This window comes from Marmota flaviventris, chromosome 11 (assembly GCF_047511675.1).
Source record: "Marmota flaviventris isolate mMarFla1 chromosome 11, mMarFla1.hap1, whole genome shotgun sequence".
NCBI lineage: Eukaryota > Metazoa > Chordata > Mammalia > Rodentia > Sciuridae > Marmota > Marmota flaviventris.
This window is the reverse complement of record NC_092508.1, coordinates 65288798-65432976: the sequence shown is the minus strand read 5'-3', so window position 1 is coordinate 65432976 and position 144179 is coordinate 65288798. Positions and strand designations below refer to the sequence as shown.

The 144179-nt window shown below is 34.2% G+C and overlaps 1 protein-coding gene across 3 annotated transcripts; it reads right to left on the bottom strand.

Moving 5' to 3' along the window:
- Positions 1-33872: 33872 nt before the first annotated feature.
- Scn9a (sodium voltage-gated channel alpha subunit 9) lies at positions 33873-116565 on the bottom strand. Of its 3 annotated transcripts, none has more exons than XM_027946025.2 (26): positions 116308-116565; positions 114218-114336; positions 113777-113866; positions 113110-113238; positions 111292-111383; positions 110085-110297; positions 99220-99283; positions 97915-98056; positions 95885-96091; positions 93891-94178; positions 91336-91707; positions 88504-88633; positions 87429-87667; positions 85785-85958; positions 84630-84986; positions 79756-80232; positions 63681-63801; positions 58058-58212; positions 54535-54708; positions 50263-50385; positions 46482-46763; positions 45798-45851; positions 44521-44658; positions 39284-39388; positions 38877-39147; positions 33873-35065 (listed from the first exon to the last, which is right to left on the bottom strand). In XM_027946025.2, the coding sequence occupies exons 1-26, from the start codon at positions 116563-116565 to the stop codon at positions 33873-33875; spliced, it is 5967 nt and encodes a 1988-aa protein (XP_027801826.2). The 3 variants fall into 3 exon arrangements, with proteins under 3 accessions (XP_027801826.2, XP_027801828.2, XP_027801827.2); XM_027946027.2 differs by having other exon boundaries at positions 91369-91707; XM_027946026.2 differs by lacking the exon at positions 111292-111383 and adding an exon at positions 111081-111172 and having other exon boundaries at positions 91369-91707.
- Positions 116566-144179: the final 27614 nt, after the last annotated feature.

Below are 144179 nucleotides of genomic sequence, written 5' to 3'. Positions count from 1 at the left end.
AATCTTAGAAGTGATTAGTCAATGAGCTAAACAGCTGCAAATATCTTCAGATTTAAGAGCATTGCCCTCTTTGCAGAGTATAGGCAATAGAGCATCAAAGGCAAGTACATTTTGCACATACAAGGAATAACTCTGACAGCAGACTTAATTAGGTAGAAAAAAAATGCCTTTAATTTCAGTAGTGAGGCACATTATAAATCAACCATTCATAGGATTCAGAGGCTGGATGGAAGTTCAATTTTGCTATTGTCCCACATAGCTAACTTGGTCAACAAAGAAGATGAAATTTGACTTTCATTGATGGTATTTTAAAAAGAAGAGTATTTCTGGAACACATTCAGAACACATTATTTCTTTAGTAATGTAAGAATTTTAAAGGTTAATATATTAGTGGTTTTCTACTTTTTGAACCCTAATAAATTTTTGGCTTTCTTTAATGAACAATAACATTTGATATATTTCCAAGTTTGAAAACATAAACTGTATCATTTCTTTTTTTCTTTTTTTTTTTTTGGGGGGGGGTACCAGGGATTGAATCCAGGGGCGTTTAACCACAGAGTCACATCTCCAGCCCTTTTTTAAATACTTTATTTAGAGATAGGGTCTCACTAAGTTGCTGAGACTCCCCAGCTGCTTGGATTATAGGCATGCACCACCATACCTGGATGCTATTTTATTTCTTAACATAAACTTATGTTAGAGAACAAAACATTGAAAATATACAAAAAAACCCACAAACATCTTACCAATATTCTATAAGTCATCCTGTTTTTTTTTTTTTTTTTTTTTAACATCCAAGGGGAAAAATTGGGAGGATAAGGAGATAATAAGACATTTCTAGTAGAATTGCTGTAAAATTTAGTGGGGTTATGTATCTGAAAATGTGAAGGACTTCCAATAGTGTTCACTTCTATTACTCTTGCTGACCTTACACAAAGACAGGAATTTTGATGTCTAGCAAGCCAGAGGAAGAGTATGTTTAGCTAGGGAAATCTTCAGATTCAATTAAGTTATAAATATTTTCTTTGATTTTTAAAAATTTCTTTCTATCCTGAAAATGTGGGAGGGATGGGTGAATTTCTTATTTATACAGGAAGTCAACTTTCAGCATATGTACTGACCAATAATCAAATAAATGACAAGATTTTCAAACTGTTCATACTTCTAATTCACTTTGCCATCTGCTGTTCAAATTACCTTTCCTAAGAGCAAGGAGCATTTGTTGACTACCCTCCCAGTTCCCCTGACTTCTCAACATTTTAATCTTTTTGCAATGTTTAAGGTCTGGTAAATACATAGCATGGACAATATTATACTGTGTGATCAGTGTTGGGTGCTGGAAATACGATACAATGAAGTTTCAAGGATAACAAGACTGCTTCCTCCTTGGTGGTCTGAGAGATCTTGAGTAAAATGGGATTTGGGTAAGGAAGTAGAGGTGGGGACATCACAGGAGAAGGCAGAATATTTAGCCTTCCTTGAAGGAAAAGAGGAAAGAAAAGAATATTCCAGAAAGAAAAAATAGGTCAGTTTATCCAGAGCTAAGAGTTTGTGCATTATTATGATTAATCACAGTAGCAGTTGCCAAGCTTTCATCATAAAAATATTCTCCAGGAGAATTCATCAAGTTCTATTGCCTATTAATTTCTGTTGATGCATTTATTTGGCATCTTCAATGACAGAGGACACTTGTTTTGCTTTTTAATGAAGGTTAAAAGATAAAGTTCATTAAAGAAATGATTTATGTATGATATTTTAAAACAATGTTATTGCCCCAAGCAAATTATAAATATTTGGTTTTAGTAGGAGTTTGCAGTGTGCCCTTGAAATTTCCAAATATATGGCTTGACATTTTTACTTGGTACATATTGATTGATAGTGTTTTGAATTCTTATATCTATTATTTATCAAGAAGTTATGAAACAAAACAATGCGTTGTTGTAGCACATATTCTGAATTTGAAATTAAAATAACTTGGTTTATAATCCTATTTTTTTGATTAAATACTTTTTTTGTATAACCTTGAATATATTTCTCATCTGTGAATGCATAATTATGAACAAAGTAAGTGAGTTTGAACATAAATACATTTTAATCCCTTCAAGGCCAGAAAAGTATATAGTATAGTTTTAAAAGAAAGCACAATCCTGTATTAATTTTATCCTTAAAAAACACATTTGTGATGAATGGGATTTGCTCTGTACAAATCATTTTTCCCCCTTTGATAGCTAGAGAATTTTTCTAGGGCTGCAAACCAGCTTTTGGCCTAGTTAAATCTTAATGTCAAAACCAACTTCCTCAAGAAACTTAATGAGATAAAGGAAGATTTTAAAAGGATGACCTCTTTGCTCCTGGTACAGATTTGCAAGGAATCCTGAAACATATATAATTTAACATTGATCACAGCTCAAGATTCTTAGTTCAAAAGTATGTCACAGAACCACACTTGACCTAAATGACCTTTTGTAAAAGATAATAATGTATTCAAGCCTAACTCCTGGAACTGGCTAAGGGACACCACCCTTGAGAAGAGTGTGCACCATCTTTCACAGGAGGATTACTGCTGATGCATGTTTGCCTACTTAGGAACACAACTGGAAAATCCCTCTGGCAACATTACCATCTCTTCTTAATTTCTCATCAGGAAGACTGAACCCCAACTTTGGGCCCAAATGTGTGAAAGAAGGCTTTTGCAGATATGCGCTAGCAGAGACTACTGATTAAGCATTTCTGATACATCTCTAGCAACAGAATACAGGGGGATTATCTCACAACTCCCGCAGGTTTCTGCATATTCATGGTTTCGTATAGCTGAGAAACTATTTTAGACATTTTTTCATAAGCCTGTGTCCTATATGGGCTTGTAATTCTAGCTACACATAAATAAATAACGTCAGGGCTAATAGTACATACACTTTTTGTTGTGAGGTAATTTTCCCCAAATGCCTATTCCTATACATTTTTAATTCCCTCAGAATAAATCGAAGCTTTCTTTTACAAAGTGGTTAATGAAAGAGTAAGTCTTTTTATTCTGTTTTTACAGTTGACAAGAGTAAAAGTATATGCTATATTTTTAAGGTTTGGGCATATAGAGACCCTAGCTTTATTCCCCAAAGCAGATTTGAGCTTCTCCTTTTTTAATATCACTTTTTAATATTTAAATATTTGAATATTATATAAAGCAAAATAAGACTTAGATTACAAAAAACTATAATTCAAAATAAACTTGAATTACATAATCATTTGTAGTTAGCCAATTTGTCATATCAAAATCACAATAAAACACAAGCTGATTTAAATCAAAATTCCTGCTTTGCCAATGAATAATGTTGTGGCTTCTGTGATTCCTTTAGATTTTCTGTCTTTTTTCTCATCTGTTAAATGGGGATGATAATCTGAATAAAATAAATAAAATGATGAGATAATATTCTTGGTATATCAAACGCATTAAATAACTACTATTCTCCCACTGCCTGCTTAATCATGTTGAAAGCACAGGGTGAGAATATGTAAATGCTTCATTAACAAAAGAAAGACAAACTCATGGTTTTATTCTAGAACTTCTTTTTTTCCACACATGATAAACCTTTCTATCTTGATCTCTTTGTTTGCTACAAATATCACCCAAATTATGATAGCTCAGTAGATTTTATTTCTGGTCCAAATCATTTTCCTGAGCTCCAGACAAGGATATCTGCATGCTCTTTAGTAATCTCCATAAATATGTCTCTGTTCAATTCACTTCCAATTTGAGGTTTCCAAATCTGAGTTTAGCATCTACACCAAAGTACATACTGTTCTCTTTAAAATATATATATATATATATATATATATATATATATATATATATATATATATATATATATAACAAATAATTGGTTTATGACATATCATCTTTCATACATTTGATTCAAGTGGGTTATGAACTCCCATTTTTACCCCAAATACAAGTTGCAGAATCACATCGGTTACACATCCACATTTTTACATAATGCCATATTAGTGACTGTTGTATTCTGCTACCTTTCCTATCCCCTACTATCCCCCCTCCCCTTCCCTCCCATCTTCCCTCTCTACCCCATCTGCTGTTATAAATGTGAGTTTTTAAAAGCCAATCACTAAGTCCTACTCCTAGTACTTCTTTCAAATTCACCTGCAACTCTCCATTGTTACTGCTACTGCCCTGCTTTGCAATGTTATCATCTCTTGCCAGAGATTTTGCAACCAACGTTTAACTGATCTCTCTAACCATAGTCACACTTCTCTCCAGTTTGTTGCTTTTGTTCCAACCAGAAAAAAAAATTTCTAACTATATAACAAATAGTGTCTTTTCCATGCCTTAAGTCCAAGCTTACCATTGTCCTGTCTCTGGGACTTTCTCTAAAGAGAACCTACTAGCCCTACATACTTCTGGAGGGTGGCCTATATCTATCTAATGCTTATTTTGTTTGGGCTTGTAAAATCTCAGCCCCCTCTCCTAGTCTGAAACAACTCTGCAGGCCCATCTCAATTTCACAACTCCCTAAGAAACTGGCTGAAGTCTTTGTTGTGACCACATTACAGGCAAATTTCTCCCTATACACATAAAGAGAAGTTGGACATTTTTCTTCCTTGCTGCCCCACACGTATTGGTTTTGAGAGTTCTTCCCAATATACTTTCTGCATGAAAACTTCAACTCCTGAGTCTGTTTCCAGGGAACCCCTGTCACACAAAAAAGTCATGAGCTGTTTAGCATTCCCATGATATATTGTATACTTGCCAGCTTTTTTGCCACTGTGACTAAAACACAGGATAAAACAATTTAGAGGGAGAAAGACTGAGTTTGGACTCATGGTCTCAGTCTGTGATTGGCCAATTTCATTGCTCTGGGCCTGCAGTGAGGCAGCATATCAATGCACAAACTAGTAACCGAGGAAACTGCTCAGCTCATGGTGGCTGGGAAGCACAGACAGAGCAAGGAGTCAGACACCAAATATAATTCCCAAGGGCACTCTGCCTCCCATGACCTACTTCCTTCAACCATGCCCACCTGCGTGCAGTTACCGCTCAGTAATCCACTCAAACTATTAATCCATCAAATGGTTTAATCTACTGATTAGTTTACAGCTCTCATCATCTAATCATTTCAGCTCTGAATGTTCCTGCATTGCCAAATGAGCATCACATATTTAATCACTTCTTTCCTTTTCGCTCTGTCCTTCCTCCAGTCTGACCTAATGTCAGTTCTTCAAATACATGGTGCTCTGGGTTTGAACCTTGGCACTTGATGTTTTCTCTGACCAAGCTCTCGTGTCCCTCAATCTTTTGGTTTCTGCTAAGTATTACTTCTTTTAGGAAGTAAAAGTTTCTGGTTACGAACCTGTCCCTTGTGCCTTCTGGTGTTTCCTTTCTTATAGCAGTCACTAATTCCACATCTTACTAGCCCTGTCTGGTCCATGTTATTGCCTGGCTGTGGGCTCTATGAGGAAAGGGAATTGTTCCCTACCAAGGCACAACATTGCTACATTTTGTTAATTTGTCTCTTCCCAGGTTCACCATGAAACACTACCTTCCCCATACAAAATTCCTATCCACTTTGAACCAATTAGCATTAATAACTATGTGACTTCAAAAAAAGTATTCAAATGAGAGCAAGGACCAGATCCTAAAGGCATCCTTACCTGGCAACCTGCCACTCTCTGCGTTCACAATTGACCCAATTGTGCTTCCAGCCTCAAAGCCCATAATGTGTTATGGGGCCAGTTCTGCCTCAGGGTTAAAGCCTAAGTATAAAATTCCAGTTTTAAATAAATCCTTTGCACAATGCTCATTTCATCTGCTTTATTTCTAAACTGATTATAGAATTTGCTCACCAGAATGAGCCTTGATCTATAAAACCTCACAGCTGTATGCATTGGACTAACACGCATGCCTCTTGTTCCATTTGTTCTTTACTAGGAAGCCTAATTTTCATTATTCTTTTCGCAATAATAGTGACAAAATTCACTTTGGGCAAATTACCTCTCCCCATTTTTGTATATAGCAAGGTGTCTTACTTCTGTTGGTCAAAGAGGAGAGTAAAAACTCAAATTAGACCAGTTCTCTCCCAAAACTGAGAACTTGAGCAGACTGAGCATGGGTGAGAAAAAGTGGCCATTCAATCTCCAGTCCCTCAAAAAAAGAAAAATTGGCCAGAGTCTATTCACTTTGTTGGTAACACCCTGGCTCTGGTGGCCAGCTGCTCCAACCAATAGTCTCATTTTTATCTTTTTCCTGAGTCTTCTTGAGCTTTATTATGAATTTTGAATGATAAAATATCCGTAGGATACATTACTTTCTGCTTAAGTTAGCCAGAGTTGATGTCTGTTGTAACTGAAGAATTGTGATATTCATTTCTTTTCTAAGTGTAATTGTACATTCATTATGGAACTTAACCAACATATTTACTTCTGAATGTGTCTTTTTGGGTAAATTTTGAGATAGTTTCAAAGAGGAACCTGTCTACCAGTGTAGATTACAGGCCTAGTTAAAGAGAGAAGTGAATTAGCAAATGGTATTTCTGGTTTATGCAATAAACGTTGTTTGGATATCTCCATATTGAAAGATATTTTCACCATCTAATAAAGTCTTATTAGACATAACTACAGAAACTTAAAAGTCAAGTAAAAATAAAACTTCATGATAAATGTCATTCGGCAATAGTGTGATTCATTGCCAAATGGGAAATAGAGTGGAGATAAGAGTGCTGGGATGTCAGAGGCAGGTGCAAGACCTATGTGCAGAAGCAAGCTGAGAAAATTTCAAAAAGACCTGGAAGAGGTAAGATTGGACTGATTCAAGAAGAATGGGGTATCCAGTGAGCATCCCTCAACCCTATAAAGCATGCCATACCATAAGAAGAGGACAAATGGAGAGGACACGTGATCACCATACTCCCAAACCAGCCTCCAACATATTTGTACTTCTACATTCTCCAATACATCACTCAAGTTAGCTTTTGAATTTCTGTTTGTTCAGCTCATCTGATCTGGTAAGTCATTTGATCAAATCTCAGAGCTTTTGATCCTCCTACTTTATTTCCAAGTTGAGAATTGCCTCTTTTTTCCATATTGATTTTGGAGTGTCCCCTCGGTAATGCCCTTCTTCCAATTGGCTCCTCTCCTGACACAAAGCTGTCTTTTTTGAGCAGCACATTCTGGCTACAAACCAAGATTTTCTCCTCTACAAACCCCCAAGGATGTACTCAAATAACTGGGAGAACTTGGATAAACACAGGGAAAGATATTCAAGAGTGTAAAGCACATGCAAAATAGTAGGAACCAGGAATAGATGCAGAGATGCATATGCCATGTTCTGTGGGGCAGCACCAACTGGCTGGGATTATAGGAACAAATGGTAGAATTGTGGTGGAGTAAATAAAGCTTATAGAAGTCAACTTATAAAAGCATAGCACAAGAATAATCAGTCTAGATTTTATTGTTTGTAGTAGGGGCACACCAAATGTCCTCAATCAGCTATATAACCATCTATATATATGTTGGGCTTTTTTGTTGTTGTTAGAGAGAGAGAGAGAGAGAGAGAGAGAGAGAATTTTAATATTTATTTTTTAGTTTTCGGCAGGCACAACATCTTTGTTTGTATGTGGTGCTGAAGATCAAACCCAGGCCGCACGCATGCCAGGCGAGCGTGCTACCGCTTGAGCCACATCCCCAGCCCTATGTTGGGCTTTAGAAAGATTAATTTGGGAACATTATGCCCAATAGGTTGAAAAAAGAAAGGTCTTGCAATCATGTAAATATGAGGAGACGAGCACCTTAGCTAAGACAGTGAAAGTAGGTATAGAACTAAGTGACTGAGATCAAGAGGTATGGCGATGTCACTGAGATCCTCAAATGGATTATTGTTCTGTGTTTACATGGAGTAAATGATCAATGACTGTTCTGTAGATTTCAGATGGAGCCATGACAATAATAAAAAAAAATTGTTCTTATTATTTTATTCAGAAAGTTTTCAAAATTGTCTCATTCTTCAAAATTCTTTTTCTTGGTCCTTACCAATTTGAACATCTTTTCCTTCTCTTGCCTGATTGCTTTGTTTTGGACTATGAGTATTATGTTGAAAAGAAATAGTAAAAGTGGGTATCCTTGTCTACTTCTGAATTTTGACACATGATTGCTATATAATACTTAGAGGAGCAGCTTTCAAACTTTTCCTTTTCAGTGTGATGTTAGCTGTGGAATTGTTGTAGATTGGCTTTATTGTGTCAGGGGTTTTTCTTTCTATTCCTGAATCATTGAGTTTTATCATAAAGGGGTGTTGAGTTTTGTCTAAGGTATTTTCTGTATCTGTTGAAGTGTCTTTTTTCTTTCATTATATTCATGGGATGTCATGTTCATTGACCTGTGTATGTGCAACCATCTTTGCATCCCTAGGAACCCACTTTATCATAGCAAAAAATATTTTTGATGTGCTATGGTAGTTAAATTAACTCTGTTTGCAGTTTATATGATCATACAAATATAAAATGTTAAAGACTCCACTAAAAACTGTTAGAACTAGTACATGAATTCAGTAAAGTTGCAGAATACAAAATCAACATACAAAAATAAGTAATATTTCTAGAATACACTCACAGCAAACTATCTGAAAAAGAAATCAAGAAAACAATTCCATTACAGTAATTATCAAAAAATAGGAATAACATCTACAAAGGAGGTGAGATGTTTCTACAAAAATTATAAAACATTGATGAAAAAAATTGAAGACATATTTGAAAAGACATATATGAAAAGACATATTTTCAAATACATAGACACACTCAATCTAAGTGTATATAAGACTAGTACATGAATATATATGTGAGGCTACTTAAGGTAGAACTTTGAATCTCATGGGGACCTGCCCTCAGGACCACTGGGTTACTTTACTAAATGTTTGTCATTGAGGTCTCTGTACATATTTTATTTTGGAATATCTCTCCTGGCTGGGTTGATATTTGGAAGCAGGAATACCTGATGGTTTTGTTTTTGTCTTTGCTAAGAAGCAGCACACAAAATTGAGCTTCACTCTCTTCTTTGTGCTAAAAAAGAAAGAAAGAAAGAAAGAAAGAAAATAATACAGTCTGTATATGTAGAACTCTGGAGTAAAACGTTTTGTTGTTGTTCAGGATCAATGCTTTCATTAGAGAAAGAAAGAAGACAGATGATGATAGGTAGCTAAGTAGGTAGGTAGATAGATAGACAGAGACACTGAGACAATAGAGTGTTCTCTAAGATGAACCAAATATAATACTGAGTTGACAGCTGGCAATTATAAGAAATAAAATCTCTTAAATTACTGTTTAACACCATGACCCTTACCAGATCACATGAAAACACAAATATCAAATTTATTTATCTACAGAGAAAAAATGGGAAGAAGTGCATCAGATTTTAAAATTTTATCTTAGGGGACAGAGTAGGGACGAAGAGCAGGAGAAGAAGATTAACATTAAACAGGGATGAGAGGTGGGAGGGGAAGGGAGAGAGAAGGGAAATTGCATGGAAATGGAAGGAGACCCTCAGGGTTATACAAAAGTACATACAAGAGGAAGTGAGGGGAAAGGGAAAAATAATACAAGGGGGAGAAATGAATGACAGTAGAGGGGGTAGAGAGAGAAGAGGGGAGGGAGGGGAGGGGAGGGGAGGGGTGATAGTAGAGGATAGGAAAGGCAGCAGAACACAACAGACACTAGTATGGCAATATGTGAATCAATTGATGTGTAACTGATGTAATTCTGCAATCTGTATATGGGGTAAAAATGGGAGTTCATAACCCACTTGAATCAAAGTGTGAAATATGATATATCAAGAAATTTGTAATGTTTTGAACAACCAACAATAAAAAATTAAAAAAAAAATTATCTTAGGGAATATGACTTTGTCTTTTGCTCCCTTCCTCATGGATTTCTCTGCTTTTCAAATTTTTACAGAGGACACATTGTTACCTTAGCTATAATACAATTACTACCAGATATTAAGGAGATAATAATTTCATGTTTTTGTCGTGCTATGTGTTCCCAAAATATGTCAGGGAATGCAAACCCCTTTTAAATACTGATGCGATTTGTCTGGTGTAGTGAAATATGTTTAAGAAGTCTCCCTGAGCTAGCAGAAATTATAGGCATCCGATCTGTGATTTGGTTCATGATGGCTCTTACTTTTCCTTTATGCCACGTCAATATCAAAGCACACAGGATAAAAACCAGATATGGATACAAATAAACAAGAGGACGCAGGCTCCCCTCACCTGCTGCGGGTCCCAGCCCTCTTCCTTGGTAAGGCAAATCCAAAAAGCCACCTATGAACAGTTGCTTAAGGGTAATATAACAGAACTCCAGAGCTGCAGACTGGCTTTCTTTGTTTTTAGGGGCCAAGTAACAATTTAAGACATACCTTATCATATAGGATGCTTTTTGCTATGTACAATTATATACGTGTTGGGTTCATTTCTTTCTTTTTAAATTTGTTCTTTTTAGATATACATGACAGTAGAGTGTATTTTGGCATATTATACATACATGGAATATAACTTATTCTAATCAGGATCTTATTCTTGTGGTTATACATGACATGGAGTTACCCTGGTCATGTTTTCACATGTAAGGAGAGGACAATTATGTCTGATTCATTCTACTTTCTTTCCTATTCCCACCCCTCTTTCCTTCGCTTCATTCCCCTTTAACTAATTCAGTGGACTTCTATTCTTCCCTCCCCATCGTCCCTTCTTTTCAACCCCATTGATAGCCCTTTACAGTGAAATCTATGGAACTTATAATACTTGGTGCTAAGGTGTTGCTGACCTTGTCTCCCTCACTGTTTTGCCCTCCTTGGTCCTCCCTTACTTCAGTGGACTTTTGGGGCCGTTTTAGAGGGACAAAAATAATGGGCCTCTTTTAAGTATGGATCTTAGTACTCTAAGTACTGTAAAAACAAAAAGTAGATTCCCAGAAAACAGTAATGCTCAGGTACGTCATAACAATTCAGAGTGAGGAGGAGGATTCAGGAACATGAAATTTACAGCAGAAGATGATTGATGATCCGGCTCTCTCTCCTTCCACCTACAAACCTCCTCCTGCTATGGGAATGAGAAGAAACTTGGATTGTTGTAAACAATTTAGTACAAATTAAAGATATGCAGGATACCGAAGAAGGAAAGGGACCAAGAAGAAATTTGTTATAAATATTGAATAATGAATAAATTAGACGAGATCACTTAGGAGCTGACATATACATGTCCAACTACTATATACTGTTATTATTATTAAAGGCTGAAACTATTATCTGTTTTATTCACTGCTGTTCAGTGCCTACAACAGTACCTAACACATAGTAGAGAATAATAAATATGTATTGAGTATCAGTTGAATTACTTACCTTATAAAAATAAAAAAAATTATGCTATAAAAATCATACTGCTCAAAATGGCCCATTTTAATGTATTGATTGAACCAAAGAACATGGAGAAATTATGTTATGTTGGCCAAAGGAGCATCAAACAGACTGGGTACAGGGAGAATAAGGTTTATGAATGATTTATTCATATTTATTAAATTCATAAGGTTTATGCCCAAACAGTATATTATTTTTTTTCATTTAGATACAAATATTTTATATTCATTTAAAATTAACTTGGTTTGGGAGGCTGAGGCAGGAGGATTGTGAGTTCAAAGCCAGCCTTAGCAACTTAGTAAGGCCCTAAGCAACTTAGTGAGATTCTGTTTCAGAAAAAAAAAAAAAAAAAATTAACAATTTTTTGTCACTAAGTTTTATTCCTACTAAGTTAAGCCCAGATGCCTCAAAAGATTTCATGCTGACTGGATCTAGATGTATGGACAGCTTCTTTCTGATAGACATGACACATCTCTAAGAACCAAACTTTGTTGATGGGTTCTTGGGGCGATCCATAATTTCTGATGGCTATTTTAGGATAAATTTCTTTCAAATTACACAAAGGAAGGAAGAAATCACGACACAGCATATCTGTTTAAAGTCGCAGGGGCAGCAGCAGGACTCTCCAGGGCCAAGGGAAGAAGTAACAAAAAGTAAGAACAGGAACCTACAAGGGAAAATTAGGAGGCACGAAGAGGTGACAGCACCATCCGCCCAGAGAGGGCAGCATTAAAAAGATGGGAGGCTGGAGCTATTACTCTATTGGTACTCTGTTGGTAGAGTGCTTGCCTCTAATGCAGAAGGCCCTGGGTTCAATTCCCAGCACCCCCCCACACACACACACACACAATAGAGAAATAGATTTAAACAATCAACAAAGTAGAATTCTGAGACCAAAAAAAAAGTCAAATTTTTCTAATTAAAATGTTTCCTTATTCTTTCACAAACTTATGCTACACTATTTTGTGGAATATGAAACTGAACTTCATTTTGGATCCTGAAAAGTCTTTGTTTCTTTGGCCAGAAGATGGAGCCATTTCATAAAGAATTTTTAAAACTTGCAGAACAAAACCAAATCACAATTTGACTCGTATTCTTGTAAAACATTTTATGAAAAATGATTCCTCTGTCTTTTTGATTTAACCTCATAGACACAGAGAAATAATACATCACTAGGCAACCGGCAAAAACATAGCGAGTGTTTGCACAGAGGGTTCACTGCTTCTGTCTGCAGTGAGTGAATTCCATGAGGCACCTGGACTGTAAAGCAAGCTGTTACATGTCTACACCTCAAAATTATCATCACATTGGTTACCCTGGACCAAAGGAAAAAGTACCAATCAAGCAGCATTTGAGATGCTACTGTCTCACATTCTTATTTTGGGGTTTTCAATAAAGCAGATAATCTTGGACTATATTTTGAAAATGGGAGGTGCTCCAATTTATTTTATCCCTAGTATACCATATATAAGCATCACTGTAATTATATCATGAAAACTAACTTTCTGTACAACTTAAAATTTTTCTAAGCATTTTCCAACTTTCTTTATACAATGCATGTGATAATCTATACTTTACAGAACAGGAAAAAAATATAGGAGCTTCCTTACTCATTGCAGAGGCACAGTCTACTGAGTGTCTTAGCTGACACTCCAACTTCCCCCACCCAATTATGCTTGAAACAAACTAGAAAAACAAAACAAAACAAAACAAAAACGACCGAGTGACTGTTTTCAGGAAGGAACACTGGGAGTTGTGCAAAGAATCTAGCACCTTTAAATGAAAATCCAGAGCAGTTTCAATTGGTTATCAAACTTAGGTGCAAATTAGAATCACCTTTAGTTATTTCTTGTTTCAGGTGTCTGCTCTTCTTTGTGTTCAGTATGTTAATGGTGTAAGGAGATATATAATTAAATAAAATAAAGGAACCAGAAAGAGAAAAAAAAGAAAAAAGAAGTAGAAAGAGGGTCTCCACGATTTTTTGCTGAACTCTGATTAACTTTCTACTTTTAGGAATCTCAATCAAGTAATTATATACTCCATGGACAGCTGATGCTAGAAATAAAATTTGCATCATCTGTGAGACATCCAGGATGTTCAGAAAATAGCCATGATCTTAAGAAGCAGCTCAATGCTTAACAAAATTCTTATTTTGTTTGTTGCTTTTCATTGTTGTAGACTTTGTTGATTACCATTCCTGGATAGATATGAAAGGTTTGGTCCCTGGAGTCAGAGTCATCTGGATTTGAACTCTGATTTCACTCTTCATGATGTATATTCTTGGCAAGTAACCCAAAGTTTTTTCCTTTTCTGACATGTGATTAGCCAGCCAATTTTGCAAGGTGTGCTAAAGTAGGAGAGATCGAATATGAAAGGCTTCATCCTATTTTTGACATATGGAATACATCAGCAGTGTGCTGGAGCCAGCCTGGGCCAGCTGGAGAGGGCAAAAGAACACAGTTTCTCCCGACTTCACATTCAGTGACTTTAGGTTGATTGCTTGGAATAGGTCATGGTGTGGGTATTTCCATCATAGTAACTGACAAAAGACACATGCCTTTTCCTCCAGGAGAGCTGGTTACTAGTACTTACCAGCACACCATTGGAAGGCATTCCTCTTCTGTCTCCTGATGGGCTGATTTTAGAAGGCAGTTTGCTTTTGTCTTCCAGAGCAAACAAAATTAGCAGACCCTAGCACAAACAGGTGATATGAATAGAAGGCTCCAGTAAAGCCCTTCTTTAGATACTTTTCCCTTACTATATTCATCATGTATTCCAAGGACTTCTCTTTTGAATTCACAGACTTATTGAAAAGCAATCACTAAACTGTGATCAGATATTGACATTTTCATGAGATTAGTCCATCAGAGGTTTTTCCTTTTAGATAAGGTGAATCTGAAGACTCCATTTAACTATTTGTTGAGCATCTAGGGGTGGAGATAACTAAAACAAACAAGAGCAGTAACTTATGGGGCTACATTTATCAACAGAGATGAGATAAATAAGCATGTAGATTAAATAAAAAATATTTTAGATACTGGTAAATGGTGAGATGGAAATAAAGCAGCCCAATGTAGAAGAGTGACCAGGGCAGTGGGTTACTTTAAGTAGGCTGACCTGTGAAAGTCTCTCAGGGAGGAAGTATTTGAATTGAAATCTAAAAAGATGTAGCTGTGTTTAGAATCAGAGTAGCATTCCAGGTGAAGAACAACAAAAAGCCCCTGAGGCAAGAATGAACTTGTTGGTCCAAGAACAGAGAGAAGGTCAGTGGAGCTAAAGCTCTGTGAGTTTAAGAAGGTGGTGTGGACATGGGGCAGCACAGTAAGCAAAGGCCAGGGTGGGTAAAGTCCTTTCAGTGCTAAGAAGTCTGCCTTTCATGACAAGAGCAATAGGGAGTTCCGAAGAACCTTGAGAAAAATTGAGATAATGAGGTAGATACTTGATCTAAATTGGAGTTTAAAAGGATTTTTTTTTTTTTTTTTTTTTTTTTTGGTGGAGAACAGATTACAGGGAATCAAAGTGGAGTCAAAAGACCAGTGAAGTGACTACTCCAGCAGATAATAGTGGTTTGAACTAGAGCAAAGGCGGGAGAGATGAAGGGAAATAGAATAGGTAGTTGGTATCTATTTGATAGGTGGAAGCAACAGAACTTGAGATGAAGTAAATGTTTATGTAAGAAAGAGAAGAAGAATGTACTGAAGTTCTTTTTCAAATGTCAGGAACATTTTAGATATTATGTACATCAATTTATTTCTAGTCTGAGGTAGATCATAAAGAAGGTTTTCTATGTAAACAAGAAAAGAAAAATCTTTATACTTATTGCAAGGTGAAAGAAAGACAACGGTTCATATTGCATTCTTTATTTCAACACGTTCCTCCAGTGATAAATGACTAATGCTGTTATATTAAGTTCTCAAAATGCTTTGTATTATTAATAAAATGCAATTTCAGTGCAGGAGGAAAATAATCTTTCAATTAAATCACCAAATAATTACTCTCATATAAAAATACTAAAATATTATCTAAATTTACAAACTTACTTTTGTAAATTTAGATAATAAATTTAGATAAATAAACTCATAAGTTTCAGGTTTATGAGTTTTTTGTCTTTAGTTTTTTGTTTCCCTTCTAATTTTTAATCCATTTCTCTTTTTCTCTGGGTATCTTTAGAAAAAAATTTAAAAAATATATCTTGGAATATATTAGAAGACCAAGTTTCACTAAGGTTTTTGTTTTTACCACTCTCAGGCAAAGTGATAGGAGATTCCTAGACAGGAAATCATTTAGTGTCCATTTAGTGCCCAGAAATTAGAAGATTGAATATCCTGAAAAATAAAATCCAATAAAAATGTCTGTAGGTAAAGTTAAATAAATATTCTATTGAGTCCAAACTGAGCTTTCAAGAAATTAAAGAAAATCTCCAGGAAGCAAATGCAAAGGAGAAGCAAGCAAGAGAGTGGTGAGGTGACACTGCATTTGCAGCTGCCTGAGGTTGTGGCCAACCTTAGCAGCCAGAGGCTTGTTGTTGCTATTGGTTTTCATTACTTTATTAAGGTATAATAAATATATACTATAGGGGGAAACTGTAAATGTCCAATACACATATTTATATTTCCTGGTAAACACCACACAGAATAAGATATAAGAAATTTCCAATACCATTCTTTTGACTTTTATTAGCTTAAAAAGGTTTTATGTGTTCTTAAGCTTTATACATTATGTAATCATCAGTTTAGCATCTTTGTATGTTTCATGCATCAGTAAGCTGTCTTTTCTTAATGTATGCCAGTTTTATGTCACTGTGACCAAAATATCTGACAAGACCAACTTAGAGGAAGAAAATTTCATTGTGGCTCAGGGTTTCTGAGATTTTAGTCCATGGTTGGCTGGTTCCATTGCTTTGGGCCTGAGATAAGGGAGAGCACAATGGTGGAAGGGCTGGGGTAGAAGAACTTGCTCAGCTAGGAAGCAGAGAGAGGGAGGAGCAGGGTGGGTGGGTGTGACAAGATATAGTCCCCAAGGACAAGTCTCCAGTGACCCACCTCCTCCCCACTTCCTTACAGTTACTATCTAGTACAGTAGTCCTTAAAAATTACTAATCCATCATATGGGTTAATCTGATGATGTTACAACTCTCAACATCTAATCATTTCACCTCCTGCCACTAATATAGGAGCTTTGGGGGGGGGGACACCTTGTATCTGAACCATAACATTATGTCTTAAACCTACACCACAATATTTATTTTTTTCTAAATTTCATGAAGATTTGGGCTGTTTCCTTTTAGAGGCTACTATGAATAAAGCATTTATGAGCGTTCACAAATGGATTTTCTGATGGTTATCAATATTCTTTCCCATGTATATATGCCCAAGAATAAAATTGTAAGTCACAGACTGTGTGTGTTTAGCATTAATAGATACTGACAAGTATTATGAAAGTATTGGCATAAATTTATGTTTCATTTGCAATATATGAGAATTCCTTTTGCTGCATGTCCTTGAAATCATTGATTATTGTCAGTCTTCTGATGGTTGTATACTGATATTCATTGCTATTTTAATTTGAGTTTCTCTGATGAATAACCAAAAAAATAACTGGCATCTCAAGGCATTGATAAGATAAATATTCTCATTTGCCATCCTATTATTGTCTTAGGTCTTTTTAATTCCTCTATTCCTGCCATACAGCTTACTTTTGTGTTAAATAATTTCTAGTGTTCTATTTTAATCACTTGTCATTTCTTCTACTATATTTTAAATTTCTTTTCTTTTTTTTAGAGAGAGAGAGAGAGAATTTTAATATTTATTTATTTTTTTAGTTTTCGGCGGACACAACATCTTTGTTTGTATGTAGTGCTGAGGATAGAACCTGGGCCGCACACATGCCAGGCAAGCGCGCTACTGCTTGAGCCACATCCCCAGCCCTAAATTTAATTTTCTTAGTGGTTGCCCTGGGAATTGCAATGAACTTTTTTTAAAAAAATAATTTTTTAGGTGTAGATGGACACAACACAATGCCCTTACTTTTATGTGATGCTGAGGATCCAACCCGGGTCCCGCCTGTGTTAGGTGAGCGCTCTACCACTGAGCCACAGTCCCAGCCCTTAACTTTTTAATTTATTACAATCTTTGGATTAATTCCAATTCAATTTTAATAGTATGAAAACTTTGTATATATTTCCTTTCTCTGCCCAGACCTTTTTGTTTTTATACAAATTACATATTTAAACATTATATACTCACTTATACAGATTTTAAATTGTCTCATGCAGTTATCTTTTAAATCATATAGAAAAAAAGAGAAGTAACAAACAGAAAACATATTTATACTCTCTTCAATATTTACCTATTTGGTTATTTTTATCTATGATCCTATTTCCTCATATGGTTTTAAGTTACTTTCTTTATTCTCATTGCTTTGTGGGTCTCCTAATTTTGTGTTGATAACTGGATACTTAAAAATCGTGTAATCCAGCAGCCTTGGAAATCAGATTCCCAGTGGATTTGTCATTGCTGCCCTTTGTTCTTGTATTTGTTTCTGTCATTTGTTTAGTGACTTTCCTGGATTTAATCAGTATAACTTCTGTTCTAGCCATGTGTGGACACTGAACATCTCTGATCATTTAACATGGTGGTCAGCAAATGATTGGACAGAGAAGTCTTTAGATGACTTGGACCCAAAGATCTCCCAGTTGTGGCTAAGGGGTTCTATTTATTTATTGGGGCATGGCTTTAAGACTGAGACAGGCACTTTACAACACTTCACTTCTTTCTTAGGCAAAGCTTCAAGGTCAAGCAGAGATAAAAGCTCAGAGCATGTGCATGGTTTGGGTTGCTCAGAGCCCTGGGCATGCATGTTGCCTTATAGATTCTCAGAAATGTATGGGAGCTTCATAAAATCTACTATGGTCATCTCATACCTCAACTTCTTTTTTTAAACCTTTTTTAAAATTTTTAATCATTTTTTTTTCTCCAAATCTAATTACTTCCTCATATACTTGAAATGACAAAACTATTGCAAACCAACCCAGGGAAAGGTCTGTTTGCTCTGGGTAAGGTATGAGTTAGGCTAAATGAAAACAGCCTTGCACATGTGTTTTCCAGGAAATGACTGGACAGATCAACTAGTGACACTCTTGGAAGCTCCAAACTTGTTTTGTCCTTCTAGTGTCTTCTACCTTCAGGTTTTCTCTGTATCGTAGGTAGGTGAGTTTTTGGAGTTGTTTAGATCTGGAATGTCCCTGATAGGCTCATTCGTTCAGGACTTGGTCCTTAATATAGCAATGTTCAGAGATGGATTTCTGGAGATGATTGATATGAGAGCAATTGCATCAATGGATTGATGGATTCAGCTATGAATTCAATGGTTTGATATAATATAATGCTATCGGGAGGTGATGGAAACTGTAGAAAATTGGACCTCGTTGAAGAGAGTGGGTCCTTTGCAGCATGCCCTTGCAGAGAATAATTGTCCCTAGGCCCTTCCTCTCTTTGTCTCCACCTGTATTTCTGCCCCCCAATCCACTTCCTGGCTGTCATGAGATAAAGAACTTTCTTTCACCACACCCTTCCACCATGATGCTCTGCTTCACCTCAGGTCAAAGCAACTGTTGACTGAAAATTTTGAAACAATGAGTCAAAATAAAATTTTTCTCCTTTAAATTGTTTCCTCAGGTATTTTATCACAAATGAGAAAAAGGTGACTAACAGTTTTCAAGGCCACTGTGGAGCTTGCTATTCTTACTAAGATTCAGTCATTTCCTTGTTTAAAAAAATTCTCCTTTGGTGAATTCTCATAGTTCTAAAAAAGTTGGTTTAAATCATTTTTGCCAGAGTTTCCATTCTTTTATAGAGAAGTGAATTTTCAGAAGTCCTTAATCTGATATTTCCACTGATGTCTTTTTGTGTGTGTATGTGGTATTGAGGATTGAACTACACAAGTGCTCTCCTGCTGAGTTACATCCCAAGTCCTCCACAGACATCTTGCAGGTCCACATTCATTAAGTCTTTGGCCAGAAATGACAAAATGAAATAAGTATTTTTATCTTATTTTAAGTCATTCACTTAGAAGACTGAGAAGTAACATAATTAATCATTGCAAATTTTATGGTAAAATTTTATTGATGCATTATAGCTGAACATAATGATGGGATTTGTTAGATATTTGTACATGCACACAATATAGCAATATAATTTGGTCAATATCACTCCACAGCACTTCCCCCTTCCTCCTTTCCTCTCACTTGCTGGTTTCCTGCCTTTACTGATATCCCTTTGATCTTCATGATCACCCCTGCCTCCCACAACTTTCTTTTCCTTTTGTTCTCTGGCTTCCACATATGAGAGTAAATGGATGACTCTTGAAGCTTTGAGTTTGACTTATTTTGCTTAACACAATGATCTCTAGCTCCACCTATTTTTATTCAAATAGCATAATTTCATTTTTCTTTATGGCTGCATAAAACTCTATTTTGTATGTATACCATATTTTCCTTACATATTCATCCCTTGATGGACACTTAGGCTGGGTCTATAGTGTGGCTATTGTGAATTGTGCTGCTATAAATATGAGTATACATGTATCACTATAGTATGATGACCTTAATTTTTGAGTATAAATATCAAAGAGTGGTATAGCTGGGTCATTCTTCATGACTGCTATTTGACTGGTGTGAGATGAAATCTCAGTGTAGTTTTGATTTGAACTTCCCTAATCATTAATGATGAACATTTTTTTTCATGTATTTTATGGCCAGTTGTATTTCTTCTCTTAAGAAGTGTCTGTATAATTTATTTGCCTGTTTATTATTTGGGTTATTTTATTTTTGGTTTAAAGTTATTTGGGGGTTCTTTATATATTCTAGACATTAATCCTCTGTCAAAAGACTAGCTAGCAATAATTTTCTTTCATTCTGTATGTTCTCTCTTCACATTCCTATTTTTTTTTTGCCATGAAAAAGCTTTTTAATTTTATACCATACAATTTATTAACTCTTGGTATTATTTTTTGAACTTTATGGGTTCTATTGAGAAAGCTGTTGCCTATGCCTATATGCTCGAGTGTTGACTCTACCCTTTCTTTTAGGAGTTGCATAGTTTCTGTTCTAATCCCTGGGTCTTTGATCCATTTTGAGTTGATTTTTTGATTAGGGCAAAAGATAATGGTCTAGTTTCATTCTTATACATATGGATAATCAGTTTTGCCAGCATCATTTTTAAAAAGGCTGTCTTTTCTTCAATTTGTGTTTTTGCCACCTTTGTCAAGGATCATATGACTATATTTGTATGCATTGTCTCTGTGCCTTCTGTTCTTTGCCATTGGTCTACATGTGTGTTTTTATGCCAGTACCATGCAGTTTTTGTTACTATAGCTATTATAATGTAGTATAATTTGAAGTCAGGTATTGTGATACCTCCAGCATTACTTTTTTCTTTAAGGGGGTGGGGGGTCGTTATAATTGCTTTAGGCTCTTCTGAGTCTCTAGTTTTTCAAGTGAATTTGAGGAATATTTTTTTCAGTTCTGTGAAGAATGTCTTTAGTATTTTGATGAGGATTGCTTTGAATCTCTAAATTGATTTTGGTAGTATGGCCATTTTAACAATATTAATTCTGCCTATCCATGAACATGGGCAGACTTTCTGTCTTCTTAAGTCTTCTTTCAATTTCTATCTTCGGTGTACTATAGTTTTCACTGTAGAGCTCTCTCACCTCTTTGGGAAGATGTGTCAGATTTATTCCTAGGGATTTTTTTGAGGCTATTGTGAATAAAATTGTTTTCCTGATTTCTTTCTCAGAAGATTCATTGTTGATATACACGAAAGAGGCTGATTTTTGTATGTTGATTTTGTAACCTGCTACTTTACTTAAATTTTTTCATTAGCATTAGCAGTCTTTTGGCAGAGCTTTTGGATCTTTTAAGTATAAGATTATATCATCTGCAAACAGTGATAATTTGACTTCTTATTTTTAAATATTTTATTTTCTTCTCTTACTTAATCGCTCAGGCTAGAATTTCTTTTACCATGAAAGAATGTTGAATGTAGTCAAAGACCTTCTCTGCATCTATGGAGATAACTAAATGACTTTTATTCTTAATTATATTTATGTGATGAATACATTTATTGACTTGTGTGTTAAACCATCCTTATTTAGAATAAAATCAACTTAGGACGTACAATCTTCTTAATATTTTGTTGAACATGATTTGCTAACATTTTATTAAGTATTTTGGCATCTTATTTCATCAGAGATATTGGTCTGTAGCTTTCTTTTCTTGATGTGTCCTTATGTGATTTTGGTTTACACTGGCTTCATGAAATGAATTTGGAAGTATTCTGTCCCTTTATATTTCATGAGATAATTTGAGGAATATTGGTATTAGTTCTTCTTTAAAAGACTGGTAGAAGAATTCAGCTGAGAATCCATCTGGCCCTGGGTTTTTCTTCATTAGAAGATTTTTTCTTTTTTGTTTCTGCTTCTATCATTACATGTTATTGGTTGAAAGTTTTGCACGGAGGATGCTGATGGTTCCGCTTGGGCACCTGGTAGTCCTGCATGAGTGAGTTGTTGGGAGACCTACGCTGACGCTGAGGCCTGGAGCCCTGCCCAGGCACAGTGGCCATGATTCCTGTGTGGAAGCAGGAATATCACTCATAGAGAAAAAGTATTCTCACTTCTTAAGTCCCAGGTCACGGAGTGACACATAATGCTGCCTCCGTCTGGCCCACCATTTTGGATCCTTGACTCTGATCTTAATTATTTCTTTCTTTCTACTGACTGTGGAATTGTTCTTTTTACCAATATGAAGTGACTGTCTTTGTCTTTTCTGATTAATTTTGGTGTGAAATTTGCTTTGTCAGTTATTAGAGTAGCTACTCTTGCTTATTCTCAGGCTCCATTAACATGGTATATAAATTTCCATTCCTTCTTTTTCAAGGGCGTTGTGATGCGTCCTTGAATTGTTTATTTGGGATATTTCCGATTTTCTTATGTGGGCATTGATAGCTATAAATTGTCCTCTTAGAACTGCCTTTATAATTTCTCAGAGCTTCTGGTATATTGCGTGACTATTGTCATTTGATTCTAAGAATTTTAAAATTTCTCTTCAGATTTCTTCTATTATATATTAATCATTCAAAAATGTACTATTTAGTTTTTCTGTGTTTATATAGTTTTTGTAGGGCTTTGTTGTATCTATTTCTAATTTAATTTTATTTCAGTCTGATAAGATGCAAGAAATTAATTTTTTTTTAAATTTGCTGAAGAGTTGTTTGTGGCTAAATTATGGTCTAATTTGAAGAAGCTTCCATGATCCACTGAGAAGAAAGTGTAGTCAACTATTGTTGAATAAAATATTCTGTAGTTGTCTGTTAAGTCCATCTGTTTTATAACATTTTTCAGGTCCATAGAGTGTCTACTGAGTTTATGTCTGGATGACCTATATAATGGTGAGAGAGGTAAGTTGAAATCACCCCGTATTATTCTACTATGGATTTATCAGAGGCTTCAATTTGAGTAGTGTCTCTTCTGTGTAATCAGATACAACCACATTTGGGACATAAATATTTATTATTGTTTTATCTTCTTCTGGGATTGTTCTCTTTACCAATATGAAGTGACTGTCTTTGTCTTTTCTGATTAATTTTGGTGTGAAATTTGCTTTGTCAGTTATTAGAGTAGCTACTCTTGCTTATTCTCAGGCTCCATTAACATGGTATATAAATTTCCATTCTTTGTCTTTCACTCCATGTTTGTCTTTGCCTGTAAGGTGTGTTTCTTGAGAATAACTTGTAGTTTGGTCTTTTTAAAGAATTCATTCAAGCAGCCTGTGTCTTTTAATTGGACAGTTGAAACAACTTTATTTTAATGTTACTATCAAAAGAGAATTCATTAGTTCCTGCAATTTTGATTTATTTATAATACTAAATTTGGTCCTATTTCTCCTTTTCTTAGCTACTTTTCAAATGAGATTTGTTTATTTGTGAGCGCTGGAGTTTGTTTTTAATTTTTTCTGTGTGGAGTATTTCTTTAAGTAAGTTCTGTAGTGCTAATTTAGTAATCATGAATTCTTTTAGTTTCTGCTTGTTTTGGAAGCCTTTTATTTCTCCTTCCTTTTCAATCTTCAAGGATAGCAATATATTTCAATATAGCAGTCTTCATTAACAATTATTTTCTTTCAGGACTTTAAACACATCATTCCATCTTTCCAAGGCCTCCTGGCTTTTAGTTTATGCTGAGAAATCATAAGTGACTCTGATTGGCTTGCCTTTAAATGTGACCTGACATTTTCTCCTGAGTTTTTAAAAATCCTGTTCTTGTATGTTAGGCATTTTAATTATAGTATTGTGGAGAGGTTCTTTTTTGATTTTGTCTTATTTGAGGATATGGATGTATTATGTATATGGATATTAATCACATTCTAAATGTTGGGAAATTTTTCTGTTATCCTTCCCTGAAGAGGTTATCCATTCCATTAGCCTGCATTTCACAGTCCTCTTAAATTCCAGGGCTTTTGAATTTGGTCTATTAATATTATCCCAGAGTTTTTATATATTCTGATCATGGTTATTTTATTTTCTTTAATGCTGAATGAATGTTCAAGGCTGGCCACTTTGTCTTCTAGCTTGAAAATCTTGTCTTCAGCATGGTCAACTCTATTAGAGAGACTTTCAAATGAACATGCTTTGTTGTGTCTTTCATTTCTAAGATATTTGTTTTGTTCTTTTCAATATCTCTATCTCCTTATTGAATGCATCATTCATATCCTGTACGGACTTCCTTAATTTATTCAGTTACTTTTCTATGTCCTATTGGAATTTATTCATCATTTTTATAAAATTCTTTTGGATTCTTTATCTGATTTTTCATCCACTGCAATATCTTTGGAGTCAGTTGGTGAATTATGGATTTTAGAAGGCATTATATTACCTTGTTTTTTTTCATCTTTCTTGTATTTCTCCATTGGGTACTATGTATCTGTTAGAGGAGGGATTTCTCTTCCACTCTTTTTTGGGGGCCTATTTAGGGTACAGTCTTCCTTTGCCAAAATATACTAGCATAATCTAGATTGAGACCTTCATAGTTGTAATATCTACAGTCTTTGTGTTAATTCTCTGTTTTTACTATAGGAGTAGACATCCATGAGTGTGACCTAAAGACTACAACTAGCTATTTCTACCTGGGGCCTGGTTATTAGTTTGGGTTTTTGTCTCTTCTATTCTTTCTATAAAGTATTGCTGAAAATTGAGTGGCATTAATTTGTTTGTAGAGCAACATCTGCTCTCTTTTGGTTGAGTTTAGTTTGGCAGCAGAGTCTCTACTCTGTGAACTTATACAACTTATAGTATCCCTGTAGGCTACCAGTCCCTCACAGAATAGTGGGAAACAAACAATAGCAACAACCAATGCAAATTATATACAGCATTAAAATAAATATCTGGTTCCTACTGTGATATGTTTCATATTAATTACCAACACACACACAAAATAGAAATGGTGGGGCCAGCAATGCCCAACAACAAAAACAAAAAGTGACAATGAACTAGATCTGGCATTAAAATGAACAACAGGTGTCAAGTGAGTCATCAACAGCAGTAATAATATTGCAACAGCATGAATGTGGGGGCAGGAGTTATAAAAACAAACTAGCTGTAAAAGATGGCAAAAATACAGTTAATTAAGAGAAAATAAAATGTGATAGGAAGGTAAAAGAGATTTTTCAATTTCACAAAGTGAACAAAGAATGCTGAAGATATGTAGCTAGTAATGTTATAGGGAAGGGGAGGAAAAAATAGGAGAAACAAAGTAAAGGAAAAAAGAAAGAGCAACAGAATTTGGCTGTTAGCAGCAAAAGAAAAGCAAGAAAGAGGAACAAGAGAAACAAACAAAAATAAAACAAAATTATACGAAACAAAAACCATAACCAAGAGACAAGGTAAGGAAGAGTAAATTCATTAAAAAATAATACAAATGAGAAAAAGGAAGCAACTGTTTATGTATATGTCTATGAACCAATCAGCATAGCAATAACTCTCTTTCTCTCTCTTACACACAACAACAACAACAACAAAGGAAAAGACCCTAACCCACCCATCACGCAGTGGCCGGCACTGCTGCTGTGTGCCTATTTTGAGGCTCCATCCTCAGGTTTTCTGCTTCAAAAATCTTGCTGGGGTCTTAGTCTCTTTTAAGAAAATAGTAAAGATGACAGAGGACTTTCATAAGTTAGGCCTGGATAGAAAACGTCAAGAGCACTTGTTCTCTTAGCTGGGGAAGATTTTTGTCTCCGAGGGAAAACTTGGTGATGTCTGGAGACAGTTTGGTTGTCATAATATTTTTATATATTTTATTTATAAACACAACTCTTTGAGTTGCTTAGGGCCTCACTAAATTGTTGAAACTGTACAAGATATCTTCCAACAACAAAGACTTAACCAACCCAAGAGTCAAGAATGCATGAATGCCAACGTTACCTCATATTAGTGGAAGAGATGTTTGGCTTTAATGTAGAATATATACTACAGTTTTTAATTTTTAGAAATATTATTTCTTACTTGTTGTTATCTGAATTTTCTGTTCTTACTGCTAAAACTGTTGAGGAAAAGTAGTCGTTAACTTTGTCCCAATTTTCTTTACTCATTTTATAAGGAGTGGAATCAATTCCATATAAATACACCAACTATCAAGAGAAGGATATGTACATAGCTTCTTTCAGGCTGGAGTGTACTACCCTAAGTATGGACTATAAGTGTGAAAGTGTGGAAATGTTCAGAATAAAAATGGAATCACTTCTGTCAACTCTAACAAAAAAATAAATGGAAAATACAGGAGATTATGAAGGAAGGTTTCTTGATGATAATTATTACAAAAGACTCTGCCAGACCCCATTAGACGAAGGCCACCAAAGCTTTACACCAAAAATACTTCCTCAAGAACTTCTGCCCAATAACTGTCTATTCAATCTTGGCCTGGCACCACTCTTATTATTAATTCTTACAGTCAATATTATTATTTTTAAATATTTTTGCACTAATTAGGGCACGATTGTACATGTCTATAATCTCAGCTACTTGAGAGGCTAAGGTAGGAAGATACAAGTTAGAGACCAGTCTCAGCAATGTAGTTAGACCCCATCTCAAAATAAAAATTACAAAGGACTGGATGTAGCTCAGTAGTAAAGCACCCTTGGGTTCAAACCCAGTACCCAAAATAAAACAAAAAGCCAAATAAACAAAAAACACCTTATTTATTCTTCCTCACTTCATCTGTGAAAACCTCGCTTTGCCTCAACTTAAAATTCATTCATAGTATACTATGATATATCTATTTTCATTGTAATTCTCTCATATTTCCAAATAAATTTCATTATTATTTTTTAATATTTATTTTTTAATTGTAGGTGGACACAATATCTTTTTTAAAATTTTTTGTTGTTGTTGATAGAGCTTTATTTTATTTATTTATATGCAGTGCTGAGAATTGAACCCAGTGCCTCACATATGCCAGGCAAGTGCGCTACCGCTGAGTCACAGCCCCAGCAGGACATAATATCTTTATTTCATTTTATGTGGTGCTGAGGATTGAGGCAAGCCCTCTACCACTGAGTCACAACCCCAGCCCAAATTTCATTATTCTTTGTAAAATCTTTCTCTGATTGTTATTTAGGTTGACATAATCATAGACTCTTTTTTTTTTATGTATTGGGGATTGAACCCAGAGGCATTGGGCCAACATCCCCACCCCTTTTTTATATTTTATTTAGAAACACAGTCTCTTTGAGTTGCTTAGTGCCTCACTAAATTGCTGAAGCTGGCTGTGTCTCCAGATCCTTCGGCCTCAGCCTCCCAAGCCTCTGAGATTACAGGCTTTCGCCACCTTGCCCAGCACTGTATTTTTGTTTTGCAAGCTGAAGGAAAGTTACTGAGGCCGAAACACACAAAATAGGATAGGGACAAAGATAAGATAAAAGGCAGGTGAGCCAGTCATGCTGAAGAGATTATAGGCCTAATAGAGCTTATAGGCAAAATAGTGTAGACTGGCAAAATCCTTTGATGGGTTTTAAATTTTATCATAACAGCAATGAAGAAATCTTACTGAATTTCCATTATGGAAATGACACAAAATTTCAAGCAAGGAAATAACAATCTTAAAAAATTTATTCTGACTACTGTACTGACAATAGATGCAGAAGTGAGGGAAAAATAAATTTAGGGTGATGAAATTAAAAAAAAAATATTGTATTGTAGTATGAAGAGGTTCAAAGTAATGATAGATTGGATTAGGGGTTGGCAGTGAAAATTAGAGGGAGTGCATGGGTTTGCATTGTAATTAGGAGGTAGGACCAAGGTCTGAGTGAATGAATGTGGAGGGATGAGGAGAGAGGTTACTAGTTTGGACAACTGGGTAGATGGTGATTCCAGTCACTGAGAAGGAAGACATAAGTATACAAATAGCTAATCATGGCATTAGAGCCCTTATAAAAAGAGAAAGGAAGACCCAAACTAGCTTTTTCCTTCTGTGAGAGTCAGAGATTGTAGCCTTTTACAGGCCTGAGAAGGAACCCTATCTGTGAATCAAATTGACAGGCACCTTGATCTTGGACATTGTGTTTTATTTTTATTTTTGTACTGGAGATTGAACCCAGGTGCTTTACCACTGAGCCAAAGTCACAGTCCTTTTTAAAAATTATATTTTATTTTAAAATAGGGTGTCACTAAGTTGTTGTGGCTGGCTTTGAATTTGTGATCCTCCTGCCTCAGCCTCCCAAGTCATTGATATTATAGGCATATGCCACCACACCCAGAAATCTTGGACTTCTTAGCCTTCACAAGTGGCAAAAATAAATTCCTATTATATAAGCCACCCTATTTTATTATATCAATCTGATCTCAGCTAGGATTTAACACAAAAATGATAATACCTTGGCTATTACTGTAAGTAATAATTTATCCTTTCTCTCTGACTCAAAGGTTCATATTTTGCCAGTCTAATATGCTAAAGTGAGTTACTCTAAAGGTTGATTATAGCATGTAGTATTAGGTCCCTAGACATTAGTAACTTCATTTTGGTTCTGGAACTCAGAACCAAATCTTATAAGTTGCCAAGAAAAAGAAACTTAAGATTCTCCGTTCCCATAACCACCCCCCCACTACAAGGTCCCTACATGCAAAGATCTGTTGTTACTCAACTACCTGTATCCAAGGTCAATTCTAGCCTATTGCACTCAAGGTCATTTCCTACTTGCTCCTGTTCCTTGTTATAAAAAATATAAAACCTCTATTCAAATTACTCTGCTTGCTGCACCTGGCAGAAGGGCAGCATGGCAGACACTCCCTGTCAATAAACATTTGCTTGAACTCAGAGATGTGTTTCTTGTGCATATTTGTACCAACTACCCTAACATTTACCTCTTCTTAAATGTCTTTGGCATGGAAATATTTTCATGTTTCACATAAAACATTTTAGAATACACTTGCTATAGATAGATTCCTTTGGCCTTCATTTTAGAGACATAAGTGGATCAAGTATTCTCATCAACCTGAAGAGAATATCACTTCAATGTACCCCTTTTCTTCGATTTCCGATTGATTATAAATTGATAGATGAGGTGCCAAGAATAAGTTGCACTGAATGGTAGATATGAATAGTAGAGTAACGAGGGAGAAAAAAAAATTCCTCTGTAAATTTCTAATAAGGAAAAGATTGGCCTTTCCTTTACATTTGTGTCTTTTGTAAGTGAGAATAATATGCCAACCTCTCCCTCTGGTCTCCCTTTTCTTTTACCATCAACATAGTATATTAGATAACAGGAAATGTATTGTTTTCTCATTCTTCACAGAAAATTATCACAAATTGAATAGCTTAAATAATACAGATTTATTTTCTCAATTTCATGAGGTTATCTTTTGTGAGGTAGGAGTGTGGGTGTAGGTATGTGGGTTTTCTGTCTGGAGACACACATCCCTTTTCACATTCCCTAAGGCTTCACTTTTTTCACTTTAGATGAAATTAGTATATCACAGTTGGTTTATAGCCTTTTCTTACATGAGCAAAATGTAGCTCTCTCTCACAATAAGATGTCTCAGCATATGCTAAATCTTTGTAAATGTGTATATTTCCTGATTTCATCATATTGTTTGGATTCAGAAATCTCAAAAAATAGCTAAATATTGAAATATTTTGTGTATACTTTACATCCCTAAGTGTTAACTACCCACTAACAGGATGAATGACACTCTTCTAGATATTATATTTTGCCATATGAAAGAGAGAAAATATTCTTATCATTTGACATTTGTGCAGATTGCATTGTCTTCCTGTATAATACAAATGTATCCTGGACTCTTACATTATTAACAGTAAATTGGCTGCCACAGTATTATCACTACTATTGTTAATTCTTGATTCTGTGGTGTTGGGCCTTATTCTAATTGCTATATATGGATTGTCTTATTAAGACATACAACAATGATGTTATAACCATATTGTGAAGAAGTACTCTTTTCCACATTTTATAGATGAGAAAGCTGAGACTTATATATGTTAAATAATGTATTTAGATAATGTAATAACATATATATGTTAAATAATGGCAAATTTGTGATCCAAATACAATTCTAGTTGTAAGAAGCTCTTATCCATTATATATCCTACAAAATCTCACAATACTATTACAACAATAATAACAAAATAATTGTACATTCACTGTATGGATAAATGTTCATGTATTTTCATTTCCAGTACCAATTTTCTCCTCCTGTATAAATACTGCTTTGCATTTGGATGAATTGCTTTGGAAATCTATATTCTTTATCTTTAACTTTTGTATCTAGGAATATATCTTATGAAGGATATTTAAAGTTGTACAGACTTTCAAACATAAAATAAAGAAAGAAGAAATAAAAAAGGCTGTTAGTTACTATTAGAGATGCACTGAATTTGTCTTTATAGAGGCCATGCTCACTGAGAAAGAAATACATACCAATATGATTTTATTTTTATAACCTTTATTTTTAGATTCTATTACAATGTGTAAATCTCAAGTATCACTACAATGTAATTTATGACAAACTTATTCATTTTGAGCATTCACAGATCTATGAAATTTGTGAAGAACTATGTAAACAGCATTATTATATTCATGGCTATTCACTTATTTTCATGAAGCAATCCTTGATTGTTTTCCTCAAGAATACAATAACATAACAAACCATACATATTTAAAAAAATTGGTGGCCTCTATTCATAGGTCCTAAACCCAGTTCAATTACATGGCCATCCTACTTTAGCTGACCCTCTTTTTATTATTTCTATTAACATTTCTCTGAAATTGCCATTAAAGAGTGTTTTATTTACATATACATTTTATTTTTAGTCTTTTTAATAAAGCTATGAAAATTCTATAAAATAGAGCTAAACATCTTAGGTTGAGATTTTCAACAATTAAGTATTTAGAAACAGCTCACATGTCACTTATATCTTTGCAAATTAGGTAACAGACAAAAAGGTAAAATGAGATTCTTCTATTTACACCAAAATTCTATGTATGGATTTGTGTTCAAATCTGTTTGCTTCTATTTTGTATAATTTTAAATTTTCATTGTAATTGCCATTATACATCATTAAGTTCAATGAATATACAATTTATGTAGTAATATGACAATGCCTTCAGAAGGGTAGTATTTTATAATTAGTACAAATAATAATCTACATAAAAGAGAAGTCTATTTTTACTTAAAGCTTTACTTAATGAGCTCTTGGTGCCAAATATTTATTTTAATTGATAAAATGTCACAAGTAGTCACTTCTGGGACAAGAATATCTGTATAAAATCTAACCATGTTATATTTTTAAAAAAATTATAGCTCATAATGAAATAGAAAAAAGAACAATTTTATAATTATTTTTTGAAATGCTAAGAAAAAATTGTGGTGAAGATCTAGTAGCCAATATTTTTTATTTTACATAAAAATCAGGCAATGTAAAAATGTTTAATGATAAGTCACAGGTAAACCTGCCCACCAAACATCTTTTTATACTGAATCATATAAAAATTCAAAATACTATAATATTGATATGGGTGTAAAATAATGATGAACCGAATCCATGTTCAAGGTGATATTAATTTTTTAATTGAATGCATTTAAAAATATTATAAATGTCATATTTTTTATTCCCTAATTAAATTGTCAAGACATATTTTCAATGGGCTTAGCAGGTATGTAATGCAATGCTTTATATAGTCTAGTGAAACACTGCATGGCACCTTTCATACTAAATTAGAAGTGATTCAAATAACCTAAGATGAATGAATAAACATAGTGTAGAATCTTTGGGCCCTAGATTTAGTTTCATAGGTACCTTGGGACAAATGTCTCAAAGTGATAATCTCTTGTATTGAGTATGGGTATTATAAAATACATCACAATTTAAAAACATTCTAGACATAAAGTTCCATGGAAATGTCAGTTTTTAATTTGATTCTCTTGTGGCTGTCTTTCTTAATCTCTCCTCTCCGTCTCTCAATCTCTATCCATGTCTCTTCATCACTATAGGTATGATTAAATATTCCTTTATTTTAAAAAAAACTGGATGGAACAACAAAAATGTGTTTTAATGACTTACATAAATATAATTTGTTATTTTTAAAATTTTAAAAGTATATTTATGAAGTATGTTTGATATACGTGCTTCAAAGTCTTCCGGAAAAAGTTCTTTAAATAAAACTACTTTTTATGTACCTCAATCTTTGCCTAATCATGGATAACTTGATACAAGAAAGATTTCATATTTCTGGAATAAAAATCTTGAGAAAATGCATCATGGCCATTCATTGTTTTTTTTTATTATTATTATTTAACAAGGGCATTTTTCTAAAAAACTAGATTTCTCATTGTTGGTAGGATGAACACAGCTAGAGTGAGCAAAATAAACATATCATAAGCCCAGATTACTTTATTGTTTAATGCAAAATATACTTCATATCAAAGAATATTGAGGAGAAAGTGACATCCTCGTGATATTTTGTAGATGAAAATAAAGAGATCCAAACTGATTACTTCTCAAATGTAAGAAAGCAAGTTAGAGGCAAGAAAGCAAGTTGACAAGAATCACTATTTGAATGTAACTTCATTCAAAGTAAACACCTGGCAAGCAGGTGTTAAAAGCCTGCCCTATATTATAACTTGAAAACTTGCCAAACACATTTTGGATAGTGTATAAGTGATGTAGGAAATACTGTGCCCAAGTCATTATCTGCTCAGACCCATACTCTGAGATCAAATAGATAATTGCATATTGGGAATCATTTTATTAAAATGAAACATCAAGTTTGCCTACAGTTAAATGATGATTAAACAAAAATGCATAAGAGAGGATCAATGTGACAAAAGAGATTGAGTTGGGCCATTATTTGTATTGTTGAACAGCACAGACCAGTGCTAGATTGTATAAATAATAGTAAATAGATATTTGTCAATTACATTTCCTCTTAATTACCTTCATTTTTTTTTTTTTTTGGAGAAATGTGATACATAGAATAAATTTTCAAGTTCTGTTGTTACTGTATGAACAAAGTGGGAGATAAAAAAAAAAAAAAAAAAAAAAAGACAGGCTGACCATGTGTGGTGGTGTGCTATTACTACAGTCCTAGCTACTCTAGGAACTGAGGGGGTCACTTGGTCCCAGGAATTCAAGGGCAGCCTGGGCAACATAGTGAGATCCCATCCACAACACAACAAAAGACAAGCTATGAAACTCAATACTAAGTCTCCGAGTCAATACCAAGTCTCTGAGTCAAGATAAATGTAACTTCAGGTAAATACAAAATATTTGTAGAAATGAAGAGCCTATGTTTGTATTCAATCCCAAGGCATTTTATAGGCACATATAAATTGGTTCTGAAGCAATGCAGAATGAACTCAAGCACCTCAAAATGTAGAATGATCTCTGTACATGGAAAAATAATTTTCTAGCTCTCTAGTAAGAAGATGTTTTAACTAAACATTCAATCCAGATGTCCATTACTTCTATTAGGAACTTCATTCTAAAACCAAGGCAAAATACTTTTATTGATTTCTAAGTGATAGATATTTTCCTATTTGTGTTTGTATTTGTGTGCATGTGTTTGAGGGGAGGTTGTAAGTACGAGCTAGTGAGAAGTAGGCAGATATGAAAATTTTCTACACGGTCTTCTGATTTGTTAAAAATATCAAATCACCTTTGTTTGCTGTAATGATGAATCCCTCCAGAGTTACTCATACAATTCTTGCAGAATCATTTATCAATGCAAAAATAGCCATCTGCTAAGGCTGCCCACCTGTCTTAGAGAATCAGAGCTTGTTACTGGACTGTCTTCTAGAATGTTTCAATAAAAAGAGTTTGGCATACACCTCCTTAAAAGAGTCTTATTGACACAAATAAATCACCTTTGCAGGCTGTAAACAATACGTCAAAATGAAGCTCTATTTTTTACTTTCTTTGCCATCTTTTCCTTTGTCTTCCTTTTCTGTGTTGTCTGTTTCATATTTCTCTTTATCCGGCTTTGTTACACTATCATATGAAGGTGGGGAGACAGTGGATGGGGTTGCATCTGTTTTTTCTGGAGTGGAGTTCTCATTAACATTATCAAAAACTATATCTTCTTTATTGGGCAAATCATCATCTTTGTCTCCATCTTTTATATATATGCTTGATATATTTTTGACATTTTGCCGCAAGCGGTAACGTCTGTAAGCGCGCTGAATGATAGTAGCAGATACATCCTCTTGTTTTCGTTTTAGTGTAGTTGTGATGGGTTCATAGGATACTTTAGAAGGATTTGCAGACATGAACCTTTCTTCCATCTGTGAACGAAGAGAATCCATCTCTCCACTTTCACCCAAAACACGCTTTGTAAAAGCAAATAAAATGTCAAGACAGTGAATCCGGTCACCACTGACCATTGGCAGGTCCATAGCAATGAGCTGGACTTTGTTTGGTTTTGCTATAAGAAGAGGAGGATCCAGGGCAGCTGCAAAATCAGAGAGTTTGCTATATTCTATGAACTGGGTTGCATCAGGATCAAACTTCTCCCAAACCTCATAGAACATCTCAAAGTCATCCTCACTCAGGGGCTCTGCACTTTCTTCAGTAGCAACACTGAAGTTCTCCAGGATGACAGCGATGTACATGTTCACCACGACCAGAAAGGATATGATGATGTAACTGACAAAATAGAAAATCCCAACAGAAGGGTTCCCACAGTCTCCTTCAACTGAACTTCCTGGATGAACTTTTTTTGGGTCACAGTCAGGTGGGCCATTATTGAGAATAGGGGCCAGCAATCCATCCCAGCCAGCAGAGGTGGTGATTTGGAACAGGCAGATCATGCTGTTGCCAAAGGTCTCAAAATTGAACATGTCATTAATTCCAGCTTCTTTCTTAACATAGGCAAAGTTGGACATTCCAAAGATGGCGTAGATGAACATGACCAGGAAGAGCAAGAGGCCGATGTTAAACAAGGCAGGAAGGGACATCATCAAAGCAAAGAGCAGTGTGCGAATTCCCTTAGCCCCTTTGATCAGACGTAGGATTCGGCCAATCCTGGCAAGACGGATCACTCGGAACAGGGTTGGGGACACAAAATATTTTTCTATCAGCTTAGCAAGAAACATACCTATTAGGGAGGAAAAAAATGAAAAGAATATCTTTAAATATTCATACTAAACAGTATCATAATTCTAAATAGTTTTATGTATTATCTTTATCTCTTACGAATTCAGGACTGTTAAGTTTATATTGAACCAATCTCTCAAAAGAAGAGCAAAAGGGAAATGAGTAGAATTACTCTTATTTCACATTTTTTCTACTTTACTAAGTTCACAGACCCTTTTTTTTCCTTCACAATATTTTTAAATTATAAGAAAATAACTGCTCATATAGAAAGATTCCAGAAATACACCAAAGTTTTAAAAGAAAATATAAATCACTTTAAATATTTCCAGTTATAACTAATTAATATTTAATATTTTGTTGAGCAATCCTCCACTTTTGGATTCAAACACATGAACGTACAAATAGACATACAAATATAATGATGTCCTTTGATTTTGTAGTTTCTCTTTGTGACATGTGGTGTAAATGTTGCTATACATATGACAATTTTTATAGTTGTAATGTTCTGTCAAAATAATTGCATATTGAAGAATAGCATTTATATTACTTTCAATTTTCTGACTGAAAAATTACCTAAATAGGCATTTCCCCCCTAGTTATATAAGTGTTTTAATAACACATAAATAGAAGCTGAGTTAACTGTATATTTAAAATTTTGTTTTGAGATTGACAAACCTATCTCTAGAAAGTCTATAATACGTCTAATAGCAGTATATGAAAATGCTCATATTCCATGTTCACCAATACTGGGCAGTGCACTTTACCACTGAGCTACACCCCAGGCCTGTTTTTTTTGTTGTTGTTGTTTGTTTGTTTTTTTTGTTTTGTTTTTCTATTTTAAGACAGGGTCATGCTAATTTGCTGAGGCTGGCTTTGAACTCGCAATCCTCCTGCCTCAGCCTCCCAAGTTGCTGGGATTACAGGCCTGTGCCACTGTGTTTAGCTGCACTGCACTTCTTTACAATTTTTATCAGAACATCTTTTTTTCTTTCTTTATTTTTTCCTATTATTATTACTATGTTATTTTTTATTGTTCTGTTTAGTTATACATGACAGTAGAATGTATTTTGACAAATTATACATAAGAGAATATAACTTATTCTATTGGGATCCCACTCCTGTGGTTGTACATGATGAAGAGTTATTTTGGTCGTGTATTCAAATACAAGGCTGGGAAAGTTATGTCCAATTAATTCTACAGTCTTTCCTTTTCGCCTCCCTCCTTTTCCATGGTTTCCCTTTTGTCCAATCCAATAGATTTCTATTATTTCTCTTCCCAAACTCCCTTGTTTTGGGTTAGCATTCATAAATCAGAGAACATTCTGCCTTTTTTGTTGCTGTTGTTATTTTTTTTTACAAGAACATCTATATGCTACTTATAGTCTATTAAAATGACTTATTTATTTATTTTTTTTAGAAAATAAGCTATCATTTTTCTTATTGATTGGATATTTGTATCTTTGTTGGTTATTTTAAAATTTTGCCTGAGGAAGGTCCTTGCCTATTTGTCTATTAGAATGTTTACTATATTCTTATTGATCTACAAAAGTGATTTTTCTTTTGGAAGTTTGATTAATTTTGGACTGGAGTGTGGGACTTGAGTGTTGCATAAAATTCCCCATTTCTTATTTGTCTTTCAATCAATTTTATGTATGGTAAGTCTACTTGCATTGTATATTTTGATTATTATGGTCATATCCATTATTATATTTTCATTATAGACGGGTTTGTGTCATAAATATAAAAAACTATTAAGAGTTCATGGTTAAATATCTATTCCCAGGACTGGGGATGTAATTCAATGGGAGAGCTCTTGCCTAGTATGCTGAAGGACCTGGATTCAACCCCCAGTACCACACTTACACACAAAAAATCTTTTTCCACATATTTTCTACTTGACTCCATTTTTTTTTTTAATGTCCTTTGATTCATTGTCATGCCTCTGCTTCCCAATTGGTGTTTTATTGTTACCAACAGGATTTCCAAAACTATACATTACACAATTTAACTATCAGAAGGAAAAACACTATGAAAGAACCTATGATGAGCTTGGGAGGGAGATTCAGGGTTCTATCTCTTAATTCACTTATCCCTCTCTCTCTCTTTTTTCTTTTGTTGGTGCATTATAGTTGTACATAATAGTTGGATCCATTTTTGACGTAATTATACATGCATGGAATTTAATTTACTTCATTCCAGTTCCCAGTACCCTTACCCACTGCTTCCCTCCCCTCCTCTTTCACCCAGTTCCCCGTCTTCTACTCTACTGGCCTACCTTCTACTCATTTATATATTTTAATTGTTTTTTTATAAGTATACATAAAGGTCAAATTCACTGTGGTATACTTTACATGCACATAGCAAATTCATTCTGCATTTCCTCTCCTTTTTGTCCTTCCTTCTTTTCGTCCTTTTGTCCTTCCTCTCTCAATCTCCTTCTATTCTGTTGATCTTCCTTCTGTCTTTATGATATCCAACCCCTCTCTTTTTTACTCCCTTATTTTGCTCTAGCTACTGCATATGAGAGAAGACATATGACCCTTGATTTTCTGTTGAATCCATTTTTAAAAATACTAACCTCCGATTCACATAATCATTGTACTTAGTAAATAAGTAGGTCTCTATGCTTTCAAGTTTATTTTGGATTATCTCTTTGAATCCATTGAACTTTTATTTTGAAACCCTATTATACTTATAATGATATTACATAGTCATAATATCAAGCAATACGAAGCCACTTCTCATTACTCTAATTTTTTTTCCAGATTAATTTTAGAGTGATTTGGAGAGTGATAAAGATCATTGGCCCCTTGTTTTAACATGCGTACCTGTTTGTTTTCTTATCTGATGGCATTAGCCAACACTGCTAAACACGGAGGTGATCGGGGGATGCTTTTTTGTCTTCTTGACTTGTTGGGAATTATTTCATTATTATTTTTCCTTAGTGTTAGTATAAAATTCCTACCTAAATTTTAATTTGTTTTCTTATATCTTAATTTTAGTGTCACTTGTGGTGACAATATTTGTTAATAATTGATTTTAAATGCCTCTTCTGAATTTTGTAGGAGTCAGTTTTGTGGCTCTAAGACATGAAACCTTTAACCTTTCTGAGTTTGTTTGATCATCTGTAAGTTTCATTTGTATCAAATGATCTGCATAATCCCTCCCATTTAGTTTAGAATACTAAAAATAAATATAATTTTAAAATATTAGGTGTGTAAAGATAATGAGAAAAAAGAGAAAGAAAGAAAAAAGTCATGATAATAAAAAGTGAAGAAGTATAAAATTGTGTATTGTGATTCATAGATATTACTGTGATTGGTTGAGAAATGACTGTATTTTATAGACTGGCCAAGTATTATGCCCTAAGAAATGATGCTGACATTTTTTGGGACTTTAAATTCAGGGAGAACTTTCACAAAGAGTCATGGATATTCTGGCCATTCATATCACTAATCAAAATATAGGTCTTATATTCCAAAACTGGCAGCAATTTCAAATTCTGCACTGGTTTCCAAGACGTATCTACAAATAAGCATGTTAGTTAGCTTTGTTAAGGGTAAACCTGGAAACTAAATATCAATGGGTATTATGTCTTCCCAACAGGTGAAACTTTGGACTTTCAGGCCTGTAGGTGTGAACCCAGGGTTCTGAAACAGGGATTTGGTTTTGTTTCTAAGGTTCCTTCATTCTTTCATTGTACTAATTTACATCAAAGTAAATTTATATTCAAGAATTCAGACACTGCTCTGGGCACATATGGAATTTAGTTTATTAAAAACTAAAACTTAAGGATGAATAAATGGCCTTACCTACAATGGAGAGGATCACAACCACAAAATCAAAAATGTTCCATCCTACAGTGAAGTAGTAATGTCTGAGGGAGATCAGCTTGAGCACACATTCTCCAGTGAATAGGATAATAAAAACCACATTTATCCAATATAAAACATAAGTCATGTAGTCACTTTGTCCCTCTTTCTCTACCATCATGGTTACCATGTTGAGGCAGATCAGAACCATGATAGTAATATCAAAAACTTGGTTTGTTACGAGGTCAAATATACATCCTTGGAATTTGTTCTATAAGAAACAAGAATAACATGGAAATTAGAGAAGTGTTCAGATGTCATCTATAAAGTTAAATATTCATTAACAACTAAATATAATTTTAAAATTCACATATATGCATATATGTTAATATAAAGCATTCTTTTACCCCTGGTCTAGGAATTGGCTTTTGTGGTTTTTTGGACCCCAGCTTTTTCATTGCATTATAGTATTTCTTCTGTTCTTCTGTCATAAAGATGTCTTGACCTCCAAGGTAAAGAAATAAAACACATCTAGTTAAAACCAGAATCACTGAATGACTTCTTTTTCTGGTCCTAAAACAGGTTAAAAAATAAATTAATATAGAAACAAAATGCATTTTATTATGTCCATTGTAGCTATAAACAAAATCTTTCTTAAAGGATTACCTAAGTATAGTGACATGAATCTCCATACATAATGAAATGTGCATACATAAAATATATACATTACATATAATAATGATTGGCTTGATTATCTTTTTGTTTACTAACTTGTGTTATTTCAGACTATGTGCTGATATTTTTATCTACTTCTCTTATCGGCATTTTATTGCTAAATAACAAATATGTTAGTGAGGGTTATAAGAACTAATAGTGGTAAATATCTTCTTTGATGATCTGGTTAATGTTTTTTACTCTTATAAGATGTATGAACCCAAAATTATTATCAGCTCTCTATATATTTGTATTTGTTTTTGTTTGACACCACTCTTTTAAGAGAGAAAAACGATTACATAATAAATAGTTAATTTATGTTTCTTTATCTGTGTCTGTATCCACATCTATATCTATGTCTGTATTTCAAGAAACTCCTTATGAAATCCCAAAAAATGAATTGCCATATATATGCTTTATTGGTTAATACCATTATGCACAATAAAATTCTTGGTATTAAGGAAAATCACAATAATGAACTGGTAAGAACTGAAAGACTTTCTGATAGATTATAAGAAAGAAAATACAATCATTATGACTTTATAGTAAAAAGTTAACATTTAAATGAGTTTTTTTTTTTCCATACGGGAAAAGATGAAATCTCATGTAGGGGAGGTAAAAGCTTTGGTTATTACTTTAGACTTTTGTTAATTTCTTGAGGTTTTCTGTGATTTTTACAGATATGTACATATTCCCCACTGTTCTATAGTATCACCTATTAAAGTCACATCAAAAATTATAATAATGCATTCTAATTTAGAATATTCTAATAGAATAATCCAGTTTTGAGATTTTGTAGTTCTCAAATTCTTCTTTAATTGGTAGGGTCCTAGGTTGAAGATGACCCAGTTATGGCCTCCCTTCAGTTCTCCTGAGTTAAGGAATGTTTAGCTCCCTGCTACACCACATTACTTATTCATCAAACACCTATGATAACCAGATTTAGAGAGTTCTTAAAGTGCTTTAATTTACTTTCCTCTAGTGGATATGCAGTGTTCATGTAATTTTAGCATTCATCTTATCTACCAATATTAGTCATGAGAGAGAGCCTTGTGTCAAAGTCAAGAGATGCCCCAGTGTTCCAAATTGTTTATTAGTGGGGCTGAATATCATGGCATGTTGAAAGCTTATTAGGGGAGAGTTGGAACATATCAAGTAAGAACTCTGAATTAGAAGTGAAAATCACAGTAGCAGATTTTGTGTCTTCTTCTAATCATAGCCTGGTTGTCAATACGATGAAGGGTGGGAGGAAACTAAGAGGAAATTTTGAAATGTTACAGTAGAGAACCCAGTCTTGCTGTTTTGTTTCTTTTTTATTGTCAATTATATAGGTCTTGTGCAAAATGTATCCTTCATGCAAAAATCTAGTTGGCAGAGAGTCTCTAAGTCAGGCTGGTCTACTGGTATGTGATACTCTCTAAGGTATTACTTGGTAATAAAAACTGCAGTTTTGATGTTTTACCATTTTTATTCAAAGCTTCTCTCTTATTCCTAGGCAAGTTTTAAATCTCTTTACATACAAATCACCTCCTCTTAATAGAATAGCTACATCATTCATTTATTAAGAGGATCAATTGTGAGAGTATATGCTGAACATTTAGCATAATACTGGTACTTGGCAAGCAAAGTTTGCCATCCCTAATGCCAAAATCCAACATCTGAAATGTTCTAAAATCTGGAACTTTTCAAATACTGTCAAAATACCCTAAGTGGAAGATGCTGCACCTGACATCATGTGATGGGTAGCAAAAAAAATAAAAATGCAAATGCATTAAAAATGTTCTATAAAATCACCTTCAGCCTAAGTGTATAAGGTATATGAAATGTGTACAAATTCTACATTCAGTCTTCTGTCCCATTTTCAGTATCTCTCATTTCTCTCTCTCTCTCTCTCTCTCTCTCTCTCTCTCTCTCTCTCTCTCTCACACACACACACACACACACATTTGCAGATATTCCAAGATCTGAAAAACTTCTGAAATCCAAAACATTTCTGGTCTTAAGCATTTTAGAGAAAGGATACTCAACATGCTGTAGAGTAGTTGCTATTATCCTATACAATAAGATTATAATTACTGAAGGGGGTTGTTGTTCCTTAGATTTACTCAAGTGCTCAGGTTTATACTAGGCATGTCTGTAAATATATCACATAATTTTCCCAATTAATAACTTCCCATAGTTTTTCAGTTTATAATTTGAACCCATTAATAATTTATATTCTAATTTTCCATAAGACACTTATGATTAACTATTAAAATCCAATGGTCACATGAATTTATTAAAGATGAAGAGAGTATACTAACATGGATGACAGCTGAAAAATCTAGTAAAGCAGGATTGGTTAGCAGAAAGAGATGTGGGTAGATCCAGAAGGTGAGATCAAAGTACTAAGGCTAAAAACATTAAGAGGCAACATTGCATTGTGGGGGGAAAAACATGGTCTTTGAAGTTCAACAGAGTTCTTCATGTGCTTGTGAATAGTCCATCATGTGCAATAATGACATTTCAATGCATATACATCTATTCTCTTAGGTACAAAGTCAGTATCTGAAATCATGTCCTCTCTAGTTCTACCATTCATCCTCCAAAGATCTCTTCCTGGAGGTGGTGCCACAGGCAGAGTAAACAGTTAATTGACAAGAAACAATACTCAGACTCTATGCTCTTGCAAATCATCAGCAAACTATGGAATCCACCACCTTAAATATCTTGACTGAATACACTTCCTATTCTTCATTGCCACAAAGTGCTATTTTGGATACTATAGGTATGGCCCACATGGTTGGTAAAATAGGGTCTGAACTAACCTCTGTCTCTCATGAACTATTCTGTGAATCACTGCTAGATTAATCTGGTGGTGGCGGGGGTGGAGGCGGTGCGCTGGGAATTGAACCCAGAGGCACTTTACCACTGAACTACATCCAGCCATTTTTCTATTTTATTTTAAGACAGGGTCTCGTTAAATTGCTTAGGGTCTCACTAAGTTGCTAAGACTGGCCTCAAACTTGAGATCCTCATGCCTCACTCTTCCACTGGGATTACAGACATGTGCCACTATGCCCAGCTAGATACATTTTTATTGAAGTTAAGATCCATGGTCTTTGGAATAAGGAGCTGTGGGGTTAGATTTATGATGAAACTACTTTATGGCTGATTATATATAAGTAACATAACGTCTCTTAGAGTTTAACTAGGGATACTAACGTCTTATAGATTACACGTGAGATAGTTTATGCAGGATAAAACTATAAGTCCTAATTATCAATGTGTTGTTCAAAAGTTACTTGTTGTAATGATATATCAGCTCCTGCTGAAAATTATCTCAAATGACATCTCATATCTGCTTTTAAAAAGGCCCAAACCTCACTTTTTGTTATCTCTTTCACAATTCTAATCTCCATACAGACTGGATAGGTTGATATTATTCCCAAATTGCTGCCTCCTTAACCGTCACTGGGCATAAGCTTCCACAGTTCTGTTCCCTTCATATGGATCATCATCTTTTTACTTCCCAGTTGCTGCCTATCTTCTAATTTATGTTCTAGGGTCTGCTCAAGTGTCACATTGAATAGACCTTTTTATGGCTGTATCCACTTTTTGGCTGACTGCTCACGTACATTTTCATTGTTGTTAGTTTTTACTCACTATGATCTCATATCATAATATTTTGGAATATAGTATAGTAGAGGGCCTGAATGAATAGTCCAAATGTCCAAGATACAGGGGATGTACGAATGTTTCTATTTAAACTCCATTGCTTACTATATGTGTAATTTTTTTTTTTTTTTAATGTGCTGGGGATTAGACCCAGGGCATTGTGCGTACTGGGAAAATGCTGTGATTCTGAGCTACACCTTTAGCTCTAGATGTATGATTTAAAGTAAATTATTTCACCTTTCTATGCCTTTCCTCATTTCTAAGATATCATCTATAATAATATTACCATTAAACTTGACATTATGCATTGGATCTTGTGCCCCTTCCCGCAAATATGTTGAAGTCCTAACCCCTAGTACCTCAGAAAGTTGACCTCATTTAGAAATTGCATGGTTGCAGTATAATTAAATTAAGGTAAAGTCATGGGGAAGTGGAGGGGTGCTTAATCCAATACTCAGTAGTTGCTCTAGTAGGGACAATTGGTATTGTCCCTAATAGATGAGGAGGAAGACACAGAGATTAGCATGTAGATACAGAGAGATTAGTGTTTTGCTTCCAGGAACCATGGAATGCCTGGGCTACCAGAAGTTGAGAGATGGAGAAAGGACCTTCCCTCAGAGGCTTTGGAAGGAGCATGACCCTGCCAACACTGATTCTGGTCTTGTAGCCTCCAGCATGGTGAGAGAACAGGATGCTGCTATTCTAAGTCATCCAATTTGTGGTATTTTGTTATGGCAGCCCTAACGAAATAAGGCAGTCACAGTCAGTGTGAGAACTGATGAAATAAAAATACTCAGGAAAGTACCTGGCTTATAGAACTCAACAAATCTTAGTTTTTATTTCTTATGCTCTAATATAAACTCCTCAAGTTCAAAAGTCACATTTATGTTCTTCCTATTACAGGACCAGCCTAATACATACCACACAGAATAGTGGCTCAGAAGAAAGTCAAATAACTATGAAATGTTGTTTGAATAAAGAATTAGTGACTGTTTCTTAATTTTCTAATCCTCTATAGAGAACACTGGAAAAAAATGGAATAGTTGATATATTGCTTAAGAAATTTATGATTTAGGAAATTATTTTCTGCACAAAAATGAGTAAAATTGAACACACCTATAATTGTATCTATTGTCAATTATTCAAAAAAATACATGAAGCACTAACAAAATTAATTACTAATTGATACCAAAGTAACTTTCACATTATATTTTTGGGAAAATAATCATTCATTTCTTTTCAGGGAAAGGATGAAAATACTTGAAATACTTATCTTCTTTTTCTGTTGGTTGAAATTATCTATGATGACACCAATGAACAAGTTCAAAGTGAAGAATGATCCGAAGATGATAAAGATGACAAAATACATATACATGTAGAGATTGTATTCATATTTCGGCTGCTTGTTTACCTATAAAGTAAATTTAAAAAGTAAATTAAAAAGTTAGCAGTCACTGTTTTCATTTCTTTTTCATGTGGTTTGACAAGGCAATCCTCAGTGCTAGCCTAGGCAAACTTGGTATTTCAGAAACCACAGCATTATTGAGGCTTAACCTGGTCATTTTTTTTTGATACTGGATATTAAACCAAGGGATGCTTTACCATTGAGCTATATCTGAGATACATATCCAGCCCTTTTATTTGTTTATTTATTTTTATTTTGAGATAAGGTCTCACTAAGTTGCTTAGGGCTTTGCTAAGTTAGCCAAGGCTAGCCTCTCCTGCCTTGGCCTCCCAAGTGGCTAGAATTACAGGTGTGTGCCACCATGCCCAGCTTAACCTGGCATTCTTAAAAATGTAATCAGTATTAAAAAAAAATTAACAGATGCTTATTATGTACATAGATGTAATCTGCAAATGATTATAAAGAACCTACCCATATATAGTACTTATTCTCAGATTGGTAGAAAAGTTAGTAACTAAATGATCTATAGTATGCTTTTTATTTCCAGAAAAACCTGTAAAGGGGATGACACCATACTTAGATAAATTTTGTTTTATTGTTTCTTCATTTGTTTACAAAAATATCTTCAGAGGAATCTGTGACAATATGAACTAGTTAGTAATCTTTAAATTTTCTTACCATGGAATTTATTTTGTAAAAAATCTACCAAAGTGTTTCAAAATATAAAAACAGTAAAAACTATTTAAAATTATTATTTCATTTTTATATCAAGAAACTAATATTTATTAAGCATTTTTATTGCCACTAGTATGCTAAGAGCTCTATTTGCATTTTCTTGTTGAATCTGTAAAAGAACACTTTGAGGTAGGTACTGAATTATGTTATTTTTACAGGAGAGTAAACTAAGGCTCAGAAGGGTAAAGAATTATGTTCAATGACCATTGCAGAGCCTTAGAACCAGAATTCGAGTCAGGATCTGTCTCCAAATGCTGCACTCATAACCACTAGGTTACTATCAGGTGGAAGTTCTTTATTGTATTTGCACATACATAGGGCTCCATGCAGCTATAGTTTGAGGACCACTGAACTAAACTAAGGATATTTTTAAAATTGTAAAGTTTAGTGGTATGTTGATTAATACTTACATCAACAGAATCAACTGCTGCATACATGATGTCCATCCATCCCTTAAATGTGGCCTGTAAATAAAACATTAACAGAATCTGAATGTGAAGTTTATGCTCCCAAACTACCATAAATATAGTTTTGTCTATTTAATCTTACAACATATATTAAGTAATATTAAATTAGTAAGTTTTTCTGTATTTCCAAGCACCAACTTAATATAAAGATTCTGTTTTTAAAAGAGGACAGATTCCCAAATCACAATCTAAAGTTTAATTCTACTTCCAAATTGTTATAATTGCCTGTGAATTTGGGGTATGAACTTTCATTTTTTGATAAGTGAAAGAGAATTTTATGAGTACGTTTGGAAATATTTTTATCCATTACTTAAGGATAGTCTATACCACTAGAAAGTCCCTCTCATTTCCCCATAGGAAAAAAAAAACTGGAAGTACAAAAATTACTATTTTTGAAGAAATATTCAGATGGTGCAATAGCAGTCAACTCTCAGTTCATAATTCTCAAACACAAGAAACCTATGCTTCTTAACCAAGTTTATAGGGTTCTAAAACAGATCAACTCTATTTTAAAAGTTACACAGCATTTTATTTTTAATTTCTAGTTAATAAATTATTTAAATAATGTCTTATATCCTTCACCTAACAGTCAGTAAATTCTGAGTATTCATGCACGGGGGCACTTACAACTTGAAGCAGAGACAGATACCCAAGCCCAACGTTGTCAAAGTTCACTTTCAGGTTTTTCCATCGCACGTTTGTGCTCCCATTCATCAGGGCAAAACACTCAGAACGATTTTCAACTTGATTTTGAGGAAACCGTTTTCCATCTGTGGTGTTAACACACTCGTAGAACTTGCCAGCAAACAAGTTTACTCCCATGATGCTAAATATCAGCCAGAAGATTAGGCACACAAGAAGCACATTCATGATGGAAGGGATTGCTCCGATGAGTGCATTCACAACCACCTAGTGTTGGAGGAAAGAAAGAGTGGTTAGGACTGGTGAAACAAAAAAGGTTAAATAGGCAACATGGAAGCAGTATTAAAAACATTAGAAAACCCCCTTTATATAAGGTATCAAATCAAGCAGCTGACGAGTATATATTAAATGCCTTCTATTTCAATAGTGTTCCAAGCAAGACAAGACCAGTTGAGAAATGACCTGTGATTAGTGATTTTATAAATTACATGTTTAACACAATAAAACTATTAACAAAAACACAAGACAAAGTGACTAAGAGGATATTATAGCTTAAATAATGAAAAAAAATAATAAACCCAAAACCTGATATTGATAAGATGAAACCATAAAATCTGCACATTCTAGAAGAGAGAGAAACATATAAATATAAGTATTAAAAATGATATATACACTTAAAGTCTCATAATCCTAGAATTACCAGCATTAATTATTCCCACACACAGAAAAACTACTAGTACACCTTAGTGGAGATAAAACTGGGAGTCTTTCAGTGGTTTGAACTCTGTAGATTTATGTTTCTATGAAATGAAAGTAATCTTCTTGAATTCATTGATCTATCTCTAAAAACACATTTTACTAAGTCCTTGGGTAAGTACCGACAGTATTAGCTTCATTTAATAATGATACGTAGTTTGTCTTAAATAATTCCTCTCTTTTCTTCTGCCACTCAGCATTTCCTCTGCTACTGATCACCAGTGATTTCGACATTTTGATTTTTCTCCAGAACAACTTCTGTAGCATTTTTGAGTCTCTAGATTTTCTTATTTACCCCATCCTTCAAAACTGTCTGTCTTCTTACACTGCAGCCATAGTCCCCATTTGAGAACAAGTGTGTAGAAGATAATAATGTGTCACTACAATCACATTGTGGTCCTTCTTGTTTTCAATATATTAAGGAGGCTCTCAAGACATTTTCAAATGGGGACACATTGGGGCTTTCTGACTACCTATGAGGTTAACTAAAACAGGGGTTGGCAAACATATATTTCAACATTTTTAGGTATTAGGTTACATGAGCTCTATTGCACTCTGCCATTGCAACCACACATCAGATATAAACAAATGGGCATGACTATGTTCTAATACAACTTCCTTTGCAAAAACAGTCAATTAGCCACAGTCATAAGGGCTATGGTTTGTTAAACCTGTGACCAGAACAGTAGCTATTTTTGAGTCCGTGGACCTATAGAGGCTTCATGGGAATGTGAAATGATACAAAAAGCATTTATGACTGTGCTTCTTTCTAGAAAGATGACATGTTTTCTTCAGTTGAGTTCAAAATGGCTAACTTTCCATCAAGCCTACCCTTTTATCTCCATTTCCAGCTACCCACACCACTATGCTTACTGCCTAAGCACACTGATCCTTGTAGTCATTGCCCCCAAAACACCTTGCACACTCAACTCTGTGCCTCTCAACTACGAATGCCCACCTGCCCGTGGCTTGGGGCTTATTCTTTCAGTTATGTCTCCAATGTTATCTCATTGTGAATCCTTCTTAGTTTTTCTGGGCAGGCACTTCCTCCTCTGTAGGATTCCTGCACCATTGTGTGCTCACTGTTTTACAACAGATACCATAGAACACTATTCCCCTGTCTGTCTTATGACAATCTGCTCTGCTAAACCTTGGGGGACTGGAATCTATTTATCATTGCTCTGGGTTCTTTTTCATAGCACAACAGCCGACACATAGTTGGTGTTAAGAAAGTGTAATAATGAAACAATGAGATTAGAAGCCATTTGGGAAAATAAATAGGCTTAAAGAGTCTTATGACTCCAAGGAAACTAGCTTCAATATGCTTCAAATGCATTGTTTTGTTAACCATGTGAAGAAATATTTCTTTTCACATAGTTAACAAACATAAGTTGCTATTGTGTTCCTCCAAATACACTAAAATGTTCTTTTCAATCCAATTCACCTAGATTTTAGATAAAAAGAGTAAACAGTGTAAATTTATAGACTGACTTAATCACCAAAGGCAGTGGTTTTTCAGGGACAAGAATATTCTGTTCATAAAAATGCCATATAACATTCCTCAAATCCAAGGATCACTCCTAAGTTCTAGATTAAGTGTGACATTCTACTAATGCTCAAAAAATGAATGTCAAGAATTTCTTTCTGCATAAAATGAAATGTAACTCTTCAATTTTTATATGATAAAGAGCATTTGAACTCTTATGATTTTTTTTATATAGTCATCATCTCTCTTCTATATATGAAAGTCATATTAACTGAATATATTAAGTAGTAGAGGTTACCGTCAGACTTAGGTTAACAGGGTTATCAGTGAGACCTGCTAGGCTGAAGGATTGGTAAAATTCACATGAGGCTGGTTAAAGCTCAGATTTCTGAGTCCAGTTTCTGATTTAGTAGGGTCTGGGCTGGGGCCCAGGGATTTTCATTTCTAATAAATTGCAGATGATGCTGATAGCTGCTCAGTGACCACAGAGAATCAGTTAGCTAGACTTATCTCTGCATGAAATTGGTCTGAGACTATAGGCAGAAAGGCAGTCAGGGAAACAAGGCACATTCAATATAATGGGAGTTTTGGGTGTGATCATAGAGGAAGGATGTGCAGTTATTCTTGGTGGTGAATAGACAAGGCAAATTCATATTAAGGTTCGAGGTAGGTATGTGTTTGCTGCATCAAGTGGTGAGTTGGGATTGAGGAAGCAAGGTGGAACATTCCAGGCTGAGAGAACAAGAGGTATGAGAAAATAGTTGCAAATCAGAGGAAAAAAATCCAGAAGCATAACAATAAATGAGGATATGAACTAATTATAGAAAATTCAGTCACTGCCCTCTGTGTGTGTCATTAACTTGTTGATTCAAAGCAGCCTTAAAAGTGGGTTGGTCATAGGTGTTATTTCTTTTATCTTGTTTGACTCTGCTAAACAAATTTTGTTTTAGGTCCTGTGAAGCCTAGTGTAAATAAAGTAATTTTTCAGAGCTTTAGTTTTCTTTAAATGTAATTTTGACATAATTCCACTAACTTTGAACCATTATTTTAAGTATGAAATTCAAGAAGATGGCCAATGTTACTTCACTTCCTTGTCTTTTCTTATGCTTGCCACACAGGGTAGTTCCAAATAAATTTTATTTGAGCTTTTGATACAGGAAAGTCCCCAACTTGTATATGAGAGTTGGTGTCAGGTCTTTTCACTTGACTTTTAGCAAACAGATTTCCATTTACAAAGGGAAGAGTCACTTATCTGCATCATCCAATTGCCTAAAAATAATATGTCTAGGAAGAATTAATGTCTCGATTCATTCTTCTGTTTTAAAAAAGTGCTAAAATACTGTATATATGTGGATATCGCACTTACTATAAATAGCCCATATCTACATATGTATATGTATATGTATATGTATATGTATATAAATATGAACAGTCCAAAATTACTACATACCCATTCATTTTTACACTATAAATATCCCATTTAAAAATAAGAACTTTATATTAATAAATTTACTATTTTCTTACCCTCATTCCTTCAAACCTAGATAAGGCTCTTAGAGGTCTTAAAGCTCTCAGCGTCCGAAGAGATTTAATGGGGCCAAGGTCTGAGTAGCCAAGAGTGTTTGCAACTAAAGTGACCAAAGAAACCTATAAAAAAAATAACATTTTTTCATTAATTATTTCAATGAAATTGATAAAGAATCAAGAAGAAAAGTTAATTTCAATGCTCAGAGAAGCTCAACAAGAACAGTATAATTTTCTACAGAGTTATCTCATTGTTCAAAATTAGATTTCAAGGAAAGTTAACCAATAATAATAATTATAATGGAATGAAAGATGTTTACTATATCTAAACAGAAATAATAATTTTCATACTTTGTTAATTGATGGTTATGCACTTGATTATTAAAAGTGAAAATTTTATTAGAACAACTATAAAAGTTTCAATTTAAATAACATCTATTGCCTAACAAAGTTTGTTTATTCTGTAACTGACACAAAAGTGTCACATTAAACTAAATCTAAGCCTGAATATAAAACTTACTCAAAAATAATCTGATGACTCATTATTTTGAGAAGAGGCAAATTTCCTGACAGAATATTTCTATCCTTCAGTTTCTCAGGATTGGCACTAAAGACCTACCTTGTAATAATTTATGGAAGAAATTCTCAATTAAATTGAACAGAGAATGAGAGTAGGTGGTCTCATTGGCTTCACCATAAACTTAAATATGTAAAAATTTTATTGTGTTAGGTAGACCAATCACAACGACCATCTGTGCCAGTATCTAACAGGAATCTAAGCTCTAACCATAAATTATTTCAGAAGAAAGAACATGATCAGAAATCAAAATATATTTTAGTAACAACAACAACAAAAAAGATTTCCTCAATGGCCTTGGATTTGGATCTGTAAATGTTTTTAGTCTCTGGATAAATTCCACTTAAATATTCATTTATTTTACACTGGGTAGCCACAGATAATGCTGAAGAACAATGTCTTAAATATTTTCACTATGAGGTAACGACTAGATTTGGGTTTGTCAAGGAAGAAGAGGAACACTTCAAAGACAATTTCCTTATATTTAATTATTTAAGGAGTTGAAAAAAAAATTCATTGCTCCCAAATCACTGTTGCTGTTACTCAAAGACAAGTCAGCTGATTTACAAAACAGAAGATTTGAAAGTGCTGGACCTTATGTAGTTACTTCAGAATATTGAACTAAATGTGATATTGCATTTTCTTTTAAATTTCTTATAACTGATAGAACTAATTACTTCCATTCCAATTAAATTGCTTCTCTTATCACTGTTAAATTCAGTCATTTGAGGTCATTATTTTCCATTTACAGTACACTTAAAAACTAAATATACTCCCATTTTAATCAGAAAAAAACCCAAAAGTTTTAAAACACTGATTACAATTTGAATAGCCTCTGGAAGTAGTAGACCAGTACTCTAAACCACTGTTAAACCAGTTTTATGATATTGAATATATGAACATTGTTGAAAAAACTAGTGTACTCTGTGTCTGAGAATATTTATATGCTTTTCTATATATGCATCTATCCAGCTAGCAAATTATGCAAACCTTTGTACATACACAAATATGTGCTCATGTTAATTTATAATGCTCAATCAAGTAGATTTCAAACAATCAAAAACTTGTAGAAACCAGGAGAGTCCATCCTCTGAATAGCAAATCAAATCAGTGATTGTGAAACCTGTATGCATTAGATTAATCTGTAAACCTTGTTACAACAGTTTGCTGATTCCCAGTCCCACAGATTGTGATTCAGTAGATTTTGGAGGGGTTCTGAGAATTTACCCCCTAATGAGTTCCTACATACATGTGCCTATGTTTTTGGTTCAGACATCATACTCTGAGAATGACTGTTGACAATAAGCTTCTCAATTTTTGAGAAATAAAAATATTCAGGCTGGGTTCAGGGGTGTGTGCCTATAGCCCAGCTACTTGGGAGCAAAAGGCAAGAAAATCACAAGTTTGAGATCAGTCAGAGCAACCTAAGCAACATATTAAGACCCTGTCTTAAAAAAAAATCAATAATTTCCGAAATCTATATTCCTAGATTTCTATCTCTATCATCAGCCAGAATACTCTGTGGAACTTAGTCTCAAGGTTGTGTATTATTAAATATTGTATACATATATATTTTTGTTTTCAAAAAATAGCATTTCAAATTGAAGTCATATGCTTTCCTGAGTTCTATACATTATGTATTCCTAAATATTTTATTATAGACATTGAGATTCTAAGTTCAGATTTTCAAGTATAAAACAAAATAATTTGTTATAAATAGTATTTCTTAATTAAAAATGAATTAATCTGTATTTGTAAATGTTTTTATCATAAATGGAGTGAAAAATGTGTATACTTGTGATAATATTTTCAAAGTTTTAAGGTGTCTTAAATATTTTTATAACTTAAAAAACCCAATTGTATTAAAAGTTTAAGAGAAAGAATAACCTATATTCCTTTTCTTGTTTTTTTTTTTTTCTTATTTTGGTTAGTTTTCCTTTAAAACTATTCTATTACAAAAAGGATTCATCTTATGACTTTTCTTTCTCTGGGTGGTAACTAAATAATTTTATTTATTAAAGGTGAATAAAAACAGTATAAAGTCATTAATGTAAAGTAACAAAATTCTCTATGAGAATTCTACATTTGGTATAATGAAAATGCTGTACACTGAAAAAATTGTGCATAATTTATATTAAAAAGTGATATTGTGTTTCATATTTTATGCTATTGAAAAAAAAAAAAGAGTGGCTGAGTATGGAGGTGTATACCTGTAATCCCAGAGACTCAGGGGGCTGAGGCCGGAGGATTGCAAATTCAAGGCCACCCTCAGCAACTTAGTGGACTCTAAGTGACTTAGTAAGACCCTGTTTCAAACTGAAAAAATAAAAATGATCAGAGACTCAGCTAAGTGGAAAAAGGCCGTGGATTCAACCCCAGTATTAAAAAAAAAAGTACTGAGATTCACATAATAGTTGATAAACTGAACTCTTGAGTAAATATGACTAGTTTTGGTTTGATTTTGTGGGAATAATTTGCTGTTTATAGTTATATTTATAATTATCTATGAATGGTACTATATTAATTTATCATTTTTGAAAATAGTGATGGTGTACACTCTTGAATGTTAAAGCATTTATTAGTAGTATAAAAAATTTCAAGTGGCACTCTAATTTTTCCAGGAATCATATAGAAAATAACTCTCTAAAAACTGCAACTGAGTACTGAATATTTCTTTCCTAACCACAAAGACTAGACTTCTGAAAATCTATGTAAAAGATTGAAGATCATATACTGAAAATAATAAAGGAGGGTGAACAAGGTCATACCTTTTCCAATAATATAAAATATATCAATATATATTAAATCAGATCATTAAAGTATAAAATAAATTACACCAAATACAAATGAATGATTAACAATGGGTGGTATGTCATTAGTATCTATTTTAGATTCCTTCATCACATAAACTACTTTAAATTTCTTTCCCAATTATCTCAAAGAGAAGCCTGTAAAAACAGTTTCATATTTTTAAAAATAATACATATAGTATGCTTATGTATTTTGTATCACCCAAGTACTCAGCAGTGTTTTGAATTTATCATTTGAAATTATTAATGGCTACTCTGCTTTACTGCCATTCTGGAGGTAAAGGGCAGTTGTTTGTCTGAGACAGGAACAAAAATTGCAACTCCTTTCAGTTTTCTCTGTCCTTATAACAAAGCATTTTGAAATTCCTTTCTTTTCCTTCCCCCAATATAAAGCCAGTGGGCCATAGCAGCCATTTTTTTAACATAAATTTCAGCTCTCTTATCAGACAACTTGATACATTCTTCATCCTTTTGTGTCTTTTAATTCTATATTGTGACATATTAGTCTTTCTTGTCTTTAATTTGTGATAAATCTGTGATATTTAACCATCCTCTAGTTTTTCATTTTGTTCTTAATCTTAACAGGAATGATTTTCAAATCATATATTTTAAAAATTACATTTCCTCTGATTACAGAAAACACATACAAAAGTCCACTATAAATGCTAGAATGGTACAGAAGAGAATCTCCCTTCATTGGAGAGTTTTCCTCATGAATATATTTCTTCTAGTTGTACTAACATTTCTAAAAACATATACCTATGGCCTGAAAATACATGAAGCTATCAAAATATGATAATAGGTAATATCCATGAAGATTTTTTCAGAACACATTTTAAGAATAAATTTAATATTGTCTTTTAAAATTGACTCCAAGGGACCTACATCAACAATTAAGAAATCCAGCCAACACCAGGCATTGGTGAAATATGTCTTATAACCATATGCCACCCATTTTAGAAGCATTTCCAGAATGAAGATGTAGGTGAATATCTTGTCAGCATACTCCAGAATAATCTTAATGGTCTTTTTCTTTTCAATATATATATCTTCAAAAGCCTGTGGAAATAATATTTGAATTTCAATTCATGCATAATTTAAAACTTAGAGAAACAGGAAATGCAATTCTGATGGGGACCACTGAAATGTAATACTGCTGTGAGCCATCTGTCCCTGCTCTAGTTTATGGATACCCAATGGCACTTTGTTCTGGTCTTCTTACCAGTTGTTTCAAGCAGCAAAGAGAACAGTGCAAAATAATGAAATTACTATTAATTTATTTCAAAGAAAAAGCATGATATCTGACCCCTGTAGGGATTTCTCCCTTCATCTAACACTTCTCCTCATTCAAATTGAATGAATCCTGATAATTTAAGGACACATCTCAGGTGAGCCTGTCTTATAAATCTTTTACATCTTACTCTCCACTTTACACCCTGATGTAGGATTTGAAAACTCTATTTTGGCTCTGACAAGCTTGTGCATTCCAGTGCCTACCACTATGTCGAGAAAATAGCAGGCGAGAGGGAAAATTGGCCAAATTCATGATTGCAATAGCTTACTAGGGCTAAAGAACACAGTCAGTTTACAGAACATGATTTTTTTCCCTCTGACTCCTGCATCCATACTTCATCATCTCTCATAAGCTTTGACTCTACAAATCACCATTCAATTCATTGCACGAATGTGACAGACAATGACCTGTAGCCATAAGTCTTTTGGGAAAAAATTTGAATGGACTTAAAGAATTGAGCTCACTGAGACATTGAAAATGATTGCTGATCTAAATAAGTTCCAAATTTTTAGGATTTTACCTTCAGGGTAAAACACTGTTCACCTTGTTGGAAGAAAGAAAGCCATAGGACCCATATCCTTATTGGTTAATACTGTATTACCTGTCCATGGTTATGGGCATGTGTCATTCTCATTCTTTTGTTTCCCAGTTCTCCTCTCAATACTTTAAAAACTATGTATAGTACTTTTTGGAAACTTTTAATATCAGTACTGAAGGAAATGAAGAAGTTGGGTGGAGAGAACTGACAGATAACTAAGATGCACAAAGAAGGTGGCAACAATAGGCCAAGGTTGAGAGTCAGTGGAATGAGAGTGTAGCAGAAGGCTTCTAGCTCCTAGGACCTACCTGCTCCCTTTTCCCAAGTTCTGGAGAAATCAGGCAAGCCATTTGAGCAGAAATGATGGCAATGACTGCCCTTAAAGCATGAAGTCAAGTAGGATTGGGTCTCAAGGAAGAAGGTCCCTATTCCTGCAACTCAGGTTCAGGTTTACAGCAGGACCAGCAGTGACTCTCTGTGAGGAGAAGCAGATGCCCTGATGCAGTATTGCTTACTGACTGGTCCCAGAGCAGGATGCAGGGCTTCACTGAAGGAGTCTTGGCTTCCAGGACCCATTTTGTGGATGTGGGAGCAGGAGGCAAGGATGCCACGATGTGGGCTCTGCCACAGTAGGGTTTAGGTTTTACTGATAGTCATTTCAGTTATAACTCATTTGTTTCTTCTTGGTGTATTCTCATTTTGAATGAAAATAAGTTGAGTTTAAAGCTGAACTTCAATTAAATGATAGCTCTGTGGTTTACTAGCTTTATGACATTTAAGAAACATTTTAAATTTTGCATTCAGCTTCTTCTTCATTGGTAGAAGAAAAGCACCATGATTTTATAGGATCATTTGTCAACTAAATGAGAAAATTTATGTAAACATTTGAAATACAATAAATATATCCTAAGTGATAACTTAAATTCTTATGTTTTTATTTATTTTGTAGACAGGTATTTAAAAAATCTAGCCTAATTAGCAAACTGTCCTAGTGAAAACACTAACTTCTTGAAATACTTTTTTTCCATCATATAACTCATTTGGATTCCATTTTTGAGAATACCTTCCCCTAAAATGTCATCTCCTTTTTAAATATTTCAAAGAAGAAATTAAAATTTTGTGTTTTAAATCTCCTCTCTGTAAGTCTTGGTCATGTATATGACTCAGCATAGAATGAACTTCAGTTACTAGGAATATAAGATGTTACAGAAAATATTAAGATTCCTGCTTACACAATATCAGACAAGTAAGTGTTTTCCTTATTCTCTGCCTTTGAGAAGTGAGACTTGTTTGGAGAGGCAATTTACTGAGGACCCGTGAAGGTACCTGGGTGCTTTTGATGGGAATGCCAAGAATACAAGGCCCTGACTGCTCTCACCCAGGCCCTTTCTCAGGGTTGGGTTTGAGGCAAACAACCTTGAGGGAAGTGAGTAGGACAAAGAGCAGCATAAAATGGTATAAAAGGATCGTTTCCTTAAGCTCTGAGTTCTTCACCTATGATGTTTACCCTCTAGTGTACAGCGTTCACCCAGGCCCATACTGTGCTGCTACAGGATCTGGGACAGGACAACCAACACTAATGCATTCAAGCATATGCTACCTTGGTGCCACGAGTAAGGAAGACCTTTATCTCTAACCTGGCATCTCATCTCTGCCAGCATTTATGAAAGAACAGGTTAATGTATTAGCCTGTGAGTGTTGTAAAATCAAATTCCAGATCTATGAAGACTGTCTATGAGGCATTGTGTAAAGTCCTTAAGGATTCTGCTTTCAGTATAATGGAATTTTCAGGAGCATATCTAGCTGAATGTGGGCTGATGGGTTTCTAATGGCTCCTCTTTGTCAGGGTCATAGGAAAGAATTGCAATCTTACAAAGTCTCAGAAAGATTATAGTTCTCCTAGATCCCTTTTACAAGGCATGTATATATGAACAAGGATAAGAAACATCTTCGATTCTTGCCCTAAAACATTCATTTACTTTCCTCTATAAAAACTGCTTCAGGAGCTGACAGTGCCTATATTTCCTCAGTTTCTCTGGTCACCTGTACTTGTTCTTCCTCCCATGACATTCTCTATACCTCAGCAACTTTTAATTTCTTGAATATCTTATGTTGTTTTATGCTTTCTTACCATTATATGCTTGCTCCCTTCAACCCACCTTGACAGGCTGAAAACGTTTATTCTTTCTAGACCTTGCAAAGCTTTGCTGTGTACCATTCTGAAATAACAAGTGACCAATTGTTTTTTTGTTGCTTTATGGATAATATTTACTTACAAATGCATCTCAGGTCTATGAGCACCATGTATCTCTCTTCCCCATTACTCTAGTAGCTCCTGGAGAATATTACCCAAATCAGATCTATCTTTACATTCAACATAGCAAGAATAGTATCTGACATGTTGGAAAACTCAGTAAATATTCATTGAGTTCAGCTGAAATTTTGTCCTTGGCAATCTGTAGGGACTTTTTTTTTTTGCCCTTAGGTAAAACAACCTGCCATGATATTTTTATCTACTAACTCATTTATTAAAAATACTGACAATCAATTTATTGACTAGGTATCAGATGTCTTACAAGAGCTCCACTGCTGAGAAGGATCATGAGAACAATGAAGCTTTCAAACCAACTGTGTTCAACTATCCGATAGCAGGTTTTCCTGATGTTCCACCAGATTTTTCCTTTCCCTGATTCTATGTTAACTTGGCAGCATGGGAATCTCCGTATACAACCTGGAAAGAAAGACATGCATGCAACATCTTGATATTCAAAACAAGTAAAAAGCTTACACTGTAATATTTCATGAAAAGATTTTTCTGTGATACTTCTTTCACCAAATCATTTCTAACACTTAGGCCTGCCATTTCAAATTCCATTTGGATGTTACCTCTCATCTTCTTATTTCCATGGTGTTTTCTGAATATTTGTTAGTTATTTTTTATATGTTATTGTTCTCTGTAATTCACTGATTTCTCTTAAATCTCCTCCACACTGTTTAAATCACTTTGATTTAATGAGTTGAATGGATGAAATAAACTCTGAGGGGACGATGTATTTCAGGGTCTTCTTGCTAACAGATTTTCCTAGGTGTAGATCTATTCTATAATTTGAGATGCTTCCTCTCTTCTATTAAAAACATTTTCAGAAAAACCATCCTAAACAGTATTATAGAAATTAATGGTAAATCCTAAAATTAAGTTCAAAAGAAATACATCTTCATTGAAAGATGCAAATGAAACTATTTAAAGTATTCTACATTAAAAACAAATCTGACTTGGGACTTCTAGGTATAAAATACATTGCTATATATTGCTTTGTAAAAGTGAAGAAATTTTGCTTTAAAATGTTTAGGTTTAGCTCAGACAGAGTAGAAACATTTGAAATGAAATGTTCTTTTTTTTTTTTGGTACTGGGGATTGAAACCAGGAGCACTTAACCACTGACCCACATCCCCAGCCCTTCTATTTTTTTTTTTTTTTAATTTTTGAGACAGGGTCTTACTAAGTTGCTTAGGGACTCACTAAATTGCTAAGGCTGCACTCAAAATTGCCATCCTCTTGCCTCAGCCTCCAAGTTGCTGGGATTATAGGTGTGAACCACTACGCTGGGCTGAGATGGAATGGTCTTAATAGAAACTTAATGCTTGAGACTTCAGAATTTATGTTCAACCTGAAAATGAAGATTACATGCTGCGCACTCTACTTGCTTCAAGCAAGGATTATTGGAGAATAAAGTTTCCATTTGTTTAAAAACAGTTTATAGTGTGGAGTTTTTGTCAGATATAAAATTGAAGAAAAACAGTCTTACAAGGAAAGAAAAAAACACTATTATCCTAATTAGAGAAGTGGGTACATTTTTTATCTGAGATGAAGGTTCATAAATATTGCCTACAGGGTTTAGCACTCATCAGAGATTTTCCTTTTTATTTTGAGGCAAGAGTGCTCAATCTCCTGTCTGGCTTTTAGGCAAGAGATTTCTAACTTAGTTGGTTAGTAACATTATCACACACTTCTCTTGAAAGAACTATTAATTGAATGTAAACATAACAGAGAACCTCTCAAACATTTAATGAGTCCCAATGGGTAAATTCTATGTTTTTGGGGTGGTTTCATTAATTTGCTCTCATGATACATTACATAAAGTCTAATCTGGGTTTCATCATGTTAAACCCATACTCTCCAATAAGAAAGAACCTATTGGTTTCTTCAAAGACAGACTACTCATTGATAAAAATATAATAGCATAATCAGTATAATTTATGTAAGAAGTTACTAGGAAAAAACGCTTTTCTCCATTGTTTCATTAAAATGTCTAAATCCTCTACAATAAATGTTTTATTCACATTTTCCTTTCAAAAGAAAGAAAATTGAAAAGGAGCTGGTTATTCTATTATTCAAGTCAGCATTGGTAATGAGTTATTTTTTAAGTTGATGAACTCAGAACATTTTGGTTAGATGAGCTGTTTCCACCTACCAAATTAACAGAAAATACAGTATTTTAAGGAAAGGAGGTTATTCTCTTTAACTCAAATTCTGACTATACAATTAATGAATTGTATAATCCAAAAGGAGTACAATATAAAATCAAGGAGAATCAAGGTGACATGTCAAATTCAAAATTTTATAGGCTGCCAAGACATGCAGAATGAAGGATAGTAAAGAACAACACAGGCCCTAGGGATGTAGTCTGAAGTCTAGAATCACAAAGCCATGGAACAGAGTTAAGGACAGACATGGCATGAGAGGAAAGAGGAAAGGGGAACTAAGGGACAAGACAAAGGACAAAATCAATAGAACACATTAGTAAGGTGATAGCTATGAAGCTGAGAAGGATCAATGAATGTGAGGCAGAGAATGACAAAATCATTTTAACAGTCATCGGCAGTGGAAGCACAGTCACTCATTTATCTATCTTTCTTACTTCCTTTCATTTTTCTCCTGCTTTTCTGGTAACAAAAATCTCTGGAGGCCAAATGCTGCTATGCACTGGCACTGGTTAGAGGTCAGCTCTAGTGGTAGACCAGTCATGAATCATAAGAGTAATTTCCAATGTAAGTAAACAAGTTGACAATTTCCAATCCTGTAAACTCTAATGTTCTCAAAGTTTTCATGTGGAGACAATATATTGTCTAAAAGTGGGCAATTTTTTTTTTTATCTGAGATGAAGGTTCATAAATATTGCCCACAGGGTTTAGCTTACTAACCCTGAGACCCCTAAATATGAATTCATCTTTGACTCCTTTCTTTCTTTTGCTTTCTATATCCAGTACATCAGCAAATCCAGTGCTAACTTCAAAATATACTTAGAATCTCACCCTGTCACCAATCCCACCATTCTTGACATAAACTAAGCTTCCATCATCTCTCACCTGGATGATTACTGCAGAGACCTCCCATCTTTTTCCATTGCTCTCTATCCATCCACTCTTAAGATGGCATATCATGACATTTTTCAACCAGATTCTTACAATATTCTTCAAAGTTCTTATGATCTGGCCTCTACTCCATCTCTTATCTCAACTTTTACCACCCTTCACACTCTTAATCTGTTCTATTCCTACTGGCCTCTTGGTTTTCATCCAGTGTTATGCATATTTCTGCCTTGGGGCAGTGCCTTTGTTATTCTGCCTACAATAAACTTCCTTCATATATTCTCATGGCCCAACTTTACTTTTCCTGAGGTCTCTGATAAAATGTCACCTTAATAAAAAGGCCTTCTCAAGCCATTATGTTGAATGCTAGTAAGGTCCAATCCCTTACCTTTAGTATCTATCCTTTCCTTTTATCATCTTTATATTTTCACATTATTTGAGCAAGGGAACTGGACACAGCATATAGAAGGTGTCTAATAATTGTTTATTGGAAGAAGGAATGAGTAAATGAATAAGAGGTTGAAAATTTGAGCAAATTGGCTGCTATTCTAAATTTATCAGGCTGAGTCTCTTAACCAAAGAGGTCTGGTGACTGTATAAAGCCTCCCCAGTGGAGCGTTATCAAAACCATGTGACTAAGAGTTGGGTTCCCGAAATCAGTTCTCAATGACCCAGGCCAAGGTTCATTTGAAAATGTGTCATCATGACATTTCTTCTACACCAGCCCCAGCCTCAATTTAAAACTATAAATGATCTCAACGTAACTAAATATATGTATATTTAGTTATGTTGAATATATTCATTATTGTTTCTCAGGATTGAAAAACAACCTTTGTAAAGTTCTTAAGAAAGAGTATAGTGTTAACACTTTCTGTAGAGGTTAAAAATTTTCTAGAGCCCTTTTCTGGTTTGAAGGCTTTGTTTGTTTTATAAACCCAACCTCTTTATAAAGAAAAATCTTCACAATGGTCATCATAAAATGGATAAGGGAAATCTTGGTACATCTACACAGATTTAACTATACAAGGTTGCTGCTAATTATTGAGAAACAACCAGACGTGGATAAAATTCACAAGTGCTCTTAACATGACAATTACAAGGGAAATTTTGTGGGTTCTGCTTACAGCAATGATTTCAGCAAACACAAAACTTGTAACAACTGGGTACGATGCTCCTTTGCTTCTCACATAAAATGATATTTGGCATGTATTTAAATAAAATCCATGTACTTATTGCAGTTTGTAGATATTTTTATTTTTCAGTCACTTTGCTTAATGCATCGGTGTTTTAGGAGACCTCTTAAGAAAGTCTCAGAGACTGAAAGCAAATCAATGAGTTCTGCAAAAATAGTGATGTTGAAAGTAAGCCCATGAGTAAATAGCAAGTCATTAGCATCAATGCTAGTACAACTTCTACAAGGGACTGTTAAAATACTTGAAAACCAATAAGGAGAGCAGAGTGAAAATGAAGATAGGCATTATGCCAATTAATTAATAAGAATTATTTCATTTGATCTGTCTCATTCTCCATGATACAAATGCTGTTGTTATATCCATTTTACAGATGAGGTACAAGATTTAAAAAATGGGCTCATGGCCTCAGAGATGGTTACTAGTAGGCCAATTGAAAATCATGTTTACTAGGCTCAGATCTTCTGGAAGCCTACTCTAGGTTTGTGTTTTTTTATTTAGATGATATAATGCTTGTTCAGATAATATGGAACACTTTCCTAGATTGAGGTCAAAATTACCTCTTTGAATAAAACTCCTGGCAAATTTCAAGGGCAGTGAGAAATTGAGTATGGCAGAGAATAAAAAGGAGGGAATAATATTAGAAAAAAAAATACTGAGGCCAAATATAAAAGGCTTCACATGTCAGATTATAGACTTCAGATTTTATCCTATAAAACAAGGGTTCCCAAATTTTACCATGAATCAGAATCCTCTGGAGAATGTGGGCCTTATCCCCAGTGTGTCTAATGAGCTTGTGATTAGAAAGAAGAGGATGAGGCTTTCTCAGCTTTTAGCCTTAGAGGCAGGGTAGATCATGATGTTACCAAATAAGGTAAAGAATAGAAGATGCTATAGATTATGTGGAGGAGACCACACTAAATTTGTTTTATATTTATTAACCTTTAAATGTTTTAAGGCAATAGGAGAAGATGACCAACCAACTGTTGTAATCAGATCTAGAACTCAAGAGGGGGTCTGGGGTAAGAGTCAACAGCACAGAAATGGTTATTCAAGCCATCTCATAGACTTTAGGAATAAGAAGACACCAAGGGCCAAAAGTGTGGGGATACAGTATTAATTTTAAGAGGTGCAGAAAAATAGTCAATAAAAGAAATAGAAGGACTCAGAACTTTTATAAAAAAATTATGTTGGACTGTGACCTCTGAAACCAAGTGGAGGAAGAGTTCTGAGTTGGGCTGTGGTAACATTATAAGAATGCTCACTGAAGTGTCAGTGAATTTCAGTTTTGATGAAAAGGACAACAGTACCACCTGTCCCATTAACTTGAATTCTAGTGGTTCCACGATGCTTGAATGTGAATTAAGGATCCAGAATGAGAAGGATGAGGTTCCCACAGCAACAGAGAGCTTTACAGTGAATGCACTGTCACTGCAAAGCATTGCTAGTAGAGTAACATAAATGGAGAAACTGAGGCTTAGAGAGGTCCAGTGACTCACCTTTAAACAGAGTCACCAGGGAATCAACATGGAATGGAGCCTCATGACTTTTTGTAAACATGATCCTCCCAATCAGTACCAAGTATTAAGACAAAACCCAAAACACCAATAAATGTTGGTGTTTTAATTTTTTTTCTTACCATCTGTAAAACAGGCTTCTGGCTCATCTGAATTCACAGGTTCAGCCTCGGCTTCCTCTCCTTCTCCTGGCAGAGGGTTATCAACTGTGCTGCACTCAGAGGAACTCAATCGGCTTAATCTCTGAAAAGGAATTTACCACCCCCCAGAGAGATAATTTAGGGTTCATTCAAGTCCTACATATAAGCCTCACTTAATAATCAGTCATGCAAAGCGTTATGAAGAAAGTTTCACAGTAAGATGGCCATACAAAATGTATAAACACACATTGAAGTCAAGGAACCTCACAATGCATCTGTACTTGATCTTTCTATCTACACATCCTGGGAAAAATACATTGTATTTTTATGAAGCTAACAAATATTTGGACAAAATTCTCATAGGCAATATTTTTATGTTAACTATATGGTAAGGAACTGGCCACATCTTATTATTATTTTATGTTTAATATAAATATATAAAACAGTAATTATTTTAATACAATGAAGACCCTAATAGAAATAAAATATAAGTATCAAATTGCCAATTCTGTATAGTTGGAAGGTCATATCCAACAGTTGGAACAAAAAGTTTGCAAACATTAAGATAAAATAATAGCATAAAATAAAAGCTAAACATTCTCTATTTCTTGAATTAAAAAATATGTAGCAGGATGATATAGATAGAAGGTCTCTAAAGGAGACCTGCCAAATCAAATAATGCATACGAATCAAAATGTGAAGGACCATACCAACACTATCCATTTTATTTTAAAATTTTAGGATACAGTAGGACAGATCATAATGTATTATTTATAATGCCCAAAGAGTGGATACTAAAGGGAATACCCCATGCAAACTCTGAAGCAAAGATTCAGTGAAATCAAACATGGCAGACTGATACACAGAACAATGAATTCAGTGTCATTATTATGATCATCTAGCTGATCATAACAATCAACTCCCCCCATTTCTATGAAAACATGATGTCTATACACACATACATGGAAGTTTTTATAGCAAATACATACAGAAATTGTAGGAAAACTCTGTCAAATTTCCTTAATCTTGTTTTACAAAGAAATAGAGCAACATATTAATGAAAGTGTTCATTTTTCATTTTCATTTGTTAAATGACATGTGATTATGTAAAGCTATTAGTTATTACAACACATGCTTTTCTCATTAAGATTACAGCTGTAATTTTGGAGCATAGGTTAAGCAAATGCAAGTACTAAGGCAAGGAATTGTTCACTTCAGTTAAATTGATGCTTCAATCTATTAATTTGTATTAATATCAGAGGCTCATTCTAAATTATTAATTTTTAGAGAATGATATAGAATCTAGAAATATTTTTATGAATATCACATTAAATTCTTAGTGTTATTATCATACAATCTCAGTGAAAATGGTGTTGATGGGGAAGGATAGATAAGATGAGAGGTATTAGGATGGGAAATTGATCAAATTGTGTTCTATGAAGGTGAAAATGTACTATAATAAAACCCACTACTCTGTATAATTAGTGTGAACCAATAAAAAAATTTAAGTGACACAAATAATGTACATAAAGAATAACTTAAGAATAAGTCCTTTTTATACATGTTTAGCCTCAATTGGCACAGATTTATTATTTCTACTAGGTTGAGGAGTTTGTTCATAGTATCAGTTATGAATAACATTGATATAAAAATTCATTTAAAATGAACTTTTAAAACTAAATTCATTTAAAGTTACTTTAAAATAAGAAAGGGAAAAAGAAATCAATTATAACTGAATATTCTATAAAACTTAGTGCTATAAAATATACATTAAGTCAGGAAAGAACATTGGAAAATCTTAGATATACTAATATTATTATTGTGCCAATTATCACAAAAGCTGTCTTTTTTTGCCATATCAAAAAGACTGTAATTATTTGATATAATAAATTCTTGACTTCTCACCTGTAAGTGAACTGTCACTCAGGAACTGGAAGAGAAGACTCTATGTTTCTATGGTGCTGAGATGAAGTCCTATAACCCTGAAAATAACTACTGGCCTAGATTTTGAGGCAAAACAGTAGGAAGAATTGCTAATAGAAGAATATCAAGGACCTCTCTGGTACTAGCCAAAATATTAACAATAGAAATAGTGGTTTTCTCTCAACTGCCAACAACTTTTAAATAAAATTTTATCTGCAGAATTCTGACAGTCTAGATTAATGAAAGCATATTCAATATCAGTATTTGGTTTCTCACTGTTTAAAAGGGCATTGGCAAAGAAGATTTAGGCTGAGTTAGATAACGAGAAAGTGATAATTCAGGAAAATTTATGTAGTATATCTTGCCACTGAAACCTTCCTTTTCATATACAGGTTTTATGGTAAATTTTGTCAATTAAATTCAGGATATTACTCAGATTTTACATCAAAATTAAAACATTCCAGTAATATTCACTGGAACCAAATTAACAGAGTAGTCAGCATAAATTATAATTAACATAGATCACAAATCAAATTACTGTGGTCAATAGATTTTTAGATATTTAATGCTTTCCTGCAAATGCATTAGGTATTCACATAGTAGCTATTTCGGTACTTTATATAAAATTCAATATATATAATTCACATACCTTAGCAATGGAGACTGTTGAGGTCTAATCTATTCACCCTTTGAAATTTACACTTTTTAAGGTACAAGTTTCTTTAATGGGGTCCTAAAAGTATGTCTTTAAATAGAAGGCTAATATCCTTAAAATTTGTTTCATTTATTTTTACTACACAGAAAAGATCATGCCAACTGTATGTCTTTCTATACTAATTTTATAATTGCCTTCATTTTTATAAATTTGATCTTTTTATTTAGTTTTCTTTGTAGTTTTGGAAAAGAAAGAATATGCTATGTTAAGAGAAGTGAAATAAATATTTTAGTATGATGAAATGTCATTTTGATATCACAATTGACCTTTCTGTAATTTTCAAAGAGGTTTGATTTTAACATAAAATTTCCTTTTTCCATTTTACTTAGTTTTTAACAAAGTTTTTTTTTTTTTTTTTTTTTTTTTTTTTTTTATCTTTGGCAGTTTTCATACAAATAAAACTAAAACTAAGCATAGACCCAAGAAGGTGAACTCACTGTTGTAAGGAATAGAAAGAATTCCACAGTTACATTCTTTCCTTTTATTGAATAAAGTGATTTGAGTATACCTTCTAAAATTCTTTCTTTTCTTTTTATAAAAACAACACATTTGATTCAAAAATTTTAATCTTTCAATATTCTTCAATGTGTATCCATTAAACGTGGTAGTTCTGAAGAAATGCTTACCTTAATGGTGAACTTATGCAGCTATCTAAGAAGCCCCTTTCTTTTATTGAAAATATTATTAAATTAAAACCTTTATTATTCTTTTTGATTGGCTTGAAGGTGTGTTTTCTTTCTACAAGATTATGTGTGAGTGGAGACATTATTAAATATGTGTCTTAGTAGAAAATGCCCTACATCAGTCACTTACTAATTTATTACTGATATTTACTGAGATAAGCATTAATATTACAAGGCTATTTCATGTTGTTATGAGTGGTAGTTAATTCTAGTCAATAATTTCTAGTTCCAAGAGGAGTGAAGAAATATTATCTAATGACCTAATGATCTGCCACTCAAAAGCAAAAACCATCAAACACAGCAGCACTGTAGAGAACACAGAAATGAGAAAAATCTTTCTCAAAAAGGAGGACTGACATTGAAAATATCTCAGAGATGTTACATTTAAAGTACATACCATAAGGCTGCTTGCTTCAAAACAGAAAATAAATATTCTTTAAGGAGCAGAGCCTAGAATATTTATTTCACTTGAGCATCAACACAAAGATACAAAATAGACAGCAAGAAGTTGAAAGAAGCATACTGAAATAAAGGTATTGGCACAAAAAAAGAAAAATTATGGGAGACATTAGTAATAAGTTAAGCTCCATTATGTATCAATAAGCAGGAAAAACAATTTGATTAGGTTCAAGTTCATTATCACTCATTTTTAAATTCAACAACCCAATATTGCAGTCCATATCTGTAATGATATTCCTGAATCATTAAGGAGGAAAATAAGGTTCAGAATAAAAGATCACAAGGACTGGGGTTGTGGCTCAGTGGTAGAGCATTTGCCTCCCATATATGAGGCCCTGGGTTCAATCCTCAGCACCACATAAAAATAAGTAAACAAAACGTAAAAGTTACAAAAGAGGAAAAAAAGAACAATTCCCAAATAAAAGATCACAGTAGTCTTTCTCTCCTTAGAAGTATCATGGTTTTTTAAAAGCTATTGGAGAAACACAGCTTTATTTTTACATAGCCTTTTTCAATTAGAGATCACCTATGATATTATCACTTGTGTTTTCCATCTTGAATGTAATAAAATTTAGTTTCTTTAGATTTCTGGACCCTCAATCTGTTTCTGATATGTCTGAAATTGCCTGTGTTAAAAAAGTACTCTAGATATTCTTGATCGATGGAAATATAATATTACTTTCCTCTCTGTTATCAGGATTCTCATATTCACTGACTTAACAGATAATGTTAGGCTTATTTACAAGTTGCAGCAAAATATTGGCTCACATTATAATTACGAGTAGCTAAAATTCTGCTTTTTCAAATCAAGGGCAAGAAAACAGATTTTTTTTTTCTTTCCCTAGTGTTCTTTTGTTGTTGTTGTTGTTTGTTTTTGTTTTTGTTTGCCAGCAGAGGAATCTTGTATAGACTCATGGGAAACAGCTGCTCATTCCTCAGTAAATGCACTTCACAGTTCCCTCACAGGGTCAATGTGGAGATGGAGGAATAACAAGGTCACATAGTAGTCACCACCAGGGACATTAAATATAAAACCAATGGTTTTATTGAAAGGTCTTATTTTTCCCAGAGCCTTCCACCTAGGACACTTTCAATCCATTAATATGACAACGGATAGAATTAAACATAAGACATTGAATATAAAGCAAACAGAAAAAAACAGTAACATTTGGCCACACAAGAAGGCTGGACTCTCAGTTTCTCAGCTTCTAAAGAAAAGGGACAGGGCATTCACCAATAAAGTCTTGGAATATAAAGCACCAGTCTGTAGTCAAGGGCTCTGTGCCCAGTCACTAAAATGCTCGGCTGGTTGTTTTCAGAAAACAAGTATTGAATTAACTGGATTACAGTGTTTCCAATTAGAAGTGTTCTGTAAACTTTGGAAACAAATATTTAAACATTGTTACTACTGAGACCTGCTAGAAAATTGCAGTTAGTGGGTAAACAAGGATTGCAACCTAAATAAACCTGAAGGCAGAATGTGAGGTTAAAGTGTTGGTTCTAAGATTTGAATTTGTTAAATATTGTTGGTAATTTTTAAATAACCCAGAAAAAGAAAGAAAGAGAGAGAGAGAGAGAGAGAGAGAGAGAGAGAGAGAGAGAGAGAGAAAGGAAGAAAGAGAGAAAGGAAGGAAAGAAAGAAAGAAAGAAGCAACCTGCACATTGAAATAGTTATATTATCTTCAGAAACTACTAATAATGATGACAGACAAATAATGAGGACAGACAAATTTCACTGAATGGTCATTTAAACATGTAGATTTCTAATATTGAAAATACAAGGCAAAATATAAAGTTTACATGAATAATGTGTTTCTTCTAAATTTTATGTAGGCAACTTCTGCCAATGTTCTGTATTTAACTCATTGTTTACAATTGAAATATTCAGTTTTTATTTCATCAAAAGATCATCTGTTAACATACACATCTTTCCTAACAGTCTTTGTTGAAAAAATAGTAACAATAATTTATGAATTTACAACATGCACATGTATATGTAAATATAGATGTACGTAAATATATTTCTGAAAAGAGTTTTCTCAGATGCAATGACTTTTACCTATATACATGTAGATACTGTTGTATATATATGAATCTCTATTTAGGCTCATTAAAGACAATTTTTTACACTGTGAAATAAAAATTTTCTTCAAGAATATTAGCTCTAGGGGCTGGGGATGAGCGCGGTAACGCCCTTGCCTGGCATGTGCGGGGCACTGGGTTCGATCCTCAGCACCACATAAAAATAAAATAAAGATGTTGTGTCCACCAAAAACTGTAAAAAAATAAATATTAAAAATTCTCTCTCTCTCTTTTTTTAAAAAGAATATTAGCTCTAAATTATAACCAATTTTAAATAGAAAAATTAATCTTTTTTAACTTAAGATCATCTTTAACATTAATTTCAAGTTTCAATAAACACAACAATAATTTTTTTCCATTGTAAATTGTTAGCATAGACTGTATCAATTTCAGGAGAAAGTTTTGCTTTCATCATTTCACAATGGATAACAAATAATACGAACATTTCAACAATGACAGTAGAATTCAGAATATGAACTGGATTATAAAAAAAGGCAAGATTCTCATTAACATATATTTTTCCTCATTAGAAACAATTAGAATTAAAGTTTACTAAAACAAAACATTATATATCTGAGTAATATATATCTGAGTAATATATCCTTTAATAATTTATAGAAATATTAGAAAAAGCAACCCATACTAGTGTTCTAAGTTTAGAAAAAAAAAAAAAAAGTTTTCTATCTCACTGAAAGATTTAGTGCTCACTTCACAATCTGCTGTATTTAGACCTCCTAGCTGCTCGGGTCTACTCCAGTCAGAAAATTATACAATCAGAAACTTATTCTCATGAGTGATCAATATTGGTTCTGGAATCAAACATTTTAAGCACTTATTTCTCATGCATAGGTGGAATCTATTGTCTTTTAGTTGATGCAACTTATATCTGAGCAAATAAAACCAAATGTAAATTATTGAATTGATTAGAAAAAATAATATCTCAGAGATCATGGTGCTTAAAATCATTTAAAAATGTACTGAAAGTTTAGACTAGAAGCTAAAGTAATATAGCTCTGCCCCGAACTTCATAGCTGTGTATTCAGAAAGCAGCTGAATCATATGAGTCTTAAATCCCTTATATGTTAATATGGGAGTAAAAATGCAATGATCATTTTTTGCTCTGAATTTATGCTTATAGCTGAAAAATTTCTCCCACAAAACTTGTTTTTAATGAAGTTCTAACCTACTGAATTTAAAGTTGATAGAGATTTTCTTTTTAACTAAATGTTGCTTTGATGGCTTCTGTTACATTTTCTATCTTACTTTTATAATCCATCCAATAAAAGTTTACAGATCATGCACTTGAAATCACCTAAGGACATGAAAAATATGTCAAAGAAGTCATCAAGAGAATCACAAAGAATGATGGAATTGCCCCCATGACATGCTATGATGTCAATTCAATCACTTATGTTTCTACTTTCTTGCAATGGATCAGGCAAAATAGATTTTGTAGCTGAACAGCATGCAAGACACTGAAAAAAATATCATATATGTATTATGTTTTTAGGTAACCTGTGTAAAAGTGGTCACATATGTGTCTGCCTGGTTAAAGCACAGATCTGCATCCTTGAATGATCCAGTTTGATTTTACCCCTGTGAGAAGTAAGAAGGGTAGTTACTGAAGTTTAGAAAGGCGGCATGAAACAGAGAGTTCAGTCAACTGTGCTTTAACAAGTTTAACATCATGTACCTGTAGATAGAAATTAGTTATCTGTTTGAAAATCCTGCACATTAAGTAATATATTTGAAACATAGTAGTAAGGTTAAATATTATTCAACATAGACTTAATCAACAAGTTACATAATTATATTATTTAGGAGATAAATTTAAATAGTATAATGTGCTTATGCAAATCTTTTACATTCCGCTTGCTCTTCAATACAATCATCATTTAAAAACAGGTAATATACAGTGTGGAGTGGGGTAAGAGTAAATTGTATAAATTGGAAAAGCATATTGTAAAATTGGGATTTCTTGGTTTACCTTTAATTATCACATTTTGTTAACTTTGACATTCTAAACAGCATTGAAGGAAAGTGATGTTTCAGACTTATTGAAATATAAACAGTAAGAAACATTGATTTAAATATATAAGATCAATATTTCTTTCTTTTTTTTGGCAAGTGAAAAAATCCCTTAAAGATGGAAAGATTTTTAGAAAATTGGCAGGAAAAAAATGGTATAAAATCATTATGTAGAAGAGTAATTCTATTTTAAAAGAATCTATGAATAAAAGACAGGATCAAAGGCCAGCTTCCTCCCAAAACACAACTGTAAGTCAGACCTAGATCTTGCTGAGTCAAATCAATTTTTGGAAAAGATTATATTTTCTAAAGTTCAGAAATAAGTAAAAACCTAAACTATTCTTTTGTAGACTAAAACTTCCTCTTTCAGAAAAAGACTTTGAGAAAAAAAAAATCAATAGATAGACCTAATGATGAAGGAAAAAAAAAAAACACCATTACAGCAAAAGGATATAAAATATTTAACCTTGATTACAACAGATCTTTAAACAATTTTTTGTTTTTGTCAAATCAGTAGAATGCACCCATTTCTTAACAAGAAAGCACTTTTAAGTCTTTCCAAAGATGATGGCTTTCCAAGTTGAATACTCAATAGATAAATGAGTGGATGGATAAATGAAAGAGTGAATCAGGTGAACCATATGTATGTTTGCTCTTCTGCCTGAGATTTCCTTCTGACACATCTGCCCAGTGAATGTATCTCCGTACTGTAGGGGCTGGTTCAAGGGACTCCCTACTCATGTGCTCCAGCCTGATACAGTCCCTTGCTCAGGGCATCCTCAATGGATTGGCTTGTTATTCTGTTATGTATGAAATGCGCTTTGCTTTGCTTCATGGTATAATTGTTTGCACAATTATCTTAGGTGCAAATTATTAAATTGTAAACATCTTCATGTTAATGATTGTTTTCTATTCACATTTGAAGTATGTGAAGTTTTAGTGTGTTTTTTTTTTTTTTTGGGGGGGGGGAACCCAATATTTATAAAGGGCCAAAAATATTTCATGAGTATAACTTGGGAGAGAGAAAACTACACCTATCATAATGCTGGGTACATAGTCATAGAAAATTTCAAAACATTCTCTTGTTATACATAAATACAATAAATAAATGAAATAATACTAAGTAGCCTAGTATTAATACAAGTAATTAATAAAGGTTACATTCATAGAATAAACTTTGTTTCACATTTTTATTTGCCTTTATTTTACAAGTAGCTATGTGAAATGTCTACTTTATGTAGGTAAAATGAATATTGTAGGTTCTTATTGCTCAACTCAATATATTCTTATTTTGTATATTTTTCTAATTAAATAAGTAAATATTATTTTTTCTTTCTTGGTAATTTTATATGCCTTTATTTCATTTTATTTTTGATTTTTATTCATTTTTTTAGGTATACATGACCGAAAAGTGTATTTCACATATTATACATATATGTAGTATAACTTATTCTAGCTAGGACCCTTTTATTGTGGTTGTACATGATATGGAGTTTCTCTAGTCATGGATTCATATATGAACATAGAAAAGCTATGTCCAATATGGTATAATGGGCTACATGTTTTCCCAAGCTATATCCAGTGTCTACATCTTTTAGAAAATAAAATTATTTTCCTTCAATTTTTGACACTTTTGTAAATAATATTTCATAAAGGAATTTCTTCTCAAAAAGGAATAATAACCAGGAGAAGTAAAAATATGGAAGAAACATATCAAACACTACTAATATCTTTTACAGTGTGTCCTACTAAGACAGTCCACATTTTAATCAAGGTGGCAATATATGCAGATAAATGTCCTGCTTCTGCCAGGCCACCTTGCTTTTAGGGGAGACTGTGTCTCACTGCTGTTGCCATTAGACACAGCCATATAGTTAGCCGAGGATCTCTGGGAAAGCTTCAGCTTTCCTCAGACTAGTGTGACAAGCACCTCCTCTGCCTCTTTTTCTTTCCTTCTCTTTCCTGCCTGGAAATTGAACATAAATATGGCTACATTATATCAGTCATATATAGAAATGGGGATTAAATAGAAAAAAGCCACATGTGAAGATTGGCGCCTTGAACATGGAAGCCATGTGGACTGCTGACCTCCAGACCTTGTTAAATATGAAGGTAGAATATTCGGTCTAGTTATGCCAATGTATTTAGGCGTTCATTTTATGCAGCTGAACAGAACCTTGACTTACACAGGATACAAAAGTAATGCCAGAATAAAAGCTGCATATATGGGGATTGCTCATGTACCATCAAGTAAAGTAGTTTTAATCAAATAATTGGAGTCTGAATGGATAGGTATAGTTTAGTGCACCAGTGAGTGGGAGTACTCTACAGCCTATAAAGTTTAATTGTGAGAAATGATATAATAACTAGTTAACACAACTCCCTGAAATAAACACGAGGATTCAAAAACACAATGACGTTTTCTTTAAAAGAAACGATGCCAAATTTGTTTACTGTTTTTTCTGTAATAAGGCAATAGGTCATGTAGACAAAGGAAAAGATTTAAAGTCAATGAACTGAACTTCAGTGATGCTTTTTAATGTTATTGCATCATTTTTTTCAATGATGCTTCTGAATCACATATCAGTCTCATTAACAAACAAGTGAGAGTGAAATAAGCCTTAGAATTATTAAGAACCTAAGAGCTATTGCAACGGGGCTTTTACCAGACATGAATATATTAGGAGTGACCACTAGGGCCTGGATTTGGTCCAAAGAGTCTGTCATATTTATCAATAATTTGCATGAGAAAATACTGGCATTTTATTATAATGCACTATTATATTTTATACAAATATATGTATGCACACACACTAATATACACACAACCAATGCTATAATATATAAAGTATACTGGTAATATTGAATGAATGGGAAGGGAAGCGTTATTTAGTCTTGAGATAAAAAGTATTATAAGATTTAAAATCAGTTCCATAAAGAAGACAATGAGATAATTTTGAGGAAACAAATTTAAATACCCAAAATATAAAAATTGAGAATGATTTCAGAGATAAACTATAACCTAATGAATCAGCATTAAGTAATATTAGGAGTGCAATTATGAGTGCAATATTAGAATAACAATGAACCAGCAAATGCATAATATCATTGTAAGGGAATATTTGATTCTAAATTGAACCATTACAGGGAGGTAACAGAAAATAATTATATTCCTACTAACTCTCCTGTCTTTCTGTGGCATGCAAGATAATGACTAAAGCCAGGACTTCAAATTTTAGAAAGCGCCAGAAGCATAAGGAAGTAATAGCATCTTTTCTCATTATTTTAGTCTCAGTCTCTACAAATACAGATTAATTACATGGACTATGTAGGATTATTATGAGGATAAAAATTTTATAATGTGAATCAAAGTAGCTAGTCTACATATTTCCCTTTGCATGTGTGTGTGTGTGCTTGCTTTTCTGTCATTGCTGAAGTGATCAAGTGTCCTCTTAACTTTCTGTGCTCCTTGCTGTGTAGTAGATGCTGTGGAGAGCAACTCAGATCCCACTCTCTGGTGAGCCATTGATTGTTTCAGCTTCCAGAAGTGGTTAGATGCAGATGGCTCACAGCCTAGTCCTTCTTTGGAAATTGTCATGGAACAGAGGTGCTGCCTTACCCTCTTCCCTTAATTTGGGTCTATGCCAAAGTGTCATACTATTACTAGGGACACTGTAGGATCAACCAAGACCTCTGTTGTAATTATAGCACTTCAACATCCCCCTCTGCCCAATCATCTGGAATCCCTCACTTTTGATAGATGTTAGGTATTGTTTCTGAGAACACTGCTCATTAAATCTCCTACACACAGATTTCTCTTTCATAATAATCCCATGACTAATGTAAATTAACATACAAAATTCCAACCTGTCTTCAGCTCTGATTTTTTTCCTTAAGACATGTTAATAAATACCTACAATTCAGTTTCATTTTTCTGTCCTGCAAGAATCTCAAAACTAAGTGACCCCAAACTAAATGCTATATCTTCCCTACCCCATAAATTTTATCTTCTTTCTGCATATTTTAAGAGTATCAATATCCATTCAGTCTTCTAAGTCAAAATATTTTGTATGGATTGTATCCTCTCTAAAAGATACATTAAAATTCTAATTCTGCTACCTTTGAATGTGATCTTATTTGGAAATAGGGTCTTTGCATATATAATCAAGTGAAGTTGAGGTCATTAGTGTGGGTTCTAATCCAATATAACTGGTGTCTATAAGAAGAGGAGAAGATAGAGACACTGAGGGGAAATAACACATCTAGAGGGGGACAGAAATTGTGGTGATGCAGCTGAAAGCTGAAAGGATTGTCAGAAACCACCAGAAACCAGGAAGCTCAAAGAAATCAGAAGATTCTTCCCTGGAATCTTGGGAAAGAGTGTGGCCCCGGTGAACCATTGATTTCAGACTTTCATCCACCAAAACTTCCAGACAAAAATGCCTGTTGTTTTAGTCATCAAGTTTGTTTCCTAAGCACTAAGACACTAATACATTGTTCAAACAGTTCATGACCTTATATCCAGTCCCTGGGCTCTTACATTTTAACTTATAAGTTAAAATAGATTTGTATTGCAGCTAAGTGAGAGCAGGACATTTTCCCTTTGGAAATCAACACAGTGCTTGGAGCATAGCAAGTTGCAATAAATATTTATTGAATGAATGGATACATTTCATGCTTCACTTGAGGTCCATAATGAGGAAACATTCCATTGCCGGTGGTAAGATCTGCTCAGTGTGTTAATATTTGCGTTTTGCCTTAAGGGCTGCCCTGCTCCTCAGTAGGAGGCTGACTGAGAGAAGCTGTCAATTCAGTGCTGACATTCTGAGAAGCAGCGACAGGAGACTTAGTCTCATGGACATACTCCAGATGACCATATGCCTTCTTGATTCAAAGAGACTGTTCTGATAAATGTGGATGTTCTGCTGCCACCTGTTTTTTCAGAAATGTTTAAATGAACCTTTCAATTGAACTCATTTCTTGGTAAGATGTTTTACTATTAAATATTCTGACTTGATTCTGGAGTGTACATTTAACTACGTACCCGCCATGAAAATCTGCCTTCTTGAGAGTTAGTGTTAAAGGTAGACTGAAATATCTCTACAATGTATACTGGGAAATGGGGTACTAGGTCATACAGACAGGGGATTTTAGGGAGAAAGAGGGAGAGGTGTCAAATGCCATTGATGTTCTTTCCCTTTGTTGAAAATACAGGTCTTTAAAGAGTCAAATGCAAAAAACATAACAGCACCTGAATAATCAAAAGGATATATCAGGAACATGAACCCAAGTCAGGGAAGAAGGTAGGTTCACTTCCCATGACAACTCCATCCATCACAGTAGTCACTAGGAACACTCTTGATAAGGATTCAGAGGTTGCATTCAGATTTAGGCAGACTTCAGAGACTATGTCTAGAAAAGGCCTTTGTAACAAGCTCCCCAAATGTCTTCCACACACTAATTTGTGAACCACTGCCCGACATCATGTTACCTCTTTTAAATTCTTTTCATATCAAATAGCTCTTGACTGTGTGTGTGTGTGTGTGTGTGTGTGTGTGATGATCCAATTCTATACTTACAACAATTGTTCCTTGAACACTTACTTTTTGACAGACATTGTCTACTAGTCTTGTAATCTTCATTGCATTTCTATTTTACATGTAAGTAAACTGAAAAAAAGCAGTTTTTTTCCCTCTCTCTCTCTTTGTGTGTGTATGTGTGTGTGTGTGCATTTTTTTTTTTTTTTTTTTTACTGTCTTAATGAAATACTCCAGATAATGGAGTTTGTAAGAATCAAAGATAGGATTTGAGGCAAGGACTCTTTCTTGAGAGCCTGTATTCTTAATCATGACCCAAGGAAATTATTAGGACCCAGATGACCTGAATGTAAGGAATTCTGAGTTACATTTTATTAGGTAATCTAGATCTGCCTCTCTGGCTCATCAAGTCTCATCAGGAATGTGACAATCGGGATTTTAAAGACATCTAAGAGATGGAAACAAGAAGAAAGTACAAAGGAGAAAATAAGCAGTTTGAGAAGCTGGAAATTCAACTGGGAGTAGAAGATCATGGGAATTAGAGCAGGGAAGGTTCACACAGAGGGGTTAGAGATACTTTAGATAAAGAAAATTTGCATTTCATGGGTTTAAACTGAAGCGCAAAACAAAACAATAAAGGAAAAGTTGTTCCAGAAACATTCTAATCTTAAACAGATGGAAAGGAAGACCCCAGACACATGGATTTCCCAGTTGACCATAGCTTAATATTTCTGAGCTATCATTTCCTATAGATGTTGAAACTTCCTCCTTGCTCTGTTCTAGTATATTGTCTAGTGGGTTTCAATGTCCTGAAGGTGGCACACTTCAAGATGATTTTTCGGAATATTTCATGGGAGAGGTGGCAGAGTAACTTAATCAGTAACAGTCTATTTCAGGTACCAAAATACTCAACAAATGAAATCACTTTGGTTTACTCCCTGCAACTCCTGAAGTGCTTCAACACCTAGAGTTCTGAGCTTGCACAGAGAGTGACTGTCTGACAGGCAACTGAGGTTTTTCAATCTTTTTAAATCTTTCTTCATACAAAAATGGGTAACTGAGTTAATTTCCCTTTCTATATGAGACCAAGCTCAGATACCTGCTACCATGAAAGTGTGCAGAATCTGAGATTCTACTTTTAAGATAAAATAAATAACTTTTCAAAGCATTATTTCTTCTATATAAAGGACTTAAAATATAAAATATTTTATTCCTTATTTCAGCATCTTGGAAAAAATTTCCTTGACTAAATAAAAAGTTTCATTTAATCACTTATTCACACAATATGTAAGCACTGAGCATTTACAATATACATGACATATATATGACTATATATATAATATACTATATATAGTTCCTGATTAATATGTAGTTCATCATTATTCCATATAACCTTCTTTTCTATATCCACTATAAACTCACAGAGAGCAGGTCTTAGTGGGGTTAAATAGATATAAGATGTTTGGCAAATATCTGTCAACTAATTTTTAATGTGACCTAAAGAAAAGAAAAATATTTTCAAGCAAGTAAGTCTTGCTTGAAGCATCTCTTAAGCAATGACACAAAAATAATTTATGATACTACTCACTTGTGGTGATTGTATTTCATCGTAGTAAATTATAGCTCAACACGTACTTTGACTTAATTAAAAATATACAGGTAAGATGGGTAAAGAGGACCCAAAAGAAAGCTTTTAACGATGTTCCTGTTCTCAATGAGTTTAAAGTACAATTTGATGCATACCATAATTTCAAAAACATGAAAACGCAAGACTAAATAATAAATCCAAGAAAGACAGTATCGAATTAAAAATGAGAAAAGATTCCATCCATTTGGGCAGAGATTAGATACAATGGGTAACACCTTGGAACACTTTGGGTATTTTTCTAAACACTTTGAATATTAATGTAAATTATAGTTTAAATACTCAGTTTTATAGATGAAGAATCTGAGGACTATGCCTTGAAGAATGAATATAGGATTTTGGCTGCAGAAGGAAATCACAAGCATATCACACAGGTAGAAAGTGTTTATGATCTGAAAGGAAGACTGGTCCAGGTGATGGTTCTTCAGCTGAGCATGAAGACATACAGCTGGTTAAAGCTCCTGGGGTGGTGGCCTTATATACAATGCATAATTCAGGAGAATTTGGGGACCATAAACACATCATGGAGTGATGTGTTTAAGATTAAATCTGAGTGAAATTAACCTAATAAGTGAATTAGGGTAGATGGAAAGTAGTGGCAGAGGGACCAATGGAGACTTCACTTTCAGTGGCCGGGGCTGGCAATGAGTATGAAGATGATGATGAAGCAGAGGAGAGATGCATTCAACAGAATGTAGGAGGACTCTGATGTGACTTTACAATTGGTAACATGGGATGAAGGATGATGAGGAGATCAAAGATACCCAGTGCTTTCAAATACAGCAAAGTAAGATTAAATTGATTACTAAGAATCAAGAAGAAAACTTTATCAGATGAACCTTCAGGACATTGTTGTGTAAACTCACCCACACATTCTCCATTAGCCTATGTAATGTTGGAAAAAACTGAGGACAACAGACATCTGAAATTTGATTCATGTCCTACTAGTTGGTAACATGTAACAATGTGTGTAAAGCAGTCTTACCTCTTTGCTGTAGTCACTGTCTGAATCACTGCTAAGTTCCTCAGTATTCATATTTTCCAAATCAGATTCTCCAGGTGCAATTGGCACTGTCACTGTGAGGCTGGGATTATGAATAAACGATTGACAATCACTTCCTTCCATCAAGCTTCTGTCCACACTGCTTCCAAACCCGCTGGTTTTATCTTTTCCCTTGAGGAAGGGGTGATCTTTATTCATTTCAGCAAGTGTACGGTTTGAGATATAGTTGTGTTTTTTGCCATTTAGATCTTCTGCTCGTCTTATCTCCCTGGACATTTTTGGCTTTTTGGAAAATGTTTTTAAAATGAGTTCACGCAAGGTCTGTTTCACATAATTTATTCCCTTTTTGATTCTGGCCACAGCAATCTGGAGGTTGTTTGCATCGGTGTCTTCCTCAATTGCCGTGAGATTGTCAGAACTAAATGAACTCAGCAATAAAGCCAGAAATAAGTTCAGAACCTATAAAAGGGTAAGAATGGGAGGCAGAGAAATAAGGAGACAGGAAATAAAAAGTAATCAAACTTTCCTGAAATATAGGCCACAAAACAAATCAGAAAAAAAAAAAAAAAAATCTCCGAACCTTCTCACCCACAGACCACAACGTGTGAGAGCAGTGGAGGAGAGGGCAGAATCCTCACTACTCACTCCATACACCAGAGAACTGAGAACTCTGGAGAGCAGTGTAAGCCATACCCATGAAGAATTACAGTGGGGAGCACAAAATGATCCCTCAGCATCAAGGTAGGTCATTTCTAAGTCCATTTCTGCCGCAGGAGTCCCTTTGTCAAATTGCATTTAGTAAACTTTAAAAATTCTCCTAATACTCATTTATAATTTCTACTTATTTCCAATGACAAACAAATAAAACAAGAAAATTGGTTTATTGTTATACTCAGGTCATTCAGACCAAGATCTCTGTTCACTTATCCCAGAATATTAGTGCCATTTATTTCAACAAAAGAAACACATGGTACTTACAGAGTTCCTATAATAAAGCATTTTGCCGAATTTTTGTGCCAACTTGCAAATTGAAGTGACTTTTAAGGGACAGAAGAGGACCCATGCATTGGACCTATTCTTTTGAGATAATGACACTAACTGGCTTAATTTCTTATCATTTTGGCCCTGGAAGAGTTACAAAAGAAGTCACTATAATGTCTATCCTTGAAAAAAAATGTCCTGTTTATGAGCAAGACCATTTCCATTTTTCTTCCCTGAAGTAAGATCCAGGTGAACTCAACAATGTTTTTAAAGAAGAAGAATAATTTCACATAGGGTAGAAAATGCATAAATTATATTTAAACATTATATTATATAAGAAACAAAAAGGAAATTGAATTACTATTTGATTAAGTCTTTTCATGACTAAAATTATCCACCTCTCATTTAAAAAAAATCAAAATCACACCTGAGAAGAAAGGACTTGCCCTTGATTTTAGCCACAACTTAAACACTTTGTGAGATGTGTAAGTATGAGAGAGCAGGTTGAAACTGTCAAACAAAGTTCTAGGGGTAGGGATCTATGAATCATAGAAAAAATTTTTGATGATCACTAACAAATTCTAAAACAGTTTATTTTAATTCTAGCTTTTTCATGTGTTACTATGAAATATATGATTGCATATGTTTGTGTTTTAACAGGAATATTGATAATGTAAGTCTGTTAAAGCATTATTGTACTTGACCTACACAAGTGTCAACACACTTCTTTTTAGTACAGTGTTTTTGTTGTGTCATTTCATTGAAAGCAGATTCTTTTACTTCAAAAATCCTAATAAGACAAATTTTATCAAATCTAATGGATAGCACCAATGTAAATAATAAGTTCCAATTCCTACCTATCATATCTTTTACTGTGTTGGGAAAAAATGAAACAGTCATGAAAATATTTGATTCAAAGTCTAATTTTTTTTAACACATTAGTTTATTAATGTAACAGTTTCTGAATACAGATTTGAGCTGACTGAAATCTGTTTTTCTAAATTTCCCTCTGAAGTTTAAAATTAATGGACATTCTTTGTGTGTCTGTTTGTCATTGAGTTGTTATTATTATTCTTTATTATTATGATGCTAGCAAGCAGTGCTCTATCCTAGCCCTTAAACTTATGGTTTTTAACCATTTCAATTAATTAGTAATACACTGACCCATTTGCAGTGAATGAACAGAACTAGAAACTATGATGCTAAATGAAATAAGCCAGTCAAAAAAAAAAGACAAATGTCAAATGTTTTCTCTATATGTTGAAGCTAATCCAAAATAAGAGGTAGTGGGATAAAAAAACAAATAAAAGAAAGATCAATGGAATAGGAGACTGAAGGGGAGGAAGGAAGTAGATGAGATGAGAAAAGAACAAAGTAGTTAATCTGACCTAGCTTTCCTAGGTACATATATAAATATACCACAGTGAATCTCACTGTCATATATATTCACAAGACACTACTTTTAAAAATGTAAATAAATAGCAGAAAAATCAGTATAGTTCAGGGAAGGGAACAGGGAGAGGGAGAGGGGAGGTAATGGTGACTGAATTAGAACAAATTATATCCTATGCTTTTATAATTTTGTCAAAATTAATCCTAGTGTGTGTAAAACTGAAAAGAAATAATAAAAAGAGAAAAAGAATAAATGAGAGAAAAGATTTAAAAATTAGACTAGTTTAGGATATAGCTCTAATGTGGAGGAGCATATCAGTAATATAACTTTTAAGTTTCTTCTCAGATTCTAATTCTATATAATTGGTAGTTCCTTAATTATTCTAGAGTTGTTTGTAAACTTTATGAATTATAATTCTGTTTGTTTATTTATTATCATGAACCAATAGCTAATGAGTGACCTTATGAATCAGTCATCACTAATTCTGCATGGATTAAGCAATCACTAATTTACCTCATTTGTTTTTACTGTAAATCTGTATTGCCTTTTAAACAGAAACATTATCCTCACTCTAGTGATCACGCTCAAATATTATGTTATGTGTTCTTCAAAGGCCTGCTTCAAAGCTTTCCCTGAGTCTTAACTTAGAACTTCTTTTTCTTTTCTAAATGTCAAAAGCATTATCTTCTAACCTCATTGCTTTCACTTTTCACTTCTTCCTCATCTGATTTTTTTGTGTACCGTTTCACTATATTCTAATAAACTCTAAACATAAATTATACCTAAAATAACTAAATAGAACATTTCTTTTTCACAGAGGAGGTATAGAAATATTGAATAAATAACTTGATGAGAGCCCAAGGAATCCCTACCCTTTGTGTATACTTGAATACATAATAAATGTTTAAATCACTTGTGATAATTAGCTTTAGTCTGGCAAGTTTTCACCACTTATCTCTTTCAGTTATACACTATTTTATGTTGAAATTGTGTGAGAAGAAATACACAAACAAATCTTGCTATACAAAATTGCAAATTATGCTCAGAAGAGACAAAGAAAATATGTCTTATTGCATAGTAAAAGATTTGTAAGCCTATATAAAACTAGAAAATTTATTTACCACTATAACTTGAGGATGATCAAGAATTACAGAACGGTAGTTCATGGTGTGTGTGTGTGTGTGTGTGTGTGTGTGTGTGTGTGGTAAAGGTCTAAAGTATATATTTCATAATTCACCTTATATTTTTGGCATACTGACCTGATGAACATAGTTTTCTATTCTGAAATGTAACCCCTTCTCCTTTTTTTTCATGAAAATTGCAAAGACAAAAGTAATTCAATGGTTTCTTCAATCCACTGGGAATAAAGGTACCTACCATATAGCTGTTAATGTACCCTATCTCCTGTGATACCTAATGAGTGAATTGATAATAAGAATACCATTGAGACATGCCAATGGTGGATTTGAAAATTGAGGTTAGTGGCTCATGGAAAAGCATCTTATCCCAATTTTCTCCAGCTCATAAGCTTGAAGGTATTTACCAACCAGTATAAGGAAGAAAGAAAACAGATTCAAACAAGAAAATATTAACTGGAAAGATAGGAAGGTTCCTCTGTAAAGCAGATGCTACAGACCAGTGACTGACAAACATTTTCTGTAAAGGGCCAAATAATAAATATTTGGGGCTCTATATGACATAAGATCTCTATGGTAATCACTCAACTCTGCCATTATAGTATAAAAGCAGCCATTGGTATAATGTGAATGAATGAACATGTCCATGTTTCAATAAAACTTTATTTATAGACACCAAAATTAAATTTTATATAATGTACCTGTGTCATAAAATATTACTCTCCTTTTCTTTTCTTTTTTCTTTCTTTCTTTCTTTTTCTTTTTCTCTCTCTCTCTCTCTTTTTTTTTTTTTTTTTTTTGATCACTTAAAGCTATAAAGATCCTTCTTATCTCACAGGATCATATTAAAGCATGGGAATGACTTTGGCCTATAAGCCATAGTTTGCTGATCTTTGCTACAGATGCTAGATTTTTGTTGCTATAAGGTGGTGAAACCAGTCTTCTCATTTGCTTTAGTTCATTATACCTTCATTTTTGTTATTGTTAACATAATTATGCACTATTTACTAGTGTAGCTTTTTATCTGAAAAGTCTTCATATCTTTTAAGAGACAAGAAATCACAGATTTGAATCACATGACACCACTATCAAAAAGAAAGAATAAAGTAGGAACTTTGCATACAATGAACAAGGGTTGATTTTGAGAAATATAAAAAATGGAGATTTTTCCAGGAAAACTAAAACAATATTTTGTTTCCTGTTCTCACTTGTATTAAAATCATCTGTATTTATTATAATGAATAATTTTAGATACAGCTAGCTTTAAAGTCATAAAAATAACAGATTGTATTATTATCAAATAATTTCAATAGAGAATAGTAAATCTGTAAACATCTGTTACATACCACTAGGTTTCCAATCACCATGACCATCATGTAAACAATAAGGCACATGGCTTGACCAGCAACCTCCATACAGTCCCACATGGTCTCTATCCACTCTCCACACAGCACGCGGAACACAATCAGGAAGGAGTGGAAGAAGTCATTCATATGCCAGCGTGGGAGTGTGCAGTCTTCATTGATCTTGCAAACACATTCTTTGTAGCTCTTACCAAAGAGCTGCATGCCAACCACAGCAAAAATGAAGACAATGATGGCCAACACCAAGGTGAGGTTTCCCAGCGCCCCCACGGAATTGCCAATGATCTTTATTAGCATATTCAGTGTGGGCCAGGATTTTGCCAACTTGAAGACACGGAGCTAAAAGCAAATATAAATTTTAACATTATAATTATAAAAATTTCAATGTTTCCATTTTTGACTTTTGTCCTAAATTTAAAGTCGAATTTAGTCCTGTAAGATTGTCATTATTATCTGATTAAAATCGGTTATTCCTTTTTTTCATTTTCATCTCTTTTCAATCTTTCTGTTCTTTTGTTACACTTGGCAGAATATAGCTACAACACACATTACAAAGTGTGCAATTTTAGTTCAGGATTGAAATAGAAGTTTATTCATGTTGTTAGGTATTATTTCTTTTATAATTGATAATTTAACCTTAATTTTATTTTATAATACCTTTATAATTTTCCTCAAGCTGATATTGGGAAAAAGCCTAGCATATTAGGAAAAATATGTTTTCAAAAGTCTCTTTTTGTTTTCATATCAATCAATTATTTGGGGAACAGTGAATTAATCTTTAATTACCAAATCCATAAACATAGGAACACATTATGGATGAAATATTTAAACTTCCCATTGTGAAATAAATTATTTTCCTACTAGGTAAAAAAAAAAAAATGTTTCTATTATAGTAGCATATGCTTCAAATTAAAATTAATCATATCATCAAGATCCTAAAATTAAAACATTCACATGGTTTTAGCTCTTTGACTGTACTTGTTAATGAATGGACTCGGGGGAAAAAGTACAGTTTACTAAATATTTAGAGCAAATTTTGCTTGTGACTCAAGACCTGAAAGCTTTAAATAATAATAATTAAGAGCCAAAAACATTCCTTCATTGCAGAGTATAAGGGTAAGGTTAGTTTATATTTACCAGTCTGAATGATCGCAGAACAGATAATCCTTCCACATCTGATAGAAAAAGTTCTACTAAACTTAAAGTCACAATGAGGCTGTCAAAAATATTCCAGCCTACTTGGAAGTATTCATATGGATCCATGGCAATTAGTTTTAAAACCATTTCAGCTGCAAAAATTCCAGTGAAGACCTAAGTAAGAAATATATTTCTGTCATTTTTAGATGGCATGGAATAACACAATGATGATAATGCCTGTTTGCTTAGCATTGATTGTTCCAGACAATGTGCTACACACTTTACAAATGAATATTATTATCTCATTTAATTCTCTAAATGGAGTGTCACTCTTCTTTTACCTCCCATAAAAGTATCAAAGGGTTAAAAAGATCTATGCTGTCAAATTTTATCAGCATGACATAGCATTTTAGAAGAGCACATTAAAATTCCAGAGAAGTAAAAGCTTTCACATTTAACATAGTCACTCTTTGCAAATAAGTTCATGTGGGGTCACGAGGTGTTTGGAAGAAGATAAAAAAGAATCATGGATTGACACTGACATTTTGAGCCAAGCTTTCTTCTAATCTGACTATTCTTACAGCCAAGAAGAACATGTTGACTCACTCTCGAAAGATTTATCAGTAGGAGAGAAAAACATAATTAACTGACACTGTGGCAGCTAAAGTTAGACATCCTAAATTTTGATAAAAGGGCATTGCAAAACATAATTGATTCCTGACACTGGTATCAAAGGCCTCACTTGAAGTGGTAATGGTGAAAAGCTTGCTTATGAATCATTCAGGTACACTTTGACTAAAAGAATCAGACCAAAGATGGTTCAAAGGGAAACATCTAGGTCAATAAATGCTTGAGACAATTGTAAAACAATGTAGCACAAAGAGATTAGCAGGGATCAAATGAAGTTGGGATTGTGATAACAGAAAGAAGATAGGGTGAATGTCTTTTGAGTTCACAGTGATGTCGCCAACTCAGGGAAAAAGTATGGATTTGCATGATCTAGACCTCCATGAACAAGAAAAAGTAGGAGAGCAGAATACTAATTCATGGAGTTAAAGTTTTTAACTATTAGACAAAGTTCAAATGATTTGATCAGGGTCATATAATTAGTATGTCACACAATCAGGATCAAATCCAGGTCTTTGGAATTCCAAAGTCCCAGATACTTCACCACAATTATGTCAAACTAATGTATCCACAGTAAAAATAAATAAATAAATAAAGAAGAAGAAGGAGGAGGAGGAGGAGGAGGAGGAGGAGGAGGAGGAGGAGGAGGAGAAGAAGAAAAGAAAAAAAAATGGAGTGTGCACTAAAAAGGAAGATGCAATGTAAGTAAAAATAAAGTATCAAAATGTCAGTGTTGACAGACATTCTGGCAGGCAAAGACCACTATTAACTTCCCAAATGATGACAAGCATGTAAATAATATTGTTATTTATAGAACTCAAGACTATTGCAAAATTATTTGAAAATAATAACTATAACCAGAAACTTGACCCTGCACATTTATTCATAAGGGTAAATTCTAGGTATGTATAATTATCCAGCTACAGACCCGCTGACTTAAAGAAAAAGAAAAGAAATGGCAACGCTGAAAACCCACGAGAATAGCTATGGATATAGAAAACACTATAAGAGACTCACCAAATTTCCTACAATGAGCACATGTTTGAATTCTTCAGTCATTGGGTGGTGCTCCATAGCCATAAATAATGTGTTTAAAACTATGCAAATGGTAATTGTAAGATCTACAAAAGGATCCATTACAATGAAATAGATAAACTTTTTGAATTTTATCCAATAGGGAGAGCAATTCCAGATCAAAAATGTGTGTGCAAATCTGTACCACCAAGGTGGACATTTCTGTCTGGACTCTTCAAGTTCTGGGAGAAAGAAACAATAGAGAACATGCAGTCAGTCATTTGTCTATTTATCGGTAACCAGATAAACATCAGTAATACACAGTAATATTCAAACAAGGCTTGTGGCTTAGACTTTGCATAACAGTGCTGTGTTACATGTATATTCCACCAATATACATATGTATTCTTATGTCTTTAATCTCATGGCAATAGTAAGAAAATTCTATACTCTTCAGAAAACCTTTTGCTAGTATATAAGTGAAAACAATCCCCAAACAAGAGAATGGAAATAAGTGAAGGAGGGACCCACAAAACAGACATTTTACCCCATTAACTCCTTCACTTTTCTCCATAAATTTACAGGATAGTTAAAAACTTAGGGGCCATGTTGGGAGTGTGGGGGGTGAAGTGTTAGCCAATGGAAAGGTGGAATCTGGGGCATAATGTGGTGGGAGAGGGTGGGAGCCGGCACATTTTTAATGTTGTTACCCTTTGACTCTCTTTGCTTATCATATGAGATAAATTCAGAGAATAAAAGTAGTTTATAAGATTATATAGTAAAAAAAATCACACAGTTCTGGGATAATTTGGCTTTCGGCATCAATTGTCATTAAGTTATTTATCTTTGAAAAGTTATTTCACCCAATGTTCATTCTTAATCACAAATAATGTAATCCATTTTTTAAGAACATAAGAATAACTCTATCGGTTTCCCTTGATTATCTTTGTGATTGTTCAAAGCCATTTTATATCCTTTGAGTTCTTCCTAAGAATATCTTGTACCTATTTAGAGGTGACCAGGATTTACATTAATTTTATTTGAGAATCTGTACTGTAAAGAGCCTATTATCACATACCTTCTACAGTGTTGGTCAATATGCTTGCTCTGCTCATTGCTCTTTGTCTTAGATGGGGATCATTTAGCATATCCTCTGAAAGGAAATAAGAACTGGAACGTCTTTTTTTGTGTATTTGACTAGTTGTTCCCTAAAAAAAAAATGCTTAATTAGAGTCTTAAGAATAGAATTCTAATAAAGTATAGGTATAAAATTAAATCTTGCTTAGGTAGCTATAGTAAATAAAAGTAAAGACTAGATTGCTGGCTCAAATTATGGCTCTGCAGCTTTCTGGCTCTCAATCACAAGGGTCATTTACTTAACTCTCCATTTAATCATGGGCAAATGAGGATCCTACCAGTACTTGCCCCATGTTCCTGTTAATGAGGGTTGAAGGAATTATAACTCAAGTATATAAGTAAAACAAAACTTGATTTTACTGTAGGATGATGTCCATATCTCTATCCTCTTGAGTATTCAATTTATTTAGATTTTTTTTTTTTTTTTTTTTTTTTTACCAACGGAGAATCCTACAGGAAAGCAGCGAGACAAAGTTGGTGGTGGCATGCCTATGATGGGGTAGAACCTCAATATTCTCTGATAACTTTCTCTGACTGTTCTTTTGAGCATTAACAAATGTGACTGTAATGACTGTCTCTTACCAACAAGATGGGCACCTCACGAACTGAGCCCAGCATATAATGTTGAATGACTCAACTTGAAAAGGACCCTGTAGACTTATGAAAACTATAATAAAAGGGAGAATATAAGCTCCATCTGAAGCAGGTGACCAGTTCATCTCTAAAACACATTGCCATGCAGAAATATGAGCTCAGACACACAGGGTATGTTCACTTTTAAGTGAAAATGTCTGATGTTTTAAGTATGGCAACTAAATCAAACTGAAAAAATCTACAATAGTTTGGTATAGGCCAATAATACACACACTCACACATACATGCTAACACACACACACATATACACAAACAACCATACAACTCTATATTCATCATCTGTTTTATATGATATGTGAAATATATTTCACAAACATATATATATGTATATATATGTTTATATAGTTCATATAACATATAGTCCTTGAGTCATAAAGTTATATGGTTGTATAGCCATAATCCTGTGTATACATGCATCAAAACAGACATACAGGAATAAATATGTATATGTGTGTATGTATACACAAAGGCAGATACATAATAGCTGGAGGTGACTTAATACAGCTCTCTCTATAACCACATTTTCTGTGCTATAATCTCTAAATTACTGACATTCCAGAAGCAGAAAAAAATTTCACCCAACTCAAACAGGATTTTGTTGGATTAAACAAATTCTTTTTCACTTAGAAATGTCTGAAGTATAGAGATTATATTATTTGCAAAACAGTGCTTTCATATAAACTGTTATGTTAGGCCACATATTTATACTGATTTCATTTATGATTCATCTAGTTTTGCAGTTTTAGCTTTAAGATTCATTGAGGTATCATTTTTTCCCCCTGTGGTAAAAATAAGCTCTTAAATGAAAACACTTCATTTAAAAATGTGAAATAATCTTCAAATCTCATATAAATTACATTTTATAGATTATATACATAATTGAAAAATAAAATATAACAAAAATATAATAAAATATAACATAGAAATTTAACATGCTCAGCTGATAAGAACACCTTGATAGAAAGGATGAAGCTGTATCAAGCAAGCAGAGAGGTCGCACAAGACCCAAGAGCACATGCATTCAGTCAAACTGAAACTTATGTGTGGCCATGGCTTTGATGGAACTTTACTCTCATGTGAAATACTGCATGGTCTGCAAATGAGAATGTATCATATGTTTGAAGCTTGCTACTCTAGTAAAAGTCATTGCTGACATTTGTGATGCAGTACAACATAGTGAATGAGCTAAAGAAGTTTCCTGAACTTCCAGGAACCAGAAGGATCTCACCTTCAAGCCTAATTAGATACTTTCATCTAACCACTCAGTGACTCTGAAACTCTTGAATTATTATTATTTTTTTTACTAGTTGTAATATACTAGTTTTGTGTTTGTTTGAATCAATATGTTTTGGGTATTTTGTCAATATTCCAGACACATATTTTTAAAAGTGAAAATAGTATGGTTAAATTTATGTAGAGGAATGAAGCATAGACATTCTGAATTATTTGCAAGACAAGAAGCCCACTGTCCTAGAGAGTCAGTGGAGCTTGGTGGTGAAGAGCACAGACAGCCTGTTTAGACTTCAGAACTCTCATTGGCTGGATGAGGGCAGGGAAACTGCTTGACTTCCCTGTGCCTCAATTTTCCCATGTAAAAACAGTAATAGTAATATATCATGACATAGAGTTGTTGTCAATCTTAAATATGCATTTGCTGCTATTTTTATTCTTAACAGCTCAAATAAGAACCCATGCTATCAGGTACATATTAAGTAGTAACCTAAAAAAGAGGGTAAAAAGTGGCAAATAATTCAAATTTTTTTACAGAAATGGGACTGATTATCAACTAATAATATCAGCATTCTCAACATATTTTCTGTGCTGCTACATATAACTTTTATCAATTGTTATTTAAAGGGATGATTTATAATCTTCAATTATAACATCAAGAGATAAGTACCATTTGTCAAAAATGGGATGTAAATTATGTTTTGAATTAAATTCCTACAACATATAATATGAGGATTAAATTAATTAAATTAAAGGTGTGTTTCTATGGAGAAAGTGTTGCAAAAATGCAGAGCCATTCACAGGCCAGAGAGAAGGCCCCTCCAGCAGAGACACTGATTGATGCAGGAATAAGGCTCAGCCATGCCTGAGCTATGGAAAAAGTCCTTACGCTGTCGTCAGAAGTTGCCTTATCTATTATCACCTCTGGCAGAAGCTGTCCATTGGGGAGCATGAGGGCTGAGGGTCCATCAACCAGGGAAACCACACCATTGCAGTCCACGGCACTGTGCTTCATCCCGTTCACCGGCAGCCGTGGGGGGGACCTACTGGCTTGGCTGATGTTACTGCTGCGTCGCTCCTGAGGCCTGTGGGGCACGAACAGGGAGCCCCGTCTGCTCTCATTGTCTCCAAAAATGCTGTGCTCATCATCAGCAAATTCAGTCTCAGATCCTATATCTTTTCCTCGGCCCTTGAAACTGAAAAGACTTGTTCTGCTGCTGCGCCTTCCAGAAAACAAGGAGCCACGGATGCTGAGTGGTGACTACAGAAACAAAATAAAAGATGACATGTATCTCAGAGTGCCTACAGAGAGCAGTGTTCTTCATGAATCTGCCACTGAACCCACTGGCCCAGAGAGCAAGTGACTTGGTGCTGGTTAAAGGAAATATGTTTAAAAGCAAAGCAATTCAACCAGAAGACAAATTCTCCCCAGAAAAGGATGAAGGAATTTGAATAGTTCATTCTTTAGGAGCAGATAAATTGTATAACACTCTACTATTATGTCTTACAGTACCCTTTCCAGTCTTTACGCACCATTCATTTTGCTATACAGACATGTCACTTAAAACATGTTGTATTGATACCCGTCATTTCATTTTTCATGTATCCACCCCTAAGTGCTTAATGTCAAAGTCCCGTGCTGTGTGCTTCTCTGCATTATGTTGCTGCAACTCAACCTTATGCACTGACAGCCCAGGTAAGGTGTGTTGAAAAGGTACTTTTATCAGCAGTGAATTTACAAATTCATGAAATGCTAGAAGTCAAAAAAAAAAAAAAAAGGCATTCATGACCAAAGTGGCAGTGGGCAAAGTGATATGAATCACGTCCAAGATAAACTATTTCCACAACCCAAAACTGAATGGAAATTCTTTGGACGTATCAGGTTCAATAAGCATTAATGCTTGCTATATAAAGGGCAAAGGGGCAGGCACTGTTAACAACGAGTATGACAAGGTCTTTGCCTTGAAACTAATAGTCCAAATGACACTTATCATATTTCTTTTTATTGACATTATATGAGTTCAAGTTCCATCTCACCACTTAGATTATGAAATCCTTGAAGGTAAGGAATCATTTTTATTTATATCTGACAGAGTATTACAGACTTCAATGGTAGATGCTGGAAATTTTAAGTAAAGGGAAAGATAAAGAAGATAGTAATTCTGGCTGAGGCACTGAGGAGCAGACTGGGAGAAGTGGAGAGGAGAGGAACATGTGTATGACAAGGGGCACCTGAGCAAGGGGTAAAGAACCAGTGGTGCTATGATAGGAGGAACAAAGCAGAAAATGACTTCAGTTAGAGAAAGCCATGTGTGCTAAGTACTAAAGACCTAAAAGTACTGAGACTACAGGAAAGAGTGAGCCCCAGACTGGTGGATTGAGGGTGTGGGGAAAGGAAGGCTGGAGGACAAAGCCGATCCCAGCTCAGGCATGGTTGAGGCGTGGATCTTGTTCTATGCTCAGTGGTTATTCAACAGGAGATGATTGATTTTTCTCTCCTTCCTTCCTTCCACCCTCCCTCCCTCCCTTCCTTTTCTTTCCAAGCTTGGCAAAGGGACAACTAGATTTTCATTTTACCAAAAGTGATTTGGGGATAGCGGGAAAGGTCAAGAATAATAGAAGGAATAGAAGCAATGATTCATCTTGGAGGTTTATGCAGAATTGAAGGCAAGAGGGCCTGAGATATGATGGTTTCAGTAGAAAAATGAAAGAGGGAAAGAAAAATTTACCCAAGCAGAGTTAACAGACTGTGAAGTAATAGCTGATGAAGCTGTGGGGAGAGGATGTCAAAGGTGTCTACAGTTACAAACTGAGAGCTTGATAATCTGGTAATATCATAACCAGATGATTAAAGTGGTGAAAAAAGAGAAGCTAGTTAGTGATCAGTTTTAAAATCAACAAGTTATTTAAAAAAATAGACTAAATAGAACTATGAAAGTTAACCTATAATGTAAATAGTTTCTTCCTTTTTACCGTGATTCTCAGAAATATTTTGTTTAATAAAATTTGATTATTGCTGGGTATGGTGGTGTACTGTTGTAATCCTGGAGAGCTGGGAGGCTGAGGCAGGATGATCACAAGTTCAAAGCAACACTGGGCAACTTGGTGAAACTCTGTCTCAAAATAAAAAGGGTTGGGGGTATAGCTAAGTGGTAGAGGATCCCTGGGTTCAATCCCCAGCATGACAAAAAAAAAAAAAATGAGATAGAGAAAAAGGAAAGAATATTAGATCACTAAAGAAGTTAAGACAATCAAAAATGAACAAGTTAGAAAGCTGAATGTCTGATTTCTTTCATAAATGTCCAGTGATAGATAGGACTTTACTTAAACATCCCAAATAAACCACTCAAATTCCTCTCCTCATGGCCCTTACTCCAGCACATAGCACTGTACTCCACCTCCCCATCCAGCTCTGATGACACAATCAAGCAGTTTGGGCACTACCTGATTAGGGGTGGACAATCTCTTCTCATGTGTCCGTCTATGACCTTCCACACCAAGGTGGACACTTTTCCTTCTGATGCTCTCCTCTGATCCTGATTTGGACAGCTTCTCATCATCTCCTTTTTCCTCCCCACTGGAGAGCTTCTTTTGATTCTTTTTCCTTCTTCTGTTTCTTCTTTCTTTAGCACTTTTCGAGCTCAGTCTGGATGTTTCAGACGAACTCTCTGAGAGGCCCATAATTCTGCTTCGCCCGATACTTGTATATTCAGCTGCTGCCACTGCTATTGCCTGTTGGGCCCAGACATTACACGTGTGTCAACCACTTTCAAATTCTGCAGAAACAAAATTGCTTAGATGGGCACCTATACCCATCTATTTAATTGCAGTGTGCATGTGACCGTGTTCCTGTATACTATGACCAGAAAGCTCACAAGGCATATACCTGCTTCTTCCACATTGTGGTAAAATTCCACAGTGCTTTGGAATTTAACTATGACATGCTATGAATTTGCTTACAGTATGCAAATTTAAACATTGCATGTCAAAATTTTACTATGCAATTAGGGTACCTAAATCTCACATAAACCATGTAATGAGGTAATGTGTTTATGTATCAGGTAGTTAACTACTCAACATTATCAGTAGAATCAGGCACTCTATAGTTTAGTGAGATTAAGTTATCTAAAAGCTGAAATGAATTATTAAAAATTAATAGTAGCTCAAGAGAATGGTAAGGTTGATGATTATTTTCTTTTAAGAGACTCCTAGAGGTTGCCTAGGAAGTACCTGGGATAACCCAGTTTCTGAATCAGCTCTTTATAAAGTTGGTTGTTAATAAAAAATTAAAAACATTTTGTTTTTAAAAAATTGGGGAAAAGAGGTAAATGAAAAACAGAAAAGTTCTCATAATCATGCCTCTCAAAAATAGGTGGTCTTAACATTTCATTCAGCCTTTTATATATGTATATAGTTTTAAAATCATGATTGTAACCTATTATTTAATTCACTGTTATTTTATAGCTTTTTTCCCTCATGATATAATTTTTTTAAATGTTTAATTTTGGGCTGAATAATACTCTTAAGGTACAAAAATATCATAATTCTCTTAACTGTGTTTTTAATTTTTAAATATTTCTGATTTTGATATTATTAAAATACTATGCTGTATACATTTGTATATCAAAGTTTCTCTGTATCACATATTGTTACCCTGTCCTAATAATCTTAGAATCCTTGAAGAGCTTTAAATAGATCAAATCATCAAACAAGTTTCAATAATCTTACTCTACATTAGAAATTATATTTCTTTTAGTACATTCCTTCCCAGGTTTCTCTACTGAAGTACACCTTTGGAGAGAGCACTACAGAGGAATCCTCCAGAATCTGTGACTTTACCCTAAGTGACTAAAACCATTAGGACTTGTTAAATTTCAGTTTTTACCTTAAAAATCCCTGCAACATTACCAAAAAAACATTTTGGTGCACATTTTGATTTCTACCCCACAGGTTATTAACATTAAAAGAATTTTTCTTAAACCTTTGCATATGATTGTTATTCTGGGGAAATGCATCCTTTAAAAATTTTGGGACTTTGCATTGCTGATAACAGTCTTAGAGGCAATCCTTAGAACAGGGAGTGAAATATGGAGAAGATGTCAATTTCAGCTCAGTCCAGAACTGATTCTTGCAACCACACTAGAAATAAGGATTTTATTTTCATATAGAAATTAATTAGGAGCTGGGGGTGTGCCTCAAGCGGTAGCGCACTCGCCTCTCAAGCGTGCGGCCTGATTTGATCCTCAGCACCACATACAAACAAAGATGTTGTGTCCGCCGAAAACTAAAAAATAAATATTAAAAATTCTCTCTCTCTCTCTCTTAAAAAAATTAATTAAGAAAAATTTACCTGGAAAGGCTGAACTTAGACCAAGGACCTCTGTTGTTACCATTTGCATTTCTACTTTTAGGAAGAACCTTACACCAAATAACAATACCTCAGCTTCTTCTTGCTCTTTTTTGAGGCGATCCAACATCTGTTGAAATTCTAGCTCTTTTTGTTTTGCTTCTTCGATGTTTGCTTGGTTCTGTTCTTCATAGGCCATGGCAACCACAGCCAGGATCAAGTTTATTAGATAAAAGGAGCCCAGGAAAATCACCACAACAAAGAAGATCATGTAGGTTTTGCCAGCAGCACGCAGTGTCTAGGGAAAAGTAGAAATTAATGTATTAGTAAGACAAAGTGTTTTTTCAGTAAATTATTTTAACATGAATGGTATATTAGACATGGTAAATTGGGTGATTTTGCATAAATCATGTTATAAAAATATAAAAGATTAAAATTATATCTTCATGGAAAACAATCTGGATTAAAACAAATATTTTCAGTACAATGAATATAGAAATCTAATAGATCTAAAGATGAGTCTTAATTAAGTATAATTATATAATTATCTCATATTTCTCATGTCTGAAAATTATTTAAAAAATCAGCTCCTATGCTTACTTTTAAATTTTGAGAGTAGATAAAATTTAATGTAGCTTTTATTGTTAAAATCCTATCTTTTCTTTCTTTAACATGTATTATTAATGGTAGTGTTTAATGTCAATACATGACAGGTCACTTTATTGAATAAATCTATCATAGGTATTTATTTTAATACCTAACATTCTTGTTAATAATTTTAAAATGCACTATACTTTTATCATATTTTACACTTTTTAATTAATTCAAAATGGAGAAACAGATATTAAATGAAAAAATGTCTCCCTCTTAAATTTCTGATGCCAAGTTAACTCAATTCCTTTTTCTAACAGTTTACTTTTATCAATTTATTCTCTCAAGTAAATTCCTAGTTGTAGATTTGTTAGGTCAAGTAGTATATTTATTTTACTCTTCATAGAAATTCCCATGTGAGCTTCTCAGTGGTCACCAGTGATATGAGAAAAAACCTATTTTACCTTACATACTAGAATTTGTCTCTCTTTTGATCTCCTTTAATATTTTTTTAAAAATTTTGTCATTCTGAGAGGCAAAAAATTACAAGTCACTATTGTGTTTCTTTGATTTTGAGTAAGGTGACCTCTTTTTGCATAGTTAAAAATATCAGAGCCAGGTATAGTGATGCACTCCTAGTCCCAATGACTCCAAAAGCTGAAGCAAAAGGAATGTTAGAGCCTAGAATTTCAAGGACAGTCTGGCAATATAGCAAGACCCCCATCTCAAAAAAAGAAAAAGAAAAAAGAAAAATCATTTGCAGTACTTTTTATTTCTTATGAAGTGTATTTTCATCATTTCTATATTTATTCATAATATTCTCAGAAATTAAATAAATATAAAACTGTCCAAAAAAATCTGTGGAAGTTCTGAGAAAAGAGATTTGTTGTTATTTATTTTACAGAATGATCATTTCAGTCTCCTTCCTTTGTGTTTGGCTGCTGATAATATATAAATAAGTGGCTAGAATCCACAACTCCAAGAGGTTCACCCTGAAGTAAGAGGAGATAAACATGTAAATGAACAATTTTAGTAGCAGAGACTGATGATTTCAAGTGAAGGCTATAAAAGAAGCCATTGGAGTCTAGAGGAGAGAGAAATGGACTTGGGAGAGGAAAATTTAGAGAAGGGAATTGGATCTCTAATTATAAATAGGAGTTCAAAAACTAAAACATGGTGGACACATGAGCAGAGGAGATTTCATGTGTTCAAGAACATCCCAAGCATGAGAGGAAAGAAGTGTGTACAAGGAGTGGATTGAGAGAAGAATATAGAATGTTTTCTGCTGTTTTTCTGGGATTACATGGAAAAGATACCAAATATGCTTAGAAAAGATGAGAAAAATATAATTCAAGAGAAATCTGCTCTAATAGTGTTGAAAGTAAATTTTTTTTTTTAAATTTTAGTAATAAACAGTAGAGTTTTTCTATTCTCAACTGAATTAAAGAAAAACTTGTATTATAAGACTGGTATACAATATACACTAGATTTTTATGTCATTCAAAAATGCTCGTGTTTCTGGGCACCCACCTGTTGGTAAAGGTTTTCCCAGTAATCCTGGGTCATTAGCCGAAATAAGGCTAAGAAGGCCCAGCTGAAAGTGTCAAAGCTTGTGTAGCCATAATCAGGGTTTCTGCCAGCCTTCACACAGGAGTATCCCTCTGGACACTGACTATATGTGAAAAAGAATTTGACAGGTTAGAGTGTGTTCAGCATGCAAACCACAGCACACTTTACAAAAGTCACCTACCCAAGGTTTCTTTTATGGGGACAATATTGTGTGATGACTAAGAACATGTGATTTGGAATCTGGAATAACGTGAGTAAAAACCCCACCCTATTATTTACTAGTTGATGACTTTGCCAAAGCACCTAAATTCTCCAAGACAGAGTTCCCTCTTTCTGTGAAAACAGAATAATAGCACAGAACACAGAAAGGATAACACTGGTTTTAAATTTAATGAAGATACAGTGTGCAGAATACTTAGCCTACTTCCTGTACATAGAAAGCATTTAATAAATGGTGGCTGCCATTAGCAGCAGTAGCATCATTGGTGGCAAAATTTGGAAACCTTCACCAGATGTTATATAATAGTGCCTGGGTCAATAAAGATTGATGAAGGCCTTTGCCAAATCTGCTTCCCCTCAAATTATTCTTAGAATAAATTAGAATCAATAATAGTTGAAATATATCAATTAAGTTCATAAAAAATTTGTAGCTTTAAGACTTTCTCCTTCTAAAATTGGTGGTTTGGCTTCCATGATGCCATAGTATACATATGTGTTCTGAGGTCTGGGGGGAGCAGCAACATCTTCTTTATTTATATGTTCTCAGTGTGCACAGTGACAGATGAAGAGCTATTTAGACAAAAGTAAGAGCAGCAACAAATGTCCTGCTTCAAAATGAAGTTGGCATATGCATATAAATAAGAAGTTCTTAAATTTTTTTTTTACCCAAGCCCATGGGATTCTTTTCTATAGAAAGACAAAAACACTATACTTCATTACCCACAAGCTAAGTTTAACTAGAGAATGAATAGAACCTTGGGGCTGTTAAGAAACATTGATTTTGTCACTCTTCTTTGAAGAAAGGCTTGAAACTATTCAACCCACGTTCCATGCGGTTATTGGGGAGTGATTCTTTTCTATTTACATAAAAATATAAAAATTGTATTTTGTTTTATTCAAGCATAGCTTTTAAGATTGCTTTCAGGAATATGCATTAATTATAAACATTGAAAGCAATATAAGAATCAAAGTTTCTGGTCAGTAAATTGAACATGTTTTTTCTTCTTTTGCAGCATTTAGACTAGAAACAAAACAAATATTACATACCCTGAATCTGTGCTGAAACCACAAAGGAGAGCATCTTTGGATCCCTCCAAGTAATAAAAATATTCTGTTTAGGAAGAATTTGAATAGAATGTTATAGAGTGTAAGCTTTAATCGTGATATAACAGGTAAATTAATAAATATAGACACACATACACATATCCAGTCTCAATCCCGAGCAATGAGTAACAATTTGCTGATTATATTTTCATATATGCTCCCTCAAATATTTACTGTTAACTTCATATATGCCCGTCAGTGGACATGACAAAAAAGAATGCCAAATAACACTTAACAGATAAATAAATAAATATACATGGTACTTTCAGATAGTGATACAAGCTCTAAACAAAATAAATTAAGACCATGTGATGAGCTATGGTAAGGAAAGAGCTTTCTAAGGAGATGGCATTTGAACAGAGACCTAAATGTGACAAAGAAGCTGACAACGCAGAAAAGAGGCACAAAGGGTATAATGAAAGGTATGAAGTGGAAAATTTGCATTTATTTCTCCAAATCTTTCTCTCTACCCAAATGGGTAGGGAGAAGGCATGAGAAAAGGCTCTGAGGCCAAGATGAAATCAGTGTGTAAAAGAACCAGTAAGGGGGACCACTCAGGGACCAGATTGTGTAGCACTCTGCTTATCACAAAAAGGAGTAGGAGTTCAGATATTAAGTAAGATTGGAAGTGAAAGAAGTGGGAAGGAGTGGTAGGAGAGTTCATTAACATTTTTCAAGTCTCTGTAGTTTCTTATAGGCAGTGAATTATAGACAAGCAAGTAAAGAAACAGAGACCAACTAAGTGACCATGCTATGCCTACAACTGTGGATATACAGAGGAGGGATGGAAATATGGTGGACAGAACTGCTGATGGAGGGTGTGTGGGGTGCATGCAAGAGAGAGGACTTGGTGACATGGTGGTGCAGTTACTGAGATGAGGATCACTGGAGAAAAAGCTCTTTTTTAGCCATGCCTAGTTTGAGATGATCATTAAGAATTAAACTCTGTTTTTCAGGTAGGGAGTTTGATGAGAAGCTGGAGGCCACTAGAGCTGTCCAAAGTGCATCATCATCATCAAGGAGATGGTCTTCAAAGTCAGGGTATTTAAGAGTTTATCCAGAGAGTAGGTGTAGAGGGGGAAGGGGAAGGAAGGGAAAGGAGGACCGGGTAGGGGAGGGAGAGGAAAAGGAAGGAGAGAAGGGAGCTCTTAATTGAGTCCCAAAATACTGTAGAAGAGGCAAAGGATCAGCAAAGCAGTACTATAAATGAGCAAAATTTGTTTTTCTGAAATTATCTTATAGTTCATTCCCCAACCAATGTTTATTTGAGAACCACTCATTTCTAGGCATTGAAGCTCTAACAGTGAAATAAATGCAAATTTTCCACTTCATAACTTTCATGATACACTTTATGCCTATTTTTTGGTAGTAAAGGGTTGCCTATTGGCTTCAAAGCTTTGCCATCACTCCAAAATATTTATTCTTTTAAATAAGGGTCAAACTTCCTATTTAATTCAAGTTGAAGAAAAAAAAATGCTATTATGAGGGAACTTAGAGTAATACTGAAATTAAGACTTTGAAGTCAGATATTCTTGGATTTGAGTATTGCTTCTATCCTTCCTATGAAAGTGAATTATCTTTAAACCTTCAAGCCTTAGGTGCTGTAAAATGTGGTTGATGATACCTACTTTATAGAGTTGTTGAATAGTTTAAGAAGGATACAATATGTAAAGCAATATCAGAAAGCCACACATTCTATACTAGTCTTTCAAGGACAGGAACATTTATTACTAAACTGTTAATCCAGTTTCAGATAAGACTAATTGACTTACTCCTTATCACTGTTTTACTTATGCAAATTAAAGAGTAAAGCCTTTTAGTCTGAGATGGAAATTTAAGCCAGAATATGCATAAACAGCTTTTTTTTTTTTGGGGGGGGGAGTTCTGTGCCTCAGGGTAGACGGGCCTAGAAGCATGAGGATAGGAGAATCTAAGATGCAGACTTGTCTTACATAAACTTCCAAGGCTTTTTACTGAGGAAGGAATACTTGGCATAATCTTTTAAGCTAATGGCTACTTTTTACCAATTGTGGAGAAGCTGCAATACAGGAATGGGCTTTAGAGCTACCTGTACTAGCAGGCTGCTAGGCTGCCATATTTGACTCAGTATAAGAATGATGAAAGGAGAAGCAATGCAGGTAGCTCACTCAGGTCTTGTAGAACACTTCACTATGACTTCTAAACAAGTAGACATGAAATTGTTAGAATAATTGGCCTCTGGAGAATTTAATTTTAGTATCTAAAGAAATGGGGAAAATGGAATGCAAAAAAAATCAAACTCTGTACACAAAAAGTAAGGATGATTTTGAAAGATAAAGATTGAATCATGACTCAATTAATTTCACTACTAGTCTACACTGAGAATTGAAAACATATGTCCACATAATAACTGGTACATGAATGTACATTATAGCCTCAAAAGGGAAAAATGTCTCTCAACTGGTAAATATAAACAAAATATAGTATATGCTCAAAATGAAATGTTAAAATGTAATAATAAAAAGAAATGAATTGTGAGACTGGGATATAGCTCAGTTGGTAGAGAGCTTGCCTCATATGCACAAGGTCCTGGGTTCAATTCCCAGCTCCACAGAAAACAAACAAACAAACCAAGAAATGAATTGTGGACTTGTGCTACAACATGGGTGAACTTTGAAACATGCTTGGTGAAAGAAAGGATAGCAAAAGCCAAATATTGTTTGATTTCATCTGTGTTTAATGTACAGAGTAAGTAAATCCATGGAGACAGAACCCAGCTTAGTATTTTCCAGGGCCTAGAGGCAAAAGGGAATGGTGAGTGACTATGAATGGGTACTGGGTTTCTTTTGGGTAGATAAAAATATTTCACATTAGTGGTGAGGTTTGCACAATTCCATGAATGTGGTTGAAAAAGGAATTGTACATTTTAGAAAGGGGAATTTTATGGTACATGAATTATTTTCTCAAATCTATTTTAAGAAGACAATGTAATATAATAGCAAAGGTTGTAGAAACACATATGAGAAATAAGAGAGAATTACAAAACTTACTGTAACAAAAATCTAAAATTGTTATTTACTATAGTGCAGATTTTATGGGAATATCCTATTAATTGCAGGATCAGTAGAGAAAAATGGCAAAACATATTCTATGGTTAGGTCTATCTGCCTTGCTTAGAAAAGCAGCTTGGAACAAATGTGTGCTTGGGCTTTGGGAGGTGGAGGGTATGTTTTCCTATCAAGAAGCAATAAGACAACTCCAAGAAAACTAGTGCAGAGGATCAGGCTGGGGTTGAAAGCCCCCAAATGATACTCTGCATTCTGTGAGATAAAGTCCCAAGGAGAGAAGAGGTATGGATGGAGACAAGGGGAAAAACAAAAAAAAAAAAACAAAAAAAACAGTAATAGTGAAGATCAGCATTGCGGTTTCTGCAAAAATTTTCTCTATTAAATGTCAAACACTGAGAAAATAGGAGCAACACAAATCCCATTTTAGCCCCATAGAACCACATTACATTAATGTATGACACTGAAAATTTAGCTACAAACTGCAATTGAATCTTGCTTTCATCTATAGCAGCAAGAAGGGTGTTTGATAAACACTGAAGTAGATGGTCAGTAACATCAAGGGAAATCTATATATTTTACATTTTTAAACAAAAGTTTAGACAATGAGTTTATTTATTTGAAAATGGATTTTTAAAAACACCTCTGAAAAGGTTTTGCTATAGGAACAAGAAAACAATATCGATTATATTCAGGCTTCCTATGTAGGTTGCCTTTACCATTATAATTCTTTGATTTCTTCAGTAATACCAATTCACTTACCTCAGCACTTTGCATGATCTAGCAACTGACTCTTGAGTTCAGTTCTTTCCTTGTCCAGATTAAACCCATGGGCGCTCATTATTATCATTCCCTTAATAACCTCACCTTCTATGCATCTTTGTGTTTATCATGCTAACCTGGCAGAACCACAACCTACATATAATCTGGCACCTATCTTTTTCATGTTTGCTCCCAAATGACTGAATATTGGTGGAGAAATTCTTCCAACCAAGTGAATTGATATATTTTGAATAGATGTTTTTTAATATCAAATTGGCAATCAAAATAATTTCAATTTTCCATTCCTTAATATGATCATACAGTTCATTTCCTCAAACCCTTTGTAGATTTCTCCTCTTCCTTTTGCACTTTTAGCCAATTATTCCATTTTATATTTCCCTAGGGAAATAAAAGCCCTTGAGTTTGAACTTAATTACCTTTCAATAACTCTGCAGCCTACCCCACCATCTGTCTTTCTGCTTCAGCAGAGATATCTTTCCTCAGCTCTGTTATTTTTTCAAGGCCTTGATTTTGCCTATCTTCCTGAATTAATCCATATATTAATACTCTTCCATTTATACTTCTAGAGAATTTCCTGTCAAAACCCATATTTTTTAAAAAAATGCTTTTTAAAAAAATTTTTTTTAAAAAAATTATTTTTTAAAAAATTAAAAAAAAACATATTTTTTTTTAAAAATGCCATTGCCCCATTATTTAAATGCCCTTTACAATCAAATTTCTTGAAGTGTTGTCTATACATACTATCCTTTCTTATTTTCGACCTCTCATTCACCTCTGTCACTGTCTCAGTCTGACCTTGGGCCTCTGCCACTCCCCCAATTTTCTCATGCAATGCTCTGTTCACTTCCAGAGCAGAGTTAAGGTCACTAAGATTTAATAATTCTAATATATAAGTAGAATTACTAGAAATAGGAAGAAAACAACTCTATATGCAGGTACATGAGGAAGGTAAATTTTACTTTGGGTAGGGAAAAGCTATAAGATTGTGAGGCTGCTTTGTTTTGTTAAGGAAGTAAGAGTGTAATCTTTGTCCTGAAGTCAAGTGGCTGGTTATTTCAAAACAACAAAGGAGAAAAGTATAGAACAAATAACTGAAGGACTGTACCAAGGTCAGATGTGCTAGGGAAGATGAACTTTTGTGAAAGAAATTTTATATGTGATCTAGTTGGATAAGATTAAGAGAATTATTTTGTAAGTTTTTCTAAAAATTTTTTAGTATAAATATAAAAAGTACACTGATACAAAACTAGAATTTAGTTCTCTCTGTTAAAACAACTAAGTTTTCTTGGAGTTTTTGTCCATTCTTAATAAGAAATTTAAAAAAAAAAATTCTTTATCTTTTAGGTAATTGATCTAGGAAACCAAGATTCTGTGTTTTACCAAGATAATTCTATGTTATCAATTGTTCCTGTATTTATTAGTCTTTTGATGGCTTTAGAAAATTTGAGTCTTTTCTATTAAAAGACATAATATTTTTCTACAATTATGTGATTTTTATATTTCCTTTTGAAGTCTTTAAATTGTCACTATGATTAAATGAATGACTATTATTCATGTGATCTGTAATCTAGCAAGTGTTTTAGACCTCTTAATATTTTTGATAAACTTCTCAAAATCTAGTGATATATTAAATATTTCTATTGATTTCAAGTTAATTCTGGAATTTTTTCAATGGGCCCTTGGAACATATCAAGGGAGCTTTCTTCTTATGAAAATAAATACATTAAATTAGTTGGGATATATATATATATATATATGAATATATCTATATATCTATCTATCTATCTATCTATATATATATATATATATATATAAAATTATATGAAAAGTAATTTCAAATAGTAATGCTCAAACTTCTTTGAGTTATTTTTATGGATTTATTCTTAGCAGTTTTTCAGAAATTGAATGAAATTCTTCAAAATCTGAGCACCTGATTTGGGGAAATAAAAGTTGTATTTAAAATAATGTAAACCCAGTGTTAAATGTGGTCTCATGCAGAGATGGATGCTTGGTCTTGGCTATGTCCTTAAAGCTTCCATACTTAAGAGTTTTGCACTCCATGACTCATGGAATAGTTAAGATGATAAAAAAAAAAAAAAAAAAAAAAAAAAAACAACATATGAAATAATTGCTTAGGTGACTGTTCTAAAATTGCTAAAATGAATTAAAGCCAATGTTTGGATTATCAAACCCATGAACTTGTTAAGACAATAAATAAAAACCTTGGGTGATACATTTCTGTCACCTATAGCATCATTTGAAAATTTATGAATGGATTTCTTCCAATTATCAACATAAATGTTGGGCATATGAAAGTTTATCCACATAGGAAGGTCAATGCTGTAGCATAGCTAAAAAGTTTTTAGAAGGTATATATTCTCCATGAGGCATTCCTAGAGAAATCTCCAGTGATAAGGAAAACTTATTTAACTCAGAAGGTTACAAAATAGTTAAATGAGATATAATAACCACAATGGCATTAGGCAAAACTGAGAGGACTGACTGGATTGTCTTGGCTAAAGGTGTCCCTATTGGTCTTGATAGAGGTGAGATCTACCTCTAGTGGATTAAAGCCTTATAAAATAATCACTTGAAGGTGTCTTCCCCTCATAGTACTACATGTATTTCCTGTTCTTACATAGAATTTGAACTGATTCAACATTACAAGGCTGTTATGTGTAATTCCAAAGCAAAGTTTGACAACAGGGAATAAAAGCCCTTCGTGACACCAAGCGATGACAGGCAAACCCTTCAGGAGTTAGAACCCAGAGACTGGATCTTTTCAAAGTAACAATAAAAGACGTTTGCCCTTGAGCCCTTTTGGAAGAGATCATACCAAGGTCTCCTCATCACTCCTACTGCAGCAAAACTTCATGGTTTCAATCTTGGACTCACATCTCTCAGCTCAAGAGGACCCTACTGTACATCCATTTGAGACCTGAAGATAAAACTAACCTTTTGAGATTCCTTCTCAGAAGCAGGTAACAACCTAGATGTGGAAAGTTTTCTTGAGATGAATCCAGACTTTTCTTTTCTGTCATCATGAAAACTTTGCCCATTTCCTCTTTTTCCTGTGCTTACTTTCTGTTTATGCTTGGCCAGATAATGTCATAATTAAGACTTCATAATCAACAGCTTTTGAATCTACCTAAATGTTGGATATGTCATGTAAAACCTAAATCCTTACATGAGCTTAAAAAATTTTCTAGTTTACCCTTTAACAAATTTCACTTGTATTCCAAGTGTGACTATTTGTTTAAATTGTACTTTTAGTCCTTTTTAATACATTTTCATATTCTTGTATTCTTTGTGTAGATTCTTTGTGTAAATATGAAAATAGGTAAAATCTATAGTGAAGAATATACAGCTAAATTATACCAGAAATTAAGTAATAAAAGCAACAAAGAGAACTTGAAAGTTTGTAAATAAATTTATAAATCTAATCCCTTAATTGATGGTAGCCTCCAACCATGCAACAATAATGGAGCCTTTGATAAATATCACCAGGTCTTGCCTACTGCTGACTCCTAATGTTCAATGCACCCACAGGGGACAGTCTCTTGTGCTCTTTAGAACATTTTTATCTGTGGAAGATTTAATGCTATCATGATCATTTAACCATATGCCAAGGCAACTTCCTGTCTCAATAAGTCACAAATAAGGGGCTAATGTGGGTTATTATGAATTCTAATGTTAGCACTGTCAAGTCATAATCAATTGCAAAGTAAACATTGTTCTTCACTTCTAATTTGCACTATGGATTAAACAGGAAATTTCCAGTAGGCATAAATCCCTCAAAATGGGCATCTTTTAGTAGAACATTCCTTTCCTGGTTTGACATGAATGTAAATAAGGTTATGATTTTAAATCAGTCTCAAACATTACCTATTATAACCGACTCTTGAAAAGACTACAGTTGCCCAGCAAACTTCTTTAAATTTTCTTACCAAAGTTATTTTAAATAATAGGATAGTTTTGAACTACATGTTTACTGAAGAAGTAGTTAATATATCCTACTGCACTTTGATAAATATATACGGTATGAAAGAAACTTGGTTTCAAGCCATCAACCAACTACTTGATTAAAGGAAGTAAATTCCTCTTCTAGCTAATTTTTTGCATATTTGATTTTGATCAGTTAAGTTTGTGGGGACTCCTGTTATGGAGTATTCTTCAATATATTAATATTCTAATAGCCATGTAAAGGTTCTTGGGTGCTCTGAATATTCTCAAGAGTTTTAAATGCTCATATGCAGAAATCAATTATACATCAAATGGTCTCACTACAGTTAAAATATGAAAACAATAGAACATAAAGAAACATCCAGCAGACAAGACAAGAAAAATATGAATTTCATACTGGGATCAAATAAGTTGGTTATTATGATGACAGAGAGCCATCAATGCCCAAGGTTTCAATCAAACTCTCAAAATTGGGAAGCTGACCAGAAGGAGGAAATTATTAAATTAAATTTGTCCTAAAGCTGCCTCCATACATAGGAAACTGCAACCTAGCTTAGTATGTAAACAAATTATAAACTAACTTCAGGGAACATTCTTATAACAAGTGATTGTGTTTTAGCCAATCATAGGCTGCCAATTTATCCAGTCTGCCAAGCTATACCTAATTCAGCTGTTTCTGTATGTCACTTCCTTCTTCTGTCTATAAATAGTGTCTGCCTATATTATTGGGTCCAGCTCTCTGAACCTCTCCTGTTCTGAATTCTGCCTGATTCACCAAACATTTTGCTCAGATAAATTCTGTTAAATTTATCCAAGTTTTTCTTTTAACAAAGGTTTAAAAACATTCAAATTATAAACTCAGAATGGAATAAAGATTCAGAATAAAAGGAATGATAACGATACTCTGTGAAAAAAGTTAAATTTAAATAAATGCTACAATTTCACAAAAAGTAATGTAAATATCAACAATTATCCATCAGATACATTAGGTTTACAATATGTAAATTAAAAAATAAAATACTCTGGAAATAAAACGTAGAATCCAATATCATATTTATAAAAATCAGACACTAGAAAAGTAGGTGTTATGGTTTGGATGTGAGGTGTCCCCCAAAAGCCCATGTGTGAGACAATGCAAGAAGATTTAGAAGAGAAATGATTGAGTTCCAACAGCCTTAACCCAACCAGCAATTAATCTCCTGATGGGATTAACTGAGTGGTGATTTAAGGCAGGTAGGGTGTCACTGGAGGAGGGGGCGGTCTTTGGGAGCATGCCTTTGGGATATATATTTTGTATCTGGAAAGTGGAGTCTCTTTGTGCTGCCTAATCATCATGCAAGCCACATCCCTTTACCACACTCCTCTGCCATGTTGTTCTACCTCACCTTGAGCCCTGAGAAATGGAGCCAGCTGTATATAGACTGAGATCTCTGAAACCGTGAGCCCCCAAATAAATGTTTCCTCCTCTAAAATCATTCTTGTCTTTTTAGTCACAGCAGCAAAATACAGACAAAAACAGTAGATGAAAATGAAAAAGAAAGAAAAGTGCCAAATTCCTAACAGAATGGTAGTATTAAAGGAAAATATATCAGTTACTTTTTTTATAAACCTTTAGCTTTCCTGTTTTCATCTTCTTTTTTCTGCCTTCTTCCCTGGATCAAATTAGCTATTAAATTTTATGTGTTCATGTGAGCATCAACATAGAGAAACACTATAGGTGTTAGAAAGTAAAATTTTAATTTCATTTTTACCTAATATTTATCAATAGCTTTTGTGAAATACACTGTCATAAGGAATAACTGTTCAGTGAATATGCAGTTCATGCTTTATATATGACACTCTAAAATATAATTCAGAATTAAGCAGACTCCAAGACAGAGCAGACCATTTCCTGTTGTACCTACAGAACTAATTCTACTGAATTAATAGTTGATATGATACCACCAACCTATATTGTAAGCCATCAGAAAAAGCTATAAAACTTATCACTGGTTATAAGAGTGGCATTGATAAAGCAGAGCAAACTGCTTTGTTTTAGACAAATCCATAGAAATATTACCAGGAGATGTGGGAGGACACTCCTGGGCTATTTAGCATCTTAACTTAGACTTGAGCCAAGGAGATTTGGGTCTGACATTGCATGCTGTTTTGTGGCCCCTCCCACTTAATGGATTACACAATGCTGGTGATCAGTGATCAGTCTTCCCTGGGATAGGAAGTAGCTCTGGAATTGGGTGTGACCCATTGGGCCTGGACAGCCCACCTCCTGCCTTATTTGGTGAAGAAGGTTCTGTAGAAAACCTTTGAAGTTCCCTTGTATAAAAAAAGGAAATGCGGCTTACTCCCTCTCTCTTCCCAGTGTGGAAGTTCAACCCCTAAGTCATAGAGCTGTCTTGCCCTCCCTTTTTAAAACTACTTTTGTATATAGTGTGATCCCCCTGTCCCTATTCTTTTCTGAGAGCTTTATGTTGCAACTAGCCTGCTTCAGGTAGAGGAACTCCGAGTCCACCACCCCCATAGGACATGGATGGGAAAGAGATAGATATTTTAATATTTGATTATTAATATTAGCACTTTTCTTATTATCTATGTCAATTATAATTAAAGTGTAAAATGTGATTTTATTTTCAAATAATATATCACATTATATAATAAATATTAGCATATGTTATAAAAAGCTATAACATAAAATATATCATATATAGTCAGATGAAATGGCTAATATTATTAATTCATAGATATATTTATTTTTCTATAACAAATTGATTCTGTTTTATCTTACAGAAATTGAGAATTATGGAATTATCCCTGTTCTTATTACCAGAACTGCTAGAAAGCTAAAAATCAGGCAGATTTATAAAAATCATATATACCATGATAAAAATTCACATTGTAGCAACTTTCTATATATTCGAATGATTTTTAAATAATTAAAATTTAAGCAACATTTCATTGTTAAAAGAGAGCAATGCTTTTAGTATTATTTCAACCTTTTAACAACTACAGAGACATTCTTACTTTTCAAGTCTTCTTCATTCTCATATGTATTCATTATGCTTTCTAATGTTTCATTATTTTCAAGTTCATCCCGGAAACATTTATGCTTCAGGTTGCCCATGAACAGTTGCAGCCCAATTAAAGCAAACACGCTGAGGCAGAACACAGTCAAGATCATGACATCTGACAGCTTCTTCACAGACTGGATCAGGGCCCCTACAATGGTCTTCAGGCCTGTCAATAGAGAAAAAAGAATATGTTCATAATGACAAAACCTCTAAATGAAAACCAAAAACAAAACACCAGATTTCCTAGAAATGCATGCACTCTATCAAGTCAATGATCTTAAGTTATCTAACTCAAAAAAAGCCTACTAGCTCACAAGGGCAGATTTGACATTTTATGTATACCTTGTTTATACATAGAAAAGCAAATGATTAATAATAGCAAAATATTCCCAAGGAATATTCAAGATGTCTAATGAATAGTTTGGTTGCTCAAATCATATTCATTCTCACTAGTAACATAATTTTTGTAACTTATAATTCAAACCACTGGTCAAACAAACCATCTCTTTATAATGGCACCAGAACAAGTAAGAAACTGCATTGCAGCACATAATGACAACTTAGAATGAACTCATTTTCAATTAAGAAATGGTTCGTTGAGAGAGATATAAAACAACTGTTTCATGCAATACCCCCATGCTGATGTTTCTTACTTATTTTTCAAAATATATGGGAAGCATTTAAAATTAATTGAAATTTTCCTTCCTGGAAAAGCAAATGGAAAGTGAGCCCTTAGACAGGAGGGAAAATTTCAAGTGGAGATGTGAGCCAACTTGGTCATCCTCATTCTCCAACACCCATGCAACTGATTAAACTCAAAGGCTGACTTTTAATAGTGATTGTGGGAAAATGAAAGGTCTCACACTTAGTTAAAATCACATAAGAGAAATTTATTTTATCTTTCCTCCAAAAGATCAAAGTCAGCTCTTGTGTTTAATCCCTCTCTCACCTGGAATGACTGAAATAGTTTTCAATGCTCGGAGAACTCTGAATGTTCTCAACGCTGAGACATTGCCCAGGTCCACAAACTCTGTCACATATCTGCAATAGGGGAGTTTATACACAAACACGGTGACAACACACACACAAACAGACAAAGAACAACTCCCAAACAGTTGGAGTTATGAGTAACCTAATGTTTCACACCAACTACTTCTTACCTGGGATTACAGAAATAGTTTTCAAAGCTCTCAATACTCTGAAAGTTCGAAGAGCTGAAACATTGCCTAGGTTTACAAATTCTGTTAAATACCTGTAGAATTAAATCAGAGTTATTCAGAATTTAGATAGACTCTATGATACTTACCTGTGCCTTTAGTCAAGGTAGTTTCTCTGTTTGTTACTCTTTATTAAATAGATAGTTCTGTAAGTCTTTTTTTTAATTTTAACTAACTTAATCTAATTGGTTTTGCTTTGGCTCCTTTGATGAAAACAAGATGAAACTATAATATCAACTGCATAACTGCTTAAACAAATTCTTCAATTACAAGCCCAGCAACATTACAGTAATACAGATTTTTAAATTTCTATAAAACATTGAAAACAGGGTGTTAAGAGAAAGAGGTCAGACACTTGCATACTATATGAGTTCATTCATAAGAAGAGGCAAATCCATAAAAAAAAAAAAAAAAAAAAAAAAAAAACAAAGGTGAATGTTTTCCAAGAGTCTGGGAAGAAGGGAATGGAAGTGCCTGCTGATGGGTCCAGGTCCAGGGTCATTTGTAAAAATGTCTCCAAATTAGACCATAGTGATGGTTACACATCTGTGAACATACTAAAAATACTATATGGCACACTTTAAGAGGATGATTTCATGGTTATGAATTGCATCAATAGAAAAAAAAAAGACTACGAGAAGAGTAATCTGTTTTAGCATAAAGTTTCTAATCGGCAGGAAGCAGATGGAACTACAACATCATATGTGACCCCCAAATAGGAAGTCTGATGAATAAGGAGGTGGTCTCTGGTGAGGGAATCAGAGGCTAGAAATCTTAAGACACTTCTGAATTGCTTAAAGGATTCGAAGAACATAGATTACTTTTATGATTCAAAGTAATAGAAAATACTGTACCTAAGTTTGAGTTTAAAGATAAATAAATGTTTCTGAGAAACACATTTGGGAAGAGTAACAATACAAATAAATTAAAAATATGTCTTGGGCTGGGGATGTGGCTCAAGCAGTAGCATGCTCGCCTGGCATGCGTGGGGTGCTGGGTTCGATCCTCAGCACCACATAAAAATGAAATAAAGATGTTGTGTCCACAGAAAACTAAAAAATAAATATTAAAAATTCTCTCTCTCTGTTTAAAAAATATGTCTTGATGTAATATTTCCCTCAAATATAAACTGTAGATGTATATGGAATGCATATAAAAGGCATTAATATTAGGTCTAGTAAATAGTGACAATTCCCATAAAATACTTTTTTATTTTAAAACATGTATTAGCCCTTTTTTAAATTTTTAGTTGTAGATGGCCTCAATACTTTTATATTATTTATTTTTAATGTGGTGCTGAGGGTCAAACCCAGTGCCTCACATGTGCTAGGTTAGCACTCCACCACTGAGCTACACCCCCAGCCCCCGCATTAGTCCTTGAATAATACAAGTTAATAAAAAGAGCACCATACTTATAAATAACTTGAGGATATTTTTGTACTTCTTACAGATTTTTAAGATTCTTAAGTAAAATCTTGGAAAAAATGCACCTAATTGGCACTACATAGGTGATTCACTCAAGTGCTAAGCATGAAGCAAGGTGATCAATCTTGATGTCATATATATTTGAATGGGAAATACTCTATCTGAAAAACGTATTATTTACCTATCAACAAGTAACTTTCATACAGCTTCTTGTTCTGTTAACTGCAACCCTTATGTATGCAGGAAAAATCAGACCCCATGGGTTGTTCTTACTGTATTACAGTGCTGTCTGAGATTTTCATGAGTTCGCCATTCCAAAAAAATGAGAGTACTTACGCAAAAATAATGACAATAAAATCCAGCCAGTTCCATGGGTCGCGAAGGAAAGTGAATTCTCCTACACAGAAGCCTCTTGCAAGGATTTTTACAAGTGATTCAAAAGTATATATTCCAGTAAAAGTGTACCTAAACACAGGAACCCATAGGTATATTAGGTGTGAAAAGAATATAGCTTTGTGTAAATCTTTATTACTTATGTCCTCTGATTAACCAAAGACATCTATTGGCAGATGCTCTTTGTTTATGGACCTACTTTCTATTAAAATAAATTGCAATAAAGTTCTTTCCAGAAATTCTTAAAATGTACATATCAGAAACATTTCCAGACAGAGGAGATGCTTGAAATAACCAAGAACATAGGTGCTAGGTCTGTCTAGAAAATTCCTAGGTTCCTCCTATCAAAAATACACTCAAGAACAAGAGATAGATGACATGTTTAAGAACAGGACAAGGGAGCTGATGAGTTTGTTCTTGAAAATATTGTATCAAATTATTCTAATCTACTGCTAGTGAGATAATAGCATTGAGAAAAAAATAAATTAAAGAAAAGCAACTATATAGGATGAGGATAAACATCATGATTTTTATGAAGCTAACTTTCTAGAAGTAAAGGAAAGGATGAAAATGATAATGTGAAACTATATTAAAATATATATCCACTTACTCTACATTTTTGGTCCATTCTGGAGGGCTACTCATGGTCATAAATATGCAGTTTGTCAGAATAGTGCACATGATAAGCATGCTGAATAAGGTAGCTTAGAATCAAGGAACACAAGAGACACAATAGGAACTTTGAATACTGGATGATAATACTTGTTGAAATATGAACAACTTTTCCTTAGAAAAGAATCTAAAGGAGCTTATAGTTTTGGTTCTTTCTTTCTTTCTTCTTTTGGTTTTTTGAAAAATAAATAAAAGTAATATTATAAAAATGCTAATAATGACATTCTCCTAATCCTGAAATCTACACTGATTTATATTGAAATCCATAAATTAAAACCAGGGTCATTCAAGATGCAAAAGGACTAAAACCTATATTCTAATACAGTAGTAAAAACTTTGCTCTTCAATATCTTTCAAGTATATATTTTGGAAAGGATATGAGTGTACTAAAATCTTAATAGATATTCTTCTCAGACGACTGAAAGGAGACAGTATGTATAAAGCAGGTGCTGCATTGAAACGGAAGATTGCTTTCCCTTTGTTCAATACTATAAAAGTCTGCAGGAGCAAAAAGAAAACAGTATGAAGTTAAGAATGTAAAATTTCAGTATAGCACATGATAACAGCAGTTGGGCTTCACCTGGTAGTGTCATCTTTAAAAAATACTGCCGCTGAACTCAGGCAAGTTGCTTTCAGTGTCACAACACAGCTATCAATATCACCATGACCAATGAACTCTGATTCTTTTCAATTATATATATAATCATGCATTTCTTAATACTTCCAAAATACTATGTTTTCTCTTTTTCATTTATCTCTTCAATAGCAACAATAATTTGTAGCTACTGAAATTAGTTAAAATACAATTTTTGCCAGGCACAGTGGTACATGCCTATAATTCCAATCTGAGGCAGGAGAATTGCAAGTTCAAAGTCAGCCTCAGTAATTTAGTGAAGCCCTAAACAACTTAGAGAGACACTGTCTCAAAAAAAAAAAAAAAAAAAAAAAAAAAAAAAAAAAAAAAAAAAAAAAATTAAAAGGGCTGTGGCTCAGTGTTTAAACACCCCTAGGTTAAATTCCCAGTAAAATAAATAACTAAACAAACAATTAAATATAACTTCTTTCTCTCCCGTTATACTGCATTTTAATCTAACCAGGCAGAAAGTAGCACCTCTAATTTTAATCATCAAATTTTGAGAATTTTAATACTTTCTGACAATTGTCATGGTTAATAGTAAATGAGTTTTTCCAAAATATATTTTCATAAATTTAAAGAATGTCAGAGTTGGAAGAATCCTTCCAATCATTCAGTTCAATTTCCCTATTTTAATTATAATAATAGTAATGGCTAAAATTAAAACATTATAAGTTAAAAAAAAAAAACCTTTCTTGCCAACCATCCATGGTAATTTTAAAAAATAATAAAAGCAAAAATAAGCTTTCTTAAAATATTATATCCATTGTGTAACGAGTGACATTATCCATCACTTTGGTATGTGAGAAGTGAAAAACAAATGAGAAAATAACTGCTACAGGAAAATATTAAAACAACCCAAGCCATTGCCCTAGAAATCAGAAAGACCAGGTTTAAATCCCTGTCATGGCAGCCAAGTTATTTGTGTCATCTAGAAGGCACTGCCTTAGCCTTCATTATGTTGCTTACAGAATTTATCTTAAGGTTTATCAGTGGGCTTCTGGCCATAAGCATTAACCCAACTGGGGAGATAATTTCATGAATTTGCCCTTTTATTTGTATGTGGCAGCAAGTGCTCAAGAGGCCAATCAGAAACAATTATTTTCACATGCTCTTATTTTCCTGTTCCCTTTCACTACATCAGGTATGTCTAAATGTGACATAAAAATCACTTTCACATTGAATATCAGTTTTAAAATTAATAAGTAGTCCTTGAGTACAACTATTTTTTCTTAAGCAATAATACTCCATGCTTAAAAAAAAAATCCATTCATCCATTCTTTCTACAAATAGATAGAAAGAATGTGAACAATTATATCACAGGTGGTGATGATAAGAGTCCGAGCTAGCATGGAAGTCATAACATAGCTATGTAGCCTTGGCAAGTTCAAGCTACCCTGTTCTCGAAATCTGAAAAATAAAAAAAAGAATGAGTTTTGTGTTTAAAATTTTAAATCAGAAATTTTCATTTGTATTAAACATTTTAATGAAATTTTTGAGTTTATACAATCAGGAAATAATTATGAGCAGGAAAAATAAAGACTGAAATTTGGGGGATCAGTGTGTCATATCCACAAAGGCAGAATATTACACTACTGAACACTTTAAAAAGACTAAAGAAACCAAATTAGCAACACTAAAATCTGGATTAATGAAAAATACATTTCATTAATATATTTTGAACACATATTCTGAACTTACTACATATGTATTTAACTTAATATTTTGATGATGATATGTTTACTAAGTTCAAGATAACCTCAATTTAAATTTTTGTTTGTTTTTGTACAGAAGGAAGCCAACAGAAACCTGCCATTGATGTCCCAAGAACTCACCTTTTTGTCTGCATAGTATGGGTCCAGGTCCTCCAGGGGCTCTGACACCATGCCAGGCGGAATGTCTCCATAAATGAAGGGCAGCTGCTTGCCGGCTTCCAAGTCACTGCTTGGCTTTGGGCCATCCTCCTCCTCATCTTTCTTTTCTTCTTTGGGTTCCTTTGCTTTTTCTTCAGCAATGCGTTGTTCAATGAGGGCAAGGGACTGTTTTGTGAAGTGGACAAAGCTCTGAGGTCCTGGGGGTGGCAACGTTGCCATATTTTCATCCTGTATATTTTATTTCCCCTTCAGCTCCTTACATAAGAGGCCTGGGTAAAAAGGAAGAAATACCGACTTTGATGTTTTGCTGCCTGGGTAGGCACCTTAAAAAATAACAACAGGCTAGGAGTATAGCTTAGTGGTAAAGCACTTGCCTAGCATAACAATGCTCTGGGTTGGATCCTTAGCACTGCAGAAGAAGTGAGCAGCAAAAACACAGATGGCAGTATGGAGATTCCTCAGGAGACTTGGAATGGAACCACCATTTTGACCCAGTTATCCCACTCCTCAATTTATACCCAAAAGACTCAAAATCAGTATACTACAGTAACACAGCCAAATCAATGTTTATAGCAGCATAATTCACAATAGCTAAACTATGGAACCAACCTAGGTTCCCTTCAACAGATAAATGGTTAAAGAAATTGAGGCATATATACACAATAGAATATTACTCAGTCTTAAAAAAGCATGAAATCATTGCATTTGCTGGTACATGGATGGAACTAGAGAATATCATGCTAAGTGAAATAAGCCAATCCCAAAGAAACAAAGGCCAAATGTTTTCTCTGATATGTGGACGTTAATTCACAGTAAGGATTGGGACTAGGGAAGAATACAGGTACTTTGGATTAGACAGACGGGAGTGAAGGAAGAGAGGGAATATGAGGGTAAGAACGATACTAGAATGAATCAGACATTATTTACCCTATGTGAATATATGATTACACTACCTATATAACTCTACATCATGTACAACCAGAAGAATGAGAAGTTATACTCTATTTATGTGTTATGTGTCAAAATGCATTCTACTGTCACGTATAACTAATTAGAACAAATGCAAAATAAAAAAAATTAAAAAAATCACAATAGGCTGGGTGCAGTGGCAGGCAGATGCCTGTAATCCCAGAGACTCCAGAGGCTGAAGCAGGAGGATCCCAAGTTCAAATCAACCTCAGCAATTTGGCAAGGCCCTGTCTCAAAATAAAACATAGAAAGGGCTGGGGATGAGGCTCAGTGGTTAAGTGCCCCTTAACCACTTAGGTTCAATCCTTGGTACAAAAAGAACAAACAAATAAAAAAACACAAACCACAATAGGTAAGATACTCACAGACTTACTATCAAATTGCTTAGTGACCACTATGTACCAGGGAAGGTACAGGACTCATGAAAATGCCTCCTAATGATCTTTATTTAAAAATCTAAAATAAATGCATCACAGCTCTAAAGTAAAATAAAAGAAAACAATTTTCCAAAGATTTTTTTTTCTAAATTCCCTTTACTTTTCACCTGTACTTATCTTTGGTGTGATTCAACTCAATGTTCTTCTTTTAGTCTTTTCACATTGGTTCCGATAGCGACACCCTACACTTTCTCCTTACCCCTCGAAACCAAAAGTACACTCTCTGTTTCTCTTTTTTTCCTTTATTTTACACACTTATATTTTCTTTCAATAAATAGATATACCTTCTAAAAATCAGAAGGCTATATTTCTATTCTGAGATGTAAACAAAAATATTATGGGAAGAACAAAGAGACAAAAAAATTAGAAAATTTTTGTGATGTAGTCAATATTAAAAATGAAAAGCCACTATAATATGCATTCAGACTACAATTGCCCTGATCAATTTACATGACTATAGAAAAAATTCCAAAATTACAGAAGATAAAATTTAGAAATGAGTTTTTATATGTAATTATGTTTATATGTCTCAAATACAATAGAGTGAAAATGAGAGTTCTCATTTTAAAAAAGCAAGATTCTTTTTTAAAATTTATTCTTGATTGGAGCATTATAATTATACATCATGGTGGGTTTCATCATGTCATATTCACAAATGCACATAGCAATTTGCTCGATCTTCTTCTCCAATATCTCTCCTCCTTCTGGGTCATTTCTTTAATCCACTGATTTTTCTTCTATTACCATTATTTTTATTTGTGCATTATCATTATTGGGATATTCATACATGGACATAGAACAGTTTGGTTCTATGTCTTCATCCCCAGCACTTCCTCTCAATCCCCTTCCAGACTCATTATTTTAATAAGTGAATGTAACTTCATAACCCTCCACTACAAAATAAAAGTGAGTCTTCTTTTTCTGCAGTAACCTTGCTTGAGAAATAGTACACACCAGCTTCTCACATGTCAACCTGTTCTTGGCATGTAAACTGGTTGCATATTAAGTGATATATGGTCACACATAGAAGGAGGATAGATAAAAGGAGCCACATTCTACTCTTTTTTCAGTACTAAATATTAAAATTATGGAAATTGAAGTAGTAACCACAGGGGTTGTATAGATGCAAAAAAATAGGGTCCAGTTAAAACTCATAGTTCTTTCCCAGGTTTCTCCTATTTCCATGTAAAACAAAATAAACTCCAATAAGAACAAATTAGTGACTTTTTCCTTGAAGTTATTTGGGCACAGAACAAGTATAACAAGGGGTTGAAAAAGTAATGGACTGTTACAAACAATACAGAAAAATATGGAAAATGCTGGCATTGCAAAGAGACAAGCAGCACTTGGAGAGGTAGAAGAGCAAGGTTTATTCAGCAGAGGTGCAGGCCCAATGGAGTCTTCACCAAATGCTGAGCATAACCCTTCATTCTCAGTATCTTTTCCACAGTACAGACTTCCAGGTTTCAAGACATTCCCATGCAAGTACACTTCATCCCTTCCTCATTCTGCAGACAGCTCGGGTTCCTGTCACAGATGCTGAGCAAGCATATTTACAGAAGAAGAAATCAGCAGGTTGTCGCTCTGTCTTCTGCTTTTTGTTTTTTGGTTGTGTTTGCCCAGGATTTCAGCCCACTCTGGTTCACCCCCAATCCCAAACCCCGGCACCTAGTCACACTGTTTTTCTCTTGGAAGGGGAGAGCATCCTCCTTTAACTGGGATTCTTTCAAAACAAAGATGATTCTGATTAATTCAGCGAAAGTAATTAAATCAGCAGTAACCTGGAGCCAAAAATTCATGCTCAAATAATTGTTTTTTTTCCTTTGAAAACTGGAAACTTGAGGAAAGCTGCTCAGGGTTTGGGTGTTCACCAGAGAAGGCTTCTCAAACCACCTGATTTCTAACAATTCTGACTTCTTCTCCCTGCCCTATCTTCCACTTTGTAGAGGACCAGCACTAAAAACTAATAGGTAGAAATGATGATATGTGTGTATGTACATGCACTTTTAAGATATTTTCAACTCTCCCCATACATTCTTGAAAAATGATGAAATAGTTTAAAAAAATAACTCTTGAGTTTAGCTTTGTGTCACTACTATTGCTATGTCAGATGTTTTGGCAGGAAAAATTGGTATCAGGCTATCTTAATACTTAGAATTAGGTTTTGAAGTTGATAACCAATATTTAATATATTTGGATTATTTTTTTTTCCTGTGACTACTATGGTTAGAGAAAACAAAATGGTGTTTCATTCCTCTAACTTCATGGCAATTCTAAGTATAGTCAGCATGGGATGAAATTAAAAAAAAAAATTTCTCCAGAAAAAAAGAAAGGAAGAAATTAATTAATTAATTAATTAGCAGGTTGTAGCTATTAGCAGAGATATAAAGAAACATCTTAGGAAAGAGTTGCCACTTTATTACCAGAAACCTGTGTATCTTAAAAAGCGATGGTAAACCTCTTTAAAAATAAGACAGAAAATTTTGAACATATGATTTAAAAAATTTATAGAGAAACTTTTGCTTTTCTGAAAACTGTTGTTTTTATGATCTATAACATAATTGACATTCCATGGTATATATCATCACATTTCCATCTTTAATCCATCTTTATTTTTATTAAATATTTTTACCAAATATATTATCTGAGTGTGTTACTATTCAGATATTTTTGAACTATGAAAACAAGGAAAAAACAGTTGTCCTCAAGGAATTTCCATTATAAAAAGGGACAACGATCTCACAAATTCATACAGCAAAGACAACTCTGATTTCAGTGTGGTAAAGGAGAATGCTGTTAGCACAGACATCTTGTTTCTTCTGGTATAGAAAGAGAGACACAGAAATATGCAAATGTCAGGGGAAAGACCACCATAGGTAATTAGAGGTGGTGAGTCCCTTTGGTTATAACACAAGATTTCATACAGTTCTGATAGAAATTCCTGAAGTCATTTCATTTTCCCTATTCACTTATAAAAAATAGAGAACTATAAGCCTTTGACAGTAGGTAGACATATAGCAAGTTTTCCCAGGAAAGAATATATTAAAAGTGATGTAAAAAATTAATCAATTAATTAATTAATTAATAAAAAAACCAAAGTGATGTAATGTAAAGTTTGGTCATACACATCTCTTCTTATGAACCCAAAATTATTGAATTTTATAGTTATGAACAAAGAAGAATAAAGCCATCTATTTTGATGGGTACAAGCAGCTAATAATATTTAGTTTGTGAAAACAAGAGTAGAATATGGCTGATCTTCTGAGAATAGAATTTGGTTAGATAACTTAGTTAACTAATTCTGTAGTTACTCATTTGCCCCTGGTTTTGAATTGTTTTACTAACATTATTTGCCCTACTTTTTCTATGTTTTAATACCCATAAGAAGAGATGTATATGTGGTTGGAAACTAAATTTAAAATAATTTTTAAGAAGAATGTAATGAGAGCTAAAGGATGTGGCGGAGGTAGAGCACTCATCAGTGCTCTACAAGGCCCTGGGTTGGATCCTTAGTACCAAAAAAATCAATCAATTCACCAAATAAAAAGAATGCAGTGAACAATAAGGGTCTTTGGATGTGCATATTTTAAATAGGATGGTGTTAATGGGTATGGGGTTTCTTTTTGGGGTGATAAAATTAGGTAACTAACTTTGTGAATATACTAAAAACTCTTGAATCATATACTTAAACATGGTGATTTTTGTGTTACGTCCCTCAATTACACCTGGATAAAACTGTTACAAAAACATACTTAAAAATTGATTCATAAATTTTTGAAAATTGTCCTGAAATGAGGGAGGGGTTTAATAAGATAGAGACAAACTAATACAACCACCCATGGAATCTCCATGGGCTGAGTATAAACTTGGGAATCCTTTGGGCTTAAGACTAATCAGGGACTTAAAGTTTCTACCACTTAAAGCTCAAGCTTGGCAGTTTATAAAACTTTGATCAAAAATCAGGTGGCTTGATTTCAGAGGTCAATGACCTGTTTGAATTTACACTAGATCAGTCTGAGAAGTAAGGCAGTGAATTCAGGGAGAGCAGTTTCCACTTGCATTTTTGAGATTCCTCAGTAGTTCTGGAAGTCAAAGATGAGGAGGATAAAGTCACTAGCCTCCATAGCCTTTCAGCAAAGAAAGACCTGTGGTCTTGGAGAAAAAAAAATGGCTTGAATAACTGGTGTTTTTGAATATTCTGCTATCAAGTGAGAGAGTGTCATCTGTTTCAAGAATTATTGGGGGTACTAGGATTGAACTCAGGAGCACTCAACCACTGAGCTACATCCCCAGCCCATTTTTGTTTTTGTTTTTTAATTTGGAGACAGGTCTCAGTGGCTTAACACATTGCTGTAGCTGAAACTATCTTTGAACTTGTGATCCTCCTGCCTCAGCCTCCCATGACACTGTGATTACAGGCATTCGCCATCGTGCTGTGGTCAAGAATTATTTGACAGAAATTTAGGTAAATAGATATTATCAATAGTCTATCACCAATTCTACTCTTCCAATATTCCTGTTCTCATTTCTCCCTCCTTTTATTCCCTCCATCTTTCTCTTTCTTTTTCTGCTTATGCATTTCTTCAGAACACAGCTCATGAATAGCTAAGCACACATAGACAGTGGATTGGGACATGGAAAAATGAAGGAAGAGATGAAATATCTACTAACATCATGGCTAAAAGGTAAGTGGAGGAGACATTGATCAGATTCCTGCAGCAGAAGCATCAGTAGCAGCATCTATTCGGACACCTGAATCTTATTTCCATTTTACTAATATAGTGGCTTTTAAGAGAAGCAGCTCTAGATGGCATCTGAGTTTCATTGGAAACAATAGTACAACAAGTCTGGGTGACAGGGTTCTCATGGACCACATAACTAAAAATGTAATCGTGTGCAATTCCAATGCACCCAGAGAAGAGGTCAATGATGAAGAATAACCTACCCACGACTAAAGCTTTTGTTCTCCTTCCTTAGTCGGTTGGATGACTAAACAGCCCACAGGTATTTTGCAGTCATGCATCCAGTTTAAGATTTGAGATTTCTAGGTAGAGTACATATTTAAGGGGGCAAATGAAGCTCAAAAATTATAGTAAAATTGAAGATGAACACTAACATAGTGTAAAAGTAGAGACACCCTTTAAAATATTACCAAAGACACAATCTTTAGAGAAAAGGAATGCTAGATTTTCATCACAATGATTTTTTTTTTTTAATGGAAGGCATCTACATAACAGTAAGAAAATACAATGCAAATAATAGAGGGAAATCTTTTTATTTAATTTGTAAAAAGAGATTTCAATGTTAAAGCTAGCAAGAACATGAATAATTATAAAAATACAAATCATTAAAAAACACTGAAACCGTGTCAAACTTCACAGGTAATCAAAGAAACAAAAACTAAAATAAACATGGGAAAACAAATTTAGCTTATTAAATGAACAAAGATTTTAAAATTGATGGCCATATTAGAGAGGCTGTGGGGGAAAAGCACTGGCTTTTGCCTAAGAACACATAGTGTGTACTACTGTTTTGAAGGTAATTTTGAAATATCTACTGAAAGTCTTAAATATGTTGATTTATTTTCTTTGCTAAACAATTTTCCTTCAAAGAATTTATCCAAAGCAATAACCTCAAGTGTCTTCCAGGATTTATGATGATTACTTTTAATTTAACAAAGTCAATCAGTATTTATTCTTATCATGTTTAAATTAGATTTTTGAAAAAAAAATTACCATATTTCCAGTACATGTTCATTTTACTATGATCATATTTTTGTTAGAACAAGGTCACAATTTTGTCCACCAAGAGTCTACTTTGTGTTTTCATGATTGTTTTACCCACTCACCTTTAATCTCATATTAGTGATACTTAGGCAACTACTGAAAATAAAAAGTGAATGTGTTATCCTGATATATAGGACTTCCTGCGGTTAAAATATTTATCAAAATATTTATTATGGACTTTTTTCTTATTATATAGCTGGTATGTTTGCATGTGATTTTCTCTGTATCTGTTTGTCTATTTAATAATCATCCACCCGTTATCTACAGATTTTCTTCTATCTTTCTAGTCAAAGGCATCCAGTTCATGATAGGTATCTAGTTCGTGACAATGGTCTGAGTCCATGTGTTTATCGTCCCCATCTTCCATATCCTCAAGGCAAAGTGATAAAAGTGACTTATGGTAAGGAATTTCATGATATCATTGAAAATCAAAGAAAGACACTAAATAGTTATACAAATCTGAAGAAAAGAGAGCAGATGAGGTTATGCTAATGAGGAGATCAAGGCAGAAGCCACAGCCTACAACACTTGTCGGGAGAGAGATTAGAACAGAGAAATGAGAGCTGGCACAGGAACAAAGGAAATCAGAAAACAAGTTAATCCAAGGATGTTTATTCAACAATGTTTCTGAACCCCCCACTATATTTAAATACAAAGCAGTGTGATTTACCCCAAAGTATACTAAAAATTTTATCTAAGAATTAGCTGAGCTAGGACTCCTCGGGTGTCTATTGCTATCTCCCCTAAAAGCAAAGTTCAGTGAAAGGTAGACTCTTTTTGCCTACTCCTTGCCCATACATCCTAAAACTGTAACCAGCCTGCTTATCAACACACCAGACACGGACAGAGTTTGCAGTCATTGCCCTCTTTCAAGGGAGAAATTGTTTGGGAATAAACCTATATAAAGGCAGACAGAATACTGGCCAATAGCAATCTATTCTTTTAAACATTAATATTAATACATTATAAAAATGAATTGGTAAGAAGGACTACCAAACATAAAACTGAAAAACCAAGATCAGTGGACCAAATGCTTAACTCTAGAGCAAATAAAAAGTTAGCAAATATTGGGGAATATTAAATGTTAAAGTTAGTATTCCTAGAGATATTTGAGAGGATAGAAAATCCATTATAGAAATCAATAGGCAATCAACAATAACAACAGCACAATCCTGGTAATTAAAAGTATTTCATGGAATAAAAAATAGAAGTCCACATTGCAGCTACATTTCTAGTGGTGTGGGTTTGTACATGTGTAAAAACGAAGTTCTATGATTTCGAAGTGTGCCAAAGAAGAATATCCCATAAGTAGAGAAAACGGGCAAAGTAAAACTTAAAATAAAACTCAGCAGGTAAAGAATAATCCAGAGAACCCAATATCAGTCTCATCTGAATTCCCAAAGGAACAAAAAAATGGAAGATGGGAAATAATAAGAGACATAATAATAGAAAATTAATCAAGAATCTTCAGGCCAAAAAAATGAAAAAAGATTAATTTGTAAGGCCAATTCTTGTAAAAATTTAGAATTAAACATGATTTGGAAAGCTTCCAGAAAGAAGAAGGTAACTACAAAGGAATGAGAATCAGATTGCCATGAAAATTGCTCCGGCAAATATGATGCTAGAACAAAACCAATGATTGTTAACAGACTAAAAGAGAATATTTTGAATCAAATTTTATTTTCTAACTGCCTACTATCAAGCATGACATCAAACAAAACATATTTTATGTATAAAGAGATTCAAAATTTATTTCCTTTTCATGTTTTAAGTTACTTTGGATTTTAAAATATACTTCTATAAGCACATAAAATATAAGAAACATTTTAAATTAGACTATTCAGAATGTAGTGTGAATAAAAGGAAAGGGAATTTGTTTCTTCAAAAAGTACTAATAGCTGTGCAGTATAACAATTATCTAAATAGGAAACAAGTCAAAATGTCACATTTGTTTGATAAACTGGTGGAATTAGAGAACAAAGGGTCCACTTCAGCTTGACATGGTCTTCAAGTAGTAGAATTTAATTTCCCTCTTTGTGTTAAACTATAATACTTGCTTTAAAATGAAAGATATTTGTATAATTATAGTATGATCAAATTTATCCGTTTATGCCAATTACCAAAGTATATATGTATTTTCCAGCTTTTTCAGTGCTGTGACTGAAAAATCTGAGCAGAATTATTGTAAGGGAAGAAAAAAAGTTTATTTGGGGGCTCATGGTTTCAGAGGTCTCAATCCACAGACAGCAGACTACATTCCTTGGGGATTAAGGTGAGACTGAATATCACAAAGGCAGAATATGGCAGAGGGAAGCAGCTCACATGATGATCAGAAAACAGAAAAACAGTATCTACTTGCAAGATACAAATATAGACCCCAAAGCCATGCCCCCAATTCCCACCCTTTCTAGCCATACTCCATCTGCCTTGAGTTACCACTCAGTTAATCCCATCATGGGATTAATTCACTGATTGGGTTAAGGCTTTCACAGCCCAATGTTTTCCCCTCTAAACCCTCTTGTGTTGTCTCACCCATGAGCTTTGGGGGTCACCACACATCCAAAATATAACAATACACAAAATACAAGTGTAACTATATTTGTATTGAACAGGATATGTGTGTTATGTATTGAAAATGCTATTTTTTATATAAAAGTCATGAGCTAGCTGGCATAAATTGAGAGGTAAAAGGGAGAGGAGAGGGGCAAGAAATGTAGGAGAGCTGATATCCTTATTTACATTGAAGGGAATCAGTGTGTTCTAGCCAAAGTTGAGGCAATGGAAAATAGAGTCATATAAGTGCTACTTAAATGTATAAGTCCAACCAATAGATTTAATAGAAATAAAACAAAAATGATGGAAATTTTAGAACAGAATAAAAAAATAAAAGTATTGAGTAAATAAAAGTCCTGATTTTTCAAATTAGGAAGTTAGAAAATATCAAAGCTGATGAAATGAAAATGAGACACAGTGTATTACTTAGAGATATGATGGAAAATATCAGAAAAACTGAAAAAAAAAAAGGAGAGGGTGAGTGATTCTTCCCTAAAGATTGGCCAGAGGGATGAAGTGAAACCTGTTTGAATTTAATACAATGTGCATTTCTTAATTTTATAAAAATGATAATTACAACAAATTAAAATAAGGTATAAAGGATTGTACCTTTGTATAATTATAGTGTGATCAAATTGTATCCATTTATCATTTTGCAAATATGCCAATCTGCATATTTGTACCTCCCTTGAGACAAAGAACTAATAAACAGATGCTTATGTAGAAACTGACATGTTACTTTCACTGGGTATGCAAAATATTGATTGCTCCTATGGATCTCAAACATCACATAATTAGATCCATTATTTTCATCTGTTTGAGGTAAATTGGAGACAGATTGCTATTTATTTTATTATTGTCTCTCTTTTAGGGACCAATGTCACACAAGGTAAAAAATGTATCTTCTTTCTCAGATGAAAACTGAACACTTCATGAGGTGCTACCTGTGGCTGAGGTCTGACAAGTGCATAGTTTTAAACATATCAAACACCTATCATCTGCTACCAATTCTTTGTAGCCAGCTTCTGAATATGCGCATTATGTCATATGCAAAAGTAGAAAGGGTAAGCAGCTCATTTCAATAAAACTGACATATTTTGAACTCTGAATCTATATTAAGGCCTGGTAAAAAAAGAAAAGTTGGAATAAGATGTAAGGACAAATTTTAAAAAGAGCTGGAAGGTGAATAGGAAGATTACAGATAACCAAACAGAAAAATGAGAGAATGATAGAAGAAAAAGAGGATGAAAAAGTGACAAGAACATTTTTGGTCTCTAGCACATGTATAGATATAATCACAAGACAGTGAAAAAGAAAACCAAACTCTTCAATGTGTAAAATTTTTAATTGTGACTATACTTTAAACATTACTCATACTACTCATGTGATTCCAACTCTATGTTCCTTACTCTTTCCCTGTTCATTTGAGGCATGCAATGCCTGTCCTCTGAGTTTCCCCCATACTCACTCATCCCTTATCCTGTCAGCTCCAGTGCAACCACACACAATCCGTTGCTAAGCAACAAGCAAGGAAAAGAGAGAACTAGTGCAGCTATAAACTGATCAATCAGGAGATATGTTTAGCTTTTTCAAGCATTTATGTTAAAAATCTGATTTTTGAACTTCAATTTAATTTTGCCTCCATAATTAAAATTGATTAATCACATTCAACTTGAACATATTTTAATTTAAAGTAATATATTATCAGTCTTTTAAACCTGAAACATCCCACATCTATAATAGTAAACAGAGATGTAGTTTAGAACAGTAATTTAAGAGCAGGTTCTTGATCCAGGAAATGTGGGGTTTGCATCATGGGCTTGCCACTTATTAGCTCTGTGACCTTGTGAGACCAGGCAAAGGACAGGTAGCTGATTATCAAAGAAAAGAAAATGGGTAAATAGCACTTCCCCATCAACCTGTTGCTAACAGCCTCCAGGGTTGGGAAAGGATCCCACTTTCTAACACAAGCAATAAACCCCTGGATGGCTCTCTTCCTGTCTTTTGGTCATGTAGGCATGAGAAGAAAGGAAACTTAAGATTTATAAAGGAGCAAGACACCCCCACTCCCTTGGGCACCAGCTCTGTGGGTTCCCTTCTCTACAGAGAGTCTCTCATCTCTCTAGATTGGTATCACTTGGATGTCCCAATTACACAATTCCTAAGTCTAAAATAGTGGAAGCACTTAGAATAGTTGCATTTACTTTTTTTTTTTTTTGGTACCAGGGATTGAACTCGAGGCCATTTAACCACTGAACCACATCTCCAGCACTATTTGTATTTTATTTAGAGTTGCTTAGTGCCTGGCTTTTGCTGAGGCTGGTTTGAACTTTCGATCTTCCTGCCTCAGTCTCCCTAGCTTCTGGGATTACAGCTATGCATCACCATGCCTGGCCTTCCAGGTCCTTTCAACATGGAATGTTAGGCACTACAAAAATATCCCTAAAATGAATGTTGATTGCTCATCTTAGCTTGCTGCTACACTTCCACTATTCAAGTAAATTCACATTATTTTACCTTTGTTGTTTTGAACTACATGTGAAGATCTGTGAAATATTTTTTTTTAACAGACAAAGTTATGTAGTTCAGAAAAGATCATTAAGACTTTAGACTCTTTTATTTTTAATTAAATCAATATTTATGAACAGACTTGAAAGGAAATGAATTCCAACACTTGGTTCATCTTCTGAGAAGCATTTAAGTAATATTAACAGAGTCTTTGAGCAAAGGACAGGAATGATCTTTTCCTTCAAGCAGAGAAACATCACAAGTCTCTTGAGAGTTTCAAGGACTCTGGTGCCTGGTATGGCTCTGAACATATTGTTCTGGAAAGGGTATTCTTGGAGTCCAGAGTGTGAGGAGGGAGTGGATTCCCCTAGAGGTTTACAGTACACATTGTGAATCTCCCTGAAATCACAGAAGTGAACCCAATGCCAGTTCTTCCTAAATGAAGGGGAGGAATGTGAACTGTGCCCATCATCAAAGGCTAGAAAAAGCCTTAGTGGCCTCAATTACCTCCTTTGCCGCATAGTAGGTGCCTCACCTTGGAACTGTACTGCAGTTTCCAAAGGACGTCTTAACATCAGAGTCACAACTCTACTGTACTGCTAATAGGGTATGTGCATATTTTTTTCAAGTGAATTTGCAGTTTGAGTGTGCTTTTGTAATGCCTCTTATCAGCATACTTTGTATTATATATGAAAATCTGATTCTGAATGGAGTAATTATTTTAAAAATATCTGAAACATTTTATTTTATAGCTTTCAACATTGCTTTTAGAAAGCAAGTCATGTTTGAAGTTCTTATTTCTTTTAACTATGACTAGAGGTACTAAGATATGATATTTTCTTAAGGATAAGGAAAGTTATCAACTCACAATTGTATAATAATCTCAGACTGTTTTGCATGACATCACTGAGACTCCTCTCTGTAGTAACTTAAATTCTAATCATAAAAAATTAAAATTGGGGTTGGGTGTGGTAGCACATACCTATAATCCCAGCTACTTGGGAGGCTAAGGCAGGAGGATTGTAAATGCAAGGCCAGCTTGCCACTTATTGAGAAACTGTCTCAAAAAAATTTTAATTAAAATTAGTCCAATAGCGGTTGGGGTTATGGCTCAGTGGTAGAGTGCTCACCTTACACGTGCAAGGCTCTGGGTTTGATCCTCAGCACCACATAAAAATGAATAAGTGAAATAAAGTATTGTGTCCAACTACAACTAAAAAATAAATATTTTTTTTAAAAACATTGGTCCAATAATCTATCTTGAATATCTGCCAAAATTCAAATAAAAGATATAAAAGTTTAAAGAAAAATTCACAGAGGTAGAATTTCAGTAACATTACATGAAGTTAAGAATTCTTATGAATTTATCAAGTAAATATATTATCTTTATCTAAAATATACCTAAGTGACAATATATTTACAAATTTGAACTACTTTTAATTAAAATGGGTTGTAATTAATATGCACACATTTATATTTATACAGTATAAAATATCATTGTTTTGATCAACAAGAGGTCATTAGAAAAATGCTGATCAGTTTCTTCAAGTCATTATGCCTGGGAGCATAATTTTCTATAAGTGCAGTTGCCTGGGTCAGGAATAAGGTTACAGTTTATAAACCTAGAACTAAACTGGAGTCACAATGTCTGAGTCCTCATTATATTTGAGAGCTATTATGACTCAGTAGACTAAAAAATACAATATAAGGCATTCTGTGCATCTTTTCTTTTAGAATATGGACAGTTTCATTTACATGATACCGTTAAGACTACTAAATATGTTTTTAAGTTTCCAAGTGATAGTTTTATTATATATCCATCTTAAGGATACTGTTTAGGTTATAAAAGGCTCTCTTCTGGTTTGTTTGTTATGATGGGAATTATGGGGTAACACAGCAATGAAAGATGTCAATGAAAGATGAAATTGTCATTTTAATGACATCCAAACACCTGCTATCATCATCAGAACAAGACAAGACAGTTTCATCCTGATTATCAAGGATATACTTAACCATGACTTTTATTTTTATTTTTTTATTTTTGGTACCAGGGATCGAACTCAGGGATGCTTAACTGTTGGAAGCCATCTGTGAAATACATGGGAACTTCTCTGGGCATGGAAGCCAGGGAGAGAATAGGTCTGGCATTAGGAACATCCTGTGCCTCTCCCGTGGTGACAGAACACCCAATACATGTGAACTTCCCCTCTGCTGTGCTAGAAAAGTCCATCATAGTAGCACCAGAGATGGGCATAACCATTAGGAACTGAGCAGCCTACCTGCCTCCACCTTTATCCTATTTTGGAGAAGAATAGTCTATAGAATTTCTTTGATGTCTCCCTATATAAATAAATAAACTTTGTGTTAAGAAGCTCGATCCATATGGTCAGTTTGTCTATCCTGTCCCCACTTTGAAACTACCTTCTGTGTTCTGTGGTGTTTTCACTCTTCTATTTTTCCTAGCTTTTATTTCTCAGCCCATTCTACCAAAAGGAACCCATTCCCACTGTGCACATGGGACTTGGGTGGTACTTAACCACTGAGCCATATGCCCAGCTCTTTTTTTACATTTTGTTTTGAGACAGGGTCTCACTAAGTTTCTTAGGACCTTGCTAAATTTCTGAGGCTGGCTTCATGATCCTCTTGCCTCTGTCTCTCAAGCTGCTGGCATTACAGGTGTACACCATCACACTGAGCTTAATCATGACTTTTAAATAATATTATTGTTTGGATATTAGGTGTCCTCTCCAAAGCTTATGTATTAGACAATGCAAGAATATTTAGAGGTGAAATGATTAGATATGATAGCTGAAACCTAATCATTGGATTGATTAATCCAACGATTAATAGATTAATATTTGGAATGAATTACTGGGCAGTAACTGTAGGCAGGTTGAGTGTGGTTGGAGAAGTAGGTCAGAGGGTGTGTGATCTTGGGGAATATATTTTGTCCCTGGATCCTTGCTTTCACTCTCTGCTTGTTGGCCTTCATGAACTGGGCAGTTTCCTCTACCATACCCTTCTGCCATCATGCTCTGTCTCACCTTAATCCCAGAGCGATGGAATTGACCCACCATGTACTGAACCTCTAAAACCATGGGGTCAAGTAAAGTTTTGCTCCTCTCAGTCATTCTTATCAGGCATTTTGATTGTACTGATGGAAACAGACTAACATAACCATAAAAGACCCTGTTGTTACCAAAACTTTTAAAAAATCTTCTCCTATGTTCAGTGTTATCCCCTTCATACTCTCTCTACTCATAGGATCTAAATTTAATAAAAAAAAAAGAAAGACATCGTCAAGGAAAATGAAGAGGTGATGTTTCCTTACAGTACAAACTCTTAGGATGTAAGTTCTCTTCCATGAGAACTGAAAAATTTTCAGATGGGACCTGGATGTTCTTCTACACGTACTGGAACCAAAGGACTTGCATACTGAGCCTCACTATGTGAGCAGAATGTCAAGTTTATAAAAATCCTACATGTCAATAACAAGCAAGATATAATTGGAACATTCAATAACAATAGTTTAGTCACCGAACAGCTCTAGAGTTATGATAAGAGTATAAAACATGCTATAGGATTGAATATGGAGAATACAAGGAAAAATTAGTAAAGTAGATGAGGTTTGAGTCTAGTCCTATCTGCTCTCTAACTGTAATTAAAGTATGTCTCTACTGTTCCCATTTTACTAATCTGAGAACTGATCACATTGATGTAGGACAGATGAGGCTGGACACTGAAGGAATTGCAGGAAGCTGGTTTATTTTAGCTTCAGTGGTCCAGAGGGGACTAATGCCTAAAATATCTCTGGACCCTGAGGTTGGAGTTTCTTTGAACTTTATACTCAGTGGGAGGGAGTTTATAATTTTTGTGGGAGTTTACATCAAGTACTTTTTGAGCCATTTTCTTTGATTGCAGTAAGGTTTTCATAAGTTTTTACCAGTAAAACAGATGGTAATTTCTGTACAGCATCAAGCTTATGGCAAACTTAGTTTTGACAAGACAGATAAACTTGGCCCTTATAGACAATAGGAAGCTTTAAACCACATTGAGATCTCTGCAGAACTCTTGGCTGATATCCCATTGATAAGAACAATTATGGTGAGGGTCTTTGGAGAAGCTTAATTATGACCCTTTGGTGGAGAGAGGAAGGCACTACAACATCTTTGGAGGAAGGACATAGACTACTCTACCTTGGCTGTCAGGATTATACTTATGAAATTTATTTCATCTTTGGCAGGATAACCAAAGTATTGATGCTCCAAATCAGGATTTTTTGTTTGTTTGTTTGTTTTGTCAAGAGTAAATGTTCATTACATAAGACTTTAAAGACAGCAGGCATAAGGTGAGACTGTTCTGGGAAAGCTTAGAAATAATGCTCATCTTACTTTTGAGAGCTCCTTTGAGAAATTGCCAAGTAAGACCTAAGGTCCTGGCATTGCCACTCAATGCTTTTCTTTTTAATGGAAGCATTTTAGACTAAGCATCTTGATCATTTTTCTCTAACAGTTACCACATGTGTCTCTGAAACAGAGATTTAGTGGCTGAACAGTCATGCCAACACAAACAAAAAACTCATACTTGAATCACTACTGCTTGGAAATCCTGTACCTTACACAAATGGTATCCAAACTGAATTTAGAGACTGAGACCATTCAAATCACTGAAGATTCTTAATTTCAGGCTGAAGACTGGAAGCAGTATGGGTTATGTCCAAATACTGCTTAACATTGCATTTAATATGCAGTGAAGGGTCTGGGAAAACCACTCACCAATATTGAAATTTTCTGCCTTGGTATTTTCCATCTACTCCATAGAGGGAGGCAGCTGTAATCTTGGCAGATCCTATTATATACTCAAGTTTACTCAAGAGTGCTGAAATGATATACCTTTTCATATTAACAATTGTTTTATCTCTAATGTTTTATCTTATACTTTGTCTAGTCTAGAATCTGTAAAACTAATGGTCACAATTCATTGAACTTAATGATATAGATAATGACTATATTACTTGTTTTGTTATTTGAAATATAAAAATTAATGAAAATTTCCACATGTGAGGATGGAGTAAGGAGATGAATTAAACTGGTTCTTATGAATCTATATACGAATTATTCATTTCCCCAATATAATACCTCAATCTGCTTTTATCTTTTATATAACTTCTTATAATTTCATCAGAAGTGAACAACCAAATACAGTATAATGCTATATACAAAATAACTGCCTGTCTTCACGGAGGATTTATCCAGTCCATGTCACTAGACAGCTAGTGTCAGTCAGGGTAATTCTTTCCATTTCCCTTGGCCTCAATGATCTCTAGTCATCCTTCATCAGTACTGTAAGGAGCAATCCCTGACAAGAGTGTTAGGAACCCTAATCCATATCACTGTGTTAGTTTGGCAGCTTTTCATCACTGTAATAAGAATACCTTAGAAAATCAACTTAAAGGAGGGAATATTTATTTTGGCTCATGATTTCAGAGGTTCCAGTCCATGGGCACTTGGACTCATCATTTTGGGTCTTTGGCAAAACAGAACATCAAGGCAAGAAGCATGTGATAGAGTAAAGCTGCTTACCTTGGGCCAGCAAGGAAACAGTGAGGAAGAGGGACAAGATAAACCCTTCCAGCGCAGGCTCCCATGACATACTTTTGCTTAGTAGGCCCAATTTCCTACAGCTTTCATCACCTACCAATAGTCCATTCAACTAGGAACTCATCAATGGATTAATTCACTAGTTAATGATGGTAAGAGCCCTTATGATCCAATCACTTTCCCAAAGCCTCACTCTGAATAACAATGCATTGAAGATCAAGCCTTCAACACAGGAGTCTTTGCAGGACAATCCAGATCCAAAATGCAATAGTCACCATTTAACTACAGTCCATAAATACATTAACTTAATACATTTACTTAACCAATTATTAGATTTTTTTATTACTAGGAAGAATATTCTTAGCTTGTAATTGTGCTTGTAGCAAAGTAGACTTATCATTTGATTTTTGTAGTCTTTGTGGTCACTGACAATCCAGAATAGCAGAGGGTATGAGCATATTCTAGAATGAGGGAATTCTGTTAGCCCAGTACTGGTTACATGGTTTGTTTCATTTGTGAAAAATTCATTGGTCTGCATGTTTAGGAAATATGCATTTTTCTATCTGTATATTATACTTTACCAAAGTTAAAAAGATGAATATGGGATTTGTTTTAGTCAGCTTTTTTCACTGTTGTGACTAAATGACCCTACAGCACAACCTTAGAAGAGGAAAAGCTTATTTTGGGGCTCACAGTTTCAGAGATCTCAGTCCAGAGTCAACAGGCTCCATCCCTTGGGGCTCAAGGTGAGGAAGGGCATCATGGTGGAAAAATGTGGCAGAAAGAAGCAGCTCATATGATGTTCAAGCAGCAGATAGAGAATCCACTTTCCACATACAAAATATACACCCTATTGCCACACCCCCAGTGAACCACTTCCTTCAGCCACTCCCCCGACCTGCCTCCAGTTACCATTCCAGTAATTCCATCAAGGATTAATTAACTGATTATGTTAGCTTTTGGGGGATACCACATCTAAACCATAACAGGATTTAATTAAAATAAACTTTTCAAAAATAAGTCATTATTGTGCTAAAATAGACACTAAAGCAAATTCTTTAGGCAGAAAGTAAAGATCTTAAACACAAGATGGAAATGCCTCAAGAAATGAAGAACATTAGGCTGGGTAAGTATTTGAGAAAATGCAAGAAATTTTACTCTACAAAGGTGAAAAAATTACTAAACAAGCAATAATGATTGTTTTATGGATTTTAAAAACTGAGCAGAATAAAATGCATAGGTTCTAGTTTGTAATTTGCTTGAATGCTTTATCATTATTCATATATACAAATATACAGGTGATTTTGTGTAGATTTCTCTTTGACTTATTTCAACTTTCAATAATTTCAGTCTATAACATTTGAGTGGTTTTATTGCTCAAGTAATTGCTTTCAAGCTTTTAAAAAACAGTAGATGGATTTTTTCTATGTAGAACATACTCTTCATGAATTCCCTTAATATATAATATAGTATAAACATTCATTTTTTTGAAATAGCTTTATTTTGTAAGCCCTTTTAATAACTGAAGAATAATTAGGAAATGGTTTTAAAAGACCAGCCATCAGTTAAATTATTTTTATTATTGTTAGTTTTATTGAATGTATTTTAAATTACTATAATAATAGCCTTCTAGTAAAACTAACAAAAATATACTTGGAGGATTTTTCTTCATTAAAATATAAAAGATTACACAGAAAGACCTAAATATTTACAGATTCTTAATGTTCAAATTGCTAAAACAAAATGAAAGTAATTTTTATTTTAAGAGCAGTACCCCTGCCCGAGCCAGGCGTGGTGGCACACACCTGTAATCTCAGCCACTAGGGAAGCTGATGCAGGAGGATGGCAAGGTTGAGACCAGCCTGGGTAACTTAGCGAGAACTTATCTCAAAATTTAAAACATACATAGGGCTTGGGAATGTAGTTCAGTGATAGAGTGCTTGTCTAGCACATCCTGGGTTCAATCCCCAATATTAAAAAAAAGGAAAGAAGGAGGAGGAGGAGGAGGAGGAGGAGGAGGAGGAGGAGGAGGAGGAGGAGGAGGAGGAGGAGGAGGAAAAGGAGGAGGAGGAGAAGGAAGAAAGGAGAGGAGAAGAAAGGAGAGGAGAGGAGGAAGAGGAGGAGGAAGAAGAAGAGGAAGAGAATGAAAGAGAGAAAAGAAAAGATCCCCACTTCAGCAGGTTATACAAATAATGGCTACATGTATGCACTGGTATGATACAGATATTCCTTTAACATTTGCTCCATTTTATTTCCTCTTCAACAAAAATTTTTTAAAATGAATTTTTATTATGTATATTAAAGGTATAAAGCAGGATATTGTGGGATACATATAGATAGTAAAAAGGTAGCTATGAAACAAAGTAACATATCCACCATTTTAAATAGTTGCCATTTTTGTATGTGTAAGGCAAGAGGAGCAAATATTTTTAAAGTGACTGCTAAGGGCCAAGTGCTGGAGACTGAATACAAACTAGGCTTTCTTGATCCTTGTCCCTTGGCACTCACAGTCTACTGGGGAATATGGGCAGGTAAACAATTGCATTGCAGTCATCATATGGGAACAATGAGAACACTGAGAAAAGGCAGCTGAACTGTAGCTGCCTTTAGGTAGAAAGATTTTGATCAGGGAGGAGGGATGAATAGAAACTAGCTGATCTGTGCTGTGACTTTTGAAATCTTCCTTCTTATAACTCTTCATTCATGAAACTGATAAGTGTTTGCTTTGGTCCAGGACTTTCACCTTCAGGTTCATCTCCAGTCTGATTGCCCTCACTCTTTTCAGTTTTTCAAACAGAAAATAATCTTTGGCTTTGTCCTTCTATGGAATTTGAAATGTATCATCATGAATACTTTAGATTCTATTTCTGAATTTTTATAATCTCAGACACTGCTGACTTAAAAAATTGCACAAATCTTAACCTTCCTTATAAATATTAAATTATAATTTAGCTGATTTGCAGAAAATATCAACAGAAGTTCTTGCCTTCTACAGATTGTTTTTAATCTCAGATTTAAAGGTTAAAACTTGCAGCTCGTGGCTGCATTGTTAATGTGCAAAGTCCACATTATATTTTCTTCAACACCATTCTTCAATATGCATTCTCTGTCACTTTGCCCTTCCCAGTCCCATTCATAGACAGTCATTCTAATGTGCTTGCGGTATATCCTTTGTTTTCTTGAAAATTGAGTACTTTCTCAGATTCGTGTCTCTAATTTATATAACATTTTCATTCTGCATCTCTTTCTTTTTTCTTTTTCCTCTCACTATAGTTTTATCTACGTATAGTATCCATATTGCTATAAGTTCATACAATCTGTATTTCTAACCACTTCATTATGCTCTAATATACATCATCAGACATTTTACCTATCTGAATTCAGTGGGAAAACCTGGCTACCATCTATAACCCAAGACACATCTAGGTTCATGGGTCTGTAGTTTACATAATGGAGATACATGAAAAATACAAATTAGACATAAAACACTAGCACAATTAGAGACAAAATGGAATATTTATTAAACATGAGAACATAAATTAAATGATTTTCCCATTTAAAATAAAACACTAACCAATACCACAAATTTCCAAATTGTATTAATTACTCCCTGATGTATTTCTTTAATCCCCAAGAATATTCCCATTTTTGTCTTTATTATCTTTGATTGATTATCTCCTCCCAGGACAACAATTTATTGGTGGAGGGAATAGAGACAGTTCAGTATTTAGCGTGATTAACTGTAGTGTGTGCATGTCTATCCCTGACCGTAGAGCAGATTCCTTTAAGTTTCCTAGCTTCCTATTTGGTAATGCTTTAAAAATTTTTAGTATTACTGTTAAATTGGGGAAAACCCAGAGCAAGTTCCTTTCATGTACAGTGTCTTCATTCAGAGGCCAAACTTAAGTACTCGTGAGTTAATAACACTCCTTAACCACTTTGTCCTCAGTATCTTGTAGTGATGTAGGATCATTTCTGTGTCATCTGGATGTGAGTATTTCATGGCAAATAACAATAAATTTCAACCTTTCATTCAGTTTTTTGGGGGGGAGGGAGATACTTCATCAAAGTTTTAAATCTTTTTCTCTCCCAACATATTCATGTGATTTATTCTTCTTCAATAAGCTTATTAAGTAATCCAGGAACTTATACAATACTTCCCCTCTTCTTAGTGAAATACCGTCCTCACTTATGCTTCTGTTTGACGAAACATGTTATATATTTCTCTGTTCATTGTTAGTATGATTTCTATAGACTTAGTTGCTTTTATTTATAACTTTTGTTTCATATCACCCTATTTTTCTCTGGCTAGTTTAATAAAAAAGTTAAAATGGCACAGAAAGTACTATATAAAATATTCTTTTCATATTTCCAAATTTCAGTTAACCTGACATTTTATATTTGAGCTTCAATATACTTATAGACAAACTGGTGTCTTTTTTTGTTTGTTTGTTTTTTGTACCAGGGATTGAACCCAGGGACACTTAATCACTGAACCACATCCCCTGTCCATGTTTATATTTTATTAGAGACAGGATCTCTCTGAGTTGCTTAGGGCCTTTCTAAGTTGCTAAGACTGGGTTTGAACTCAAGATCCTCCTGCCTCAGCCTCCTGAGTTGCTGGGATTGCAGGCATGTGCCACTGTTCTCCACTCTAGACAAATATCTTAAACCTTGTTTGTATTTAAGTTTCTTAATGTTTTTTTGAAAATATAATTTAGATTTTCATTGTATCTATTTTGTGTAGCTTTAGTTTTATGTAGTCAGAGAACACAAGGAAAATTTCAAGTCAGTATGTGTGTTTAAAATAGCCCATGTATGAAATACAATGAAGATAAAAACATATGTCAGTATTTTTTTTTTTTATTTCTTTTTAGTTTTTGGCAGACACAACATCTTTGTTTGTATGTGGTGCTCAGGATCGAACCTGGGCCGCACGCATACCAGGCGAGCGCGCTACCGCTTGAGCCACATCCCCAGCCCCATATGTCAGTATTGACAATACCTAATTACTCAGTTTTAGATAGTGAAGAGGCAGTTCCCCCTGCCCGCTGTGGCAAAGTTAAAGAAAAGAGCAGCACATAGTGCATATTATATATTTTTATTCTCTCTCTCTCTCTCTCTCTATATATATATATATATAATAGGACCATATAAGTTTATATATATGAGACCATAATAAGTTTATATATATAAACTTGTATTATTATTAATATAATAAGTTTATATATAAATAATAATGTTTATATAGATTATTTATATATATGTATATAAACTTATTATGATCTGACATATATATGTATATACATATATATGTGAGACCATATACATACATATATATGTGAGACCATAATAAGTTTATATAGATCTGACTGCAAGCAACATAAATGAGTCCACTGAACTCAAGTTTCATGTGTATTTCATGTGTATTCAACTCAGATTCTCTGGTTACAAACCAGATATGCCCATGGTTATTTCTATACTCATTTTCAGTAGGGAAATTAGGGTAATGGTTAAAATAGCTTACTTTTATAACTCATTCCCCCCCCCCCAAAAAAAATATAACCACATGAACCCATTCCTATGGCTTCTTCTAGCCAAGATCTTATTACCTCATAAGCAAACAAACCTCTGTCACCACCATGAATGATGGTGCACATGTCCCTTTTTTTGGAGCTGTGCAAGAATTTCTTGGCAATCTACATTTGGGAGCATGATTTTCTGATCCTAGGAAACACATACTTAACTGGTCTCTCTAGAATGAGTGCACTTTATTTTATTTCACCTGCAGTGCATAAACATTCTGGAATCTTCTACAAACACTTGCCAATATTCAGTTTTCTAGCTTTTGCCAGACTAAGTAGTAAAAGAAATACAAAAATTATAGTATTATCAAATTTAGCCTTTCTCTAGTCAATAATGATACTGAACAATTCTTTGTATGTCTGTTAGCTTTCTCATTTTCTTTCTGGTATAAATTGTTATTTTTTCCCCATTTTAAATTTTTTAATTTATTATTTCTTTGAACCCAGGGGCACTCTACTACTCTACTACTGAACTATACCTTCAACACTTTGTATTATTATTATTATTATTATTATTATTATTATTATTATTATGACAGTGTCTTACTAAATTCCCAGGTTGGACTTCAACTTGCAATCCTCCTTACTCTGCCTCCCAAGTAACTGGATTACAGGTGTATATACTACTGTAACAAACTCCTTTTCCCCATTTTAAAATTATAATTGCATCTTTAAGTGGTTAATTAGCAGATGTTCCTTGCATATACTATATTTTAATACCCCGTCAGCTTCAGAATCACAAATATCTTCTAGTCTGTTGTCTATTTATCAATTGTTATCTTTTCTTCATTTAACAGACATTTTTTAATCAGCCTTGCTTTAATGATCTTAGAATATTGCTTAATAGAGCCTCTCTACTACCACAAAGATTTCCTATAGAGTGTCATACTGCATAGAGACTAATCTTTCCCATTTTTAAGGTTAAATTCTTCTTACGTGACCTTTAATCTACTTGTCAATTGCCTTAAAATGCAATTGAAATTTCTATTTATTTATGAAGAATTTATAATTTTATGTCTCTCCATAAAAAAGCATGAAATGACTTTTATTTAAAATATGCCCTATATTCTTTATTATTTTTACATTTTTTCAATGTAGCTTTTGTACTTTCTCAGTTAACTTTAGATACTAAATAGTTTTATGTCACTATTTTGCATGTGTCCTATTTTTAAAAAACATATATATTCTAGTTCCTAAGTAGAAATCTAGTTCTAATTATTTTACTTTGTGTACAGTGATGTTATTTTATTCCCATTTCTAATACTGTGTTTTTACAGATGATAATCTTTTCCAGTAATGAAGATAATTTTAATTTTTTATCCTATAATTTCTTTTTCTTTTCTTGGAGTAATAAGAGTATGAGTAATCACTTCACGTAATATACTGGTAAATTCTGGGAATTCAATTTTAAATATAAAGTAGTTGGGCGTGGTGGCACACACCTGTAATCCCAGCGGCTTGGGAGGCAGAGGCAGGAGAATGGCAAGTTCAAAGCCAACCTCAGTAAAAGTGAGGTGCTAAGCAATTCAGTGAGACCCTGTCTCTAAATAAAATACAAAATAGGGCTGGGGATGTGGCTCAGTGGTTGAGTGCCCCTGAGTTCCATCCCCAGTAACCCTCTCCAATAAGTAAATTAATATTAAATAAATAAAATTCCATGCTTCCAATTTTAATTGCCCCTTTTTTTCTTTTTCCTTTGCAAAATTTTAATTTATTTTTTAGTGTTGGGAATCCAGTCCATGGCTTTGTACCTGGCAAGTGCTTTACCACTGAACTACATTCCCAATCCCTAGATGCCCTTAAATGCTCCTACTAAATATAACTGTTTAGTGTATTGCCTTTTGCAATTATACTATTTCATATTCCACTGATAAAATTAGAGAACGGAATAGGCAGAGTTAGGTCTAAATCACTTGGGAATTCTCTGATCTACAATATTATAACTTCACAAGAAAGAAAATACAAATCATCTATGACCTTCTATGTAGGGTAGGGAACACTATCCATTGCCACTAGATGGCACTTAAATTCAAAAGTAAAATGATACAATTGAAAAATACACCACCTGAAGTGTGAGGAGTAAAAATTTGTTCCCATGATATAGGCTCCCTATTTACCTCTCTTATTGTTTTTCTTGCTGAGAAAAAACTTTTTTAGTTTAAGTAAGTCCCATTTGTTGATTCTTGTTATTAACTCTTGTGCTATGGGTGTCTTATTAAGGAATTTGGAGCCCGACCCCACCATATGTAGATCGGAGCCAACTTTTTCTTCTATCAGACGCAGAGTCTCTGATTTGACATCAAGCTCCTTGATCCATTTTGAGTTAACTTTTGTGCATGGCAAGAGAAGGGGATTCAGTTTCATTTTGTTGCATATGGATTTCCAGTTTTCCCAGCACAATTTGTTGAAGATGCTATCCTTCCTCCATTGCATGCTTTTAGCTCCTTTATCAAATATAAGATAGTTGTAACTTTGTGGATTAGTCTCTGTGTCCTCTATTCTGTACCATTGGTCTACCCACCTGTTTTGGTACCAATACCATGCTGTTTTTGTTACTATTGCTCTGTAGTATAGTTTGAAATCTGGTATCGCTATGCCGCCTGATTCACACTTCCTGCTTAGAGTTGCTTTTGCTATTCTAGGTCTTTTATTTTTCCATATGAATTTCATGATTGCTTTCTCTATTTCTACAAGAAATGCCGTTGGGATTTCGATTGGCATTGCATTAAACCTATAGAGAACTTTTGGTAATATCGCCATTTTGATGATGTTAGTTCTGCCTATCCATGAACAGGGTATATTTTTCCATCTTCTAAGATCTTCTCCTATTTCTCTCTTTAGGGTTCTGTAGTTTTCATTGTATAAATCTTTCAGGGTGGGGGTGGCCCTTGGGCCAATGGCTCAGCGCTGGCTCTCTTCAGCGGTACTACCACCGTGGCCACGTGGACCCAGCCAAAGACACCTTTGACACTGACCCAATGGTTGTCACTGGTGAGTGATCAGGGCAGGGCTTAGTGTTGGGAGCCTGGGCTTCTGGGATTCAAATCCTGGCCAAGGGCCTGGCTGTGGTTAGCACTCACCCAGCCTGCACAAGTCCCTGGTCCTAGCCCCAGTACTGCCAAAAAAAGAACCAAACCTCACAAAATCCTGGCCCTGCCACTTGCTGATCTGTGACATGGGGTTGTGATTTGGGATTATGATCATGAATACTTTGACATGTACAATGTGCTTGGTAGAACTCGTGGACAGAAAAAATCCAGGAATTATTTTCTCATATCATTTGTTCTCTAACTTATGGGGTCCATGGAGCATCAGGCAGTAGGGTCTCTGTAGAGAATAAGCCCCGGGCCCTGCCCTAGGGGAGACAGCAGGTTTTCAAGCACAAAGTGCAAAGTGAGCAGGGATGGCCTGCGGGGGCTTAGGGGAGAGCAGCCTAGGCCTCCCCTGCTCCCTGAGGCCCTTCCCTGACTGCCTGTCCTCAGACTGCATCCAGGTGGATCCTCCCGAGAGACCCCCTGTACCCCCCAGTGACGATCTCGCCCTCTCAGAAGGCAGCTCCAGTTACAAGAACCTCACGCTCAAATTCCACAAGTACTGCCTGCTCGCTTGAGGGGCTGAGGAGGCTGAGGGTGGGGGCACAGGATGCCTGGTGTCCTGACCTGTAGACACTTCCCTGCAGATGGTGGCAGGGCTGTTGCACAGATGCCCTGTGAGCAGTTCCCCTGCTAGCTTAGAGTCAGCACAGCAGGGAAGGGGGGCTGGCATGGGGACTGGGAGGGACGGGCAGGGCCCCTCCCCTCACCTGAGCCTCCCCCTAGGCTGATCAAAGTCACCATACACTTCCAGCTGAAGACCATCAACCTCCAGAGCCTCATCAAAAAATTAAACAATAAGATAACAAATAACCCAATCAACAAATGGGCCAAGGACATGAACAGACACTTCTCAGAGGAGGACATACAATCAATCAACAAGTACATGAAAAAATGCTCACCATCTCTAGCAGTCAGAGAAATGCAAATCAAAACCACCCTAAGATACCATCTCACTCCAGTAAGATTGGCAGCCATTAGGAAGTCAAACAACAACAAGTGCTGGCGAGGATGTGGGGAAAAGGGTACACTTGTACATTGCTGGTGGGACTGCAAATTGGTGCGGCCAATTTGGAAAGCAGTATGGAGATTCCTGGGAAAGCTGGGAATGGAACCACCATTTGACCCAGCTATTGCCCTTCTCGGACTATTCCCTGAAGACCTTAAAAGAGCGTACTATAGGGATACTGCTACATCGATGTTCATAGCAGCACAATTCACAATAGCTAGACTGTGGAACCAACCTAGATACCCTTCAATAGATGAATGGATAAAAGAAAATGTGGCATTTATACACAATGGA

Excerpts from the sequence above, each read along its gene's own strand:
- Scn9a (XM_027946025.2), bottom strand. The coding sequence starts at position 116,565 with ATGGCAACGTTGCCACCCCCAGGACCTCAGAGCTTTGTCCACTTCACA. Across the intron at positions 96,092-97,914 it reads GGGAAAACCTTTACCAACAG|ACACTGCGTGCTGCTGGCAA; the intron begins GTGGGTGCCCAG and ends ACTTTTCCCTAG. Across the intron at positions 50,386-54,534 it reads TGGATTTCTTAATTGTTGAT|GTTTCTTTGGTCACTTTAGT; the intron begins GTAGGTCCCTTG and ends TTTTTTTTATAG.